The sequence below is a fragment of the Denticeps clupeoides genome, chromosome 2 (genome assembly GCF_900700375.1).
Source record: "Denticeps clupeoides chromosome 2, fDenClu1.1, whole genome shotgun sequence".
In the NCBI taxonomy this organism is placed as follows: Eukaryota; Metazoa; Chordata; class Actinopteri; order Clupeiformes; family Denticipitidae; genus Denticeps; species Denticeps clupeoides.
In genome coordinates, this window is record NC_041708.1 from 16,962,079 (window position 1) to 17,066,177 (window position 104,099).

The 104,099-nt window shown below is 42.0% G+C and overlaps 6 protein-coding genes across 14 annotated transcripts; 3 read left to right on the top strand and 3 right to left on the bottom strand.

Annotated features, from left to right (window-relative positions):
* Positions 1-1,705: 1,705 nt before the first annotated feature.
* On the bottom strand, positions 1,706-34,097 carry wnk2 (WNK lysine deficient protein kinase 2). Of its 6 annotated transcripts, none has more exons than XM_028964877.1 (29): positions 33,254-34,096; positions 30,606-30,778; positions 29,406-29,626; positions 29,123-29,280; positions 28,934-29,022; positions 28,233-28,452; positions 27,573-27,858; positions 26,304-27,256; positions 23,934-24,806; positions 23,443-23,601; positions 19,212-19,340; positions 18,456-18,869; positions 17,333-17,533; positions 16,890-16,939; positions 15,393-15,555; positions 15,148-15,264; positions 14,812-14,982; positions 14,620-14,668; positions 13,921-14,109; positions 12,994-13,835; positions 12,716-12,773; positions 12,570-12,631; positions 11,869-12,491; positions 11,082-11,314; positions 6,370-6,582; positions 6,045-6,143; positions 4,859-4,903; positions 4,067-4,323; positions 1,706-2,979 (listed from the first exon to the last, which is right to left on the bottom strand). In XM_028964877.1, the coding sequence occupies exons 1-29, from the start codon at positions 33,860-33,862 to the stop codon at positions 2,707-2,709; spliced, it is 7,929 nt and encodes a 2,642-aa protein (XP_028820710.1). In that variant the 5' UTR covers positions 33,863-34,096; the 3' UTR covers positions 1,706-2,706. The 6 variants fall into 6 exon arrangements, with proteins under 6 accessions (XP_028820710.1, XP_028820709.1, XP_028820713.1 ...); XM_028964876.1 differs by having other exon boundaries at positions 17,333-17,614; XM_028964880.1 differs by lacking the exon at positions 18,456-18,869.
* Positions 34,098-57,933: 23,836 nt separating this feature from the next.
* c1galt1lb (core 1 synthase, glycoprotein-N-acetylgalactosamine 3-beta-galactosyltransferase 1, like b) lies at positions 57,934-65,197 on the top strand. Its single transcript, XM_028968550.1, has 5 exons — positions 57,934-58,107; positions 58,233-58,482; positions 60,070-60,514; positions 61,373-61,592; positions 63,829-65,197. The coding sequence occupies exons 2-5, from the start codon at positions 58,299-58,301 to the stop codon at positions 64,024-64,026; spliced, it is 1,047 nt and encodes a 348-aa protein (XP_028824383.1). The 5' UTR covers positions 57,934-58,107; positions 58,233-58,298; the 3' UTR covers positions 64,027-65,197.
* Positions 65,198-68,197: 3,000 nt separating this feature from the next.
* apof (apolipoprotein F) lies at positions 68,198-71,089 on the top strand. The gene is made up of 2 exons (XM_028964029.1): positions 68,198-68,499; positions 69,741-71,089. Exon 2 carries the CDS (start codon positions 69,752-69,754, stop codon positions 70,943-70,945), a length of 1,194 nt encoding a protein of 397 aa, XP_028819862.1. The 5' UTR covers positions 68,198-68,499; positions 69,741-69,751; the 3' UTR covers positions 70,946-71,089.
* Positions 71,090-71,236: 147 nt separating this feature from the next.
* On the top strand, positions 71,237-90,925 carry stat2 (signal transducer and activator of transcription 2). 4 transcript variants are annotated; one of them, XM_028963991.1, is made up of 24 exons: positions 71,237-72,428; positions 72,749-72,885; positions 74,485-74,638; positions 75,410-75,505; positions 75,618-75,710; positions 78,016-78,094; positions 78,181-78,245; positions 80,452-80,603; positions 82,186-82,344; positions 83,880-83,969; positions 84,413-84,472; positions 84,997-85,017; positions 85,115-85,208; positions 85,756-85,803; positions 85,948-86,031; positions 86,248-86,346; positions 86,482-86,617; positions 86,805-86,857; positions 86,979-87,073; positions 87,304-87,443; positions 88,337-88,525; positions 88,753-88,807; positions 89,903-89,985; positions 90,519-90,925. In XM_028963991.1, the coding sequence occupies exons 2-24, from the start codon at positions 72,755-72,757 to the stop codon at positions 90,716-90,718; spliced, it is 2,376 nt and encodes a 791-aa protein (XP_028819824.1). In that variant the 5' UTR covers positions 71,237-72,428; positions 72,749-72,754; the 3' UTR covers positions 90,719-90,925. The 4 variants fall into 4 exon arrangements, with proteins under 4 accessions (XP_028819824.1, XP_028819831.1, XP_028819840.1 ...); XM_028963998.1 differs by having other exon boundaries at positions 71,237-72,316; XM_028964007.1 differs by having other exon boundaries at positions 71,237-72,228.
* A 1,641-nt stretch (positions 90,926-92,566) lies between these two features.
* gpr84 (G protein-coupled receptor 84) lies at positions 92,567-95,400 on the bottom strand. The gene is made up of 5 exons (XM_028959147.1): positions 95,253-95,400; positions 94,800-94,957; positions 94,515-94,722; positions 94,143-94,290; positions 92,567-93,880 (listed from the first exon to the last, which is right to left on the bottom strand). Exons 2-5 carry the CDS (start codon positions 94,954-94,956, stop codon positions 93,203-93,205), a joined length of 1,191 nt encoding a protein of 396 aa, XP_028814980.1. The 5' UTR covers position 94,957; positions 95,253-95,400; the 3' UTR covers positions 92,567-93,202.
* Positions 95,401-95,657: 257 nt separating this feature from the next.
* endou (endonuclease, polyU-specific) lies at positions 95,658-103,508 on the bottom strand (the record flags this gene model as incomplete). Its single annotated transcript, XM_028961077.1, has 6 exons — positions 95,658-95,960; positions 99,152-99,294; positions 99,401-99,507; positions 100,438-100,551; positions 103,021-103,223; positions 103,309-103,508. Coding segments are annotated over 6 exons (882 nt in total), but the record flags the coding sequence as incomplete, so codon positions are not given.
* Between the last annotated feature and the right edge of the window lie 591 nt (positions 103,509-104,099).

The window sequence follows — 104,099 nt, forward strand, 5'->3', positions numbered from 1 at the left end:
AATAATGCTTGCCATATTTAGATTTATGAGAAATGAAAAAGCAGTTTATTTCCAGCAGAAGTCCCTCCAGGTCCAAGAGTAAGTGGCAGATGATTGTGTTGCCCAGACCTGTAGTCCTCAGATATGACAGTGCCCAATCTGTTACCCATCTGTGTTTCACATAGTAAGCATTCATTAATGTAATAGCCTGGTTATAAGACGCTTGTTGCTTCCAGTATTATATGCATCATTAAATATTTGAACAACGATTGGTAGCGTCTGTGGATCTTTCACCTTCACCTCTCTCTCTCTCTCTCTCTCTCTCTCTCTCTCTCTCTCTCTCTCTATATATATATATATATATATATATATATATCCCCTAATACATTAGAATGTATTACTAAAGCCAAATGTTTCTAAATGTTTTCATCCTGCAGAGAGATGGGTTTCCTGTCATTTATTTTTGAAATAAATGTACTTCTTTCAATTGGATTATTTAGCTCATTTACATTCTGTGATAGTATGTTGTAGTGTTGATAGAGCATTTATTACTGACATACAAGAAAATAAACAATGGAACAAAACAAGATGAAGCAAAGAACTAGGAAACCAAGCATGAACTTGGGCTTCAAATATAAAAGGCACCATTAAACCTTTGGTGGTGGGGGGATCCTCTGATAATGGTTTGTATCAGCTAACAAAAACTGGTAGGAAGTATTTCAACAAAAAGTAGCTCCATCCTTCGGTAACAGTTTAGCTTTTCACAAATCTGCCTTTAGAATCTGTTCTTTTCTCTGTCATATTAGGTCCCCACCACCTCCCATGGTAGCACTTGAGCTATGGAGTCCACTCTTTTTGTTTCATGAGTGACTTCACCCACAGTAAATACACGTTTCCATAGGTTCTGTTTCCGTAGATAAAGGATGCAAAATTCTGGTACACCCTCCACTTAAGATGATATTCCCTTCAACAAAAACTAGTTTTATAATGTGAAGTCCTTATGCCTGACTTCTCGGTCTGAAATCCTTCTAATTACCATAGCCACAATGCAGAACATGCAGGGGCAAGTAATTTTTTTTTGGAGACATTTGCTTGGCTACTATTTGTGCATCTAGCGCCATCAGGGAAGTAAAAAAAATCGACAAATAAATGTAAGGGGTATTCACAAAATATATAGGGTGGTTTGTAAATGCAGGTTTATCGGTTTGTGAATAAATGTAACATTTGTGCATCACATAATTCACAAATGCATTTGTCAATGGTGTTACATTTGTCATAAAATATATTTGTGAATCTTGTTACATTTGTTGCTGAATCAAGAAATTTATTTGTGAATGTTGTGATATTTATTCATTTTGAAATCTTCATAAGTAATTTTCCCTGTGCTCAGAGAGAATATAAATTTATCCACTCCAACACATAAAAATTAGATATAGATTTAATTTGGCTTTTTGGCAACAATTTAACTGAGCCAGCCAGGTAATACTTAAGAGTCAACAGTGCTGTATTGATATCTACCTTGTCTTTTATAGGTTTGAGTGATATAAACCAATTCCATACCTGCTGAATGCCTGGGCAGTTCATGCACAAGAGATCATCAGATTTTAACACGTCCTCACAGGAAGGAGAAGGTTTAGCTCATTCGTTCTCAGATCAACTCTGGTGGGGTTCCTCACATGTTCTGCTTCCTTCAGGTCTTTTCACACATATAACAAATTTGACTTTGGCGATTCCAAAACATTAACTTTATTCTTAAACATTCTTTGGTAAAGCAGCTTGTGTATGGACTTGTTCATTTGCATGACCCACTTTTTCTTGAGATGAAGTTCAGATGCTAATTCAATGCCAACTTAAGGAACACAGTAACTATTTTATTGGTGTATGGTATAGGTAAAGGTGCATTAGCAAAGCTGTACAACTGTGACCATATCTGAGTCCTTTTATACAATCCATTACACTTCTGTACTTCAGTTACAGACATGCTGTACTTTACATATATTTTACAACAATGGGGTTTTTTCACCTAACTGTGCAAAAATTCTACTGCAGCTTTCTCTGTCACAGTGTATATACCCCTGTACATATTTAATACATTCTCTGTGTAACTATTTGTTCATGAAAATTTTGCAATGTGCTGGTATTAAATAGCATTTAACATACAGAGATGTAACTAGCTAGCAATATAGATCATATAATTAGTCATAGCTATTATTTACTGCAGATGAAAAAAAATTCAGAAAACCATGAATTGTCAGCAGATTGCTGCAGGTCTTGATCTGAAGCATTGTTCTGCCAGTCAAGGCACACCCACAGGATGCTTTGTTCAAGTGTAGCATTGGGTTATTGTATTTCACCAGTTTTCCATACTCTGTAAAGAACTTGTGATTAGAGTGAAGCTGGCAGGCTGAAGCAATTGGCACAGGTAACCTGGGAGGGAAGGCTTCACAGTGAAGGTGTATGGCTCTCTACACATCCCATCTACAGTACTGCATGGACGTCATCAGTTCACCCTATGTATTGTAAATACTTTGAATAGACAGATTGTTTATATACAACTAAGGCCTATGTACATACATTGAATCCCCAGAGCAATACTCATATTTACATTATTTTAGTATATACATAGCTACAGTACCTCCAGATGTGCAGGAAAGAGTATGCCACCTGATATAAATGTATATCACACACTTACTAGGCATGTGTGACTATAAACATTGTTAAGCAAACCTAACCCGACAGAGTTCGGGTTTTGGGGAAATTGTCCTTGCTGGGAGAGGCAGGAGTGGTCCATGGCGGGGACACAGTAGGAAAAACAAACACTCTGGAACTGAGAGGAGCTGTCAGATCTGTCAGCCGACATGAAGGAGAAGGAACTCCTTCTAAAATGTCATCTGGTCCAGCAAAACCATGACATAGCAGAGCAGAAGATTCTGCTTCAGCACTTGACTGGTGAGTGCCAATCAGTGGCCATGAGAGAAGCAGCTGGGATGCTTGAGTGGCCTAGAGGAGACAGAACAATGACTAAAGACACAAATATAGACAGGTGATAGATATGTGATATACCAAAACACACTTTGAACCATGTCACAGGCGAATAATGTTAATGTGGATGCAAAACATGTATCTGAATCAGTATCTGAGTCTTATATCCTAAATTCTTATACATAAATTCTAATACGCTGATGAGTTTGAGAGTGACAAGTGACAATGTGTTCAAAACAATATTATTTTATTGTCGTATTACAGATTAAGGCCCTGTCCACACAAAAATGCGTTTCTCTGAAATGGTGAAACGTCTGTCTGATCTGGCCTTGCGTCCACACAGAGATGCCGTTTCAGGTGCCCCAGAAAACGGGTTCAAGAGTGAATTTCTCTTTTTTGCGTCTCTGTGTGGAATGCAAAGCGTTATTTTTTTGTAAAAGCCCTGACGTATTACGTACGTTGTGTAACTCATCAGGGGACATACTGGGAAGGCAGAACCAAGTGATTCCTACAACATTGCACCAGCACCAGCCGAAGATTCAGCAATTTTTGCTCAGCGCAAAAAAATAGGCATGAACTTTGAATGTGGTGCACGCACAAGACTGTTGCAAATTTGTAGAAAGAAATGAGTTTCAGCTGAAAGTGGCTTTATTTTTATTTTATAATACGTCCCTGATGTATCAGCCCAAACTCCAACTTGACTATAACTCCGAACGTGTAAAACATTCAACAATGGCGGATAACACAATCATGGTTGTACTGCAGGTGCTGCTGAACCTCATAATACAACTACAGGAAATCCTCTCTAATGAAAAGACAAGGCTGGAGACATGTTCTGGCAGTTTAACACATCGCAGAACACACAGTAGATGGGAAACGAGATGCTAGAGCGGGGAGTTACAGCACGACTTACAGGTGGGGAGGGGGTTAAAACAGCATTCAGAACAGCATTGTGTGGACGTAGGTTTTATAGAAACTGAAAGCCTGTTTTATAGAAAAAAGTTGTTTTTTATGTGGACAGGGCCTAAATTACATGAAAATTATGCTTAAACTGGGGAGCATTCTGGGGATCATATTTACCCTAAATCCAAGGTCATTGACCCACCTCAATGTTCCTTAATCTCCTGCCTCTGCCTCTGTATGCATATGGACAGCTTCTTAAAATGAGTGAGTTTGAGCGTGGGTAGACCACTTTTTCTCTCTCCCAGTCAGCCAGCAACCAGTGGAGGTCATCTGTGAAAGTGCCTGTGTTGTTGCTGTTGTTGGTCTGGGCATGAACAAGCCCCATCACTGGCTGATGTGGAGGTGGTGTGGACCCTGCTGCATGGGCCTGATTCGAGGCTCCTGAGGTTGTTCCAGATCCTAGAAAATCACAAACACATGACATTATTCTGCTGATCATAGTTACAAAAGGTCAGCTGTTTCTAAAATGTTTTCCTACAATATACAGTTATTAAAAAATGCAAACGTTCATATGAATCTATGAAGGTTGTAGATGGTGGTGGTAGTACAAACCAGCGTTATAAAAGCTCTTAACTCTTAATGAGTTCAAACCCCACTTACTACCATTGTGTCCCTGAGCACTTAACCCTGACTGTCTCCAGCTGGACTGTCCCTCTAACCCTGACTGTAAAACACAAACTGAAGGATTCACAAACCGCACATATTTTGCATCTTAGAGATCAGTAACTGATAAATTGATATTTAATAACAATGCTACAAACAATGTTGGAGATTTCTTGCTAAAGGATTTTTTTCAGAACTCAACCCTTCATAGTCTGAAATAGTAGAAATAATAATAATACAAATACAAACGGACCAATAATACATTCAGAATGATTCTTATACTAAGCTGTTCAATAGACCTTCAATATTAAATGATAAAAAAGATAGTTACTGCTACCACGCTCTTTCCCAAGACAGAGGCGTTTCAGAGTTGACCCTAAAAGTGATAAGAATAATTTTATAATTAGCACAGTCCCATCAACCAAACACACACACACACACACACACACACAAACAACAAACACACTGTACATTAACATGCTCAAAGCTGCTTCACTAGCGCACTGCCAATGTTTGTTACATCACATCATGTAATCACATGCATGCAATTACAACAATTTTCATGGTGTTAGATAAGACGTAGCAAATGGATCAAGTTCACTAATGTCACATCTTCAAGATGTACAGAAACAAGGCGTGTCTGTCTACTAGTTATCTGTAACCAACCACCCAATTACATGGCGTGTAATTATTTGTGACCCCAAAAGATAAACTTTTCAAAAAATTAAAAAGGTAAGGAGAGTATAGACATGATTTGCTCTCACACACCCTCCTTCCTCATTCTGAAAAATTTAAACCCCCTGCAGTCAATAAGTCACACGCCCAGATGTAGCACAGCGTCCATCTCCTCCATTTCTCCTCCGTGTTCTAATGGATGACCTAGTGAACGTGATATTAGTGAACAACCCTCACAGGCTACATCTTATACAGTAGCGCATCCAAAAATAATCCCCCGTAATGTTAGCTCCACACCAACAATAACTCTTTCTCACGTTAAAAAAGAGCACAGCGATGTGTAGCTATGCTTAATACACAGACTCATGCATGCAGAGTGTACCAAAATGGAAGCAGCAGAGCACGGATAAGGTTTCTCAACAGTTTTTGTATGGTGCAGCTCAGTTAACTTGTGGGATGGAATAACCCCACCTCACCCCCAAATCTCCTTAACCTCCCTGTTCATTTTTGATTTCCTGTCTGATGGATTCAGGAGTTGTGAGGTGAATGAAAATGTGAGATGAGCAGCTACTATATAAATGTCAGACACGTTCAGGAAACTGTCTGTGTTCCTGTGTCAGGGTGGGACTTTACTGCCAAGCACCATAACCATGCAGGACACAAACAGATTCTTTTATTGTTCAACAGCAGCAGTGTGAGGTGATGCTGGGTGTGAGAGGGAAAGATAAGAATGAGAATCAGGGATGGCCACCAAGCAGGGAAGATAAGAGGTGAAGAGAAGAAAGTGGTGCAAAGCAAGAGAGACAGACAGAAAGAGATGGTGGAGACAAAGAGATACAAACAGATGGACAGAGAAACGGGCCCACTGAGGAATCTAGCTCTTGGTTTGCTACTGCCTTTACAGGTGACCCTCTCAGATGCTTGGTGATAAGATGGCCAGCCTGTGAAGATCATCAGAAACAGGGAACAGGAAAAAGAGATGTAGGGTACTCAAGAGCAGCACCAGGAGTTGATCAACAATCAATAGTTCAAAACCTGCAAGGATCCAGTTTTAAACATCACCATTTCATTTCAGAAATGTCTAGAATATGTGTAAGTGTAAAAATGCAGTCTTGAAATCAGCTGTAGTCTTTGTTGCATAAAGGGAAAGGAATGCAGAGAGATCACCTTGGGCTGGCCCTGCCTGCATCCCTGGTCCTTCACCCTGTTGTCCGGTGTAGATGTTATCGGAGGACAAAGAGCCTTTGAGAGAGCAGGGCTGCTGGGTTTGGACCGGTTCTGAAATGGAGCTGGGCACAGGGCCAGTGTCTGAAACCCCTCCTCTGTCAGACAGAACCAGTCCTTTGGCTGGAGATCCATTCAAACTTGGAACCGGGTCACCTTTGTTTAAATACAGAAGCATATGCTGTTGACCAGTGTGGTATCCTGGGGCACAAACTTCATGATCCACCACACACTCACATGCCTTTATTCCATTACACACGTGATCCTGCTTTCAAACATTTCAAATACCCTTCATGTTGTCAATTTCACTACTACTAAACTGAGATCTCTGATTTGATCATGTAGAGGAATATTCTACATTACAGTAAGACATTTACAGTGGGGCAAAAAAGGATTTGGCAGCCACTGTTTGTGCAAGTTGTCCTACTTAAAAAGATAGAAAGGTACATTTCAACCGTGAGAGAAAAATGCAGGAAATAACATTGTATAATTCAATAAGGAACTTATTTGTATAATGGTGCAGAAAATAAGTATTTGGCAAAAATTCAACTCAATACTTTATAATGTAACCTTGGCTGCCAATGACAGAGGTCAAGCGTTTCCTGTAGGTCTTTACCAGTTCTGCACACACTTCCATGCAGATCATCTCAAGAGCTGATATTTTGGGACATATGTTCCCATCCCTGGACATATGTTCTCTATTGGACTGAGATCTGGAGACTAGCTAACCCACTCCAGAACCTTGTAATGTTATTTTATGTAGCCACTCCTTCATTGCCCAGGTAGTGTGTTTGGAGTCATTGTCATGCTGGAAGATCCAGCCACATTTCATTTTCGGTGCTCTCACTGATGGAAGAGAATCTCATGATACAGAGCCCCATTCATCCTTTCCTTAACATGGATCAGTCATCCTGTCCCCTTTGCAGAAAAGCACCCCCAAAAGGATCATGTTTCCCCCCATGCTTCGCAGTGGGTATGGTGTTCTTGGGATGCAACTCATCATTCTTCCCCTTCCAAATACGAGTTCTATATTGGTCTCATCTGACCTCTGGATCATCCAGATGGTCTCTGGCTAATTTTAGACAGGCCTGGACACGTGCTGGCATAAGCAGGGGGACCTTTTGAGCGCTGCAGGATTTTAATCCATGACGACGTAGTGTTACTAATAGTAAACATTGCTACTGTGGGTCCCATCTCTCTTAAGGTCATTGACCAGTTCCCCCCAGGTCAAGGGGGCTCCATGCAGTTGATCGCTTCTCACTGAGCTGCTTGACTATTTCCTCATCCCAGGCTTGTGCAGGTGTGCAATCTTGTCTTTGGTATCCTTAGACAGTTCTCTGGTCTTGGCCATTGTGAAGTTTGGAGTCTGACTGTTTGAAGGTGTGGACAAGTGTCTTTTATACAGATAATGGGTTCAAACAGGTAAGATCAATGCAGGTAATGAGTAAAGGATTGTGTCACAGCCTGGATACAACCTCCAGCCCACTAGAGGGAGCAAGATCAGCCAGGGAGACTGCGTCCCGGAAGCCAAAGTGAGGGGGTTTAGCATCCAGAATAGAAGTCAGTAGGCCAGGTGGGACACTGCCCGCTCATTGGCTACCTCTCTTCATTATACTTTTGACCTTGCTTTTCTATAACGACATTTTTGGGGCAGAAGTGGCCTAGCGGTTAAGGAAGCGGATCCATAATCAGAAGGTTGCCGGTTCAAATCCCGATCCACCAAGGTGCCACTGAGGTGCCACTGAGCAAAGCACCGTCCCCACACACTGCTCCCCGGGCGCCTGTCATGGCTGCCCACTGCTCAGGGTGATGGGTTAAATGCAAAGGACAAATTTCGCTGTGTGCACCGTGTGCTGTGCTGCTGTGTATCACAAGTGACAATCACTTCACTTTATTTGCCTGCCCTCAGCTTTGAGTTTGCCTGTCTCCTTTTGCAACAACGATATCTGTATGCTGCTTCCTGCAGCATACCCCACCTTTGCCCAACCTTCCTGCCACCCAGAGCCAAGCAACAGTGTCCGCCTGTGCCACCCAAGACACCCCCCAGCCGACCAACTCTGCTGGGCCATTCTCAAACCAGCGTCTTCCTGTTCTCCCCTGCCCCGGCCCACTCCAGCCTCCTCCCCTGGCCTCCTTTCCCACCGTTCCACACAGAGCCAGAGTTCCCCTCCTGCTGCGCTGTGGCGCATCCTCTGTCCCCCTCCCATTTCCACTCACCTTCTACCTCCCTCCCTCAGACCAAGCACGTCCAGTCCTCCTCCCAAGCTCCTCCAGTGCCCACTCCCTGTGCAACGACTTATTCCCCTGCTCCAAGCATGTCTGCGAGTGCGTCCCCAAACTCGCACAATGACAGATAGAAGAGCTTCTTAAAGAAGTAACAAGTGTGTGAAGGCCAGAATTCTTGCTTGTTTGTAGCTGCTAAATACTTATTTTATGCACCATATACAATTTTTTTTTTAATCATACAATGTGATTTCAATTTTTTTTTTATTCTGTCTATGACAGTTGAATTTAACCTATGATGAAAATTACATACCACTCTCATCTTGAGGGTCAACTTGCACAATCAGTGGCTGCCAAATACTTTTTTGCTCTACTGTACATTTACAGCATTAGAGAGACCAGAGAGACTTAAAATTAGTAGTTACAGGGACAGTCCCCCTGGAGACACTCAGAGTTGCTCAAGTGTAAGTCAAGTGTCTTGCTTAGGAACACAATGGTAGTAAGTGGGGTTTAAACCTGTGACTTTGTGGTCTTCTGGTTGAGTGTGTTACACACTAGACCAGTACCACTGTGTGGGTACTCATAGTGGCTACTGCCAGTACTACCACTGAACTGTACTAGCATCAGGCCACAGAACTTTTCTGGGGAACAGATATGAAACTTGTACCCTGTTTTTATAAAAAGACAGTATTTCTGCCTAACAAAGTGGGCCGTATTTTCATCTTTGACGCACTGCATTCTTGAAGTCGGGAATGTGTAAAGGACAAAATGCAAGCTTTTTGCACCAGGCTGAGCATAGTGGCAAGAAGCTCTGGATGCTGGAAATTCCCCATAGCCAAGAAGAGCATGTTACTTAGAATTCATTTAATTAGAAAGGGACAATTAACTGAGATTTTATTAAGGCCCAGACCCAAAATGGTTACAAGTCAATTGCATAAACCTGAACTTCACTCTTCCCTCCCACATTTTTGCCAAGTTGCATGTCCCATGATTCATATCATATATAGTTTTCACAGTGGTCCCTGTATAACTCAAACTAAACGAGGAGACAAAACGTAATTTACCCAGAAACCATGCCCACATCCATAGACATCCAGTCAAGCATTTTCAAACATCTGTAGACAAATATCAAATATCACTGTCACAGTTCCCATGCCACCGCCACACCTGCGGGGGCACGTGGCCAACCCCAGGGACGTCCACCCCGGAAGTAGGTGTCTCGTATAAAGGACCGGCCGCCATGCTTGTTGTTGCTCGCTCATAATTCAAGGTTCGTCCTGATTTTTGCTGCTAAGCCATTTCCCTACTTTTTTCCTTCTGACCCCATTTTGATTCACAGATTACGCCCTTTGCCTTGCCTTCATCTGATCTCATTGTGAAACTAGATGAAAGTTTCCAACCAAACACACTCTTCTGCCTGTTCCCTTTGTCCACCAGACCCTGCTGTGAATGACCCATTTCTGTCGACAATGAGTATGCTACCACGCTGTGCCACATGACCAAAGTAGAGACTTTTTACTTTTCCCCGCCCCGAACATGTTTTACAAATACAAGTTCATGCCATTCGGCCTCTCTAACAGCCCAATGGCATTCCAGGCTTTAGTCAATAATGAGCTTGATCTTCTCACCCGATTATCAGACTCATGTCACGCACCTCCATCAGGTTCTTACTGGAGCCCCACCTCTTCATAAACACGAGAAGTACGTCTGCTCTCATGCTTGAACTCAATGATACCAACCAAACATCCCCATTTTCTGCCTGCTACCTTTGTCTCCCAGACCTTTCAGTGAATGATTAATTTCTGTCGACCTCGAGACCATGCGACAGCTGCCTCCTCCATGGCCTCCCTTCCTGCTTCAGCTCACCTCATTGCTTCACACACCGATCCAAACGAGACTGTTCAGCCAGCGCTAGTCCTTTGGCTTCTCCCATCTCCTTCACGATGTCTGCATGTGTGCCTCCCAAGCCAGGCTGTGACATACTGGCACTCAAAAAGAGTTTTGTCCCCACCGCCATCATAATGATGAACAAACCCCGCATTAACCACAAAGTCAAGGGATCAGGCCCCACTTACTATCATTGTGTCCTTGAGCAAGTTACTCCAGATACTGTCCCTGTAACTGATAAATGCCTTAATGCAAACATTCTGGGGAGGCTTTGAAATATATGTTATATGTAATGTCTTAATAAGTTTTATGTGTGTCATCCAGTATTTATCTACGGAACATGTAAGGACCATTAACCCAATTTCTATTCATCACTTAAATGTCTGGCAATGTCAAATTGTTGGACAATTGAACTCTATTGAGTATTGATTAATAGCAAACGTAAAAGGATTGTGTTAAGAAGACACATTTTTAGTCAGTTGCTAGGATGCACAAAGTTTGGTTCAACTGACTATCCAATGAAGTCAAAGCCCTGCCATACTCACATGCTTTAGTAGAGTCCATGCTTTTCGTGGTGACACTCCTCAGTTGCTGTACTAGCGGGCTGAGGAGCTTTCCAGCCTTAAGCTTGTGCTTGCTGGTCCTACGGCGACGTCCTGGCGGGGGCACAGTGGCATTGAAGCCCATTGAAGGGGGCACAGGTTTACCCAGCCGGTGATAGAGCAGCTCAATTTCTCCTCTCTGGTGGGCCTGAAGATCTGAGATCTCCTTCATATGTCTGGGGATGGAAGGGTGGTTAAGAAGGATTATGGTCATTACTAGCTAGTGTGCAAGGTATAAGTGCCAAAAAGCTCAGACATTAGGGGTGTGTTATATGTATAGTCTATGATAAAATCGTACTTTTTACGAACACAGTGAACACAGTGATGGCACACAAAAAGTCAGATTTAGAAGTTATGTGATTAGTGATATATCGTCTAGTTATCAATGTCTTTAATTATTTATTTTTTTGCCAGCATCGTACACCCTTAAACACACATCTACACGCACACACACACACAGGCATAGCAGGTTCCTGCTGCACACATGCTTCACACAATGGTTTATGAATAATTGCTGTTCCTATATATTTTTAAGTTTATATTTAAGGCATCAATCAGGCCTGATGATTTTCCATGGTGAGGAATTTGTGAAAATACAATGTCAGGTGACCTCCACCCACTCCAGAGCAGAGGAATGGAGAAGGCGTGTAGGCGTGTCTGCGCAGAACCTTGAAACTACACACACACATGCAAACACACACAAATACAAGCAGACACTTCCTGCCCTTACTTCTCCCTCAGCCTCTGCAGCTCCTTCTTGATGTCTGCATCCTCCATCTCTGAATCATTGTCACTGCTGACATAGGAAGACTGGTGGGTGGAGCCATAAGCCCCACCGCCCACCTGTCGGCAGGGCGAATCAGAGCTCTGCACACTGCTACTGCGGCCAGAGCGCCGCAGGAAGGCCACTGCTCTCTTCATGAGGTCACTTCCCCTGCGCTCTGAGCGCCCGCGGTGACTCGGGGTGGATGAACCCAGCTTGGCAGGGCTGCTCTCTGCCCCAGAATCAGAAGACAGGAAGCGGGCATGCACGGTGACGTCCACAGGTACAGCTGTGTGTGCTCGTGGCATGGAGCTGCGTTTGGCTGCCAGCACGGGTGCATCCAAGTAGAAGTCAGGCGGGGCTGAATAGCGGGAGGCTGAGCGATTGCTGTGCTTCTGTCTTGTCTCCTCATCCTCAGCGGCCACCACCGAGAAACGATCTGTGACGGAGAAGCCCCTATAGACTCCGTGGGCATCATCAGCCAGTGGAAAACGCTCCCTGAAATGGCTACCAGGGTGTGCTGGAGACCCAGTGCTACTCCAGCTCCTTTGCTTATGCTCTGACATGATGTCTGGGGGTCCCACTATCATCTGCAGAAAAGCATAGTTGCAGCATGGTTTCAGCATCTGGTCACATGTGAACATGTGATCTTAATTCAAAATTTCTACCTTAAATCGACTTTTGGACCCAGAGCAGGAGATGGAATGAGACATCATATGTCTCCTACACACTGAAACACATGATCCACATTTAATGAGCCTCAGGTTTTTATATTCACTAAGCAGGAAAGAAAGGATAAACATGCCCAACGTACCACTGTCAGCAGGATCGCTGTGAACACACAAACTGTCCATCCGCTCAGGGATCTGAGGCTGAGGAATAAGAAAAATGCTTCGTTAACAAGCACAGGATGGTCTGAAAGCATTATTTTAAAGTGATGGTTGATTGTGGATTTCTAAAGGCATCTGAATTTTGATAATTTAACAGGCTAATTTAACAGGTTATGTCATTTAAGAAATGGTAATAAGAAATAGTATAATTGATAATCAATATGTATCAGCATTTTATTTGATAGCACCACAGTGGTATTACCAGCTGCTCTCCGGCCCTCAGTCTGCTGTCACCGTAAGGACCTGGGGTGCTTGTTCCTGAGCCGCCCACAGCGCTCTCAGGTCCCGGAGGAGACTGGACATACTCTGTGCCTGAGCCGGGTGTTTCAGCAGTGCTGCCTGATGGGTACATAGGAGCGTATTCCTGGTAAAGTAGGTTCCTTAGTTTCTCATCCAGTGTCTTGATTGTACTGTCCACAAACCCCACTCGACCCCGCCCTCCTTCACCGTCAGACTCATACACGACAGAAGACGAGCCATGCTGTGAGGGGGCAGGGCTCTGTGGAAGGGAGGGTGCCTTTGCCCCTCCCACATTGCCAAAAGGCTGCTGTAACACCACAGGGACATGGCCTCTGTCCATTTGAAGTGACAGGGCTTCTCGTGCCGACCCTGGGTCTGTAGCTGGAGCTGAGGACGGGGTGAGAGATGAGGCACTGCTCACATCCAGAGAAAGGGGCATCACAAGAGGGCAGCAGGGCACCTCCTCCACCATGGAGGCGGTGCAGGCCAGTTCAGCCACCTGCTGTGCAGCATTCATTGGCGAAAGAGATGTCAGATGGCCACTAAGCTGGACTTCGTCCACGGACAGGGAGCTTCGCAGGCCCGGAGGTGGCTGGGCCTGGAGAGCAGCGACAGCAGCTTCAAGACCTTCCTCCAGGTGGAGGTATGGAGGCACTGGCTGACTTATCAGACTGGGGACTGAAGCCAGAGGGGCGAAATCTGAGGGGATGTGGGTGAAGTCTGACAGAAATAGGGGCAGTGGACTGCAGAGAGTCGGTCCTTCGCTTCCTGCAGATGGCGGGGCTGACGTGGATGCCTCAGAATCTGGGAAAAACATGGCTACATCATCAGGTAATACTCTAAATTACCTCAAGGGTTATAGAAGTATGACCGAAAAATCTGAAGGTACCTTTAGAGACTGTGGATGATCCAATGCTGACCCCTGCTGGCTGACCACACATAACATCAGTAGACTGGGGGATGGTTATACCAGTGGGCTTTGCAGTCACATGGCTGGTGGCATCAGCTGTCTCATTAGTTGCTGGAGGCACCTCCTCCACAGGACAGATGATAAACCATCTCTTACCAGTATGCAGAACTGACAGAAAAGACACAGCATCAGTACAGAATGGTCAAGGTCACTTTGTAATGTTCTCATACAGTTTTTCAGTATTTTGCAGATGGCTTTCCAACTTTATTTGGAAATTTAACATGATTTATAATGTTTTAATGCTACATTGTCTCAGATTAATCTTTCATTGTGTTCTTTCATTGTGGTACATGAGATTTGCCGCCTTTTGCGGTTCAGTATTTGAGAAATTGTTCACAAAGAAAACTTTAGATCCCATCATGAATTTGTTCGCAAAGAGCTCCTGACAAGCATCATTCAGAAACAGCTGGTCATATGACGTGAATGTAAAAAAGTAGTAGTAGAAGTAAGACGTCAGAATCAGAGCATTGCTCTCAATCAAATAAGAGCTATGAACTATGATATTTAAACAAATAATATAAATTATTATAAATCATAACTATAGTCACAAAATTTGATCTAAAACATTAATGTATAATACTTTTCACAAATGAATGAAATCCAGTAATAGACACAAACCATTTTGCTGATAAACAGGCTGAGAGACACTACGTGCTCCATTTAAACCCTGTACAGACACAGAGAGAGAGTGGGAAGAGCTGAAAAAAACTTTCCGTGAGCAACACAGCACCATCTGTCTGTTTGCACAGCAGGCAGTAGTGCAGAATTCACTGAAGTGCCAGTCTTGGTGAAGAACACCCCCCAGCTCACCTCTACCCCTACACTGACGGAAGTGTGGACGTGCTGTGGGCTGCTGCCCTGGCTGGAGGCTCTCTCCCCCTCTGTCTCCTCACTCAGCATGTCCTCTGCCTTGTCCACAATGTCCTTCAACTGGTCGATAAATACCTCCTTCTCCAAAGGAAGAATGAAGCCATTCTCTACCTGGAGACCCAGACCCAGAAACAGGAGCTACTGCAATAATGTCACACATGGTACTCAAGTAAAAAGGTACTTAAATCAAATAATCTACATTTTATCTAAACAAGGGTAGTTGAGTCAGGAGTAAAATATCATATTTATCTCCAAAATATAAAAATAAGGAGTTACCATATATATAGCAATTTCTTCAGGAGCATCGCCATCTAAATCAAACTTGAAGGTGACCATTTTATGGTTATGAGTCTCCAGCTGGCATTCCACCATCTTATCTCCTGTATCACAAACCTGCACAAACCAATGAGAAAATAGGGACTGTTCTGAAATTGTTATTCATAATCCAGGAGAGGAAACATTCTAGTTTTTGCACAATTATTCTTTATGAAGATGGTGCATGATAAGTGGTGGTCTCTCACGTTGAGCATGCTGAGTTTGGGCTTGCTAGTTTTCTCCTGGCGGGAACGTGTGCGGGCTGATTTTCGATGGTGTTTCCGTGGCTTCCCGTCAACCTTTCCACCACTGACTGGACCATCACAGCTGTCACTCATTTCTTTACCAGACGTAGCATCCGAATTGAAACTGTTTCAAAAAAAGAAAAACTCCAGTTCCATCACAGTCTCCTACAATATTTTTGGATTGCCATGGTGGACAGCGAGTAAGATCAGAATGAATGAATTTTAATAAATTAGTCATTGCAGGTCTCTTGCAGTAAAATATCAGAATCATAATCGGAATCAGAAATAGACTTCCAAAACAGTATCCTTGTTTCCTGTTCTTTTAGACAAGGTCACCAAATTATTGTTAGTATCAATTGAGACAACAACAGGGCTTTGGGGAATTTTTGTTTGGATAATATGGCTGATGAGTCCAAAGCTTCATGTTCCTCCACCTGAAGTAAGGACTCATGGACTACGGACTGGTATACTCTGTTAAAGACATGAATATTTCAGTGCACTACCATCTTGTCTTTTCTGATCTTTTAGCATCAGAAAGCTTACTGAGACAGTTGTTAAACGTTTTTTCCACCTGACCACTAATTCATCAATGAAGCAATCACAGTTACTCAATTCTTTCAAAAAAAATGTCATTCTGGCATAGAACTCTCAGTGTTAGTGCTCGCAGATACTGCTGATACTGTTGACCATGACAACAGAACTGTGTTGCCCACTCAGGACTTATTGGTTTAGGACCTTTCTGGAAATGATCTCTTGGTAACCTAACATAGCACCATAGCACCTGCCTTTGGGACACACACTATATTGCCAAAAGTACTTCACACACACAATAACTTTAATGGCATCCCATTCTTAATCCATAGGTTTTAATATGGAGTTGAATGACTCTTTGCAGATTTAACAGCTTCAACTCTCCTGGGAAGGCTTTCCACAAAGCTTAAGAGTGTGTTTATGGGAATTGGCACAATGGCGTCAGGCAAGAACTGATCTCCTGGCATTCACCAAACCCAGACTTGGGCAGTGGTGGCCTAGCGGTTAAGGAAGTGTAATCAGGTGTCACTGAGCAAAGCACCGTCTCCACACACTGCTCCACAGGTGCCTAACATGGCTTCCCACTGCTCACCAAGAAGAGGACACATTTCATTGTGTGCACCGTGTGATGTGGTACAGTGACAATCACTTCACTTTAACTTTCATCCATCAGATTTGTCATGTTTCTCTGTCTGTGGCAGATAATTTACATGCTGTCAGTGGCAGTGTGCTACACTGCCGACATTTTCAACAGAATGTCAGCATCATCTGTGGGCCTCAGCATGCACTTATTGAATTATTAAATTTCACTATAAAGAAAAATCTGTGTCTTGTTGCATGTTCACATTCTGCATAATAATTAACATAGAAGGGACATAGAAGGGACCTGAGCTGATATTGGAGGTTGGTACTAGCATGTCTACGCACCTGTCGTATGCATTAGTTGTTAGAAGGCCCTGTCTATCTGCCACTGGCTCCTGAAAAAGAAACATAACATGAAACAATTGACTATATTTATCATCTGCATGCACTATGTAGCATATACCACATCAAAAACATCCCATCTCTTCTTCCTCAACACCATCTCCATCATACTAGTCACCTCACCTGGCTTCTCATTGAAACACTGATGATCCAATGCTCATTCAACCAGAGTGGAATTTCAACCTGCCTGCTTTAACCTTCGTAAGTTTGAATTGAAATTTTTCTGATAACAGGCAATCGAGTTGGTTTTCCACTCATTGCAGCACATGCCTGATATTCAAGACTCTTAGATCAGTCCATTTCAAAGCACCAGGATCTCAACAGCAGTGCAGGTAAGGTTTTTGTGAATTTTAAAAGCATAAATGTATATGTGTCTTGGCATTTACCTCCTGGCCTGTTTCTGCTAAGGGATTTTGGATGGTTGTGGCCACAGGCTGGTGCTCCATGTTCAAGTTAGAGACTGTGGGCAAAGTTGATGCTGTTGGGATGCTTGCAGACTGTAGAGATGCAAAGGGGTCCTCAGGGATGTTCTGCTGTGCCCGGGCTGCGAGGGCATCTGAATCCACATCAGGCATCCATGGGGGGGACTGGATAGCAGAGGAGGGGAGCATATTTAAAGGAGACACAATCTGAGCATCCTCCTGTGTCCCAGCGATTTGTTTCTTGTGCTGAAAGATGAAAGAGGACGATGGGGGGAGTCACAGTGGCACTGAGTCCATGGCACGGTTTTGTCCATAATGGCTGGTCTTATTGCCCACATCGAGGTATGTCTGTATATACTGTGTGCAACTCATTTGTTTAACTGTGAACATAAGATTATAGCATAATGGATCATAATGTGAGCAACTGTATTATAGCATAATAGATCATTTTGGCTCAACTCAACAAATATCTTAGGTGTTATACCGGCTACAGAAAAACTGACAAAAACTATGGAAATAAGTCTTCAGTCTAATTTCAAATGTGTATTTGTTTAGATATATTAATTTCCCTAATTTAGATAAAGAGTGAATACGACTGAAAATAACCTTCCATAACCTCTGCACCTAGCACCACCCAAAACTTGATGAGTATGCTTGTTAGGAAGACATTTTTTTTTAAATGTCAAGTCATTGAAAGAGAGGGAAGAATATCGAAAGCCAGGACCTTCATATTTGTTTATGGATTTTGACAGATCATATACTTTGAAAATGATTCTGGTTCTGATATCGGCCCAGGAGAGTGGAGCATTTGAAAAGTTGAGCCAGAAAGGTCAAAACTTGGCCTTTCCAAAGCATGAAAATTACATTATGCTTTCAAATGTTATTATTCATTCTAATTTTTAGTTGTTTTCTTTTTGCATTGTCTTGCGATTTTGGTTCACAGACAGATGTTCATCTGGCACTGATGCAGCAAACTGGACTGGACTCTTCTGATTCTACAGCAGCCATGCTCAGTATTTCTGAAATTCTAATCACGGCATCATGCCAGGTCTGCAGCAAGGGAATGGCTGAACGAAAGTCAAATTACCTGCACAGTCGAGTCAGCTGCATATGGCTCTTGCTGACAGAAGGATGTGAGGTTAAGGTGAGGTTGAAGCAGGGGCAGAGAATGGGCGGGGCATGAGACAGGGAGGGCTTCTGGCAGAGAGTAAACCTGCTGTGGCTGAGGATGACCCAGAGGAAGGGATGAGGCCATGGCCAACAAGGAAACTTTGGCTGCCCCACCCAGCACCTGGGCCATGGACACAGGGGTTTGTGGCGTGGCCACCTCAGAAGGTGCAGGCTGGGTGGAGGAGAGGATGAGGGCAGGGGAGTAGTAAGGAGAGGGTGCTGCCACAACACTTGGTGGGAAGGCACAAGATAAAGGGACAGGGGGAAAGGGCATTGGCTCACATCCGGCCAGAGTGCCCTCTTTTGGCAGCAAAGAGAATGCTGAAGGGAACTGAAAAGGTAGAAAAGGAATAAAAAATAATAAGACTTGTACATGCTTGAATAGTGTTGTACTAGTAAATAATAACATCTTTGTTAAGGTTTCATGAACATTGAGTTGCGCTTTATATAACCTAAATGTATAGTATTATTTAAACTCCAAACTGTTGAAACTGTAGAAAATTATCATTTATGTTACAAATTTCATATTTAATGGCAGTTGACAGCAAGTGTGTACAAGTCCCTGTCACAACCACAAATAAACCACACAGACAGAAAGAGGTTTTAAAGAGGAAAATAACCAATAAATAACTGTACATTACAACTGCCACTGAGATCATGGTGAGGAACAGACCTGTGTTGATATCTGCAAAGGCTGTAGAAGGGGTGTGGCATGGACTTGTTGCTGTGGTGGAATGTTGTTGGACATGATGATAGCAGTTTGTAGATGATGCTGAGGAGGTGTGTGTTCCTCGGGACAAGGCTGTGCATGGTGTGGCATAGCAGAAATTGAACAGAAAGGAGAAATGTTTGTGACTGTGCCACTCATTTGTCATTTGAACCATCCTCAATTTTTTCCTTTATCTTACTATACAAAAGTAGTTCCCTTTGGATATGATTTTTTGCTTTTTACTTCATTACATTATGCAAAATATTACATAGTGAAATAACTGTTGCATAATTGTTCCTTATCTCGGTAACAAGGAATCTGTGCAGCTTCGTCCTGAATCTGTCTCTGACTTTTTTTGTTCACAGAATGCAAGTGGAAATCTGCAACATTTTAAATGAAACAAGGATTTATTTCCAAAAAACATTTTTGGAATCCCTGGAATTTTAAACATGGCTGTGTGCACAGAGCTCCTCACATGTTCTGTGCAACAGAAAATCAAATTAACACTGACGCCAACATCCCCACATATAATATAACCATATTAACAGTGTATTAAATTAGTATTGTTTGTAAAGGGATTATAATGTAATTACTATGTCTAGTTGAGCAATATTTTTGCTGTTAGTAGTGTAAGAATGGACATCGCGGGAGCCTGCTTTGTCTTGCATAACAGATGTCTGCAGGGGGAAGTGTAACATTCCTGTGTCGACGGTTGTGGGTGAAGATTCGACACCCCGGTTTTTACATGTCTTTTGTCCGACGTCAACGTGCGAAGTATCAGCCGTCAGGACCGCCCACCCTCTTTGTCTTCACCAAATGGGAGGCACCGGGGGCGTGACATCAGAAACAACAGGTTCTGATTGGACACTGACAACTTCCTGTAGGCCAGTGACAACTTCCTGTAGGCCAGTGACAACTTCCTGTAGGCCAGGGGTATAAAAGTCTGCGCACATATGGAAAAGGGAACTCTGAGCTATCTTGCTCAGGGGGGTTTCCCTCTCTTTCCCTTCTCTTTCTCTTCTCCCTCTTTACTCTTTCTTCTCATGTTTACTTTCTCTGTAACCTTGGTACCTTTTTACATTCAATATTCACATGTAACTACAATAATTATTTACCGGTGTTAATAAATTAGAAACTGTTCATTTCTAACCTCTGTTGTGCCATGCCGCTTTCTGCCAGGTAACATCAAATTGGAGTGGGTGAATACAGTGCTTTGTGTGGAGGGAGAAAGAGTTTTTTCTACACACTCTATTCTCTTCTCCCACACCACATGGTCTTCATGTGTGCGTTTTTTTACAAATGGTGATCCCGACGTGATACCTTTGCTCGGATGTGGATCTGTGACCGTAAGTCTCTTTTATCTGAATTTTACTGCATAGGGAGGAATAGAATCTATGTGCTTTAATTTAAATAAAAAGGATCTACATATCCTTAAAAAGCCCGGGACCGTAGAAACCGAGGCATTTCTAAATCCAGATCCAGTCCGACAAGGTATAAAATGAACATAGACTAATTACTGTATCACTTACAATGTGGCATGTAGATATGGCTGGCACAATAGATGAACCCACAAACCAAACTGTAACCAGTAATAACCAGGATTTGTGACATTTTAGATTACTGGTATTACATTGAACATCATAAACCATGTCCCACGGTGAACAATTTGATAATAACTGATCAGGGATTGGAAATTGCACTGTTAAAATTAATTGTTTTTATTTTAAATTCATGTTCAGTATGATCAACATGTTTAGGATCAGAATTTGAATTTATGTGAAACTGTTTCTCTCTCTGAACACCTCAACAATGCCATAATCTCAAATAATAGCTTTTAGTGATAAAGGTGTAATTCTCTAATCACATGGCAACAAGCGGGATTTTATTTGTGTTTATTTTTTCGGCCACTGTTGTTGATTGAACTTCGTTAGCCGGTGCAAATCCGCAGAGTTATGAATTCCCTAATAAAGGTGTAATTCTCCAATCACATGGCAACAAGCGGGACTTTTTTATTTATTTATTTGTATTTATTTTTCCGGCCACTGTTGTTGATTAGACTTGATAAGCCAGTGCAAATCTGCGGAGTTATGAATTCCCTGATATCATTTTAAGCCTCCCACTATATTTACATGTTTTTTTTTGCATTACAGTATCTGATCATTGTTGTCATTTGTTTTTCTGGTTTGGTTTTAATGTACGATGAACACTGTTTTTCTACATGCACAATCTGTATGCAAACCTCATCACACTCCAGACAAAGAACCCAACCAAGTGTGAAAAGCCCTGGATCCAGTTGAATATTCTATGTATGCTGCTGTGTTTGATCTATGTCAAGAAGGCAGGTTTCCCTACAAGGGTGACCTCAGACGCCTGAGGATCACAAAGGACACAGAACCACAACTATCGGCTACATTTGAATTCCCGACTGACCAGGAAACAAGCAGATACACAATCATGACCCAATTGTGATCCCCATGGACCCTGAATACTCGAGTGCCCCAGGGGATCAACCGGCCATCTGTAAGAATGGACATCGCGGGAGCCTGCTTTGTCTTGCATAACAGATGTCTGCAGGGGGAAGTGTAACATTCCTGTGTCGACGGTTGTGGGTGAAGATTCGACACCCCGGTTTTTACATGTCTTTTGTCCGACGTCAACGTGCGAAGTATCAGCCGTCAGGACCGCCCACCCTCTTTGTCTTCACCAAATGGGAGGCACCGGGGGCGTGACATCAGAAACAACAGGTTCTGATTGGACACTGACAACTTCCTGTAGGCCAGTGACAACTTCCTGTAGGCCAGTGACAACTTCCTGTAGGCCAGGGGTATAAAAGTCTGCGCACATATGGAAAAGGGACCTCTGAGCTATCTTGCTCAGGGGGGTTTCCCTCTCTTTCCCTTCTCTTTCTCTTCTCCCTCTTTACTCTTTCTTCTCATGTTTACTTTCTCTGTAACCTTGGTACCTTTTTACATTCAATATTCACATGTAACTACAATAATTATTTACCGGTGTTAATAAATTAGAAACTGTTCATTTCTAACCTCTGTTGTGCCATGCCTCTTTCTGCCAGGTAACATCAAATTGGAGTGGGTGAATACAGTGCTTTGTGTGGAGGGAGAAAGAGTTTTTTCTACACACTCTATTCTCTTCTCCCACACCACATGGTCTTCATGTGTGCGTTTTTTTACAGTAGAGACTAGTTTTAAGAAAACATAGTTATACAGAATGCATTTTGTAACCCTCCTCTTGTGTTTAGTGCTGTAGTTAAAGTTTCATGTTTAACAAGTAAACACCACACCTACAAACACTGCAAGCCCCTGCCATCCCAAACATGAATCCGATTGAACATCTCTGGAGATATCTAAAAATGGCTGTGCACTGACACTTCCCATTCAAATTTATGGAGCTTGATGGGTTCTGTAAAGAGGAATGGGCTAAACTGGCCAGGTATAGGTGTGCCGAGCTTGCTACATCATATTCAAAAAGACCTGAAGACTTTGCTGCCAAAGGTGCAGCAACAAAGTATTGAGCAAAGGCTGTGAATACTTATGTACATGTGATTTCTTTTTTTCTATTTCTAAGAAATTTGCCAAAACCTCAAGTAAACTTGTCATTATGGGGTGTTGTCATTATGGGGTGTTTTGTGTAGAATTGTGAGGGCAAACATGCATTTAATCCATCCATAACAAAATGGTGAACGAGTGATGCACTGTAAATACTCTCCGGATTCACTGTAAAAGGTTTTTGTTTTTTTGCCATCATATCCATTTCATTACATCCCAACCTTGGTCATAAATCAACAGCTGTTTTATTTTGCAATTTTTTGTTTGTTTTATTTGAAACCAGTTCTTGGCTCTGAGAACCACAGCAGTTTCTACATGAGAGAGGAGAATTTAGCGATTAACAACATGCAAGGCAATTACATCCCCTGCCACTGAATGATGACTGAATTTAGACAGCTATGCTATCTTAATTTGACCATGCAGGCCCACACACTCGAACTGCACACCTACTTCAGCCTATCCTGTTGCATGATACATGGAATTTACTCAATAATTTCAACATCATTAACAAGTAAGTTATTATCATAGATGATTCATATCCCACCACTTATCCAGTGTAATTTACAATTACTATTAGCTTCACTGACAGTAGTAAAGTCTTTCGACATGTGCATTAGACGGCTATCACTCACCTCCTGGCCCAGCTGTTTGCTCTGAGGGCTCTGTGCAGCAGACTGTGTGGAAAGTACTGACGCTGGGAAACTCTGTGCAGTCAGTTTACTCGGCTGAGTAGAAGAGGCTGGAGTTGCTGGAGCAGACAGGGTATGCTTCTGAACCAAAGCTGCATTGGGCTGAAAAACAGGCATGTATATATATATCTGCAAATCCTTACTGAAGAAGACTGCCCTGAGGAGTTCTACAAATACGAATGAGCAGAGGAAAAACTGCGGTTGATTCATCTGCAAGTCGTGTGCATTCTTACTGCGTTTCCCATCCCTTACATCAGATGACAGGGTCTACCAGTGTCATCCAGAGATGCAAGCGAGCAAGCATTCTCATCTCAGAGAGAAAGTACAAGCTGAGTGGGAGAGAGGGATCTGAGGTTCACCACTGAGGCAGAGATTCTAAAGTTCTATGGCTGGGGGAGCCATCAAACCCTTAAGCATCTATTACCTAAACCTACCATAGGGCCACCTTTCCCATAAATTTGTGGTGACAGAGGTGCTTGTGAAGATGATGGCATCTTGCTCTGAATGTGGATGTCAGGCCCAGGAATGGAACATATGGGGTTTTCTCCATGGTGAGGGCCTGCTTGAGGCCCTGTGAATTTGTCAGCCAGAACAGGGGAGCTGGTACGACGACTGATGATATGCTGAAGACAGTGGTGTAGCAACGATAGATCAGAGCTTTCACTCATACTCCTAGGCGGTGGAACTGCCTGGGATGTAGATGAAGGCATGGTGGCTGTAGGGGGCAGGATTAGAGGTGAAGGTGTTGTTACTGGAGAAGGTGGACTACTGCGGACCATCAGGTGACTAGAATAGGTTGGAGAATGTATAGGACAAGTCTGGGGTACTGGAGAAAGAGGGGAAAGGTAAGAGTGTCTGCGTGGGCCCTTAACTTCGGTTCGACCTGGAGACAGTAGATGAGCTACACAAGCGAAGCAGATTTGGGGTCGAGGTGTGGGAACAAAACAGAGATCTGAAGGTTGACAAGAACTATGTGTAGCACCTGGACTCAATGAACAGGCAGAGACATAGGACAAAGCTGGGTTGTCAGTATGCTGGAATGATTTGGATTCAGTAGCAGAAGCATCTAATTGGGATAAAGATGTCGATTTTTCAGCAGCTTTCTCCTGGATATTGGCTCCAGGATGCACCTGGCAAAAGCAGGAATGTGTTGGAGGCTTCAGTGATTTTGTATGATGGTGCAGATGCATCCTGCTCTTCAACACTTCAATGAAGGAGGTACTTCCACGTCTATAACTGAGGTTGGGTCTCTCACCCTCCACAGCTAGGAGAGGTTCCAGTGAAATACATGGGACACTCGAGTGCCTCTGTTTATGCCATGTAAGGTGGGAGAAAAACATGTTTTTATTCGCAATGTAGCCAAGTCTTTCTCACACTCCATAGAGAAGAAATGTCTTAAGGACCCCACCAACAACAAAACTACAAACCAGATTCCAAAAAAGTTGGGACACTATACAAATTGTGAATAAAAACTGAATGCAATGATGTGGAGGTGCCAACTTCTAATATTTTATTCAGAATAGAACATAAATCACAGAACAAAAGTTTAAACTGAGAAAATGTATCAAAAATATGTTGATTCAGAGTTTGATGGTGTCAACAAATCCCAAAAAAGTTGGGACAAGGCCATTTTCACCACTGTGTGGCATCTCCCTTCCGTCTTACAACATCCAACAGACGTCTGGGGACCGAGGAGACCAGTTTCTCAAGTTTAGAAATAGGAATGCTCTCCCATTCTTGTCTAATACAGGCCTCCAACTGTTCAGCCTGACCATTTCAGTACCCGGATCCTTGTCCTACGCAGCCATGATGTTGTGACTGATGCAGAATGTGGTCTGGCATTATCTTGTTGACTTCTGGATGGGAGCATATGTTGTTCTAGAGTCTGAAAATATTTTTCTGCATTGATGGTACCTTTCCAGACATGCAAGCAGCCCATGCCACACGCACTCATGCAACCCCATACCATCAGAGATTGTCCTTGTCCTCTTTGGTCCAGATGACATGGCGTCCCAGATTTCCAAAAAGATCTTCGAATTGTGACTCGTCTGACCACAGAACAGTCTTTCATTTTGCCACACTCCATTTTAAATGATCCCTGGCCCAGTGAAAATGCCTGAGCTTTTGGATCTTGCTTAGAAATGGCTTCTTCTTTGCACTGTAGTTTCAGCCGGCAACAGCGGATGGCACGGTGGATTGTGTTCACTGACAATGGTTTCTGGAAGTATTCCTGAGCCCATTGTGTGATTTCCTTTACAGTAGCATTCCTGGTTGTGGTGCAGTGTCCTTGAAGGGCCCGGAGAGCATGGGCATCCAGTATGGTTTTACAGCCTTGACCCTTACACACAGATTGCGTAAGGGTCCAGATTCTCTGAATCTTCGGATGATGTTATGCACAGTTGATGATGATAGATGTAAAGTCTTTGCGATTTTTCGATGGGTAACACCTTTCTGATATTGCTCCACTATCTTTCTGCGCAACATTGTGGGAATTGGTGATCCTCTACGTTCTGGTCATCTACGTTCTATTACAAATAAAATATTGACATTTGCCATCTCCACATTATTGCATTCAGTTTTTATTCACAATTTGTTTAGTGTCCCAACTTTTTTGGAATCCGGTTTATAGTCAGTATTAAGGTGCGCATATGTGAACATATTAAAAAACAACAGTATTCACACTGATACATGATTAAATGCAAATTTTGTAGTTCATAAAAAAGCTCACATTTCTCAGAGGCCATTTTGAGAACCTCAAGAAAAGTTACACAAGAGAGCAAGTGAATGAGAAATTCTGGACTTACTGGTGGAGATTGCTGGTAGGAGCCCTGCTGCAGTTGTGCAGGTGGCAGCTGAAAGGGTGCCTGATGCAGCTGTGGAGCAGCCTGTTGATAGGTCCCTGGCATGACCTGTGAGGTAGGCTGTGACCCCAGCTGCTGTGTGTCCTGGCGGTGATGCATTGTGCAAGGCTGTTGTGGTATGCTGGGCTGCTGTTGCATATTCTGCAAAAGCTGAGTGGTGGTCTGCTGAGCTCCCTGCAAGAGATGACTTGCAGACAGCTGAGGAACCTTCTGTCGCTGAATGATCGGGTCCTGCTGGATCTCCTGGTGAAACTGTGTAGCAGGTTGTTGTTGACCGTCAAGCAGAGACTGAGGAGTGGCCGACTGATGGTGGAGGTGAATAGTAGGTTGCTGCTCAGAGGCTTGATGGAGTGGAATGGAAGGGTGCTGATGAACACCTTGGAGGACTTGAACAGTGGGATGCTGAAGACCCTGGAGATGTGTTGCTGCAGCTAGCTGTTGAGCGCCCTGCTGAAGCTGAGTTGTGGATTGTACTTGAGTCTCCTGGCAAAGCTGTTGCTGACCACTTGGAAAGAGCTGGACAGTTGGTGGAACCCTTTGACTAAGTTGGGCAGAAGGGAGCATCTGTTGGGCAGGGAGCTGCACAGAAGGCTGTTGATAGACCTGGCTATTCAGCTGTGCTTGAGCTCCCTGAAAGACCTGTGTAGAGCTTTCTTGACCCCGTTGGAAGAGCTGCACATTTGGCTGAGCTTGATCCCCATGGAGGAGTTGAGTTGTGGGCTGCTGTGGAGCTCCATGTTGGATCTGAGGTGCACTCTGCTGGTAGGTTCCTTGCTGTATTCCAAGGGGTTGTGCTGGAGGACTGTAAATAGTAGAAACCGATTTGGGCAGAGACTGGTATGGCATGGTGTCCTCTTTGCTAAGACCCTCTGAGACCACTGTCACACCAGTATCAGCTGGAAAAAGGAGGAAGGTTAGTTGTTAAACTCTGTAATTATTAAACTATGATCTAAAGTGTTAAATGTTGTACCCATTAGAGGCCCTGAAGGGAGAGCTTGTGCATTCTAGGTATGGATATAGACTGATTCAGGTTGTGGACTGATTCATTCTGGTTGAACTGATAACATTGTGCCTGTCATTCAGTTCAGTTCTAAATGCAAAATATTTGACCTCGCCTAATATAAACTGGTGGCTCAACTGATGATGAAGTTCATGTCTCAGGAGCCCCTGACAAAAGTGTAATTGTGCTTGTGGGTGTAAACATTTACTCACATGTCATTGCAGTAACGGGCACATGGCAGGGATGGATGGACAGTTCCTGCTCTGGATCTTCTGTGTCTGAGGGGAAAGCGGCGGGCCCAGCATGTAGCATCCCAGCTGGAGGCACCTGGACCAGGTTATCCTGGCCTTTAGACACCTCTTGGCCCTTCGACTCTCCTGTCCCCTCACTGCTCTCGGAAATGGTCCGCTGCCTTCTCCACTTGATCAGAGCTACACGATCTCGGATGGATTTTCCCACAACCTTTACATCACTCTCCAAAAAGAAGCCTGATTCAACCTAAGGGATAAACAGCATCATCCTGATTAACAGCATGGATCCAAACCTCTTCACAGACCGCTTTGAACTGAAGCTCAGATGGCATTCAGAATTACTTTGTCAGGACAAATTCAGCTTCCTACAGCCATCTACAACTACATGTAGGTCAGACAATCAACTGACCTAATGTTTCCCTCACTGTGCCACCCAGCAAAACAACTAATGCTCAGTTCAGAGAAATGTACAGTTCACACCATTCTGTCTTCTGATTGTGTTGTAAGGGTTCATTCAGTATTCTAAACTGCAACCAACCAAATTTCTTTACCTCTGCCATCCCCAGGCATTTGTTATAAGTCCATTTACAGTTATATTAATACAGATTAGAGTTTATTCACCATTTCCTGAGCAACACATTCTGGGACCTCCCTTTCAAGGTCAAAGGCGAACTCAAGAGCCCCGGTATCCTTGTACTTTCCCTTTAACTTCTTTGAATCTTCAACCCATAGCCTCAATGCAATTGAAGATTTTTTCCCATCATCCTCTTCTGCCAACTCCACCCGGACCCCTGTGTCCTCAGCAAAAAAGGCATGATTCAAGAGGTCTTTTATGGAGTACCTACATTAAAATATAAAACATTCAAACAAAGACTTCATTCCAAGCATACACACTGATCTGCAGCAAAACTAAAACTTTTATATCATATATACTGAATTTGTATTGTTGTTTTTTCATATCTACCACATGCTTTCCCTTTTGACATATTTTATATTGTTTATCGGCATAGTTTGAGGTGAGAGTTATTCCAAATTAAACTGTTTCCAGTTTACTCAAAGCATGAATATGATCTGTCATCCTTCATTCAAGGTGCAGTAAAGCCATTAAAGAGGCTCCAACAACATACAAAATGTTGTTAAAGTAATCAGATTGTTTCACAATTCAGTCATATACACATACAATAGTTACATTTTTCATATATGTACAGAACATAGTTTACTCTATGCTAACCCTGGAAATTATACAAACTTCTAATCTTTTGCTCTTAACAGTGCAGTGACCAGCAAGAACAGGATATCTCCCAGATGACAGTTGAACTCACCTCTCCTCCCAGCGATGGCGGATACACTCGCCTATTATCTCCTTGATTTCTGGGACGGACACCTTGCTGTAACTGGCAGGTTTAACTCCCTGAGGTTTTAAAAATAAAAATAGAGCTGCAACTTTTGACATATTAAGAAGCAGGATATGCTGAAGAGTGAACATTTAGGAATTTTCTTGTTGTACTCACACTGGTTACTTTACGGTAAATCTGAGCAGCGTTCTGGCACTCAGAGTATGGGTATTCAGATGTGGCCATCTCCAGCATACACATGCCAAAAGCATAAACATCCACTGCCTCATCGTAGTGCTCCTCATACATCTCAGGGGCCATGAATTCAGGGGTGCCTGAGAGTCAGGTGAGAAGATTAGAAGTTACAGTTGCAAGCTCATCACTGAGTCAACAAATAAAGATGCTTTTTGTCCAATCATTATATTGACCCCTTGAGAGTATATGTTGAAATTCTGCATACCAATGACACTTTTGGCAAAGGAAGCTCTCTTGAGGGTAGCCAAGCCCAGGTCCCCAATCTTGACAGAGCCTGTGGGTCCTGTGATGAAGATGTTGTCACATTTAAGGTCTCTGTGGATAATGGGTGGGGTCCTGGTGTGCAGGAAGTGGAGGCCCTTGAGGATCTGCCTGCACCAGCTTCTCAAAACCTTGGGCTTCATCACTTTAAATCGTTTTAAATACCTAGATTAGAAAAAAACAAAACCACTTAATTATGTTTGGAGGTTCCTCTTAATGGATATGGCAGATTGAAAAAGGGTTTAGGTCACTTTTTAGCCTTATTTGTCTGTCCTGTTAGTTTTCAAATAGAACAATAACAATCATCAGAATGATTACAATAATCATGAGAGCCAGTTGTTTCATTTATCCTGTGATGTCAAGCCCAATATACAATTATATTGGTGAAATATTCAGCCATATCTACCAGGATACACATTTCAAAGCAGATTACAGTTCATAAAGGATCCTATCTAAACTTGGGTGGGAACAACTTAACTGTTGCCACATATTGTAACACACTGAGAATTGTATTCCTCAATGCCTATTCTCCATAAGCAGTTTTTCCCAAAATATCAAACTAAATCTGGCAAACATGACAAACATAATACCTCTATATAAAATAAAAATGTCTAAATCAATTGATTAATAAACACAATATCCTATAGTCTATTTCTATCACAATCTGAGATATTACTTAAAAAATATCATGTATGATTCTGAAATGTCTTTTGGTTCAGACTGCAATTTTTGTCTTCTATGCCATTTACTCTGCACTGCTGAGAGGTGTGGGAGATTTCGTTTGCTAAATATAATATCAACTATTCTAACAGGCTTGACGACAAGATGTGCTCATCTAAAATAAAAAGCCCATATGATTCCACATCATCAAGAACAAAATACAGCATATACCTCCAGAAATGAAATCATTTTGGTTGAAAATAGTTTTGCGACTTACTGCATACCATTGTGCCTTTGAGGTTTCTCAGTACTACAAAGTTTGGTAAAAAGACTGTAACACTTACAAAATAATGGTACATTGGAGGTATGAATATCTGCACCATAGTCAAGATTTAGAATTTTAATTATGTCATTAATTATTGCATTAAGATTACAATTGCAATGACTTGGTCCTGGGTATTAAAAATCAGTCTGCCTTTCTTACGTTTTTAATGTTCCCGACGTCATGAGTTCAGTCACCAAGACTATGCATTTCTTCCCCTTGACAGGGGACTCCCAGAAGTCATAGAAACGCACAATGTTGGGGTGCTGCAGCCCCTTCAGCATCTCGGCCTCCTCTTTAAAGCGCTGCCGCTCTGCTTTAGAAAGCTTGCGATCCTGGGAGAAAGAGACATACAAGTCATTGGGGAGCAATTAACTGTGTACCCAATGTAGATTGGTGTGTATTAAAAACCCCAGTTGTGAAGCACTGTTACCATGTACAGGCAGGAGGAAAAATAAAGACAACACTTACTTTACATACAGGGACGAGGAGAGAACATAAAGGCACCAGAAGAGGTTTCAGAAAAGAAATATGCATGACACATGCATCTTTATTAATGTAATAATGTTAATGTTATAGTTGCTAAAGAGAAGATCATCTCTCTGGGAATTCTCTGGAGGAGTCAGTCCTCAGTTGGTCGATAACTAGGCCTCAAAACTGCTGACAGTGGCAACGTCTCTGTCCCCAAATGACACCTCACACAAATCTAAGACACACCCAGGAATATGATATTGCTCCAGACACCACTCCCAAATCTGGACAGCAGCACAAAGGCCATGATGCAGACATGTGAGGTATGAAGAACAGGGTTTGTAGACTTTTCCTTTCAGCCAAATAATGGCAATAAACACACACACACACACACACACACACACACACACAGATAGATACATATATAGATCTGTGTGTGTGTGTGTACACACATAGAGGTATTGTTACAGTCATAAACCCTGTGCGGTATCTATTGCCACACAGATTACCTTTCCACTGCAGAAGCCACTGTATCCAGGCAGAAAACGTTCTTCCCTCTTTTAGGGTGTGGTTCACAGAGGAGCACTGAGTATTCTCTAGAGAGAACTTCAGGCTGAATGCAATTGCCTAGAACCATATAGTACCTAAAGCAGAATTGCAACTGAACTTGTCCAGTTTGTGTTGGAACGAACAGGTTTATTTTGCATGTACCATGTCGCAATAGACGCCAACAGCCGAATTTCCGGGGAGACCATGTGCTGTGTGCTGACACGCTGATCCAGCTTTATCCTTGGATGACCTCAATTCTCTCATGCAGCAGCCTGTGTGCATGCTTGTGCAAGCTTGTCCATGAGCATTTCTGTGTGTGTGTGTGTGAGCACTCTTTTTGTCTCTTATCCACTCTCTTTGTTGCAGATTTTTTGTTGCGTCAGAATTTTCACTCTCCCAACCCAGATTGCACAGCCGCTTCTGGGTAATCTGTGGATATTTGGCTGTTACGCTGTTACACTATTCTACTCATACACCTGTAGAACCAGCAGCAAAAGCACAGATAAAAACCCAGAGGACAGACAAGCCACCTCCCACCCCAGCCCCCAAATACACGACACTTAATCTGCAAAGGCAAAGCCTTGTCTCTATGGTAACCAATACAGCTGATTCATCACCTTCATATCAGGACTAGTATTACGAATGCACACCGGGATGGTGTGTCTGACAGAGTGCAGATGAATTTATGTCTGAATCTGTTCTTATGCGGACTTACCAGTAATACTCTCAGCATTTCATGTTCTTATGCTCCATTCTGTTTCGTCGAACAATAAATTCAAAGTAACAAATACAGCAGAGCTGTTACTAGACATATTTCATTTCATTTTCATGTTCTGAAGAGAACATAATCCATAATCCAGTTAGGTGTTCTGAGGTTGCTCTACTAAAAACAAATGGAATGTCATAGAATAATGAACGACAGCAGTGGCAGAAACAAAAGACCTTTCTCACCAATAATATTTCAGCAAAAGTCAGTGAAGCCAGATGTAAGATTTTTTCTCACATAAAGAACCATTACTGATCACTTACATTAAATCAGCCCTAAATCCAGACGTACTGCATGATGAATAATCAGAACAATGGATGTTCGCAAAGAAAAGAGAGACCTTCATTACCACAACTTTGTTGTGTAAAGGGAACAAATTAGCAAATGACGTCCATTTTTTAACTGCAACGTGAAATGCAGTACAAATAAATCTATATATGCCGATTTTACTGAGTTAACTGACAATTAAATCTAAACCATGATCCACTGTTGTACACTTTGTACCAGTAGACATGGTGCCTGATGCAGCTTTATTGTGCTATGCGTGCATTTTAAGATGTAATATATTTTGGGCTGCTCAGCATCCCTGCTCTGCAACATGGCGAGCTCTAGGCTCCTCCCCATGCCTTGTTCTGATTGGCTGCCGGCGCCTGGCTGTGAGCTGAATAGGTTCTGGCCTGCTTCCTGCTCTGCAGTTGTCCTGAACTGGGACTCTGCTGTCTGACCACAACCCCACGTTCACCACGCCTTCCTGGAGCTCTTCAGCTGCACGGAGCCTTCGAACTTCCTCCCATCACGCCTCCCCTTTCATCACCACGTGCAAAAGACACAAATGATGAATAATGAATGAAAGCAAAGAGCATCCAACAGAGATGGTGGAAACGTGGCTTCCTCCTCGTGTTGCAGATCTATTTTAGCAATTTATAATAAAAATTGACTCCTCGACACATGAATATTTCAATAAGAGTATAAAAAGCCCAGCTGCATGTGATGTCACATCATCATTGCAGAAGTCAGACTCTACCTGAAGTTCACACCAGGCTACTTCGACCCAGGTTTCGGTGTCCAGACCCTTGTAGACGGTCTTGAAGGAGCCTCTGCCCAGCTCGATGTCAAACTTGAGGAACCTGCCTCCAGGTGAGGTGGCCACGGCTTTCATCTCGGCCTCCTCCTCGTTCTCCTCGCTGCCCGCCTTCCCGGAGCTTTTCAGCTGCTCGGAGGAGGCGAGGTCGCGCTTCTGCTCCGCGTCGCCGTGTCCCTTGTCCTTCTCGACGCTCGAGCTCTCCGGGAAGGCGACTTTGCGCAGGTGCGCGCTCAGGACCGGGCCGCAGCTGTCGCACTCCGGCACGTCCAGCGTCGGCTCCTCGGACTCGGAGAACCACAGGCTCCTGCGTATGAACCTCTGGCGCACCAGGCCGCGGTAATCCGATAAAGGATAGGCGCTCGGGTCGCTGGAGCCGCGCAGCGCCGCGCCGGGGTCCATGGCGCTGGAGTCCGAGTCCAGGTTGGGGACGGAGGAGAAGACGCAGCCCGCACCCGGATCCATCTGCGGACTGGACGATCCCGAAGACGATCCCGTGACATTCACCGGCTGCCCGACCCCGCGCGCGACCAGAGCGCGTGGCCGCCGCATCCGCCGCCGGCGCTGACGCACTTCGGCATGGTGCGACCGGAGGATCCCGCTTCTCAATCTCCTGTCACCGCGGCTCGCCGCGCTGCATCGTCACGTGGACAGAGATCAGCAGCAGGCGCCAATAATCCACGATAATCCCACCGGCTGGTTACCGCGATTACGTGCTGACTGCGGCAGCGGCCGGGCTGCTGCTGCTGCTGATGCTGATGCTGATGCTCCTGATGCTGCAGGGCCACGCCCCTGGACGCGGACTCGTCCAATGAACGTCACGGCACGTGGTGTCCCCGAAGGACGGGCGTTGTGCGGAATAAATACTTTCAGTTGAATAGCGATGATTGGGGGGTGGGATTATTATCGATTTCGCGTGCGGGACAGTCAGATTTCGGCTCTAACCAGGAGCATTCATCATCATTTCTCCCATAAACCACCTAACCGTGCAGTGCAGTTCATCCGTGTCCCTTGTCCTTCTCGACGCTCGAGCTCTCCGGGAAGGCGACTTTGCGCGCGACTTTGCGCGCAAAGGTGCACATTTATCAGACGCCTATATCCAGAGCGACTTACGATCAGTAGTTACAGGGACAGTCCCTCTGGAGACATTGGGCAACAGGCAATTGTGCATTAAAGCAATGTTTTAAAGCAGTGTTCTATTAATATACATACATTAATAATTTTTAGTTTTAAGCATATTTAATATACTAAAGAAATTTATACTTTGTAATGTAATAAATGCTTTAAATTGGTCCATCTTATTTCAGACCTGAAAACACAAGAAGTCTGATGAACACTGTGTAGTATAGTTCATACACACTGAACATGATTTGAGATTACTTGGGATTACATTCAATCTGTGCAGTGTTAATTTAACACCGGTGTACTTGCTGTATATACAAGTACATAAGAATAATCAAACACACTTCAATTAATGTGAATATCATTATGACAAACGTTATATAAAAATATACTGGGTCAACAAATTCTCTCATCTTTATAAAACCCTTGATGGTATAGAAAAATGTAACTCTCATTAACAGGTGAGTTACTGATCAGTTTACTGTCATCTAAAGAGCTTCTGTAATCTAACAGGCTGCACTCCTCTTATTTCCCACCATGGTAGGGTCATATGCTCCTCACAGGGTAAGGAAGAGGTGACTGTGAGAAGTCAACACCCTGGAGAGAAGCCACCTGTCACCATTGGTGTGATGCTAGTCCAATATTAAAAAAATTAAAAGAAAAAAAAAGCCAACAACACGCCCCTTTAAACCAGACGTAAAACTGTTGGCAGTTCATTATTGTAATTTTAGCAGTGGTAGAGCCATACACACACACAAACAGACGTGAATGCCCTCCAGGACCAAGGTGCGCTCAACATGAGCATCGGGCAATAACACACAGTGAAGCCAAACAAATCCAGGATAATGAATATCAAAGACTGATAAACCTTCTCTTTAGTGACCATTCTAGTGAAGTGATGTGTCCTCTGCATTTAACCCATCTCCCTTCATAAGCAGTGAGCAGCCATGGCGCTCAGGGAGTAGCCTGTGGGCACTCAAGGTGACCTCAGTACCACCTTGATGATTAATTTTCATTTACACCATTAATCAAATGCATCTCAAAAGATGCAACCCAGTTTCTAGTCAAGGCAAAGGTCATATCCTGGTCTATAAGACTTCATTCTCTCAATTTCATTGAAATAAATAAATGCATCTGAGGATCTAAAAACTCTATAAAAGCCACATACAGTTCATATAGTTGTGCATGCTTTAATGCACATGCTTTCCAGTAAAAGAAAAAGAGAAAAATGTTGTATCATTTACATGACTAAATATTTAACTTGCTATTTTAAAAGTCATTGTTCTCTTCCAAATTAGACCCTTGTTTACTAAAAAATGTTTTGGCTGGTTCCCCCCTCTAAAACAGCACATTCAGCTTTATTGTATTCTTCACACTCCAATTTTGAAGCAAAACGACAGTTCAATATATGGGGTCTGAACTGTCTCATTACAGCAACAACAGCTGAGGCCAAAATGATTAGCCACCATATGAAATTAGACAACACTTGTGATTTCTCATGAAAATGAATGAAATGGCAAATCTCCCTCAAAATGTCAACATAATTTTCTTTTTTATGATGTCATGCTCCTTGTGTCTAATGCTGCAGAAAAAAAAGATTTTGGGTCTCTTTTTTTGGGGGACTCCCTCACCCAGGTGACCCAGCCAGGGTTGATCAGACCCCTGCCTCCAGGAATCTTCTCTCTTGAGCCACAACCATCTTGAGACTCTCTCTGCTGCTTTGGTGGTTCTGCAGTTAGCTCTTCCCATCCGCTATCCCTAAATGCCTAAGGATTGGCCATGTCTGTTCTAAGTGTGGTGATGACTTCCTTGGAGAGACGAAGTCCTGTCTGTACTCACTTAGATTCCAGCTTCAGCTATCTTTGGATCATTAGAGTACCTAGACTGCACCACTTCTCTAGCTCTTGTAACCTTGAATTCCTCTTCCAAGGATTTGAACGGCAGCTGCAGTTTGTTGTTGCACCCATAGAGTGCAATACAGCTCACGTTTTTGGAGAAAGAAGCCATCTCCAAAGGTAGTTGCTAACTTTCCGCTTTAAGATGTTTACTCTAAGAGATTGGGATGGCATAGACGAAGAGAGGCCAGAGGATCCTAGGTAGGATGCCATTCTTATAGACCATGCTTTGAACTTTTCAAGTAGACCAGACTTCCATCTTTCCAACTCCTCACAAGTTGATTGGATAGATGTTGTGCCTCTTGCAGAACTGTCAAACTCTTGCCCAAACTCTTGAATGGCTTCTCTTTGATTGATGAAACGGCTTGTTTTTACGGGCTCTGATATGCCGATATTTGGGTAAAATGGATCTTTATGATGAAAAAACCTCACCTCTTCCTTGAAACATTGAGTCCAGATAAAGCCAGGTCAGTAACAATCATCTTGACAGATGTCCGTGGCTCCTTGCTGACATCTATGATTATTTTCCTCTCCAGAGTTTCTGTTTCTTTGTCTCCGTGTACTTGACAATTATGCAATGTAAATTAGTTCTAGACACTGCAGTCCCCACTGTCCCCTTTCTAAGCTCCAGACTGATTTTCTTTGTCTTTGGCATGGTGAGTAACCTCTTATGTGTTGAAGTGCCCTGTTCCTTGGAGTCTTTTTATGCTGATTGAATGTTTTTACAATAAAGAAACCTGCCCCCTAGAGTGTATAATAGGTTTAGTGTAAGGGTTTCTGTAGTACATTTACATTTACAGCATTTATCAGGCGCCCTTACCCAGAGCGACTTACAATCAGTAGTTACAGGGATAAGTGTCTTGCTCAGGGACACAATGGTAGTAAGCGGGGTTTGAACCTGGGTCTTCTGGTTCATAGGCGAGTGTGTTACCCACTAGGCTACTTCCACCCACTAGTATTAGTAGATAGTGTAGTAGATAGTGTTGGGAGTGTCTGGTTACCGCGTTGTCTGGATGAGATAAAACTTCTTAAATGTCCAGACAAAAGCTTTTGCTAGAGTAACCAGACGTCCTCTTTTACTGGAACATGTCCTCGTTTTGAGACCTGGAAATTGTGGCCGGACGGGTTTTTAGAATAGTCTGGGTTTATGAGCTGTTTAAACATGGGCATTCCACACGCCTATTCACTTCCACGATTGTCCTTTTAGTGCTGGTAATGTATTCAGGAATTGTGACCATGCAAGACATAAATACCAACTTACACATACTTATGCACAGGTGATAGAGATTATAAGAGGGGAAACTATGGCATCTTTTATTGAAAAGGGATAAAAGATGCTGTTCACCAACTATACAAAAAAATTACAGGTCACATCATATTTTTTTTTTGCTTATATATAGGACTTAGTGAAGTCTCTATCCGAAATACAGCCTTGGTGCAGAATTACAGCCACTTCGAGCCAGTCACACAAAGAGGTGTAGGATGAGGTGAGGATGAGGAGGAGTCAATAGATGTTGAGGAGGCATTCCCGGAAACTACGACATCAACATATTCACCAACCACAAGGTTTGCTACAGACAGGAAGTTGTGCTGGTGTTTTTCCAGAAAAAATAAAATGAATCCATTGTCTTGTGTGACAGAACAAATCACCAAGCAACTGCAATACTTTGCACGTTTTCCAGCCACGATGGTCGGTGGAGATGTTCAAGGGAGGGGTGGAAAATTCTCTGGGTGGAAAAAGCTTGAACTGGTAAGCTTATGACGACATAAGGGGAACAAATCCAGAGCAGACCGTCTGAGCTGTTGCTCTCTGAACAGCGCAACAGAGTGGCTGAAACACTCTTTATACATATCGCCATTTCTAGCCACTGCAGGACCATAGGGGAACTTGTAATAATGTTAAATAATCTAACCTTTAACATACACACCTGAAGCTAATCAAGTTTTTTTTCCATTTTGGAATGTCAAGTCAACTCAATTCAATTTTACTTCTAGAGCACTTTAACAGCAGTTTCACTGCCATACAAGCATAAAAGGACATACAAATATACACAAGAAGTACAAAGTAATATACATGGATAGTAAAATCAATCAAATTTAAAAAATTTGGAAGGCTGAAGAAAATAACATAATAGTTTAAATCATCACCTTAGGGAGATCTGAAGAAAACATGGCTAAAAATACAATACTAGTGACATCATTAAGCCATAGTTCAGATTTAACCTTAGGACACAGGGTTTCATACAGTGATGCAGATAAAAATAACAAGTTCAACTCTTCAGTATTCTGACAGCAAGAGAATGTTTAAAATAACTTTACATCCTTAATACCAGCAAAGAAAATTGCTGCAGTAGAAGGGGTCATAACATTCCAATGACACAGCAGAACACTCGGCTTAGGGGTATGACGGGAAACAGAGATCTCACATAAAATAGGCATGTGATCAGAGAATACAGTATCACACAATTAAATATCAGACACAGATAGATCATACGATGAATGAGGATCGAGTGTATGCCCCATCGCATGAGTAGGGTCGATGATGGACTCTGCACCAGAGTCCATTAAATGAGCCCATTAGCTCCAAAAAGTCTTTAGCAAAGGGAAATTATTGCTGCCTTTGCACATGGACATGGGACTCTGATAATTTTCTTCAAATACTGAAAGATAACAGGCTCAGCCAACAGCATGACTACACAGACTTGGGTCGTGTTATAGACTTCAGTTAGGAACAATTACAAGGTCCAGGGAAAAGCATGGTTATAGATGGAGGTCAGGAGAAGTGTCGGGGGGCAGGGACTGGAGTCGGCCCGTGAAACCTTGAACTCTTGGAGGCCGGCCACGAAGCTGGCTCAACACGGCTGGATGGTCAGAGAGAGAAGAGACTTCTCGCTGGTCTTCTCTTCTTTGCTGGTCACCTCCGGGTCTCCGTTGACAATGTGGGGGCAGTGCCACCATGGCACCTTCCTCTTGGCAGACATATGAAAAATGAAGTGCTTCAAATAACAGAAAAGAAAAAGACACATTGGCCTGAAACAAATACACATGAACTGAAAAACAGAAAGGCAGCAAAAGTTCATCAATGCAGGACAAGGGTCTATCTGATTGACTGCAGTGCTGTGACTTGTGGAACTTTCCTCACATTCACCTGAACTTCAAAGACTTGTACATGTTTCAGTACAGGAACAGTACTGAACTATGACTAATCCTGCATTGGAAATGTGACTGTGGACAAAATCATTTGGGTTTTCCCAAACCAAAAGCGTAGATAACCAGTCCATACACTCCTCAGAGCCCGCCACACTGCCTTCACGTCAAAAGCTCACTGGCAGAGGAGCTAAATTGCTTCTTTGCTCGCTTTGAAGCACATCAACACCAAAACTCCAGCGCTGCTTCCACCCCCACCAGATTCCTGCATCACTCCACTCACTGTAAAAGAGCACAATGTCAGACTGGCAGTTAACCCAAAGAAGGCGTACCTTCCAGAGTACCTGGTACAGTTTTAAGTGTGTGTGCCTACACTTAAAAGATTTCTGTATTATTTGCACTTTTACTTGTCCTTATATTTAAGATGAGTACTCAGATAATGTGGAATGTTTAATTTCAATGTATTTTTAAAAGACTGTTTTGCAGACATTTGAAACACAGTTACCTCTTGCAATGTAATATTTTTAATAATTTCAATGAAATTCAAATCAAATTATTATTATAACCCAGACATTCAAAGTTCAGTTTATATATGCTATGTTGAATAGTGTATCAGGTTAAAATATTCAAACAATGGACCACATTTTAACTCTTAGTCCTGGCTATCATATGTTAAACTTAATAGCACACTTGTAGCTTGTAGACCAGTGACGTTGTTGTCCTGTTTATCACGTAGAGAATCATCCGTTAGTTCATTCTCTATAGTTATACAAGCAGGCTGTTGGTGGGTTACAGCGCCCCCAGCACACAGGACAGACACAGCTTCTGTACTGAAGCCTGTATGTATTGCAGTTCATTGTCTACAAAATGGCCCTGTTGCTGGACTGTTTTATGTAGGCTAGTTTAGCTTTATGATATTATCAAGATGATTTAATATAATCATACATGTATGCAACGTATACATGTGCTTGACACATGATTGACAGCTCTCTCCTCCTATCCTGCACTCAGAACCTATGCTGGCTTGAGTCAAGCCTGATCACTACCTTGCATTTTACGATGCTGAAGTTAGCTCCTTATTCTCAGCTCCTTAAAAACTGCAATACCCTTATTACGCCTGTAGGTGTGTAGTTCCCCGAGACAAATAAGGAAATCTGTTTCAGAAATGAACATAAAGCTGTATATGGTAATGATCTATGTATCCACTAAAAATTCTGAACTATTGGAAATAGTATTACTTGTTACATGCCTGGCCCAACACCGTTTTTACTGTAAAATTCAGCAGGGATCTTTGCCTAAAAGCACATAGGTTTATGATGAATATGGACATTTCCAGATACAATAAATAGGGTTTAAAAGCTTTGGGCCACTGAAATCTTATTTGTTTACTATAAAATATGACATGTAGAAATAGTATCAAGTGTTACCTGCCTGGCCCAACACTGTTTTCACTGTAGAATTCACCTGGAACATATGCACACAGGATTATGATAATATGGACATTTCCTTGTTAAGGAAACTTGTTTAGGGTAAAAAAGATGTGCAGAATTAGTATCAAGTGTAATATTTCTGGCCCTTCACTGTGTGTAGTGAGTGAGTAAAACATGGAAGGAAATAATTTACATGTTGTAGTCTGGTTGTGTGACTCGTTTGTGTACTTTTACTGCTCACAAAGGTGAATTCAGATGTAATTTCACAACAAATTCATCTTTCTGAAAAATGCAACGCGTGCCGGTCAGTGACGTCATCATGTTTGAAATTCTTTCAACAGAAATAGAAGCTGATCAAAGTTGCCAGATTGCATTTTTATGAGGATGGAGACCATGAGAGAGCAGCAAGGAGGACCGGGACATCCAGGAACCGACCGCAGCAAGAGGACGAAGGTCGGTCCAGACCCAGTTCAGCGCCCTGCCGCTGCATTTCTACTGGGCACTCGGGCCACGACATGTTTCTTCTCATGTTTTTTTTTTTATTTTTATCATTAACCCTGATTCTGATCTGGGGGAGCTAATTGTGACCTGAGACCTTTCTCTTACATTATCTAGATACCGGTTGTCTGCTTTTCCAAGCCTTTCTCTGACTTCTTTTTTCCCTTTCATTAGTCATTGATATTTTTTATCTTTCTTGCCTCCACTCTCTTTTTCTGGTTTGAAGGTGTTCTTCCTTTTACTCTGACTGTGTATTTTCTCTCTCCACTTCCTTTGATATTCCCTGTTTCTTCTCCTTTTTTCCTTCACTGATAGCTGCTGCCCAGCCAGAACTTTCCCAGTTATCTTGTTAATTCTTACATGTTACTGTTGTAGATTTTACACTCATGGTAAATCTTGTTATTGTCTCTGTTGAAGGTTTGGCTATTCTGATTGACCCAATGCCCTAACCAGAAAAAAGGTCAAAGACGTTGGAGCGATACCCTGCAGCCAAGAAGCCCCAGCGACACCCCAAGGCCGGGACATCACAGGTCAACACAGTGACCAAGCCGCCTCTCCCCTACACTACAGCCAGGGGGACCCGTCCAGGCACCTTGTCAGGGAGAAACGAGACGAGCTGTCCCTGCAGAAGACCCCAGCCTGGAACGTCCACCGTGCTGCTTCTGCCTGTCACCACTGAGACCGGTTCACCAGAAGCAGGCATGAAGGCCACCGGGACACAGTCAGACCCGACCACCCCCAGGACCCAGCTGCCCCATCTCTTCAGGACTCAGGTGGAAAAGCCAAATCCATCCAGTCCTGTGTGCTTTCCATCTGGGAGGAAACAGCATTCTTGCCTCATCTCGTCCGGCACAACGTCAGAGTGAGAAGACATGAAAAGAGAGGCTTAGCAGCAGCGAGATGGGACAACCAGGACCACGAGGGAGGACCGGGACATCCAGGAATCGACAGCAGCAAGAAGACGACAGACGACAGGACGACAGTCCAGACCCAGTTCAGCATCCTGCTGCTGCATATCTACTGGGTGCTCGGGCCTGGACAAAACTGACTGAGGGTAAACTTTCACATGTTTTTGGTGGTGTTTTCTTGAACAGTTTAATGATTATAATCATTTTTTTAAATATTTTTTTGTCATTTAGCCTGATCCTGATCTGGGGGAGTTAATGGTGACCTGAGACCTTTCTCTTACATTATCTAGATTCCGGTTGTCTACGTTTCCAAGCCTTTCTCTGACTTCTCTTTTACATTTCATTCAAGTGATTGATATTTTTTATCTTCCCTTCCTCCAATCTCTTGTCCGTCTTGGAGGTGTTCCTCCTTTTACTCTGGCTCACTGTGTATTTTCTCTCTCTGCTTTGATATTCCCTGTTTCTTCTCTTTTTCTCCTTTACTGATAGCTGCTGCCCAGCCAGAACTTCCTAAAATACATAAAGTCAAAGTTGAGTTCAATGACTATGGAATTGTGGGCAATATTGAGAATGTTGGCATAATAGTTTATTGAGAGAGAGAGGGAAGGCACAATAAGATAAGATAAGATAAGATTCACTTTTATTAGTCCTACAGGTGGGAAACTGCATTTGTCATGGCAGAAAGTGGATAGAATCAGAGGTAATAGCAACGAACAATTTTAACAAGCGCAAAATTTTCAATTATCTTGTTAATTCTTACATGTTACTGTTGTAGATTTTACTCTCGTGGTAAATGTTGTTATTGTCTCTGTTGAAGGTTTGGCTATTCTGATTGACCCAATGCCCAACCAGCAAAAAGGTCAAAGAAATTGGAGGGACATCCCCTGCCCCTGACAGGCACCACGGTCAAGTCACCTTTCTCCTACACTACAGCCCGGAAGACCCGTCCAGGCACCTTGTCAGGGAAGAATAAGACAAGCTGTCCACAGAAGACCCCAGCCTGGAACGTCCACCATGCTGCCTCTGCCTAGCCAAGCCTACACCTGTAATGGGATATAGTGCAGCATACCAGCTGAGAACTGGCACTACCCTTACATTTGGCCAGAGGTAAGTGAGAGGTAAGTTAGGTAATATAGTACGTCATAATGTAGTACCAGGCCATAAAAGTTATTAAGTTATATGTAGCAAGTTAGACAATAATAGTATGTAGTAAGTTAGGAAGTAATAGTTATAAAAGTTATTAAGTTACTCTCCTGGTATGTCTCTTCAGCACTTAGATGGAAAAGCCAAATCCACCTAGTCCTGTGTGCTTTCCATTTGGGGGAAACCACATTCTCGCCTCACATCGTCCAGCATGATATCAGAGTGAGAAGAAATGAAAAGAGAGGTTCAGCGGCAGCGAGAAGATCACCCGTAATGGGATAGACTGCAGCATATTGGCTGACCGCTGGCACTACCCTTTGGTCTAATGGGGAAGTAAGTTAGGTAATATGTAGTGAGTTAGGTTTGTAATAGTTATTTAGTAATATGTAGTAAGTTAATAGTTATTGTAGTAGATTAGGTAATATTAGTTAGTAAGTGGTTTGTAGTAAGTTAGGTTATAACAGTATGTATTAGGTAAGGTAATAATGGTTAGTACGCAATATGTAATTTAAGTAATTAGTATAGACAGGACTTGATGTAATTGATATAATGTCTGTGTGTTTTTGTGTGTAATTCTAGGGGCAGTGGTGGCCTAGTGGTTAAGGAAGCGGCCTCGTAATCAGAAGGTTGCCGGTTCGAATCCCGATCCGCCAAGGTGCCACTGAGGTGCCACTGAGCAAAGCACCGTCCCCACACACTGCTCCCCGGGCGCTGGTCATGGCTGCCCACTGCTCACTCAGGGTGATGGGTTAAATGCATGTATTTCACTGTGTGCACCGTGTGCTGTGCTGCTGTGTATCACATGTGACAATCACTTAAAAAGTAGTGACACGGTAGTACAGTGCTTGGAGCTGCTGCCTTATAGAAAGAAACTGAGTTCTAGTCCTGGCCCGAGTTCTTTCTGTGTGGAGTTTGCATGCGCTGCCTGTGTTCACGTGGGTTTTTCTCCGGGTACTCCGGTTTCCCACACTCAAGACATTCAAAACATTATTTCCAATTATTATGGCTTGGATTGTTTTGGATTATTTTGGTTTGGAAAACCAAAATCTTCTTTTTCTATTTCTTCTTCTACTCGTTATTATTCCAACTGCATCTAGTCCTACAGGTTTAATTGCACAATTTTACCCATTCCACAAAATTAACTAATTCAACAATGATTCCACTCTTCCCTCTTCATCCGTTTATCCTATCGTCTTTTACCTTTCACTGCTTTCCAAGGCAAAATTGAGTTATAATTAGTTTAAATAGGCAACTAAATTTAGTCAAACTACTGGTTGTTCTGTGAACCAGTATGAATTCACAAACCAAACAAAAAACCCTGGTGGTGTATTGGTAACACATTCACCTTTATGGTGGAAATACCGGGTTCGAATCCTGGCCTGGGTTGAATAATTGGTTTGCCTTAAACAGTGTTGTTTTTCATTTGTATACATCTGTTTGTCTGTCTGTTGTCTGTTCTTTGTTTTATAATGACATCATACAGTGTATAATATGACATAAAATACTATAAATAATACATGTAATATAAAAATACTCTTCATGAACAGGAATTTGTGATTTGTCTTTTACAGAGTAAACACTTGATTATTTATCCAGTGGTCCCTGGGCCATGGAGCCATCACAGCATGTGCCCATGCACCTGTTTATGGAGTCCTTATCCATCCCATTTGACACCAATTAGTCTTAATGTATCAGGACTCCATTAAACCTGTGAAGCAGCATGCAGACATCGTTGCTGCATTAATGTTTGTTTATGTTCCTGGCCTAGTGCCTCAGGCCTGTGGGTTAATTTCCATTTGTATCCTTTTTCTTTTGTTTTGGTCTCCTGGAAGTGGCACAATCTGCAGTTGGCAGAGCGACGAGGAGGCCAATGACCATGGTGAGGAAGTGGTGTGGTCATGGAGGACGGCCCATCCCCCCCACCATGTTTGAGATGTCAGGTGAGGACTGCTGCTGTGAAGTCTCCCTGTTGATGCAGATGACACAGACAGCAACGAGAGTGAGGACAAGGCGAGCTGGTGTCTGGACAGTGCAGGGTCTGTACCTCCCACAGTGTCCTTCCTGGATCGTCGCCAGTGTGGTGTGGGCCCACATGACTTCCTGGTGCACTAAGATGACGAGAGCGAGGAGGAGTTTTGCGGTCCAGTGGACGAAGTATGCGATGGGTTGTTGCCAGCCAGATGCTGCGCTGTCAGTCCTGCCTCGAGGTAACCCCGCCTCTCCTGTGTTAATCGGAAACTCATTCTTTATCAGAGGGGTGACAGCGCTGGGTGGCTGTGTAGATGTCCCTTGGTTGGCACTTCAGTTCCCACCTCCAGAGAAGGTCACACCTCACAGAGAGACTAGACGGATTGCCAGAGGACCGCAGTTCTGTCTGTCTCTCTAATGTGTGTGCATGTGTGTGTGGTATCTGTATGTTGCACCTGTCAACCCTCTTCTCATCCCCCATTGGCATTGCCAATCAGAACCCCGAGGAGGAGGTCCCTGACGCCAGGGAATGGTGGCGTGGCACTGCGAGTTGGAGTCTCCTTATCGGGGGGGGTGGGCAAGGAAGCGATGGGCAACCTCATGTAGCCAGTGAGGAGGGTGGGCCAGGGTCCCCCTCAAGGCCATGAAGAGTCCCCAGGTAGGCAAGACGAGGGGGGCGAAGGAGGGCTGAGCTGGAAGGGGTCCAACAAACCCCCCACACAAACAATAGAGGCGTGCAGTAGCAGGGGCTGAGGTATGTGCAACGGTCTCCGGGCAGTTCGGGAACGCCTCCCTGGGGGTGGCATGGAGGGACTCAGTGTCAAAGGGGATGTGCAGAGACAAGGCCTGCATGTGTCCAGAAGGATCAACCCTGTTTGATGTGTGCAGGTGTCCCGTGGAGCAGGAGCAGGCGCTATGTCACACGACAGGACAGCAACTGGAGGTTCCAGGTCCTTCAGTTCCAGGGAGGACTGCCAGCTACAGCAGTGCCAGAGACCTGTGGTTGTCGCTGCCATTCCTCACTCCACCATGGAGTTTGGGTGCCTCGGAGCCTTGAGTTCATTTACATTTACACTTACAGCATTTATCAGACGCCCTTATACAGAGCGACTTACAATCAGTATTACAGGGACAGTCTCCCTGGAGCAACTTAGGGTTGAGTGTCTTGCTCAGGGACACAATGGTAGTAAGTGGGATTTGAACCTGGGTCTTCTGGTTCATAGGCGAGTGTGTTACCCACTAGGCTACTATCAACCGCTGAGTGGAGGGTAGTATGACGTCTCGGGGCCATGGGTCCATCACAGCAGGTGACTATGCAGCTGATTATGCAGTCCTGATCCATCCCAACTGACACCAATCAGGCTTAATGTATTGGGACTCCATAAAACCCATGAAGCAGCATGCAGATTAATCGCTGCTGCATTAATGTGGACATTGTGTTACCGGTGTTCGTTTATATTCCTGGTCTTGTGCCTCACGCATGTTGGTTAGTTTCCGTTTGTATCCTGTTTTCTTTGTTTAATCTTTTCTTGGTGTGGTGGGCTACTACAGATATATGTCTTGTAAAAAGCCGTTTCAGAGCAACCATTGCCACCTTTATGACTTTACTGTATTCTTTTGGACTTTGATTAGTTCACTCTAGGGGGTGGTGGTGGGTTTCCCTTTTTTTCTGTCCTTTATATAGCAGAAGTCACATTTTCTTCTTTTATTTATCAAATTTTGTTATGATATAGTGAAGTGCTTTTAGGTTTTACAAATACTTTTAAAGTGAATGTTAGCAATTTTCTTCTAATCTGAGTTCTTCATTGTGTTGCATTGTTTTAATGTATTGCTTACCCTAGGACCACAACCTGACTGAGCGTTTGTAAAAGATGAGCCAATTTTTACAAAAAGTCTTGTGCATTGGATGGGTTCACCAGAATGTGTGCAATAATCAGAATTATTAAATAAAAACATTGATGTGGTTCTGAGATGATTGGAACCTCAATAGATAGATGATTGACAGCATCTTGATCAGGGTCCTTTCTAGGGCTGCAACTAACGATTATTTTAATAATCGATCAATCTGTCGTTTATTTTTTGATTAATCGTAGAATCGGATTTTTAAAAAAAACAAGAAAAGCATTCTATTCCAACCCTTTATTCAAAAACAGAACCAAAATCTTTAGAAAGTGCACAAACCTGTTGCTCCTTGAGCTGTTATAATAATAATAAAATAAAAATTGACTAACACAAAAAACATACACATGTATGCTTTACATCTGCCAAATATAGACTTTTTAAATAAAGTGCCACCTGAGCTGCCAGAACGATAAATAATTTATAAAAAAATAAAGAACAATACAAATCAGAAAATTTAACAGGATTTGTTTGAATGTCAGAACTTGTTCTCTACACTACACTGCAGATGCACACACTCGCAGATGCACACACGCACAAACTCTCACACTGACACACACACACACACTGCAAAAAATGCTTTTCTAACTTAGTAGTTTTGTCCTGATTTCAGTACAAATCTCTAAAAAATCTTAAATCAAGATACATTTACTAGACACATGAAATAGCATAAGAAATTATGTCTTGTTTTCTGATAAAACATCTCAAAATGAAGTGATTGTTTGTTTAAAACAAGCAAAATTATCTGCCAATGGGGTAAGAAAACTAATCTTAATGAGATATAATCTCAAACAGAAGTTTTAAGTATCACTTAATTTTCTCATGCCATTTTTCTTGTCTGGTAATCTTAATTATTTAAGATTTTTTAGATATTTGGACTGGTAAGAAAAGCTTTTTTTGCAGTGTAGCTATACATGACAGATTGTAAAATGAATGGTCCAAAAAAAAGCTAGTGAATAAAAACATGTCTTCAGTCTTTTAATGCAAAGATACTATAGCACCCCTGCTTTACTACTGTTATTAACACGCTAATGCTAACTTGTCATGCCTGTCAAGCTGGATGACGGGTAAACATTTACATTTACAGCATTTATCAGACGCCCTTATCCAGTGCGACTTACAATCAGTAGTTACAGGGACAGACCCCCTGGAGCAACTTAGGGTTAAGTGTCTTGCTCAGGGACACAATAGGCGAGTCGTTCACGCGGAGACGCAGAGAACAGTCCGAACGCTGTTTCATCCCCCCTCCACACCTGTAGGTGGCGCTGTAAGTCCCCGTCTAGTTCTCCTCCGCGTCTAGTTCTCCTACCTGGTGCGTAATGTCCGCACCAGGGACATTACGTTCTTCACTTCAAAACGGAACAAAAGTAGGATTCTGTAGCGACTTACCCTGTTGCTGAACTCCCTTCCTCCTCATCAAACACGCGTTTCAGGTGCTGGTTCATTGCCGTGGTGCTCCCGTGCCGTGCTGTGCCATGTCGCTTTTGCATATTTTCGCGCAGATTTCTCTGCCTCCGCCATGTTTCTGTCCTCTACCTTATCTCGTTTTTTTTTTTATTTTTGCTCCGCGCTGTCTATGAGGCGCCAAATTCAGCTAGCATCTGTGCGCAAGAGACCGAGTGTGTTCACTCCGCTCCGCGCTCAAATAAAGTTGTATTTTTTTAATAATCAAACGTCTCCGCATCGCGCGACATAACGAATCGATTAGGAAATTCGTTGCCAACTCTTTTAGTAATCGATTTTTATCGATTCAATTGTTGTTGCAGCCCTAGTCCTTTCCTCCACCACTGATGTAAGTGACTTCAGCAAATGAGCCATCTTCCCTCACCAACTTCTCCAGCCTGCATACCATTGTGTAGAACAGGATGGTGGTGACAACTGACTGGTAGAACATGAGGAGGGTCTTGCTGCATCAGTTTTCATGTCTGCTCGGGTGCTGATCCTTGGGTTGCTGCTGGTAATCACTCCCTGTCATAAGCGGGAAACCCTGAGAAGTTGTTAGTGGCAGGTTGGAGCGAGTGCTCACATGAGAAAGGGCTTAGAAAAAACAACACTTCTGGGTACCGTTCCTACTTTTATTTCCCAGATAGGTCACACCCTGGGGTGCATCCTTCACCAATGGCCAGAAGACTTTGTGGTGAGGTCAACAATTTGAAGATATAATTCTTCTCTATGCCTGTTACATCCTAGTATTTTGGGTGTGTTTCTGTTCTGTGTTTTGTGTTGTTTGCAGGTGCATGGTGATTGTAAATTGAGCCCACCTGTACCTGCTTTGGGACAGAATGGGACAGATTCCTACCATTTCCCTTTCACATCACTTCCGGTTTCCCCTGCGCTTCCCCTTGGAGGCGACGCAACTTGTTGTGTCGGCCTGCTTCGGTGTTTGTTTTTCTCTGTTTTCCTGTTTTGTTTGCCGTTATTCGGTGTAATTCGTTTTGTATGTATTTCTGACATGAACTGTCAACTTTGGGACCTTATATAGACAAGTGTGTGCCTTTAAAATCATGTCCAATCAAGAGATTTCTCCTCAGATGGACTCCAAATTAGCTCAGGTGCCTCCAGGAGGCATCGGAGCTCAATTTTGAGTAAGGGTGGTAGTAGCCTAGTGGGTAACACACTCACCTATGAACCAGAATCCCACTTACTTGCTTTTCGACTGTGCATTCCATAAATTATATTGAAAAGTGAAGTGACTGTCATTGTGAAACACTGCAGCACAGTCTTCTGCTTTCAACCATCACCCTTGGTGAGCAGTAGTCAGCCATGGGAGGCACCCGGGAAGCAGTGGGTGGGGACGCTACATTGCTCATTGGCACTTTAGTGGCACCTTGGTGGTTCAGGATTTGAACCGGCAACCTTCATATTACGGGGCCGCTTCTTTACCCACTAGCCACCACATTGCTGAACAAGAGTTTAATGGTCTAATACTGTAGTATTTTGTGGGGCAGGGAACTTTATATATCAGCAGTAAGTGTGCTTATTTGTCAGTAAAGACAATGGATATATTAATCTTTGATGTAGGAAAAACAAAAGGCTTGTTAATAAGGAGTTGTTGAACCGTTTCTTAGTTTTGGATACTTTGGGCTTTTTTTTCTCTTTTTATTGTACCCTACAATTCAGAATTTGGTACTTCTATGGCCAACTGTGCTTAAAATGCTTTATGGGGTGGTCTGAACAGTTTGTACATTTATACCACCTAAAAGTTGAATAAAAACAACTAGTGCTGTATTGGATTTACATAATGTAACTTAATTAATTCAACGCAAATAACAAAAGTACTTTTTAAATTTTACTCAAGTAGATTTTTACATGGATACTTTAAACTTGAGTACAATTTAGGCAAGGTAAAGACACTTTTACATTTTTAGTACTTTTTCCACAATTGATAATCCTTATATAATGATAAACACAATCATATACTTTAGCATATTAACATAAGACTTTTTGTAGAATTATAGCCCTCCAAATATAGCTCTCCACTGATTCAACCCAAAATATTACGGTTACAACAAACCCACTGGGCTACCTGCACCACTGACTAAATGTGAATGTTGCATCCTTAATCCAGTGTGATTATCTGCACATTGGTTTAAATGTGTTGAATTAATACAGGCTCAGCGAACAGCCGAAATATTAATTGAAAATGCTCTACGTGAACATAAAGAAAGAAGGCCTGAATGTACGTACATGTCAACTGTAACTAAAGCTTAGCATTTATCTGTATACAGTACCACTGTAAATTGCACTCTTTGTTATTTCGAAATGATCATAAAATTTTGACAAATCCCCCATGAAAAATAAATGTTTGTTTGACAATTGTTGGCAGCCCTGCATCACAGACCATTTTTCTTTACAAAATCTCTCCAGATCATTCAGAGATTGTCCCATTTTTTGTCCAGAGATTGTTCCACGGCAGCATTGTCTGGGATGGCTAGTTGCTACGTCACCATGCCACTTGTGGGTCCAATCTAGTGCGGTGTACAGTGTTGTAAAAGCAGAATGATGTTGGCAAAATCTTTTGCTGCTTTTTACCTCAGAAAAAGTGAAAAGAAGGTGGCTTAAGTTGATATAGTAAATTGGATCTCAAATTATAATCAATACAGCCTAATGCCATTAACTCACGTTAATGTTAGTACCAGGTTACCCATCTCTGTTTATAGAGACAGATAGCAACGTAGCACAACCAGATTGTACCGTAACAAACATTATTTGTTTGAATAATCCAGAATGTGCTAGTTCGGAATAGAAATGGAAATGTCTATAAAAGTGAACCAAAATGCCAGCTAGGGGGCAGTCATATCATGCGCAGTCATATCATGCGCAGGGCCAGGAACAAATAAATTCAAGGACACCAACAGAATGAAATGGTAAAGTAAGCGAAAATCACAAATACTACCCACCACCCGTGCAATTGCCTGTTCTCAAGCTGAACTGTCTGAATGAGGAGTTTTGATACTGGCAGGGGGTTTAATATCTGCAGTGAATTTTCAGTTGGATTTTGAAAAGTGCTGGAGGAAATGTAACAATTTTGCAACACTCTGAGTGAGAGAGTGGGGGAGGGGTGGCAACTCTTTACTACAGCATGCTGTCTGCTGTTCTAGCATCGAATGAGATAATCAGACAGAAGTCAGAAAATATTAGAACTTGTCCAGTTTTAAATAAACAATGCAAACTGATCATGCAGTTTGAATGTCATACAATTCATGCTCTAAATCAAAGCACCTTTGCTAATCATCCCATTTCTATTCAGCAGCCTGGTTATTACCATGGGAAAAAGAAAAGGTCTCTCCCCATGATTTACGTATTGCAAGTTCTCCAATGTGAAAAAAACTGTTTGCGCCCCCTGCACCCCAAGGGTCTACCACTATGTTCCATCCGACCTCTACAACTCATACAAAATGCAGCAGCACGACTGATCTTCAACCATCCCAAATTCTCCCACACCACCCCTCTGCTATGCTCCCTCCACTGGCTCCCAGTAGCTGCACACATCAGGTTCAAAATACTGATGCTGGCCTACAAAGCCAAACATGGAGTAGCACCATCCTACCTCACAGCCCTTATTACACCTCGCACTGCACCTCGTATTCTCCGAGCCTCCAGTACTGCTCGCCTGGTCCCTCCATCTCTGAAGGTAAAAGGAAAACATTCATCTAGACTCTTCTCCGTCTTGGCCCCTCGGTGGTGGAATGAACTTCCCCTTGAGGTCAGAACAGCTCAGTCACTGAACACCTTCAAACGACAGCTCAAGACCTTCCTCTTTAAAGAAAATTTAGATTAATTTGTAACTTTCTTATTGTCGAACTTGTGTACAGAATCTACAACAGAGTGAATAAAATAGATGTATTCATAGTTGGGGTCCTAGTGAACCGGAATTCATCGATGGTAACTTGAATGCACGTTGTAAGTCGCTCTGGATAAGGGCGTCTGCCAAATGCTGTAAATGTAAATGTAAGGGCCCCTGGGCAGTGGCCCTGCTGGCCTAGTCCATAATCCGTCCCTGAGCCCGGGGAGCAGTGCATGGGGACGGTGCTTTGCTCAGTGGCACCTAAGTGGTACCTTGGCGGATCGGGATTCAAACCGGCAACCTTTGGGGCCACCACTGCCCCCAGTGGCATGGTGGCAACAGAGCTGGGAAATGGGTGGGGTGGCGATCAAGGAGCTCTGGATAACTGTTTTCGTCATGCTTCATGCATCAAGTACAAAGATGAACCTCCTCAGAGATAAAAATGAATGAATTATTTTAACATAGGGTGGTAGTAGCCTAGTGGGTAACACACTTGCGTATGAACAGTGGTGGAGGAAGTACTGAAGCTTGAAGTAACCTGCAAAATATATACTCAAGTAAAAGTAGAAGTGCTACATAAACAATCTTACTTAAGGAAAAGTCCTAAGTACTTACTTTTATATGTACTTTAAAGTATTTTTACTCACACAAGTAAAAGTACTCACACAATGGTTTGTCTCAACATCTGGGTGTGCCGTTTTGTAAAAGCATAGAACATATACTGACTTATGCCTGTACTGAGAATTCCTCAGAGAAGTCAATGCTGAAGATCTTTATAATGTGAATTCTGAATGTAAATGGTCCCGTTTCGTTCCACTGTTGTGTAAACCATCAGATTTTGGAAAGGCATCAGATTTTTTTAAAAAGGAAATTGGGAGATGCTTCCATCCTTGCAGACTGATGAGTTTTTATCTGCCAGGACTTATGAACTGAACAATAACTTGGTGTGCCAGAACACACACACACTTATATCCTATTTCTAGGTTTAAATCAGTTAAACTAGTTATATTTTAACTCCCTGTGCTCTTGTAATTATCACATTACTTCCCATTCTGAAAGTGAGGTAAACAAGTACTGAGACAGAGATGTGAGACTGTGGCCTGGAGTCTTTAAGTCTTTCTGCCTCTTACCAGTACACGGCCTGGCAGACCGACTGAAGATAATTTAACATACAGGTAAAAGTGTTGTTTTTTTTTGTTTTTTTACACTACAGTTCATTTTTAATAATAAACAAGACCTGTATGTCATTGAGAGGAGACCAGACAGAACAGAGTTCCCGATGACCACCATACTCCATGGGAATTTTTTTATTACTATATTAATGGAAGTGTGGCACAATCAAAGACAGAAATAGTAAGACAACATAACTGATTTTTTTCTGTAATGAAATAAACACTATGACAGCAAATTAATGAGAATCATTTTATCATATGCAACCATAGATGTAAAGACTATATGTCGTGTTGAATAAGGCCATCTATGGGAGCAAATGAGTCAATAGAGCCACCATCTTGGGACAGGGTAGAGCTCCTAAATGAATGATCGTCTGTGGAAGCCAAGGTGGCATACAGAATTAAAGAACCATAAACTGGCAAACTTGAGAAGCGATTTTTATTGTCTTGGTTTGTTACAAACGTCAGACATGTATTTGCGAATAAATAGATAGAGAAGTGTTTTTATAGCCTACTTGTATGTTCAAATCTCCATATTAGTATTATTTCAGTCAAAATAAACTTAAATTACACTCCTACCAAATGCAGAACAATGCAAATGCAAACACTGCAAAAACAAAGCAAAATGCAATGTTGATCCTGAAAGATCCTGGCAATCTTCATGAAAAGCACTGTAGCCTTACCACACGCTTTTATTATCCAGACAAGGATGTCAATACTCCATCTGTTCTCTACACTCCCAATACCCCTTGTGTCAGTGGATGTAATAAACATAATCTCTGCTGTAGATGTCTTGGGACTACGGCCACTACCCACAGTAACCTGCACATTATCAGCACTTTGACTCAAACATTCTAATGGGTGAACCAGTGAATGTGACTTTAGTGAACATGACCCATGCACTCACTCCCTTTCCATTAAAACTTAGTCCTGTTAATGAGGTTTGCAGGGCACAATGTTAACTAAACATCTACCAATTGATACATGGACGACATCACATATCGTCTTAATGTGGAGAATCGTGATTTAAAGGCACACAAAAATTCAAAATACCTAAACAAAACACAATTCCAACACGTTACTATTGGGGAGGTGCAGGATATTCTGATGCAGGACAGCAGTTCGTCCATTTATCCTGTTAAATCTTTCTTTCATGAAGAGGATCTCCTGAGCGCAGAAGAATTTGGCAGACAATATTGATCTAGATATTTAGATCCCTTCTTCTAAAAAGGTATGTACTCTTTGTATTACTATTTTAAAAACTATTAATCATACATTTTAACTATATTACATTTTCTCAAAAATCTTGATTGCTGAATCCCTTATATAAATTAATTATATAATCGAAAGGGCCAGGTGCCATGGTGCTTCAATTACTGATTGGCATGACACACAATAATGTAGATTAGTGCTGCACAATTAATCTAATCGCAATCGTAATCACGATGTCAGTCTGTGCGATTACATGAACGCAAAAAGCTGCGATTTAAATGTGACGTGTTTGGTCACATGACTTTCGATTGGGTTCAATGGAGACCTCAGATTCGTGACTTGCATAGACATATGGGTACACATACGTCAACATCGCCGCCATATTGTGATAGGCTCTGCTGTGGAGTGAAGCATATACATGTCTATGGAGAGAAGTGCATAAAAATGCCTCACTCTTGTGCTGCTTGGGGCTGTACAAACCGCTGTACGCTCCAAACCAGATCCCGGGGATTACATTTCATAGGTAAGGCTGGACAATTGTTTTGAATATATTTGGCCATTATAAAATCCCGTTTTATAAGTCTTAACCTTAGCTAAGCTAGGCTAAGCTAGTGAAGCTATGCATTCCTGTGTTCAAGTCAGCCTACAAACAACGTTTTGGCTAAACGTAGGCATTAACTATTTAGACTGTTCTTAGCTGTTTAGTTAACTTTTTTCAAACTTTGAAGGTTTCCTAAAGAAATTCACCTCAGTTGACCAAATATAATCAAAACAGTTGTTTAGCCTTACCAGGGTTTGTCGTTCGACAGTAATGTAAAGAGTTTTTTGCAATTATTTAATTTTTTAGAAAATTGTATTTTGAAAGCACTGGGCATTTCAAGTTGTTATAAGTAGTTTGTATGTTTCACTTTGAAATTAAACATTTCACTATTAGTAATTTGTATGCGACTTTTCATTGATATACAAGCAAGTGCCCTTTTTCATATCGCATATCGCAATATTGATCTCAATTATTGCAATATGTCTTTTTCCCCAAATCGTGCAGCCCTAAAGTATGACTGAAAAATTATATATATGTGTTAAAAAAAAATATATATATATATATATATATATATATATGAGTTTGGTTTGTGAGAAATCTCAAATGGCACATATGGTGTTCAAAACGTCAGCTGCCTGCTCTCCTTTATAGCAATATGTTTGATGCATGTTTATTTTTAGGATTTAGTACTATGGTTTACTAAAGGAATATTGATTCTACAGCCTCTATCAGATGACCAAATTACTCTAGAAGTGCACTCTGCACGTTATCTTTTCTTTACAATGCAAGGTAATTGTAGAAATGTCTCACTGTATTTTGAGTTGGGACAAGAACTATGTTTATAATGCGTCAGACTAATCTCCTGTTTTGCTTTTTCCATCAATTCAGTACAGACTGTGACTGGTCCCATCGGCACTAGCTATAGCAGTAGTCTATCTCTTGTCCTCTCACATAGACTAAACATCAAGCGGCATGCTGTGCCTGAAGGCCACGATCTTTTGGTATCATAGGTATGCCTGCATCAAGTCTCTCCACAGCAGATTGCAAGGGCCGACTTTGGACATTTGCCATAGTCTGGGTCAGAGATCAAGTCCTGAAAGATTGTCTTTGTGATCTTTATCCTTTGCAGCTTTTACAAAACACCTACACTGGGTATAGCTCCTGGATGAATCACGGTTCTTGAGTCTTCCGCATCACAAATGTGTGAAACAGCCACAGTTCACCTCATATTTTCTAAGGAAGTGGCGTAATTTTTTTTACAATAAAACGGCATAAATACCAGAATGACATTTTAGTGTAAAAACAATCCACTAGCATTCAGGAAGCCTATGACGTGATGAATGTTTAACCACAAAAAAGAGGGCTATTACTTGATAGGGGGTAAAAATAGAACATGCTATTAAGAACATGCTGGCAAATGAAATGAATAAAGAAAGCAAACAAGTTATCATTTATATATTTATTAATGGTAGTGATGTGATTATATTGGGGGACAACATTATGAAACTAAGCATGTAAGCCAACATACCTCACCTCTTGTGGGTGGCTCTTTTTTCTATATAGCTCAAAAGTTTGGATGCCCCTGATCTGGACACTTTTCATTAAAGATCTTCTAATGCAAACTAAAAACCTTCATGGGTACTGAATTACTAAACTAATGCTATTTACAGATTGGGTCCTAGTAAACAAAATTAGAAATTTCTATAATAGACATTTGTTTGCCAAGTTCTCTTACTGTGAAATTGTTATGCTTGCTGGATCATATTTGACATAATCTGCATTAGTAATCAGAAGTTCAATTGCTACATATTACAAGCTTTTTCCATGTTTTAATAGGATAAATCAATATATTTTTCGATTCTTTTGTTCGATGCAATTAACTTTTCATATCATGTGATACTACACAAAATTATATCCTTGTTTAGTAAGGATGAAAAATAATAAAATATGCTAACCGCCCAGAAATGAGTCTCTGCAGGTTGAGATATCAGTCAGCATATGGTGTCCTAGATTACTTGAGGCACTGTAACCAAAACTGATGATAAAGCATACGTTCACGTGGCATCTTTTTCGTCAGTCGTCTTTCACCAAAAAACATCTGAGCTACAGATTGCTTGTGTTTGCTTACGGTCACCCCCGATTACCCGAAATAAAGATCGTTGACGCGTACCAGCATGCGAGCGTCCAACCTGGAGAGTTCCAACCTCTTCCTGCTCAGCGGCTACAGGTGCGGACGGTCACGTGAACCGACCGGCCAATTACAAACTTATACAACAAGTATGGTCGCTGTCCAATCAGCGGGTGTGTTTGCCTTTGACACACAGCGGCTCTATCCAATCAGCCGGCTTGTAGGATTTACTAGCCAATCAGTGCGCGGTTTACGTGCACGAGAGCGCGATGGAGACGTGCTGGCATTTCCTGTTCTGATGACTTGTGCAGTGAGGAAGTGGCTGTGCTGAGAAGAAGCAGAAGCCATTGTTAATTGTTCATTTAGATTTAAATGTAGATGTAGATGTTTGTGCTTGTGTTGGGATGGAAGTGAGGTCCGCGGATCGGCACCGCCGCAGATGAAAAGGTAAGTTGTTTTCCTCTCTTCTGCCTCCTTCCAGCTGACCGCCGTGATGACGTAAGCGCCGTGACAAGCAGCCGAGGTGTGCGCGCGAACAGGTGTTTACTCCTCATTGTCTTACGTGGACGTAGGTGTGGAGAAGTCGCACCTCGGTGAAAGGTGTCGCGCCCAGATCCGGGTGATCTCTCCGCGCCAGGATGAAGCTCCTGGGCTCCAGGGTCGCCTTCTACGCGGGCTTTGTGGTCGGCACCTGCTCCCTCTACCTCTTCTTCCACCACGGCCGCCTCGAGCGACACAAGGTGCGGCAGGAGCCGCTGGAGGAGGCGCACTGGATGAAGAACCGCTCAGCACTTTTTAACCTGCAGCACCCGCACCACACAGGTGGGTCATCCCCGGCTTCTCCTCTCCGATGGTAGTAAGTGAGGTTCGAACCTGTGAACTTGTGCTCTTCTGGTTCATTGATTCTGTGCCACCCACTAGGCTACCATCACTCCCACATTTCCACAGTGGGGGGTAAAATTGGAAGGACTTGTTTGTCCTCCAATTTCCACACTGATGTGACCAATAATTACCCACTACGCTGGGTTGTGACCGGTCCAACCAACCAGCGGAAGAAGGCTGCATACGTGAAGGTGACGTGGAGCCGACATTGCAACATCCTGGTTTTAAGCAGTACAGCAGTGCATTGAGCAAAAAGAAATGATCAGACAGCAAAGGGAAGTTTGGCACCATAGAAAGAGGTAGATTTATACCAACTGTTCAAAAACGTTATAACAACACCGAAGTCCGATCACTCAGCAACCCATCGGAGGAGCATCCCTACATGCTCTGCTGACTGAGGTGTGGCTTTTCACGTTCCAAAAGGATCCGTTGGGCTGTGGCTTGACAAATAAATTTACAATATGGTGCAATGAGATGATGAATTATTGTTTGAATTTATGTCCTAGTTTTGCATTTGTATAAAGACTGACACTGACATTCATTTTATAAAAATTTAACTCAACAGTTCAGTTTCTGTTTTAATTAAAAGACTCATAAACTGTTCCTTTCATGAGACTTGGTGATGTATTATTGCAGACTAGAGTAGGAGAGCTGGTTCTACAACTTTACAGATGTAAAAGTGAGCGGAAATGTATTGTCCGTTTGAAAATCAATATTGCCACATAATAAATATGATTTTATCATATGTACTCATAATAAGAGAATATGAGATGGTACAGAGAGTAAATATACAGGACTGCAACTTTACTCCTTGTGGTAGGGTTGTTTCAGATGCACCGTCTAACACTAATGCACTTTTCCTTTCTGTTTGCTCAGTGGTCTGCAGTTTTTCTCACTCGTTTCAGTTACCATCCACACGTATGGCCGCTATTATGGAACTGCTATTTAGCCACCCAGTAGAATTCAGAAACAATTTGTCAGCAATGACATTTGGAGGAGAATTGCAGATTCATATAGGGAAATTGCTGAAGTTGACTTAGGCATTTCAGCTATATACATGTTTGACAGTTAATAGTGAAACGGAACAATGTTTCTCTGGAACCTGGTGCCTCATGTAACATTTAGACAATTAAACAAACTGGGCTACATAAAGTGCAAACAGAGGACACAGGCAGTGCGAGAGTAGTATTAACATAAAGCATGCAAACAACAATGAGACAGCGATAAACTAGTGAAAAAACTACTGGGGAATGTTGAACATTGTACCGCAGACTCGCCCACCTTTTGAGAACCAGCAGTCACTGAAACATGTGTCTTGTCTCGTTCTTGTGAATCCAACATTGCATGTCACCTCGTGAGCTGGGCTGAGCTGCGTGTCTCCTCACATGCCTAGCAGCGGGCCTTCACAGCTTCTTCAGTTGTGGGATGGGTTTTATGATCCCTCCCTTGCGTTAGTCTCACACTTCTTTCTCTCTCTCTCTCTCTCTCTCTCTCTCTCTCTCTCTCTCTCTCTCTCTCCCAATGCAGATGAAGACAGCAGTGTAGTGGACTCTCTGTATCGAAGCGTGCGGGTTTTATGCTGGGTTATGACTGGTCCAACCAACCTGCAGAAGAAGGCTGCACACGTGAAGGCGACGTGGAGCCGACACTGCAACATCCTGGTCTTCATGAGTTCTGTGGATGACCCCAGCTTACCAGCTGTAGGGCTAGGCACCAAAGAAGGTCGTGACCAACTGTACTGGAAGACGATCCGCGCGTTTCATTATGTCTTTGAGAAACACGGCGAGGAAGCAGACTGGTTCATGAAGGCTGACGATGACACCTACGTGGTGGTGGACAACCTGCGATGGCTGCTGGCCAGCCACTCCCCAGACGAACCCATTTACTTCGGCCGTCGCTTCAAACCGTATGTGAAACAGGGGTACATGAGCGGGGGCGCCGGCTACGTTCTGAGCAGGGAGGCGCTGCGCAGGTGTGTAACATCTACAGACCTGTAGTACACACACACACACATTCTAAACATTCTAATCAGTATGTTGCTTCAATACGGGCTGAAGTGTGTTTGTTGAACAAACAATGACTACAATTCTTACAAGTCCTCAGCTAACATCAAAAGAAAAAGGGCTAGACTGCATTTCTTTCCTGAAGTTGGCACCATAACATAGAAAAACTTCCCTTTGCCGCTCCACCCAAGTTGCAAAGTTATTATTTATTAATTTTTTTAATCATAAGGTCGGGTCTTGAAGGTGTTGCTGGGCCATAGACCTAGAAGTTTTTTTGTAGACTGAAATGCTTTGCACTCAGCAGGTAGACATTATAGAACCTTGAGGAAAGGTCATGTGCTGAGTCTGCCTGAACCTGCATTTCAGGTGTTCAGTTCTGATGTAATAGGGGATGTGTTATTCATTCCTTTTGAATGGGAAGCCTGTTGTAAAGCTTTTGCTCGTAAAGTCTGGGCTACATTATTACCTGGGAGTATATTTTGCTGTAATTTTCAAATTTCTCAATACTCCTGTTCGGTCCCAGACCCATGACTAATACCAGATTCAGGAATTCGGTTCCCATCCCACCACATTCCTGAATAAGATCTATTATTCCTGCTACCTCCGGCTTGATGAAGTGTTTATGCATGTATTACATTCTGTAAGCATAGCATTACATTTTGTGCTTATTTACTCTGCATAATTCTATACCGCGAGATTCTGTGTTTCGTGGGTTCAGTTCCAACCTGAATTTCTGCTGTGTTGACTGTAGGTACATTTTGTGGTGTGTGTGTGTGTGTGTGTGTGTGTGTGTGTGTGTGTGTGTTTGCGCGTGCATGCTTGTGCAGGTTTGTGGTAGGCTTCAAGACCAAAGACTGTAGCCACACCTCATCAGTAGAAGACCTGGCGATGGGGCAGTGCATGGAGAAGGTCGGGGTGCAGGCCGGGGACTCTCGTGACACGTTGCATAGAGAGACCTTCCACCCTTTTGTCCCTGATCAGCACTTGGCTGGAACCTTCCCCAAGAGCTTCTGGTACTGGAATTACTGCTTCTACCCAATCACTGAGGTGAGGCTGCTATTCCTGTGTATTCCTGTGAGTTTGAAGGGTGAAGAGTTGCCTCTCTCTATATATATATCTATATCTATCGATCTATCTATGGATCGATTGAAAGTTTTAATGTTATATATATGTAGGTTTTCCCCATGTCCATCTAAACATCTATGGCCAATTTATATCTATATATCGATATCACGTTCCTAAGTCTAGGGGTCTAAGAAACGCATCAAGGGTGTGGAGAGGAGGATGTCCACTGTTAAACACACAACCATACAAAGCATACAAACAGTGCTTTTATTTACAGTGTGCTAACAGGTGAAATAAAACAGTGGACTCAGCACAGCTAACCAACATCAGTACAGCCTAAAGCAAGGGATGGTCCAGCGGGGATAACTCAAACACACGCAAAAGTTAAAAGGGCACATCAGGCTAACAACAAAGGGATCTATCACACAAATCAACATGACACACGAATGAGATCCCCAAAGGAGCTCCATGCAGATCTCTGTGGACCCTGGGGACCTCTCGAACACCATCTGAAGTTCCTTTTTATAGAAAGAATTTACATTTAATAAAACGAATTTATAACATGCGAATTAACCAATCACCAATACAAATTTACAAGTAGCCGATCATATGGAAAGTTAGTGTTTGCTGACCGATCATTTATCACCTGACCTGACCCGACCCATCCCAAATGATAGAAATTGGGCTTGGGCCAAGACTTACAGCTCTAGTTTTCTTAGTTGGTCAGATCTCGGTACAGTAACAAAAATTAGTTGTTGTACTATATACAGTAGAATTAAATAAATAAATGACCTAGAAATAAACTAACTAAGAAAAGGAAAAAACACTACAGCATTGCGCTGAAACAATCTCCAAAACGTAAAAACTCAGGGGAGGCCTTGCACGGAGCAGTTGCACTACTGAAAACATAAGAAAACTAAATTAACTTGCAAGGACCAAGGATTAAATCCCTGGTTTGTATGAATCAACACCCGTAATCAGAAACAGGATTCTCAGTGGAGAGAGTCTGGAAAGCAAACACTGTTATTTTAACCCTAAGGCCATGATTCATTTCACCTAGAACATAAACAGTGTCATTGTTTATATGTTTCATTACCCAAACTACTTATGACAAAATAATTACCCAAATATTCACGCTTCAGGTTCCGGCCAGAGGGACTGCAATTTGTGTGGAATTAAACCACAGACTCAACACCCTGGCTTTTTGCTGTGAACACTGGGCTAATTTCAAGCTATTTTTTAATGTACATCTTGTTTCATTTACATTTACATTTAAGGCATTTGGCAGACGCCCTTATCCAGAGCGACTTACAATCAGTAGTTACAGGGACAGTCCCCCTGGAGCAACTGAGGGTTAAGTGTCTTGCTCAGGGACACAATGGTAGTAAGTGGGATTCGAACCCGGGTCTTCTTGTTCATAGGCGAGTGTGTTACCCACTAGGCTACTACCACCCCACGGCTCCTGGCTCCTGAAATCTTGCCAGCTGCCCATCTCTCTCCCTTAGTTTAGCTTGACTCTCTTTCAACTTGAGTTTCGATGTGCAATTTACCTGTTGCTTTAGCTTTTATATCTGCTTCGGTGTCTCGCTTGACCTCACTTCTGCGAAGGAGCTGACTCCAAACCACACCCTTCATACATAGAATTTTGCCACAGGCTTTCTGCATTTTCTCAATTGAACATTCCTCCGCTGTGAAATCAGATTCCCTTTCTTTGTGGCGCCAACTGTTGGGGCCTGTCATGGTTGCCCACTGCTCACTCAGGGTGATGGGTTAAATGCAGAGGACAAATTTCACTGTGTGCACTGTGTGCTGTGCTGCTGTGTATCACATGTGACAATCACTTCACTTTATTTTCCCCATTGAAAAACAGATTCGATAGTCATGTAATGAGACGATGAGGGGACTTTTAAAAGTTTATTGAAGATAAGATTGAACTACCTTGAACAAACACTCTCTCAATAAGATGGATATTCACAATGTGGCTGCTCCAGTGAGCTTCCCCCCGATGGACCCATTTTGGCCATTTTTGTGTGCAGTTATCACCCTTGCGTGAGACCTACTGTCTCCGGCTTACTCCACTAATCAGCGGTGGAGAAAAACCCTGCCAGAATCAATCACAGAGCATTTGTTTTGTGGAACTGTGTAGATATAAGTTTATGTGCTTGGGTATATATATCTCTAATTGTTCTTCCCTTTTGCTCTGTCTTTCCCTCTCTAGGGGGCGCAGTGCTGCTCAGATCTCAGTGTGTCTTTTCACTATGTGGATGCATCTCTCATGTACCTGCTGGAGTACTACACTTACCACCTACGTGCCTTTGGTTACCGTTACCGTTACCAGCCACCCCTACCAGGCCAGCTGCATGAACAGGAGCAGAAAACCCTGTCCACCAATACTGCTTTGAGGAAAGTTCACTGAACAAAAACCCACAAGTAAATTAGTGAACAAATGAACTGTGGATACTATCTAAGGTCATCTTAGATAGCAGATGGATGCACCAATGACAAACTGGATTATTAATTAAAATAAATTAATACATGTACTTTTGAGGTCCCTTCCAGCCCAGAAAACTGATGAGCCAATTTTCATATTTTACAGTATCGTTTTTTTTTTGTTTTTTTTTTTGGCTATCCACCATATAACTGGAATGTTGGCGATGCAATTCTGCACTCACTAATCTGAATAGTTTTTAAAATAACTGTCATGCATAGTGCCTACTATTTATTGTGTCCAATCAAGGTAGGTTTTCACAAAGTCTCAGTCATTGTTGCTGGTTGTAATAATCAGCATGTAAAATACCCCCACCCAAACCAAATGTGTTATTATTATTTTTAATCGGTATAGTTGGTTGATTTATAGAATTTTCTTTGCTCTACCATACCGTTTTCCACCAAGCTGAACTGTAATAACCAAAAAGTAGCAGGAACAGTTGGAAAACGGTTGTGTGTGTCATTCATCCATGTCACCCACTCTTCTTGTACCACCATATACGTCCATTGTGCAGCACACTCTGTTGATGATTCATCCTGGACTATGATGCTTCTGAATCCTGAGCAGAACCTTTTCATGAACTTTTGGTGGTAAAGAACGTTGTTGTCCTGAACTCTGAAGGGCTGTGATCCGTGGACGTTATACAAAGCTGTTGGCTCAGGACATTTATGAATGAAAAAGTGACATGATAGAATCTCACTTTCTGAAAGTGTAACCTGTGCAGTGCAGTCATGGACCCAAAACGTTTTTAATCATAAAAATGAAAGTATTGGGCCAACCCTTAACTACTCACCTAATTACTGTCCATGAACATGAGTCTGGATCAACAGACTGTATGTGATTCCTCACTCCTCAAAAGCTTTCTTAGCACCAGTGAGGGCTACAGAGGTGCAGCAAGGAAGCTTAACATCATAATTGTGGTTCTCTTACTGTGAACAGGCAGACAGAGCTCAGGGTTGGCCCCAGGTCAAGTGCCTTGAAACCGGGATTTTTATCCCCTGCAGTGTGTACCACATGCTTCTTGTGTGTTCTGAGGAACTGTGTTTGGATAGAAGTTCTTCATCTGATTATGAAATAAATCACTGCAACTCTCACTGTGCATGAAGCATTTTTCTCTCACCCTTTACCTTCCAATTCTACAACCACATTTCCAATGTGTTTACTGAAATTCAACAAATCACTCTAAATTGTTGCCTTATACCACAACACTGGTATTTTTTCACACTGGAAATCAAGATTCTTCTCAAATCAAAGTCTTCTATTTACAGTTGAATTTGACACTTGTTTAACACAACCACTATGCATAAAGCTGTGTTCCTGTGAGCTGTTTACATTCTAATGCTGTGGGTCTTCCTGTCCCCTAGTTTTTGAGTTATTTTAAATGGTGAAGGATACTGTACTATCTGACTTGATCTTGACGCTATTTATCTAATCCTCTTAATATGCAGTTGTGGTCAAAAGTTTTGAGAATGACTCAAATAAATTTTATAATGGCAGTTTGCATTTACTTCAGAATGTTATGAAGAGTGATCAGATGAATTGCAAAAATCCGTCTTTACCATGAAAATGAACTTAATCTCCCCCCCCAAAAAATTCCACGCCATTTCAGCCCTGCCACAAAAGGACCTGCTGAGATAATTTCAGTGATCCTCTCGGTAACACAAGTGTTGACAAGCACAAGGCTGGAGATCATTCTGTCATGCTGACTAAGTTAGAGTAGCAGACTGGATGATTTAAAGTTGGATGATGCTTGAAATCATTGTTCTTCCTCTGTTTACCATGGTTACCTGCAAGGGAACACGCGCAGTCATCATTGTGTTGCATAAAAAGGGCTTCACAGGCAACTAAGATTACTGCTAAAATAACTATTTATCAGATCATCTAAGACTTCAAGGAGAGAGAATTGAGTGTTGTGATGAAGGCTTCAGGGTGCCCAAGATAGTCCAACAAGCATCAAGCGTCTCCTAAAGATGATTCAGCTGCAGGATCGAGGTGCCACCAGTGCAGGGCTTGCTCAGGAATGGCAGCAGGCAGGTGTGAGTGCATTTCCACGCACAGTGAGGCGAAGAGAATGGCCTGGTGTCAAGAAGGTCAGCAAACAAGCCACTTCTCTCTAAGAAAAACAAAGGACAGACAGATATTTTGCAAAAGTACAGGTATTGGACTGCTGACTGGGTTTAAGTAATTTTCTCTGATGAATCCCCTTTCTGATTTTTTGGGGGATCTGGAAAAAACAATTGTTCGGAGAAGAAAAGGTGAGCACTACCATCAGTCCTGTCTCGGGCCAACAGTAAAGCATCCTGGGACCATTCATGTGTGGAGCTTCTTCTCCTCCAAGGTAGTGGGCTCAATCACAATTTTGCCTAAGAACACAGCCATGAATAAAGAATGGTACCAAAACATCCTCCGACAGCAACTTCTCCCAACCATCCAAGAACAGTTTGGTGAAGAACAATGCCTTTTCCAGCATGGAAAGCAAATGGCTTGGGGAAAAAAATATTGCAATTTTGGGTCCATGGTCAGAAAACTGATAACATTTACATCATTTATCAGACGCCCTTATCCAGAGCAACTTACAATCAGTAGTTACAGGGACAGTCCACCTGGAGCAACTTAGGGTTAAGTGTCTTGTTCAGGGACACAATGGTAGTAAGTGGGATTTGAACCTGGGTCTTCTGGTTCATAGTGTGTTACCCACTAGGCTACTACCACTCCATGCACTGATTATGAAGGAACAGGTTGCCATCAGTCAGGGTTTGGCCCAGAGGTTGATTTACAGCATGCCTTGGCGAATTGCAGAGTCTGGAAAAAAGGGCCAACACTGCAAAAATGTACTCTTTGCATACATTTTATGTAATTGTCAATAAAAGCCTTTGAAACGGATGAAATGCTTGTAATTTTACTGCAATGCACGACAGAAACAACAGACAAAAAGTTCTAAAACACTGAAGCAGCAGTCATTCTCTAAACTTTTATCCACGACTGTGTGTGGACAAATATACAGAGTGGTAGTAGCCTAGTGGGTAAGACACTCACCTATAAACTAGAAGACCACAGTCACAGGTTCTAACGCCACTTACTACCATTAGGTCCCAGAGAAACACACTTAACCTTGAGTCTCCATGGAGACTGCCTGTATCTACTGTAAAGTCGCTCTGAATAAGGGTGTTGGCTAAATGCTGTAAATGTAAATATTTAAAACTCACTTAAGAAAGAGCTCATTAAGAATGTATTAAATCAGAGACCAGACCCATCCTGCTCATGGCTTGTTCAACATCCTGTCCTCTGGGAGGCACTACAAGTCCATCAGTACTAGGACCAACAAGCTCAGAGACAGTTTCTTCCCACAAGCCATTATTGCACTAAATACTCACATCATTACCATTCTCAGACCATGTGCAATAACTGATTCTGTTTGCCACAATCTCGACTATATACAATATGTACATTTATTTATTTTTCTGTAAAATATTTTGGATCTTTGCCTTCACACTGCGGTCCAGCTCACCCAAACCTGAGTTCAGGTCCAGTGACTGTGGAGGCCAGGTCTCCAATTTATTGTTAAGTACATAACTCCATATGTGTTCATTCATAGTTTTGATGCCTTCAGTAAGAATCTACCAATGTAAATGTTCTTGAAAATAAAGAAAACACATTGAATGAGAAGGTGTGTCCAAACTTTTGGCCTGCACTGTATGTGTGTGTGTGTATACACATGTGCAATCCTGTCTCATTGCATTATGTAAAATGCTTTAATGCTGACCTGTAATCTGCGAGTCATTGTTGTCCGTAACTTCATGTCTGTTGTTTACTGGATATACTGGCCTTCAGTGCAATGACTGTAAAGGCATAACTAACTAATTTTATACTTATTATTTTTGTGAAGTATTATATATGTGTGTTGTGTTTTCTGCAACATATATGTAATTATTCTTTTTTTTACTTAATTTACTTATTATGCAATTTAATAAATTCATCAATTCACGTGCACTTATGACATTTGGTAGATTTAGATGTGTTTGTTTCTGGTTTGCAGACCCAGCTGAAAGCACAAACCCTTCCCCCACCCAGGGCTGAACCGCTTTGTTTTTGACCCAGATCATCTCCCGCTGCTCAGAATGAGTGAAAGGAAGACAGCAGAGAGACAAGTAATGCCAAACTTCCCAGCACATGAGAAATCAATCTACATGAAACTGCCCTCCTGATGAGTAGAGGAAGACAGAAGGCTGGAACAGAATGTTACTGAAATAAACAGACCAAAAAAAACAAAGACAGAGAGGAAGGACGAGGGAGGGTTGGAGGTCACTCACAGACAAGCTGGAAATTTTCCCGAGGAAGGGAGATACAGCGCTGGTGTGGGAGGGCAACAGCTCACAACCAAGTTAGATCCAGGAAATAAAGGTAAGAAATATTGTCCTTTAGATACTCAATTGTACTTGCATGTAAAGTATCAGCATAAATGAAAAAACGTGTACATCTTCTGTACTTGAATTGAGTGAATTAGAAAGGATGAATAGGGTGCAAATAGGGTGTAAAACCTTGGAAACCTAAGCATTTGTTAGTGTCCTGAACCAAACTGCCATGAGTTACAGTAACTGAGAACTAACCATGATAGTTTTTTACACTTTTTGGCAGAAGGTGTTAACAGAGGAAAGTACAGTGAGATGAGGTCCTCTGACCTGCCAGTAGATTTCAGACTTTTTGCTGAACGTTTTGCAGAACGTTATGCCAAATTTGGATTGTGACCCACTGTTTTGTCCACCATGGATTGGTTGTTTGTGTGCTGTTTGTGCACCATCTGCAGTTCTGACCTTTGAACTTGGACAATGTGTTCAGTACATTGCACTCCAGGCCAGAAATTACTAGTGACTGACAATCTGACTGCACTGTTGGAACTGAACATATGCATGACTAATGTTGAAAGGCAACTACTTTGCTGATTTAACCATAAAAAACGTTAAGGTACTATTCATATTTATTCAAACTGGGATTGTTGCAAAGAACTGACACAGATAGCAAACCAGGCATTTTACTAAGGTTAGGACAGAGCAAAGAACAACAATCAGAATCATGTTTATTGGCCAAGTATGTGAGTGAGCACATACAAGGAATCTGATTCCAGTCAAATGTTAATTCATTTTCACCTCCATCAGAAAGCGTCATTGGTTGCAGTTTTTCTTTTACCGAGACTGCAGTCTTTCTCCATTCACTGAGTTGCTACTGAGCAAAGTACCGTCCCCACACACTGCCTATCGGGCGCCTGTCATGGCTGCCCACTGCTCACCAAGGGTGATGGGTTAAAAGCAGAGGACACATTTTGTTGTGTCACCATGTGCTGTGCTGCAGTGTATCACAATGACTATCACTGCACTTTCACTTTACATACGCTCACAATCTGCAACAACAGTTCTTTCACATTCTGCAGCATTGTTTATTCAAAAATAAAAAATGTAAAATAAGAACATGTATATTAATAACCTAGTCCTCGTATTTCTACTGGTGCCAGGCATATATTATTATACTTTTGATGTTGATTATCAGTTAATCAATGTACCTAATCTGCTTTCACATTGAATTTCATTACAGTGAATGTTGAATTGATTGAACTGGTTTATAAATATAAACATTTCATCACATTTCAGTCCCTACAGCCATGCTGAGATCTGATTACTGCTGGCTGGTGATGGCCCTGCAGTTGCTGATTGACCCCGTCTGTGGTGGTGCAGCACTGCCACGCCTTGACAAGAAAGATGACATGAAACTGAAGACCACAGAAGCTTGGCCTATCCTCTCTGCTCTGTCCTCCTCATTGCATGGACGCATTCGTCTCCATGGTTCCATCAGCTGTGCATCATTGCGTTTGTTGCCAGTTGGTAGCAGTCCATTCTCCCAAGAGCTGCTGGTATTGGCTGAGCTGCCACTACTACTGTCTGCAGGCTGCAATCAGGAAGCTGTGGCACTCACACAATCTCTCTACACATTTCTGGGCCGCAAAGATACACACAAATTGCTTCGCCAGCTAACACTGCTGCTGCAGAACAGCCCTACCCTCTCTGCTCAAGCCAATAACTCACATAATTCCACCCATTACCATCGTAAAACAGACTACAGCAGCCACATGGGAGAGTCCGAGCAGCAGCTACAGGCCCTGATGTTCAACATTCAGCAGTTGGGCAGGGTGGGGATTAATACAGCTGTTCATAAGGTTGGACTCATGACCAAACACTGTGACGAGTGGGTCCACGTGCCTGATAGCCAGCTAATTGGCCATGTAGTCGGGGTGGAGAAGCCCCTCCTGGAAGCGCAGCAGACCTGTGAAAACCTGGATCCACAGTGTGCTGGTGTGGCCCAGACAGGGACCACAAAAGGTGGACTCTACCGTCCTGTGATCAGGAGGGGCAGTCGTGTGTTGCCTTCCACCTCAGGAGCATCTGGACATTCCGAATGCTGGATCCGATGGTGTGGCTTGGCCCATGGGCGTGTGTACCGTAGCACGGATAGCCATGAGTGTGTGAGCATGCAAGAGAAGCATGTTTATGAGGTGGTCGACTGGGTGCCCGCCATCTCCACACTGTATAACCTGGGCACAGCAGTATATTACGCGGCCCTCAACTGCACAGATACTGCAAAGGAGCGGGCACTGATGGGCGCAGTTGACCTGGGAACAGACACCCTAGTGGCCATCACTGGGGGAACGGTGGGCGTGGCTGGGTATGCCATGGGGGCAGGTGTAAAGGCTGGGGTGAAAGCAGGGGTTAAATACCTGCTGAACAAGATAGCACATGATGGTGATGACCTAAGAGTTAACCAGGAGAGCTGGGAGAATGGTGTACTGACTATACAATAAACACACATGCCATGGAACATACACAACGATAACATACTAAAACACACACACAGCTGCAGGTGTCACAGAAATGCACACAATAAATTCAATGCTGATAACAGGACCAGAACACTAATAAATATTGAAACACATTACTTATTTCAAGTATGGATAGCTGAAATTGGTGGGTAACTATGAACTATGAACCAAGGTCATCTTTATTGTCATCTCTTCATATAGAAGTATACAGACAGATACTGAGAGACGAAGCTTCAGGTATTCAAAGTGTGCAAAAAGACATAGTGCAAATTGAAATAACAAAACATGACAAAGGACATTGTGCACCAACCCATAATATATAGTGCAGTTTGAGACAAACTAGACAACCAGGCGGACAAGTAGCTGCAATATGACAATATATCAGTGTATGGATATATACATAGTGTATATAGTATATGATATACTATGATAATAATGATAGTAGTGATATAACGATATATATGATAGTATGACTGATGATCATTATAATATTAACAAAGCAGAGTGTGAGGAAGGGAGAGATTAAACTGCAGAGTACAGTACTGTTGTACAGGTTCAAACCCCACTGACTGCTATTGTGAAGACACTTAACCCTGAGTGTCTTCAGGGGGACTGTACCTGTAAACACTGATTGAAAGTCGCTTTGGATAATGGTGTCTGATAAATGTAAATGTAATGTTTTATTAATGCAGGTTATTCATGGGTTTATTCTCACTTTCCGTGGGTGACAGAGCCTGTCCCGGGTCACCCCACCATGTCAGGTGCCTGCCCACTGCAGTTCATGGGGTTGTTAAAATGGGGTTGTCAGGTGTAACAATAGAGCAGCAAACACATCCTCTGCTGTTCAAATTGTATTTTTGACCACTTTCAGGGAAAATTTTAATAGAAAGCATTGCCCGAGCATTATGTGTACTCGACCTGGAGCAAACCGGAAGTGTTAATGCGAATTAAATTTGAACCAATGAACTAACGGCTGAGTCGTGTTTCGTTTTCCTGACGTCACCGCGCTCGACGTCATTTCTTGGAAGTCGCCGCTCTCCGGCTCCGAGTTTCACTGCGGCTGTTCCCTATGCGATCCTCCCTCCGCGAGGGGTCTGCGCCCGCCTCTCTCGCTCGGGATTTGACGGACGGCTCGGCACGTCCCGCCCCCAAACCTCACATCCACCAATTAGAAGCAAGAAGCGCGGAAGGGCGCGGATCCCGGAAAAACAACACGGAGGCGGCCAGAGCGGAGGAGTCGGAAAACCGCCCCGACTCTGACTTCGGTGAGAGCAGCAGGCACCGGAACGCGGGGAGGGTGGACGGAACAGCCTGTGGGGACAGGAGGCTCGGAAGAGAAACGACACGAGGAAGGTGGGCCGCGGCGCTCCGTGGACGCACATGCAATAACACGAGGGTCCTCTGAATTAGTGTCTTTCGGCTGGGACCGTGTCTGCTCGGTTGTGTAACAAAGTAAAGGGGCTCGGTGAGTAGCGGGGACATTTGTATGTGATTCTGTTGGAGAAAATGACCTGTGTTATGTAAGAGCTTTTCAGTAAAACCCAGAAATCCCAAATTGTGCCCCTGTCCTTAGCTGTCAAGATGTTGCTCTATCCCAATGATCTCATCTTCACTGCTCTTCTTGTGCTGTGAGCTGTGGTTAGTTAGTAATTATGTTTCTCAGTATTCGATGCATTATGTGTTATTACACAAAATTGTTGCATGGATAAAAAACGCAAACATTTATATTGTAAATGTTCGATTACATTTGTGTGTGTGTGTGTGTGTGTGTGTGTGTGTGTTCAGCACAAAATGGCTCTCTGGAATAGGATCCAGCAGCTGGAGCCAGTCTATCGCCAGAAGGTGCATGAGCTGTACGACAGAGATGAGTTCCCCATGGAGGTGCGGCACTACCTCGCACCCTGGATAGAGAGCCAGACTTGGTATGTGTGTTACAATTGAAATAGTATATCCTGTGCAGTTTTAGTCTGGATTTTGGAAATTTGTGGATTTTATGAATTGTACATTTTGTACATTTGTGGATTTCCATATCCAAACACCAGGAAATGCTGCATCATAATGTTATAGGACAGGGGAAATGTAATTTAAGCAGGATGGGAATGTAAACAAACGCATCAAATGTTTAAAAAAATTATGCCTTTCATTAGTGTTTCATGTGAAATCTTACTACATTTGCACAAGCTTGTTTAATTATCTGATGAATTATAAGAAATCACACAAAATTGGGAAAATATTTAGCTGCCAGGTGTAAATAAGACCTTTGTATGCATTCAGCCAACCTGTCCTGTGACTCACGGATTATGGCACTGCTGGCACGTACACATAATCTGTCCCCGAAATGTCAATTTATTCACTATACAGGTTGAATCTGCTGGAAAAGTTTAGGCTGTAATGAATGATGGGGGCTGCCATAACTAATTTGTATGCTCATGTCCAATATATTATTTGTGATTAGTTGAATAGATGGTTTAAAGCATAGCATTGTCCTCTAAATTGTTGTTATAGACCACAATGCATAATGGTCCACATCAACCTCTGTAGGGTACAGCTTCTGTGCACTACTTTTTGATGGGGAGAGTGGTTTGTTCGGTGAGTTGTCCTGAGATGCCAAGTTAAATTCTGGTGGAACGTGTTTGAGCAGGATCACTTCAATTATAAAACTCATGGTAGTCCTGGGGTGCCCAAACCATATCAGTGAACATTCATCAAATGCTTCGCTGTGTGATTATGCTGAAAACGTTCAGCCACTTAGTTCTATATTTGTACATGTCAAGTGTATATCAAGGTTTTAATAATAAAAAAACAGTAGACCTGTTTTTAAAGGTCCCATGACATTTTTTTCCTTTTATATAGGTCTTAGTTGTCCCCTAATACTGTATCTGAAGTCTCTTTCTGAAATTCAGCTTTGGTACAGCTTATTTTAGCCAGTCCCCCAATGAGATTTCCCTAGGACGCGCCTTTTCGGTGTGTGTAGATTTAAATGCTGGGGTGAGGGATGAGGAGGAGGGCGGCCTATAGAAGTGCATGGGCGCTCGCGTAAATGACACCATGAACATTTACATTTAGGACATTGTTATCTTGAGCGACTTATAATCAAGCCATGACAGTGGAGCTACTTTTTTAGGGGAGAGGTGCAAAATTCTCTGGGTGGGCAAAGCATTAGAAATTGGAGGTAACCGTTCCCCTTATGATTATAAATGGGGCTGAATTCCATAGACAGGCTAATTTTAATAATGTTAAAATTAATGTTAAATAATTTTCATGTCAAGGAACCTTTACTATGCATTTTTGCATAGTACGGTGCCTTTTTAATATACTGTTCTATGCAAATGATAATAGTAATAATAACTTTCGCATCCTCTGCCCAGATCAGATTCCAAAATGTGATTCTTGTCTACAAAGCCAAAACTGGACCAGCGCCCTACATGAGACCCACACTGCACCTCACTTACTCCTCCTTGGAAGTCCTACCTCCTACAATGAAAACATGCATCTAGATGCTTCTTCGTTCTCTGTTTCAGGGATCATGCAGCACAGGATCAAAACCAGGCAGTGCTCCTCTTTCAGGTCCTCCTGGAGAATCTGGATAACCAATATAGCCGCTTTGTTCAAGAAGGCAGAGAGGAGAGTTTCCTGCTTCAGTGTAATTTCAGGAGATTCAAGCACAACTTCCAGGTAGTAATATGGTTGTTGTTTTTCTCTTTTCCATCTGTCTCTTTCATGTGAGCATGTATTGGATGCTGGATGGTACTTTGGATCAGCTGATATCCAAACACCAGTTATTGGTGTCAGGATAAGAACGGAATTAAGGAAGCTGGATCGCTACATCCCTAGTTACTATGGGGGTTTTGGTCACTATGGTGACACCGTTCCTGAGCACCCAAAATATGGTTTGAGAAAAGAGCTTTACTGTGCCAGTGTCACCCAGCAGACCTATTGTTCCCAACACCAGACCCCTGTCACTGAGGTGCCACTGAGCAAGCATCGTTCCCACACACTGCTCTCCAGGCACCTTTCATGGCTGCCCAGAGGGCACATCTCGTTGTGTGCATTGTGTGCAATCACTTCACTTTCTGTATAATTATGAGGTCAGCAACTAAGAGCTGCACTTCCTGGTGGCCTTTCATTCGAGAGGATTTTGCTGCCTCTGTGGCTCCCTGCACTGTCCACTAAACAGACACCAGTTGACCAGCTTCCTGGTCTCTGCCAATAGTCACTAGACCTGCATCTATAGTATACACAGGAATTCATTTATTGCACAAAATCATTTTATATGAATTTTATTTTCTGATCTGATCAAGTAACTTGAAAATGGAGAAGAATATGAAAAATTTAAGCATTTTAGAAACTGTAGGACATTCTGTAGATAGTACAAAAATATACTTTTTGCTGTATTTATGTGGTTGTTGAAGTGGGATTTTAATGTTCTCAAATTATGTTATGCAGAGGTACCAGGAGGAGCCAACCACACTGGCCTCTATTATCCTGTGGTTCCTCAGAAAGGAGAAAGAGATCCTGGATACTGTAGAGCTTTCGCAGCAGGCAAGTCTTTCACAAGGGACATTGCATTTTTTTTTTTTTTTTTTTACAAAATTCTAACTCTGTGCTCTTCCTGGTGACTATAATACTCACATTTTTCTCTTTTGTTCATCAGGTACAGACTCTACAGGTACAGCAGACCAGCATGGACACAGACCATCAAAGGAATTTACAGAGGAGGGTGGAGGATATTCAGAACAAAGTACAGGTGTGGAGTGTGTGTGTGTGTGTGTGTGTGTGTGCATTACTTTGCGTTTACAGCATTTATCAGACACCCTTATGCAGAGCGACTTACAATCAGTAGTTACAGGGACAGTCCCCCCCTGGAGCAACTTAGGGTTGAGTGTCTTGCTCAGGGACACAGTGGTAAGTGGGATTTGAACCTGGGTTTTCTGGTTCATAGGCGAGTGTGTTACCCACTAGGCTACTACCGCTACTACCTAATACCGCATGAATACAGTATGTATTGTATTTTGTACACACTTTTGTAGACAGTAAGTAAGTAAGTAAGTAAGTATAGCTTTATTGTCATCCCATCCATATACATAGTACACAGTGTGACGAATTATTGTCATAAATGCAACACAGTAGCACAGCAGCAAACAAATGAACAATAAGGATAAAACGGGGGTTCACCTTCTTCAGCTGACAGAGAAAATGCAGGCGCTGCTGGGATCTTTTTATCAGGAAAATGGGGTTGTTGGTCCAGGAGAATATAATCTGTATAAAATGAACTCCATGGAACTTGGAGCTTCTTGCTCTTTCCACCAGTCTTCCGTAATGAGCTCTTTTGTCTTGTGTGCATCTGGGACATCTACATTCACCAGGTATCTGGAGAGAAAGCACCACAAAATGTAATATAACTAACTACAAGATCGCTGACTAGCTCTGAATTTGGTCTTGGTCCCCCCCGGTCTTAGCAGTGTCTTTTACTGTCACACTATTACGAACGTCCTAACTGGCTGGGGAACTGCAGACAGTTTCTTTCCACAACACAAAAAGCCCTGAAATCACATCCTCTGCATGTAAATTACAGCTGATTATCTATGCCAGAATATGATTGGGCTCATTTGACTCAGGCTCGGGCTTATATAAGCCCTAAGAAATGCTTCCAGGGTTGTCAAAAGTTTAGTTTAGTAGTAAAATGTGTAAGAACCCTGACTGTAGAGATGATAGCATCATAAACAGCATTATCATCGGTACACAGGTGGGGGGAAATGTAAAGTAAGAATGCTTTCAGAAAAAAAAAACAAATGCAAAGTGAGCATACATAAGGAACTTCTAAATAAAATCATTATCTGGTAACTACCGATTTCCTACGCAAAATCTTTTAGCTACACTTGCACAAAGGGATTATATCAGGTGTATATACTTGCAATAAGTCAAAGTATTTAAAAATAATTATATAAACAGTACAGACCAAAAGTTTGGACACACCTTCTCATTAAATGTGTTTTCTTTATTTTCATGACCATTTACATTGGTAGATTCTCACTGAAGGCATCAAAACATTGAATAAACACACGTTGAGTTGTTTTCTTAACAAAAAGTGGAGACCTGGCCTCCACATCGGATCTGAACCCAATTGAGATGGTTTGGGGTGAGCTGGATCGCAGTGTGAAGGCAAAGAGGCCAACAAGTGCTAAGCACCTCTGGGAACTCCTTCAAGACTGATTCTCTCGATGAGCCTCAAGAGGTCGTCACCTGATGCCTTCAGTGAGAATCTACCAATGTAAATGTTCATAAAAATAAAGAAAACACATTGAATGAGAAGATGTGTCCAAACATTTGGCCTGTACTGTGTGTGTCTGTGTGTGTGTTTATGTATATAGCAAAAGGCAGTTTGTTTGTTGACTGCCTGGAAAACAGAACAATAATGATGGTCTGCAGGCAAGAGTGAATCATAGTGGAGGTTACTTGCAAGTTTGTGGCTGCATTTGTGCAAATGCATTTGGAGATTTGGTCAGGTAGGCATATTATTGGCCCAAAATTGATTCTGCAGAGGGTAACGACATCAAACATACTTCACTGATGTAAACAACATTGAACCTGTCTGGGATTACAACCTGGAACATTTGAGGAGGCTTACAGGCAAATGAGATCTGTGGTCAGCCTACCAACAGAGTTCCTTCAAAAAACTGTCCGCAAGCATGGTGGTTTTATTCTATTCATTCAGTTATTATTATTTTTTTATTTGATAAAAAAATTATTAACACTTTTTTGTTTTTGATAGCATTCTTAGTTTTATAGCATTTTTTCACTTTTATATAGTATTGTATGTTTAGTGTGTTATGTATCTTTATTATATATTTTGAAAGTATAATTTATTTTATTAATATTCATTCATTAGTGTTATTTAAATGCTCATAATCACAATATTAATCAATGCATTTTACCACTTTAGTTTAGAATAAGCAAAGACCAAGTAGCCATGTGTTTGCATGTTAACTATACAGATAACTATTCTACTAGATTATCAGCGTGATCTGATTGGTTGCTTTGCTGATGGGCAGGTAATGGATCACACGATAAAATGTTTAGAGGAGCAGCAGGATGAATTTGACTTTAAATACCAAACACATCAGATGGAGGGTAAGTGCACCTGCACATATACACTTCCACCAAGATCTTTCTCCACTAGGTTTCCGTCACACCACAACTGCTCTGCATCTATCTAGGAACCATCCACGAGGCAGACAAAATCCTGCAGCAGATGCTCAACCGACTAGATCACTCTCGCAAGGTCAGTGACTGAGGGCCCTGTTTCAGTATATTCCATGTCATGCATGTTCATTTAAATTGATTTGTATTTTCATGTGTAACAGATGAAGTGCATAGACTTTTGAGAAGCATGTCTTTTCTAAGTAAAAAAAAAAACAGTCAATTTAGGAAATTTCCACCTGGAATAACTAAAATTCATAAATAACTAAAATAAATTATATACACTATGAAATACATGATATTACTTTGATAATAATATAAACCAGATCTACTCAATAACTTTGTTACAACTTTGGTTTCTCAGGGTGGGGGTAAACCTGATCTGGGCTGTTTGATTTCAGAACTGTAAGAAAATCTATTATTTGTGTTTATTTTAAGCATGTACAGTTGTCTCAGAATGTCCAACAGGTGTAATGGCAGGTTTGGTAAAAAAAAAAAAAAAAAGCAGTGTTTATGTTTGGAGGTACTGGACAGTGCAGAATAGCTTTTGTCTAGTGTCATGGTCCACAGTGTACATCCATTTTGATAATATTGGTCCATTTGTAGATCTCTCTAGCTTCAGTAGTTATGAGCTCTGGTACATTTCATGCTGTTACGTCTCAGATGTAGCTCAGTGCCTGCAACCAGGATCTAGAGTAGCTCGGAGAGAGATGGATTAGACTCAGGTGGTTGGAAGTGAGTGGTTATGGTAAATGCCTCTGATTGCAACAATGGCAGGGGGTCTATCTAGGACAGCCTATGGGGAAATGATCATCTTAAACATATTGCTTAAGTGATAGTCAAAGGACAGATCACTGTCAGTTGTGATTCCCAAGTCTTTGTACATACAGTGGGTTGCAAAAGTATTTGGCCCCCTTGAACTTTTCCACATTTTGTCACATTACAGCCACAAACATGAATCTATTTAATTGGAATTCCACATGAAAGTGGTGTACACTTGAGAAGTGGAACAAAATCATACATGATTCCAAACATTGTTTACAAATAAATAACTGAAAAGTTGGGTGCGCGTAATTATTCAGCCTACTTTGGTCTGAGTTAGGTCAGTTGCCCATAGGCATTGCCTGATGAGTGCTAATGCCTAATGGTGCACCTGTGTGGAATGTCAATACAAATACATCTGCTCTGTGACGGTCTCAGAGGTTTTTTAAGAGCAACAACACCATGAGGACCAAAGAACAAGGGATCATTCAGAATTGGAAGGAGTATGGCACAATTGTAATCTACCAAGACAAGGCCATCCACCTAAACTCACAGGCCGAACAAGGACAGCGCTGATCAGAAATGCAGCCAAGAGGTCCATGGTGACTCTGAAAGAGCTGCGGAGATCTACAGCTCAGTTGGGGGAATCGGTCCTTAAGACAACTATTAGTCGTGCAATGCACAAAGTTGGCCTTTATGGAAGAGTGGCAAGAAGAAAGTCATTGTTAAAAGAAAACCATAAGAAGTCCCATTTGCAGTTTGCCACAAGCCATGTGGGGGACACAGCAAACATGTGGAAGAAGGTGCTCTGGTCAGATGAGACCAAAATGGAACTTTTTAGCAAAAATGCAAAATGCTATGTGTGGTGGAAAAAAACTAACACCGCATGTCACTCTGAACACACCATCCCCACTGTCAAATATGTTGGTGGCAGCATCATGCTCTGGGGGTGCTTCTCTCTTTGTCAGGGACAGGGATGCTGGGAAGATGGATGGAGCCAAATACAAGGCAATCTTGGAAGAAAACCTCTTGGAGTCTGCAAAAGACTTGATGTCCACCTTCCAGCAGGACAATGACCCTAAACATAAAGCCAGGGCAACAATGGAATGGTTTAAAACAAAACATATCCATGTGTTAGAATGGCCAAGTCAAAGTCCAGATCTAAATCTAATCGAGAATCTGTGGCAGGATCTGAAAAAACTACTCTTCACAAACTAATCTGAATGAGCAGGAGCTGTTTTACAAAGAAGAATGGGCAAGAATTTCACTCTCTAGATGTGCAAAGCTGGTAGAGACATACCCTAAAAGACTGGCAGCTGTAATTGCAGCAAAAGATGGTTCTACAAAGTATTGACTCAGGCCTTTCAATTCATGCTTGTTTGTGACTGTGTAATGTCCACATGTAGTTGTGTTACAGAATGGGGCAGTTTTGTATTGAACCACTCAAAAAGCTACAAGTTATGTATAATAACTCATTCCAATTATTGTTAAATGCATATTTAGGCCCTCTCTTTGTCTTTCTCCAGTCCCTGCTTCTGGCTCTGAGGGAACTGTTGACTTTAGTAGAAGAAGTAACATCCTTGTTCGTTGAGGAGGAGCTTGTGGGATGGAGCCGTAGACAGCAGAAGGCGTGTATTGGTGCACCAGAAGACACAAGCTTACTCGTATTGGAGGAATGGTAACAAATTCAACCAACCCACTCACTCGCACGCATGCACACACGTACACACACACACACACACACACACACACACTCAGTCGGGGCTCGTATATTGTTCTCAGTCACATAGCGAAATGCTTCTTTCTTGATCTCACAAGCACCACTGGACTGGAGGACCCAGACACAAAGTAAAGTTTATTCACTTTCCACCCCAACAGCTCACAAATGGAAAGTTAATGGGATGACATGCATCCTTTTGTCAACTATGCAAACCTTTTTGTAATTTTGTTAATATTGGCAATGGTGAGAAGTGTTATTGCTGGGTTTGATTAAGAATAGGCCATCCAATTAGGGTAAATGTTATGTTTTTAAGTATTTTGTTTTAGTTTTTATTCCCCCTCTTATGGATTGCCACTTTGTCGTGATCTGGGGGTTTGTGTGCCTCAGTGACCCTAAACTCAACCTTCAGGTGGGACACCAAAATTGGACAGGTCTTAGAGTAGAGGCCTGACAAAGTGCAATCCAGTAACATGACAAAAACAGTTATCCAGAGCACCCCCATCCCACCTCACCCATTTCCTGCCTCTGTCGCCATATGCGCCTCCTTCACATTTCTGTCTGCCCCCTCATATATGCCTGTCTAAAACCGGCCCTGATGGTGCCATGACTGGAAAATGATGGTGGGTTTGGAGTGTCATTCTGAATGCTGCTGCTGCATTTGTGGCATTGTGTAGTATGCACATATTGATTCTGTAATATTTGTCACGCAGGAACCCTTATTGTATGAACTGCAGTTTCTTCCATTCCAATCTGAGGTCCTCTGTATGCATGTGCTGTAAAGAGAGGATATAGGATGAGTTGTGCTTATACACGACACAGTTATTCACTTTATTTGTATACCACTTTTAATACAAATATAATATAATGTTATACAAGTGCTTTCTGTAATAAAACAAACTAAACAAGAAATTTTAGTAAACAACAACAGGAACTGAGGAAATGCTTTCATCACCAGAGGCAGTAGTGGGAATATATACTACTCACAATAAGTTAGGGATATTGTCATTTACATGAGTGCTTTTCCAATTTTCTCTGAATTTTAATGAAATAAGTAAAAGGTCTCTTTGAAATTACTAATAATGCATCAGAAGAAACACCATTTTCATTAGTTTAATATTTATTACCATCTCATGAATGGGCCTGCAACCTTGTGGCAGTTGCATAACGATGTCTGAGTGCATAGGTCCTTAGGTACTTGTCATCATTGCGGTCTGACACTCCTGGGTCTGTCATGAACTCTGCCAGCAGTTGTGTGTCTTTTGGTATTGGCCCTAATATAAGGCACACCTATACACAATGAGACCATGGAAAACACAAAATGATGTGTGATTACCCCAATACAATTGCCTCCCTATCCCAAACATGTCTGAAGTGAAGTATGACATCCACTAAGTCTCTCACAATATCGCTAACTTTTGTGAGTAGTGTATTACAAAAGATTAAAATTTTGTCGGGCTCATAGGATATAAGCAACTTGCTTAAAGCAAGTCTGATAAAAAAAGAAACCCTGTAGTAACAGTTACTGTGTTTTTTGTGTTAGGATGACTGCTTTAGCTCAGGCACTCTTCCAGGTGAAGAGTTTTCTAATGAAACTGGATGAATTGTCTGGGAAGGTGACTTATGAAAAGGACCCAGTTCTCGCCCATAATCTCTATCTGAAGCAACGCACTGACAATCTCCTCACCAGACTTCTGAAGAGGTAGGCACTCAACTTTATTGCAATTATACCCTATATTATTGGCTTACCATTGGCTGTGGTATGGTCCCACTTTGGGGTCTTGCATGTACAGTCTTGGCCAGTGTTTTATATCTTTTTGTCTGTTGTTTCTGTGGTATATTGAAGTATAATTACAAGCATTTTATAAATTTCAGAGGCTTTTATTGACAATTACATCAAGTTTATGCAAATAGTCAATATTTGCGTTGTTGGGCCTTTTTCAAAATTCCTGCAATTTGCCCTGGCATGCTGTCAATCTTCTAGGCCAAACTGATTGCAACCCATTCTTTCATAATCCATACTTGGAGTTTGTCAGAATTTGTGGGACTTTGTTTGTCTACTTGTCTCTTGAGGATTGACCACAAGTTTTCAATTGGATTAAGGTCCAGGGAGTTTCCTAGCCATGGACCCAAAATTGCAATGTTTTTTTCCCTGAGCCACTTTATCACTTTGACCTTATGGCATGGTGCTCAATCATGCCGGAAAAGGCATTGTTCTTCATGAACTGTTCTTGGATGTTTGGGAGAAGTTGCTGTCGGAGGATGTTTTTTATTCATGGCTGTGTTCCGTGGCAAAATTGTGAATGAGCCCACTCCCTAGGATGAGAAGCAGCCTGACACAGGAATGGTCTCAGAATGCTTTACTGTTGGCATGAGACAGGACTGATGGTAGCGTACCCCTTTCTTTCTCCAGACAATACTTTTTCCAGTCCTCAGTAGTCCAATCCCTGTACTTTTGCAGAATATCAGTCAGTCCTTGAGAAGTGGCTTCTTCACTGCCCTTCTTGACACCAGGCCATCCTCCTGTCACGTTCCCGACTAAGGGGGAAGGAATGTGGACAATGTGAACATGGTGGATAGGGACAAGGAGGGATACACGGGCCAAAACTAAGTGCACAAAAGTGTGTTTATTTACAGTGCGGTATGTGATATTTACAACAAAATCAAGTAGTGCTATGTACATGACCATAAACCCCTCAACCAAATCCACACAACTATATACACACTAACAGAGGGGGAATCCATGCAGATTAGCCACCAGGCCGTGAGCGGAGCCAGCAATCAGACACACACCTGAAAAGGAAAGGAAAAACTCACACACAAACACACAAAAGGCAAACAATTCCCCTTTTATTACTCCCTGGTGCAAAGCACCCAGGGATGTAACACTCCAAAAGTCGTCGACTTTTTTTTTTTTTTTTAAGTGCAGATGCACTTACACCTGCCTGCTGCCATTCCTGAGCAAGCTCTGCACTGGTGGCACCTCAATCCTGCAGCTGAAACATCTTTAGGAGGATCACTGAAATGATCTCAGCAGGTCCTTTTGTGGAAGGGCTGCAATGCAGTTCATTTTCATCATTGCAAAGAGGAGCTCTGCCTTTCATCACTCTTCATAACATTCTGGAGTATATGCAAATTGCCATAATAAAAACACAAACTTTGTGTAAATTTGTATTGACTGTAGATGTAGGCTGAGGTTAATTGTTTCTTGGGGTGTGTGTGTATTTTGTGTTTCAGTGCATTTGTTGTGGAGTCTCAACCCACTATGCCTCAGGGTAAAGGTCCACTTGTTCTGCGAACCGGTATTCAGTTTTCAGTCAAAACAAGGTCAGTAAAATCCAAATGAAAGTGCTATAATCTTTTCAACCTTTGGTGAATATTAGAAAATTGTTCGGAATGTTCAGTGCTGTTGCAGGCAGCCTGACCTTTTTTTATTGTAAACATTTTCGATCAAATTCTCTACCTTTAGTACAAAATAGTTACTGTTGTGGTTAAAGAAGTGCATTTTCAAAAACACAATTTTATGCAAAACACTTAAAATCTATGTAACGACCTAAAGTTCCTACTAGTTACATTATTATTACATTAGGACAGTCATTGCAAATTTGAATTTGATGGACCTCATTCTATAATAATAATTAAATGTTTAACCTTTGATTTTTATTTTTTGCACATCAATGAAGACGTTACGTGCATTTAAAATTTTACATTTAAATTTACGTTTAACTGTATGTTTTATTCTTCACTTCACCTCTCTGTCTCACACACAGACTACTTGTGAAAATCCCAGAGCTCAACCATGAAATGAAAGTGACAGTGACTGTTGACAAGTAGGTGAAGTGTCCTTTTATTCTTTCAGTCTATAGGGTAGATATTAGGGCACCACAGCCCTCTTTTGTTCAATTCAGATGTGCTTTTGGGTGGTAGTAGCCTTACTACCATTGTGTCCCCGAGCAAGACACTTAACCCAAAGTTGCTGCAGGGGGACTGTCCCTGTAACTACTGAGTGTAAGTCGCTCTGGATAAGGGTGTCTGATAAATGCTGTAAATGTAAATGCTTTTCTGTCCTCATAACGGTGATTGGATGCAATAGTGAGTGTATTTGTGCATGACATACATGTACACAGTTTCTGCTTTACCCAAACACAAGTGAATATCTGTGAATATACTGTCATTGTGGCCATTGATGAGTAGTTTTTCTTTTATGATTGCACGCTGAACCCCGATATTTATGCTTGGCCATTGTATAACATCCTTTACCTTCTCCTCATCTTTATGTATATATATATGTATCCTGCACCCGAGTGGTGTATGTGTTGAATAATTCAGTGTATGTGATATGTGTGTATTTCAGGGAAGCACCTCAGTTTAAAGGGTAAGTTTATGTCCAAACATCAGCATGGTGTCACCCTGAAGATTCCCCTGCACCATCTCTTACCCACTCTCCTCCTTGTCTGTCTCTGTGTGTGTAGATATAGGAGGTTTAATATTTTAGGAACAAACACTAAAGCCCTGAATATGACTGAAAGCATGAATGGAGGCTTTGTGGCTGACTTCAGACATCTGGTGAGTGCAAATAAAATAAATATTCACCCCTTTTGCCTCTTTGTTCGTGAAGCATAAATGGTGACATGATGTTGATTTGCAGTTTAGAAAGTATTTTAAAGAAATAAAACTTGATTGTATTCATGATATGCCATACTCTGTAGAATCTGTGATTTCTCATTGAGAGGTTACTGGTAAGGAGGTTCAGGATATCTGTCAGTACACAGAGTTTCAACCTGTCATATTGTCACATGGCAAAAAAATTATCTCATCACATTATAATTCTGAGGTGCATGGTGTCTTCTCTGAACCTCGGGGGCAGTGGTGGCCTAGCAGTTAAGGAAGCGCCCCCGTAATCAGAAGGTTGCCAAGGTGCAACTGAGCAAAGCACCATCCCCACACACTGCTCCCCGGGCGCCTGTAATGGCTGCCCACTGATCACCAAGAGTGATGGGTTAAAAGCAGAGGACACATTTCACTGTGTGCACCAAGTGCTGTGCTGCTGTGTATCACAATGACAATCACTTCACTTTCAAACACACACCCAGAAAACTTGTTTATGTTTCAGACCCTAAGGGAAAAGAAGTTTGGAGCAGGAGGGAGAAGCTCAACTGATGTGAGTTTTTATGAAAACGTCAACAGGCTTTTCAAAAAGGACCCATGTGCTGTTACAAGGGCTGTTTGAAATGGCTGTTAATCTTAGGCCCAAAATGATGTCCTTGATTAATAATTATATGTTTGTGTGTATGTGCGTGCACAGCTCTCTTTGAGTGTGACTGAGGAACTTCACATCATCAACTTTGAGACAGAATTTAAGCTGCATGACTTGTCAGTCAAGTTGGAGGTGGGCCTATTTTCTGTTATCTGATTGGTGAAAAACTTTGTTCATTGGCATCTTCTGATTCCTGCGTTTTGAAGTTGTTCTTCAATACTGTGAGAACATGTTTAAAGATGTGAACACACTCGTTCAATTTCTGCACATAAAGACTAGAAATATGTTCAGACATTAGCTGAATCATGCAAAAACACATTTTTGTGCATAAATATGTCTTTTTGCCAGACCTGTTCACTTCCGGTTGTGATCATCTCCAACTCCAGTCAGCAACAGAGTGCATGGGCCTCTGTTCTCTGGTTCAACATGCTCTGCAATGATGCCAAAGTGAGTTAGCATGTATGTGTGTTCTTAAGCATGTTTATAGCAGTTATTATTGGTATAACAGTTATTATTGGTGAATGGTGGGTATGTATTTGTGGTGATGTATTTACATGTGTGTGTGTGTGTGTGTGTGTGTAGAATGTTCTGTTTTTTGCAGGCAGTGTGCAAGCACCCTGGTCCCAGCTAGCGGAGATGCTGAGTTGGCAGTTCCTGTCTGTTGCAGGCCGTGGCCTTGATGCAGATCAGTTGGACATGATTGCCAACAAACTCTTCGGTAAGAGCACAGTAAATATCACCATGTTTGACCAGCTCTTTACTCAGTAAAAGGTTGAAACTTCTGGTTTACGGGGGACCGAGGTCTGGTTTTGTTCTCCTCTGCTGCCTAGTTACTCCTGGATTGCTGGGCTGTGTGTGAACTGGGAATTAGTATTTGTCTGTTCTGTGTTTCTCTCATTTGACAGGTAAACAGCAGAGTTTTGAAAGCTGCTATCTCTCTTGGCCTAAATTCAACAAGGTGTGTGTGTCTGTGCTCACAATTGTGATCATTTGTGGTCATTCACACATTTCCACAAGAAAATTCATAAGACTCTGCGTAGATGTATGGCCGGTACGCAACATTTTGTTTGTGTGCACAGGAAAGTGTTGCTGAGAATAATTTCACTTTCTGGGTGTGGTTTGATGGAATCCTAGGCCTGGTGAAGACTTTCTTAGCCGAAATATGGAAAGACGGGTAGGTGTGTGATTTGTGTGTCGTTAACCATGAAGTACTAAAATGTTCTTTACATTTTTGCTTATTACTATAAATTATTTGCTGTATAGCAGCTTGGGTAGGGTGGGGGGGTGTTGCGTTATGTCTCTTTTATTGTTTATCATCTCATGTCCAAGAATATGTGTTTTTGGCTGTTATATAGGTAAACAAGTGTGAGTTCATAAATTGTTGTGTTTCTCCTGCATTTTCAGCTCTGTGATAGGTTTTGTTAGTAAGGCGAGGGAGAAAAGTTTGCTGAAGAGAAAGCAGGATGGGACATTTCTGGTCCGATTCAGCGAGAGCTTTAAAGATGGAGGCGTGACTTTCAGTTGGGCTGAGACTGATGCAAACGGTCTGTACTCTCTCACACACACACACACACACACACACACACACAGAGAGACAGACCTGAGTGAATGATGAAGACAACTTCTTGATGGTTCAGATTGCACTGTGGTGCTCACTATAGACATAATGACAGTAACTAGCGTGAGGACTAAATACTTAAAAAAAAATAAAAACCTTACTCAATCTTATCTGAATCAAAGAGCAAAATACAGAAGACACCAGGTGAGTAGGACAACAGTTCAACAGTTCAAGTGTCACAATATGGCTTCTAAATCAAATAATTTTTATAATTATTTATAAAAATCCGCAACATTACTGCTGGAAATGTTACCACAGAAAATTCATACTGATCAATGTAGGAGAAAATGGATCTGTTGGCTATAGTGTAAAGAAAGCCCTGCAGAGGCTACAGGGTCCCTGAGATTATCTTGTACAAGACAACATCTCCTGTAACAAGACTTCATTTACCCTTACCCTTAATCCACAAGTCCAGATGGTGGTAGTAGCCTAGTGGGTAACACAGTCGCCTATGAACCAGAAGACCCAGGTTCAAATCCCACTTACTACCATTGTGTCCCTGAGCAAGACACTTAACCCTAAATTGCTCCAGGGGGACTGTCCCTGTACTGATTGTAAGTCGATCTGGAAAAGTGCGTCTGGTAAATGCTGTAAATGTAAATGTAGATACAAATTTCTTCAAAGCTTGTCAATTACAATGTGCAGTTGAATTTGAAAAGTCAACAAAAGTGCTTCGGGGTGATTATGGTACAAGGACAACATCATAAGGGGTGTCCGTAGCATTGAACACACTACCGATGTGTTCAAGGGTATTGACCACATTTTGTAACGATATGTAATGTTTCTACATTATATTAATATCAAATTGTCATCCCACAGGAAGAGTTCGTGTTCGCAGCGTCCAGCCCTTTACTCGAACAGACCTGACTCAGATCCCCTTTGTTGAAATCATCAGAAACTTCCAAATCTTGGAGGTGGGGAATGTTCCAGAAAACCCATTGCGATTTCTCTACCCTGGCATTCCCAAAGATTCTGCATTTGGAAAATACTACACTGAAAAGAGTGGAGGTGTGTCTGTGTTTCTGTGATTAAATTGCCTGAAAGGATTTCATTTGTATGTTTAACTTAATGAAATGTTTGTGTGTTTAACTTAATGAAATTCAGTAATTACAGCAGATTTAAATAAAAAGTATTTTGTTTGATGAATTGAAGTATTAAATTAAAAATGCTGAGAAGATTGTAGCTGTGATTTATTGTAATGCTCATTGTATGTTCTTGTGGTTTTTTTTTTGCAGAACAGAGTCCTTATTTTAAGTACATCAAAACCAAGTTGATGTTTGTGTCTAAAGAGTAAGTAATGCACATGTTAATTGAGTCGAATTGGTGTGTTGCGACATTGTTTATCTTGTTACAGCTTGTGGGGTATTGTGTCCTTTTTGCTAATGTGTTGAAAGGAGATGAAATGGGTATCTAAGGATTTGAACAACCAGGGCTTGACAGATGGACATAGCATCTCCAGCACTATGGCATGATCAGGACCTACCAAAAATGGATTCGGTTGGTTATCCGGTGAACTGGCAACAGGGTCATGAGGGACTAAGGCTCACTGAAACATGTGGCGAGTGTTGTCCAGTCCAGTAAAAGGGCTGAAGTTTTTTCAAATAAAGATCATGCCAGTTCAGATAGAAAGGTGCGTCACAGTTTGTCATGTATGGGGCTGTATAGCTGCACAGCAGTCAGCTGTCCATCACCAAAAGCTCCCACAATGGCCAGATGAGCATCAGAAATATACTACAGGTAGATGCGATATGATGTTTTGGGCAGTGTTCTGCTGAGAAAACTCAGCCTTTGTATAGCTTAAATTGTTAACAATGGATTGATGTCATGTTAGATGTGATTTGTGTAGGGATTGGGCTTTTAGATTTTTTGGCTCTGCTAGACATGTGAGCAAGACACTTTGTCAGCAAGTCGGAAATGGCACTGTCTGGCTATATCAGGGCCCAGTAACAGTCACTGTGATCTACACCAAGCAATACTCAAGGAAAGCAGGGAAATTGTCAAAAGATCTCAGCTGCCCCAGTTTCGTACCTTTTCGAGCTGCTGTATGAAAGTGAAGTGATTGTCATTGTGAAACACTGCAGCACAGCACACGGTGCACACAACAAAATGTGTCCTCTGTTTTTAACCCATCACCCTTAATGAGCTGTATATGCTGATTCAATAAAATTCTGTACATAGAAAATATGGGATGATATACATTTTTTATGTTTTGAAAAGAAGTTTGAAAAGAGGGCCCACTGTATTTTTATAGAGATCCTCTTTTTTTCTGAATTTTCTGAATACTTGTGCATTGAGTTTTGTGTAGTTGTTCACTTGTGAACAGTCGTGTAGTTGTCAGAGGCGGGGCTGTGTGTTCAGTTGTTTAGTAACTGTGTGTTGTGATAGGAGTGGGACTGCAGGCCTGTTTGAGGGTGAGATCTCACATCCAATGAATGATCCCTGTATGCTGCAGAATCTTGAGGCCACCGGTGAGTCCTGCCCAATCACAGACATGGCATGTGATTCAAGCCTTGCAAGCTTCTGCCACACAGAATGGATTTCTGGGTTTTAATGCATGTAATGTGGCGTGATGGGGGGGGGGGTTTATTCTCTTTCTGTCTGTACATCAGATCCTAACAAAATGTGAAATGCAGCTTTACATTGCAACTGAAAGCTACACATGAGCAACCACTCATGAAAAAATCATCCTGCACTTTTCTCAAAATGGTTGCACTATGTCATCTCATATTTAGAAGTAGGGTTACCTGAGCAAGACACTTGAGCTTCTCCAGTGGGACTGTCCCAGTAAGGGCATGTTATAAATGCCACAAATGTAAACAATTCATCCAGTATATCTTTCAGGCAGTTCTTTTGCACTGTTTCACAATGCACTCAAGTGGTGAGCATGTGAAGTGAGCACATTTGAATAATTTTTTACTGTTAACTCTGTAGGAAAACGATAATTGCTAATATAGTCTCTGTAAAATTGTACTGCTCTCTCTCTTTATCTGTCTGTCCTTAGTCCAAACTCCTTTCCCTGAAGATGTGATGTTGAATGATAGACCATTGCCGAGCCCACTGGATTTGGGGCTCTGTTTGGATGAGACAGAAACAGACCAGGACATCCTTAATGATGGCGCTTTCTCAGATTTCCTCCTCAACCCTTCATTTCCACTCACCCCTGATTCTCTGGGTCCACCGGAGCTCACCTTGAATTTTTAGAATAGTGTTGCTGAAGAATGATACTTCTTTTTTTATTCAATTCTGTGTTTATTCATTTGACTCTTCCTCAACTGTTCTAAAAAGTTATCAATAACATATTTTGCATTTCTGGAAAGCCTTTGTTCTTTGTTCTCTAATGATATATCATAGAAAAACATCTCTGTGAATAACCGTTTGTTTTTTAATAAAGCTTTTTCCTTGTGGTCACTCCATTGTTTTTGTGTTTGTTTTGCCCATTTTACCTTCTTCTGAGATCCTACTCTACCCAAGTAAAAAGATGTATTACTGTGTAATAGACTGTGGCCTCTGCTTGATTCTTTCATTCAGAAGCTTTTGATGATGGAACCTAGCAGGGTTCACCATTTCCTTAAGCTTTTCACTGAAGCAGGGGTTCACTCACTCACTTACATTCTATCACAACATGTTCCTAAGCAAGGACATGGCTGCCAGAGCCTGTCCCAGGACTCACATTCTCACGTGCACAAAAAATTATGAGTCCTTATGTTATGGTACCTACTAGGGCTTTTTTTGTGCTCACCTCTGGACATCAGGAAACATGTCCAGATGCAGGCACTGAGTGTCTGCAAGAGTGTTACTCTCATGTTTGACGACATCAGCAGCAGTATTTCTCCATTTGTAAACCAGGTAATAGATGCCATCTGACCTCTACAACTAATACAGAATGGCTGGTTTTCAAAATTGATAATACTGATGCTGGCCTACAAAGCCAAAGCTATCCTGCCTCACACTGAACCTCGCCCTCTCCGACCCTCCAGTACGGCTCGTCTGGTCCCTCCACTGCTGAAGGTATGAGGGGTGCACTCATCTAGACTCATCTCTGTCTTGGCCCCCAGGTGGTGGAATGAACTCCCTCGAGGTCAGTATTTTCAAACGGAAGCTTAAGACCTTTCTCTTTAGAGAATATTTTGTAAACTTCTTCCTTGTAATCTGACCCATCTAAGAAAAACTACAATGGACTGAATTGAATGATTGTATTAATAGTTGGAGTGCTAGAAAACCACAACTGATTACTTGACTGATGATAACATGAAAGCATGTGTAAGTTGATATGGATAAGGGCGGCTGCCAAATGCCACAAATGTAAATAGGCACACAAAGGATCTTCTGAATCAACCCTAAGTCTGCAGGACAAATGTCCTGACTCATTGAGTGATAGATGTTTTTTTTTTTTACCTGAATGGGGAAATCAGTATTCATGCTACTTGGTACGGAGTGTGATCACATCGGCACCTCCCTGCTTAAATATGCTATGTTGTGTGTGCTCTGGAGGGGCTCTGGAAGCTGCAGATTGGATTGGTCATAAATGAGTAGGAACAGCATGTTCCTACTCATGACGGAATTTCCTTATTCTTTTAGTTACTAAATAATGTAGGGAAGTCTTGTGAAAGGGCAATTGTGAAATGAATTTCCTTTATATCATTTCTTGGGTGACTTGTAAAATACCAATATGTCTACATACCAAAACGTAGGTAGCACTGTGAGGAAGTGAGAGATCTGTTTGAGGTTTAGTGAAAGTGGAAATTGCACTGTTTGTGTGTTTTTCTAACCTTGTGACCCATCAAGGCTACTAATGTAGATTATACGATTATAGCGATGTCAATTTAGCAATAGTATGGTATTTAAAATACATTTACTTATTTGAATACAACTTTTAACAATACAAAATAAATCTGTTTCACATGCTCAGATGAAGGTGTAGATGACAGTGAATATAATAAAATAATATTCTTGCTGCCAGTTACTAGCTGTAAGTGATGCGACTGCTTACAATAATGTGTTTCTTCTTCATGCACTCAAATGCAGTTGTGAAGGATAGTCAATATGAAATAATATTCATGTCTATATTTTATTCTTGATTATGCGGACTTGCAAAAAGTAATTGACATGGACAAGCAGACGTATTTCAAAAGAAAACTTAATGACACGTTTATATTTATTCTAATATATGACTTCTTGTATAAAATACATTACTAAAAACATTTATGGCAGTGTAGTCGATACTACTTAACCCTGGTCAAGAGATATTACCCATAATGCATGTCAGGGCTTGTTCACTACTGTAAGGTTCAGCGTCATCAGGATTTACATAAATAGGTAAAATAATTTAAAAAAAAAAACTTGATCTGTAACAAGGTCTGTGTTTCATACAAGGTCATGTTATATGTGACCAAAATAATAGTGCCCTAAGGGTTAGAGCAAATCATCTATGTTAACATAATAAGGAATACTTCTGTGGGAATACAGCTCCAAGGGTGAAGAGTGTTTTTGTGGTAAAATGTGGCCAATTCTGTCCTGGGGACCAGTCATGTCAGCCTGCATACACGACCGTCCCAAACCAAAGTGGATGGGGAGGGGCACACAGCACTGGAATCAGACCGATTTGGATTGGTGCTGGGGCGAGGCTCCGCAGCACACAGTTTGAGAAACACTGTGCTAAATTAGATTTTTGTGAGTGTGTGTGCATTAGTGGTGTTTTGTTAATGGAGATATCGCTCTGTAGACCAGGTCTCTGTAGGCCTGGTTGAACTGCCGGTTCATAGCTGTGTACAGGACCGGGTTAATGCAGCTGTTGAGCCAGGTAAGGTTTGCACAGAGCATGTGCAGTGCCTGGGGTGCATGGCCTTTTCTGTCTGCCATGTTAAGAAGCAGGAAAGGTGTGAAGCTTCCCACAAAACACATGAAGACAGTGAAGCACATGCGAGTGACGCGCTTGAACTCCCCATCTGCCACTGGAGACGAAGTTGGAGCTGGAGCAGGAACCACTGTCTCTGGTAATGTTGTCTTCTTTTCCAGGCGACTACATGACTCAACCTTAACTGTGCCGGGGTTTGGCTCAGGCTCCCCACCCAACTTGTCAGCCTCAGGATTATTCTGGCTGATAACCTCACTGCTCTGTGTGGCGGTGGAGGTATCGACGATGCCACTGTCGTCAGTTGCTGGCCCCTGATTTGCGAGACGTTTCCGGCGAGAAGAGCGGCGACTGGGCCGGTACTGCAGCAGGGCATTAGAGGCCACGCGCACGCGCCGGTAGATAAGGAAGTAAAAGAATCCTACGCAGCCCAAGCCCAGCAGGAAGTACAGCAGCAACAGCACTGTGGTGTAGGGACGTCCTTTGGTGCGGTGGAAGCTACAGGTGCACACCTGATGGAGAACAGCACATCCCGTTGTTCAGACGCTACTCAGACCAATACACAGCTGCATTGCAATATTGCTAAAATAAGGCTTTTCACATGTCACCAGTAGTGCAGAAAATGATTGCACTGGATTAGCTTGTAATCCACAAACACCGTAGATTTACAATACAATCGAGTGACCAAGGTTAATAACATGATCCAACATGCCGTTACTGGATCCCTAAACATTTAAAGGCCAATCTCCTTCCATGAGTTCCTCCCACACTCACCTGTGGTGTGAAGACATACACAGGCCAGAGGGGGGCAAAACTGGCTGAACCCACAACCCAGGTGCAGGCAATCAACAACATCAGGCCACGCCCAGAGAACAGCAGACGGCCAACCGCAGTGGACCGGTATACGATGAGGAGGTATCGGCTGCCAGAATCACCAAATAAAAGAATCAGCTGCACAGAATGCATGTGAAACATAATCATATTTTGGAAAAGTCATAAGGCTAAAAAGGAACAACTGATTATACATTATGTAGTTAATAAGATATTGAACCTTCAAAAAGTAAAGTATATATACAAACAAAAAAATACATTTACTCTGTTACTGTCCACCACTGTATACATCAACAGATACACACACAGACATACCTAACAGCTATAAGGCAGAGTGTGAGGATGGAGACAGAGTTAGATAGGAAGAGTAGAAACCCAAATACACGACACCAGGAGGCTCCACCTCTCCAGCGCAGGTGCAGGTATGAGTCCACACTCACTGGCTGGAGCACCAGGCAGTATAGCAAGTCAGCCAGTGATAGGTTGAGGATCAGCAGGTTGAAACGTGTTCTCAGCCTCGTGTCTGTGCATGAACAAAACACTTCTTGGTTAAAGAAACGTTCAGAAGCTAAATCTTCACAATCTTCCACTGTCGCTCACCATAGAAAAAGGCAAGGATGGTAAGGATGTTGCCCACTGTGCCCACTACCGTCACCAAAGACCCCCATACTACCCCCACATAGCGATAGGCCTCAACTGAGGCCGATGCACATGAGAAGGGGTCAGTCCTGTTCAGCTCACTCCCATTCTGCAACATTCTACAACAGAGATTTCACATACATCACTCACAATTGTCCAAACAACTGTCTAAAGACACTTTTGCAAAATCAATTATGTGGACAACCACACTGGTTGATTCACTATGGCAATCCATAACAGAAGCAGCCGAAGGAAGGAAGATACACACAAACATGCACATACAACAAATATGACTACAGATGCCACCAAATACATTTCCTGTCTAGATATTTTTAACCTCCCCCCACATTTCATGTAATTGTATATTTCCTGATAAGATCTGCTTATCTCCTGTACTGCATTTAAAAGCCTTACCTTCTGGTGATATGTTTTTAAAAGACTTCTGCCTGTTGCTTCCTCTGTTTCTCTTCCGTGTGTAGCACGCTGAAATTTATAAAGCCTGCATTGCGTTATTTGGTGCGTGCGTGTTTATTGGTTAGTATTTCTGTGTAAGGGAATTTCCAGGATGGAAATTACAGAACAGATTTTTCATAACCTGGGAATGCCATGTTAATGAGAAGAATACAAAATTTTTTAAATAACTGTGACCAACATTTAACTTAAAAAAAAAAATATTTTCATTCATCAGAGCATCATTTAGCTTAAATAACAGTTGCAGCATTTTTTTATTCACTGTTAAAAATGATTATAAATAAATACATTAAAACTAAATGAAATATGAAAGAGACATGTTATTACATTCACATATTTTAAAAGTTTATTAGGTATTACTATTGGATTGTTTCTGTTAACTCAATGTTATAAGCATTCTGTATATTTCATAGAGCTATGTGTTTTGTAAAAGTGTCAAATAAAAAGATTATTAGATCAACCCAATCTCATTGGAAAAAAATCAATTGCTGAAATTTGTGTGCAGGGCTCAGAATGGAGAGAAAATGTTGGAAATATCAGGGCGTGGCTGGGTAGGCAGAACCAATGTATTTTTTGCCATCTCCGTATGTAGACTTGTCCCATGTGTATGTCTGGATGATAAGACGCTTCCCGCCAAGACTTAGCTTGCATCTGAAAAAAGGGAAAATGCAGGTGAACGCATACATAAAATAAAAAACACTCACACGTATGTGCCCAAAAACATAGAGGAAGAAATTATTCTCAAATATCTTATTAACATATGAGTCATGTGCCAGAGACAGAGTGCAACAATGGTCAGACAGCCAAGTTCATTCATTCAAGAGATCATTCAAAATGTGTCAAGTATAAAAAGGCAGCACAGGAAAACTGGAGCAAGTGTGAAAACTTGCAACTTTCAGGCAAATTCACATATTGTTCAATCAATTTTAATGGAACCAAATATATTTCACAACACAGAAAGTACTGATTTCATTTCTCCCTGGCATTAACCCTAACGCTTCACTTAGTGTTCACCGACTGCCATGCATTCACAACAATCATGTCACTGAATTCATGTTCCTCATCTGCAGTTTTACATCTTTACATTTACATTTTGGCTTTGTAGACAAGCATCAGTTTTTTGATTCTGATGCGGCAGCTACTGGGAGCCAGTGGTGGGAGCGTAGCAGTGGGTTGTGTTTGATAGAGTTTGATAGAACAGTCCGCGTAAAGCAGATGTGGATCCTTTCCAAGTCACTTGGTAAGACCACTCATCAAGGTAGGACGTAAACCATGCTGATCCCAGAATTCCAAGTCTCTTCAAGATGGACAGGAGATGCTTGTGTTTAACTGTATCAAATGCTGCAGAGAGGTTGAGGAGAATAAGAACAGAGGAGCATTTTGCTGATCTGGCTGCATGTAGCTTCTTAGAAACAGCCATAACGGCTGTCTCAGTAGAATGACCTCTGAAGCCAGACTGGTTGTGATCTAGGAGGTTGTTCTGAGACAGATGAAGTGATAGCTGATTGTAGACACAGCGTGGAAGGAAAATTTAGTAGGCCCAGACACTCCATGAAATTTAGTAGGCCGAACACTCCATGTGTTTCACCTTTGGTCATGGAACAGTCAGAAGACAACTGTGTATCTTAGGTCTGACCTTGTTGATGCAAAAGCTGGACATAATCTGATAAAGGTAAGGTTCTGTGATGCTGATGGGCGCCACTGTCCAATGTGGTGCGAGCTTGCTTTTCGACCTTGTATACCCCAGATGTATAAATGCTTGTGAACTGTAATCAAGCGGGGGGAAAGTTCTCTTGTGGGTCCCCCCGTGCGCGGTAAAATAAACTTGGATAATCAATTCAGATGACATCCTTTATTGCAGCTCCCCAGACGGCAGAATTTCCACCACAACAGCACTCAAGGACTTTAGAAAGAAATGAGACACTGAAGTTGTTGATATCCGCAGGATCAGCAGTTCAGGATTGGAAGACCCCTGGCTGTTTTAAAGATGGATGGTACATGACCAGATGTAATTGAACCATTTATGACGTGAGAAATGAAGGGAATAAGTTCAGGAGAGATTGTTTGAAGTATTGTGGAGGGTATTGGATCCAGTGAGACAAGTGGTTGGATTGCCTGTAGATCTGGATGATTTGGATGAAAATTGTTCTTTCATAGTTCAGTCTTTTTATTGTGCTCATGATGTTAATTTTTCTTTGATAATACATGTAGGTCCTGATGTTTTATTCTGCCTCAGCATCCCCTAGATATGGTAGATATCCAGGTGTTTAGCCCTGAACCTAGACGTACATGTCTTTATTGTGGGGCAAAGAAGTATTTGGCAGCCACCAAAAATGCAAGTTGTCCTACTTAAAAAGATGAGAGAGGTCTGTAACTTTCATCATAGGTAAACATCAATGGTGAGAGACAAAATGTAAAAATAATCCAGGAAATCACATTTAAAGAATTTAGTTGTATATGGTGCAGAAAATAAGTATTTCATGAATAGAAAAAGGTCACCTTAATACTTGGTTAACCTTGGTTGGCAAAGACAGAACTCAAATGTTTCCTGTAGAGCTTCACCAGGTTTGCACACATTGTAGCTAGCGTGTAGGCCTATTCCTCCAAGCAGATATCCTCAAGTGTTGTGATGCTTTAGGGCTTTCGCTGGGCACAGATTCTCTATTGGATTGAGGTCTGGAGACTAGCTAGGCCACTCCAGAATTTTGTAATGCTTTTTATGTAGCCACTCCTTCATTGCCTTTCTGGTAAAATAATAATAATCTGTATTTGATCTGTAACAATGTCTGTGTTTCATACAAGGTCATGTTATATGTGACCAAAATTTACATTTACAGCATTTATCAGATGCCCTTATCCAGAGCGACTTACAATCAGTAGTTACAGGGACAGTTTTAGGGTTAAGTGTCTTGCTCAGGGACACAATGGTAGTAAGTGGGATTTGAACCTGGGTCTTCTGGTTCATAGGCGAGTGTGTTACCCACTAGGCTACTACCACCCAAAATAATTACAAACCATTACAAATGTATTACAAATAACTACCAAGCGTTTTTCTCTTCTTGTTTTATAGTTCTTTACTTAGTACCAGGTTAAAAATAGTGCCCTAAGGGCAAATAATCTATGTTAACATAATAATGAATACTTATGATCAATGAATTCTGGGATTGGGATCATTGTCATGCTGGAAGATCCAGCCACATTTCACTGATGAAAGGAGGTTTTTGCTCAAAATACATGGTCCAAATTCATCCTTTCTGGACCAGTCGTCCAGCCGCAAAGATTGGGATCATTGTCATGCTGGAAGATCCAGCCACATTTCACTGATGAAAGGAGGCTTTTGCCCAAAATACATGGCCCCATTCATCCTTTCCAGACCAGTCGTCCAGCCACAAAACATCATGTTTCCCCCATGCTTCACATTTGGTATGGTGTTCTTGGGATTCAACTCAGCATTCTTCCCGCTCCAAACACGAGTTCTATTTTGGTCTCATCTGACCACATGAAATTCTCCAAATCCTCCTCTGGATCATCCAGATGGTCTCTGGCTAACATTTGATGTGCCTGTACATGTGCAATTAAAGCAGGGATTTGCTACGATCATTATGAGCATCTCCTCCTGTTCATATTAAAAAAAAAAAACTGGCTATGTCCGATAAGAGCTCTGCCTCTCTCTGTCACCCATCCACACCTTATACTATAGTATTTGACAGTACTCATGACATGGCATGACATGGCAGAAGATAAGCATTGAAATTGTTAGTCTTGGGTTGAGAGCCAATCCCTCTGAGTGATCTTACATACACATTTATGATTACGATCGTCTACACTCCACACGCACTTACTGTTTTCCAGGGCGAGTGATGTAGCAGAGGCTGTAGACAGCAAGATCAAACTCTGGGCTACAGCCAATGATGGCAGATCCTACTTGCTTATAGAAGTCCTCCCATTCAAACTGCATGCCCAGGACATCAGGGAAAGATTCCCACTAGAGAAAGAAGTATCTCTCATTAATGCCAAACCTGTTGACTTACCATCTGGTGAACCTGTTTTCTGACAGGTTACTTACTGGTTACCAGTAACTGATTACTTACAGGGCCATTGAAACTGTGGCTGTAATAGTTCAGCTGTCCCTTTTTCTCCAGCGTGTAAAACTGCAGCCAGTTATGGAAGCCTGATACTTTGCCACCCTTAATTTCTCCTGCGAATACACAAGTCCACATCACAACTACAGATGGAGTAAAATCATGATATGATGTGTTCTATGTGCATAGACATACACAGTTGATAATGTCTCAACACTTCCCCCCAGAGGGGCACTTAACACAAATTTGCGTTCTTCTTCAGTTATATTCTGCCTAAAATATTGGTTCTATATTTTAATTATTGCATTGTTATTGTAAAAAAATATGTTTACAAAAAATTGTATTACTTTCAATGAGTAATAAAAACTTTTGCTAATAGCTACACAAAGTGTTTAATAATGTGTGTGTGTGTGGGGGGGGGGTAACTGAAATGAAATTTCTAAATACAAATCTGAATGCAAATAAAGTTCAACTAAGTACATATTAATTAAATAAACTAAATGTAATTAAGATAATGCCAAGTTAAAGAGTTAAGTTAAAGAATGTGTTGTGTTTTTTTTTTAAAGGTTCTTAAAGATTTTCAGCCTCACAGATTGTCTGGAAGGCTGTTCCAAATGCAGGGAGCATAGGCATTAAACACTTTATTGCCATTCTTCATTGTCTGTACACAAGGAACAATTAGCATGCATTCTCCCTGGGCACCTTTCATGGTTGCCCACTGTTCACTAAGGCTGATGGGTTAAATGCAGAGGACACATTTTTTGCCTTTGGAGCATTCTATGACAATGGCAATAATTATGTAGATGTGATTTCTCAGTTCTTTTTTATTAATTTGACAAAACCTCAAGTAAACTTTTTTCATTATGGGGTGTTGGGTGTACAATTCAGAGAAAATATGCATTTAATCAATTTTGGAATAAGGCTGTAACATAACAAAATATGGAAATTATGTTTTGTAAGTCATTATAAAATTGTCTTCCAACTAATCAATTTCAAGATCAGTGTCCACATTCTGTCTGATAATGAGTCCCAAACCTGCACATCACCTGCAAAGATGTGCTCAAAGCCACTGGAATCCAACTTGTTATTGAGTCGGGAGTAAAGTCCAAACCACATCATCTTCAGGTCAAACTTAAATTCTTCCTCAGAGTTGTACAGGCCTAATGCAAACATAAACACAAGCATATTTTATTTTATGCTGATACATTATGCCTCCCAAGCACATGAAAGCACATGTTTGATAAATGTAATTTAATATAGCAAAACTATTTAAGCATTTAGAACAAAATCTGCCAGTGCTAATTCAATAGATTCTGAAATGGTTAGGTCTAATGTTACCCTGAAGACTAAACCTGAAGTACACTGTGAGGGGTGGAAATGATTATATTCATTGGGCAGCTGCTAGGATTACATGATATTATCAAAATCTTGGTGCAATTTGCTAAGGGACATTCCGGGACAATGAGGGATACTATTATTTTGGGATGATGCAAACATTTGAGATTGTAAATCTGATCCCAAATAATTCAAAATTGCATACCAAGTTTTTATTTTTAAACCATTAAAGATGCACAGTGGTAAGAAAAAGATGTACAATTTCTTTTGGTTTTCTACATTTGGTTCTGTCAGTTCTTCATCTATATACAGACATATTCTTCTTGTGTGGTACAAAGTCAAATCTCATTGCCAAAACTCCAAACTCATTGCCTCCAGGTATGCTAACACCTCGCTCCAATTTTCTGAGGTCATTAACTCAACAGTTCACATGTTTTCCCCACTAGCAATATGAGTTGTTTATGGTTCTCAGTAAAGACATCAAATGAATCTGATTAATTGAATCATATATATTTATTAGGTATTATTTAAGGCACATTGTAATATGGGGCGTCGCAGGACCATGCTTTTGTTTTGCATAGCGGCCGTCTGCAAGAAGAAATTCCTGTGCCAATTGTGCATGAACAGACCTTTATACCCCTGGCCTACAGGAAGTTGTCACTGGCCTACAGGATGTTGTCACAGACCAATCAGAACCTGTTGTTTCTGATGTCACACCCCCAGTGCCTCCCATCTGGGGAAGACAAAGAGAGTGTGCGGTCCTGATGGCCGACACCTCACACGTTTGGCTCGGGGGCCTCCTGTCTAGGCAGGACAAAGAGGGTAGGCGGTCCAGACGGCCAACACCTCACACGTTTGGCTCGGGGGAGGCCGACAAAAGGCATGTAAAACAGAGGTGTTGAATCTTCATGCACAACAATTGGCACAGGAATGTCACATTTCTTCTTGCAGACGGCCGCTATGCAAAAAACAAAAGCATGGTCCTGCGACGCCCCATCTTACAACATTATATTTGTCAATTTGACTTGGATGAAGATCTGATCACATTTTTTCTCCCAACATCATCATCATCATCATTCTCCTGCACCTGTCCTCCCCAATCAGCCCCTGCAACACCCTACACAGCCACAAAGTTTCTAAGGACTCAGGGCTTATTCTTGTACCAAACCATTTGTGTGTGCATTTGAACCCTGTGTTTTAAGTTTTGGGGCCTTTTTTTGTATTCTACACTTGCTCCTGTGTTCTCTGTCATGACTGGCTTAAATACTTCTTGTATGTTATAAAACCATTCCAACTTTGTTGCTGATTTAACTGTGTTACCAACGTGAATAAACACAATGTCCACAATGAGTGTATGTATACTTCTGACTTATAAACGTATTCACCTTCTGTATACTCAAGATCAGTTGTGTGGCACAAAACTTTGTACATCACCAATATCTTTCTCAAAATTGTCATCCATTGTCGTCGGAACCCCACCCTACTCTCTCACACACCCAGACCTATGAACAATTTACAGAGAGTTTTTGTGGTCTTTTTGTCGATTGTTTTCAGAACAGGTGTGTTTTTGTTTTGTTTGTCCTCCAGCTTCTTAAATGGGTTCGATCCAATTAATTTCACTGCATGACTGAACAATTACATGCACACATCTGTGTAATCATCAAGAGCTTAGTGTGTGTGTGTTTGTGTGACTTTGCACAGGTGCCTCTTGAGATTTCCCCCTCTGCACTCCTCCTTGTCATCCCCAGTTAACCTATTTAGGCTATTTATTCATTTTTTAAAGATTTGACTGATGAATAATTAGTACCTTCTTTATTCATCCAATTGCAAATAAAGGGATCTGCTAATTGTACGGCCTTTATTTCCTTATTGAAATAATTCCTGGAGGTGGTGTGTGCCCCCAACTCCAATAACCTCTTGGAAGAGTGGTAGTAGCCTAGTGGGTAACACACTCGCCTATGAACCAGAAGACCCGGGTTCGAATCCCACTTCCTACCATTGTGTCCCTGAGCAAGACACTTAACCCTAAATTGCTCCAGGGAGACTGTCCCTGTAATACTGATTGTAAGTCGCTCTGGATAAGGGCGTCTGATAAATGCTGTATGTGTAAATGTTATTTTAAACTGTGTGCAATACTTCAGTAACAATCATGAAGAAATTGTCAGGACCTTTTGACAGTAGTTCCACCTTCTTACAGATGCTATTTGTAAAATGACAAGGATCAGGATTTGGATTTAAGTCATAATTTAGTGTTTTAGTTTTGTGTGTAGATTGTGGTTAAGGTGGCCACATACGTTTGCCATGGAGGAAGGTGTAGAGCTCCTGGCCAACCGCTGTATTGCTGATGGTTTCAGTCAGGAAGGCCTCCTGCTCTGCCAGCTGTCCAGGGCTGAAGTTCTCAGCTACACCCGTTACTCGGTTGTAGTTGTCCAGCAGGGACAGGAGCGCTGCATATGTTGGCTTTGACAACAGATTCTCATCGACAAACTTGTACAACCTGTCATGACAAGATCAGTGTTAGTGCATCCAATGCATGTCTACATGTCTGGGTTGTACAGTACTGGGAATGTTAATGTACCAACCTTTCTGGAGATAAATCAATCTGATCGCTGGTTTGAGAGTCAGGGAGGAGGACTTGGGGGTTTATGATGAGCTGGGATTTAGTGGCTTTGTTAGAGTCAAGAGTGAACAGAACCTCAGAGAGTGCAGCAATCTCACTGTCTGAGATGCTTGCTCTTTCTCCAGTGTCTGCAGACAACACAGCACACAGCAGAATGTATATAAGCACAAAAATGACAAAACCCAAAATGTTTCACTTCTGCAGTTGAACATGGTTGAAATATGTTCGTACATCTGAATTTTACTATTAAAGAACTGATTAAAACAGAAAATCTTCCACTGTGCTCTTAGGAACCTTAATTGCAGTGGAATTTTTTTGTAACCTTGGCCAGATCTGTGCCTTGCCTTATTTCACTCTTACTTATTTGATTTTGCAATTTTGAGCTTAAGAGCATTTAACATGTTCTGGAATGTTAAGAAATTAGAAGGTATAAATAGCCATATTAGTCAACTAATGTGGAAATTAGACCACTGGGCAGCCAAGCATGCTCCAGGGAGCAGTGTATGAGGACGGTGCTTTGCTCAGTGGCACCTCAGCTGCATCTTGGCGGTTAGGGATTCAAACTAGCAACCTTCCATTTTCTTCCAACTGTCTAAACAACGTCAACATTGGTCACACTTTCATAGCCAGAAGACCCACCCATTATGCAAGTACATACAAGTATTTTATCATTGTGTAATTATACACACTAATACCAGGGGCAGTGGTGGCTTAGCGGCTATGGAAGTGGACCTATAATCAAAGGGTTGTGCA

Excerpts from the sequence above, each read along its gene's own strand:
- wnk2 (XM_028964876.1), bottom strand. The coding sequence starts at position 33,862 with ATGCGGCGGCCACGCGCTCTGGTCGCGCGCGGGGTCGGGCAGCCGGTG. Across the intron at positions 29,281-29,405 it reads CTTTGCCAAAAGTGTCATTG|GCACCCCTGAATTCATGGCC; the intron begins GTATGCAGAATT and ends CCTGACTCTCAG. Across the intron at positions 13,836-13,920 it reads ATCATCCACAGTCTCTAAAG|ATTCTGAGGCATCCACGTCA; the intron begins GTACCTTCAGAT and ends TGTTTTTCCCAG.
- stat2 (XM_028963991.1), top strand. The coding sequence starts at position 72,755 with ATGGCTCTCTGGAATAGGATCCAGCAGCTGGAGCCAGTCTATCGCCAG. Across the intron at positions 80,604-82,185 it reads TTACTCGTATTGGAGGAATG|GATGACTGCTTTAGCTCAGG; the intron begins GTAACAAATTCA and ends TTTTTGTGTTAG. Across the intron at positions 85,804-85,947 it reads GAGGGAGAAGCTCAACTGAT|CTCTCTTTGAGTGTGACTGA; the intron begins GTGAGTTTTTAT and ends GTGCGTGCACAG.
- gpr84 (XM_028959147.1), bottom strand. The coding sequence starts at position 94,956 with ATGTTGCAGAATGGGAGTGAGCTGAACAGGACTGACCCCTTCTCATGT. Across the intron at positions 94,723-94,799 it reads CATCCTTGCCTTTTTCTATG|ACACGAGGCTGAGAACACGT; the intron begins GTGAGCGACAGT and ends GTTCATGCACAG. Across the intron at positions 94,291-94,514 it reads CTCTGCCTTATAGCTGTTAG|CCGATACCTCCTCATCGTAT; the intron begins GTATGTCTGTGT and ends TGATTCTGGCAG.
- apof (XM_028964029.1), top strand. The coding sequence starts at position 69,752 with ATGCTGAGATCTGATTACTGCTGGCTGGTGATGGCCCTGCAGTTGCTG.
- c1galt1lb (XM_028968550.1), top strand. The coding sequence starts at position 58,299 with ATGAAGCTCCTGGGCTCCAGGGTCGCCTTCTACGCGGGCTTTGTGGTC. Across the intron at positions 58,483-60,069 it reads GCAGCACCCGCACCACACAG|ATGAAGACAGCAGTGTAGTG; the intron begins GTGGGTCATCCC and ends CTCCCAATGCAG. Across the intron at positions 61,593-63,828 it reads GCTTCTACCCAATCACTGAG|GGGGCGCAGTGCTGCTCAGA; the intron begins GTGAGGCTGCTA and ends TTCCCTCTCTAG.